Below are 126,207 nucleotides of genomic sequence, written 5' to 3'. Positions count from 1 at the left end.
GTCTACATTTGCTGCAGCATAGCCTCTGCCACAGTAGGATAATATAAGGACTGAATGCACGTCTAATTTACACATCTCCATCTTTCTGGGTTCCCTTTTTAATTGTAACAATACTTTTCTATATATTTGAAGATGCAGAGTTTTTAAGCAGCCTATCACTCTAATATAATTGCTTTAAATCAGTGTATACTTGAGCACTCTGTTTCCCCACTCTCCATCAATTTCATTCAAATTGCATCCCAAATAGATCATCCTGTTCAAGATTTATATATGCTTAACAAAAATATAAACGCAACATGCAACAATTTCAAAGATTTTAATGAGTTCCAAGACATTCAAGTAAATCAGCCTATTGAAATAAATGAATTACCCCCTAATCTATGGATTTCACATGACTGGGAATACAGATATGCATCTGTAGGTCGAAGATACATGTACCTCACAATTGGCCCAGCGTCATCTGGGTTAGGGAGGGTTTAGCCGGCAGGGATATCCTTGTCTCATCGCGCACTAGCGACTCTTGTGGCGGGCCGGGCGCAGTGCACGCTGATGAGGTTGCCAGGTGTACGGTGTTTCCTCCGACACATTGGTGCGGCTGGCTTCCGGGTTGGATGTGCGTTGTGTCAAGAAGCAGTGCGGCTAGGTTGGGTTGTGTTTCGGAGGACGCATGGCTCTCGACCTTCGCCTCTCCCGAGTCTGTACGGGAGTTGCAGCGATGAGACAAGACTGTAACTACTACCAATTGGATACCACGAATTTGGGGATAAAAAAGGGGGGGGAAGAAAGATACATGTAGCTTTAAAAAAAAGAAAAAAAGAAAGGATGGGCGTGGATCAGAAAATTTCCTTCGTATAGAGTTGATCAGGCTGTTGATTGTGGCCGGTGGAATGTTGTCCCACTCCTCTTCAATGGCTATTGCGAAGTTGCTGGATATTGTCTGGAACTGGAACATGCTGTCATACCCGTCGCTCCACAGCATCCCAAACATGCTCAACGGGTGACATGTCTGGAGAGTATGCAGGCCATGGAAGAACTGGGACATTTTCAGCTTCCAGGAATTGTGTACAGATCCCTGAGACATGGGGCTGTGCATTATCATTCTGAAACATGAGGTGATTGCGGCGGATGAATGGCACGACAATGGGCCTCAGGATCTCGTTACGGTATCTCTGTGCATTCAAATTGCCATTGATAAATTGCAATTGTGTTCGTTGTCCGTAGCTTATGCCTGCCCATACAATAACCCCACCACCACCATGGGGCACTCTGTTCACGACGTTGACATCAGCAAACCCCTCGGCAACACGACACCATACACATGGTTTGTGGTTGTGATGCCGGTTGGACGTACTGACAAATTCACTAAAACAACGTTGGAGGTGGCTTATGGTGGAGAAATGAACATTCAATTATCTGGCAACAGCTCTGGTGGACATTCCTACAGTCAGCATGCCATTTTCATGCTCCCTCAACTTGAGGCATCTGTGGCATTGTGTTGTGTGACAAAACTGCACATTTTAGAGTGGCCTTTTATTGTCCCCAGCATAAGGTGTACCTGTGTAATAATCATGCTGTTTAATCAGCTTCTTGATATGCCATACCTGTCAGTTGGATGGATTATCTTGGCAAAGGAGAAATGCTCACTAACAGGGATGTTAACAAATGTGGAAAAAGTCAAGCGGTCTGAATACTTTCCGAAGGCACTGTATATAGTTAGATTAATAGTTGTCCTAGCCTAAATTTTTCAGGTAATAAATTCAGTTTTAGCTAATGAATGAGTGATGGATTATGCATAAGTTTCTCATTTATAGCCTCTTGCTCAATACACACCTGTGCTCTGCTGGCCTCTATCCTTAAACACTCCTTAGTTCTTGGAGTCCCAGGAAAAGCTAGACTAGAATAGCTTGATGGATTTATTTCTATACTTTTTTTGCATTTCTTATACTACTAGACTATTCGAAGAAGAATGCAAGCTCTCGTTTGCTGAATGTTAAATACAGCAGCCTATAGAAAGAAACTAAGAGATTGCGATGGTGGTAGGCTATAGCAGTTATTTATTCACCATTAATTCTTGAAGTGAAAGAAAGCCATCTGCATTTTATTCTAGTCCTATATTATTCAAGCATGTCATAGCAATGATAAAGACAGATAAAAGTATGTAACTGTTAACTTCTTTGGGACAGGGGGCAGCATTTTCACTTTTGGATGAATAGCGTGCCAAGAGTGAACTGCCTCCTACTCAGTCCCAGATGCTAATATAGGCATAGTATTATTATTATTGGATAGAGAACACTCTGAAGTTTCTAAAACTGTTTGAATGATGTCTGTGAGTATAACAGAACTCATATGGCAGGCAAAAACCGGAGAAAAAATCCAAACAGGAAGAGGGAAATCTGAGGTTTGTAGTTTTTGAACTCAGCCCCTATCGAATTCACAGTGGAATATGGGTTATGTTGCACTTCCTAAGGCTTCCACTAGATGTCAACCGTCTTAAGAACGTTGTTTCAGGCTTCTCCTGTGAAGGGGGGCCGGATGGGAGCTGTTTGACTAAGGGGTCTGCCAGCAGCCTCGCATTTCACATGAGAGGTAGCTCTCGTTCCATTGCTTTTCTACAGACAATGGAATTCTCCAGTTGGAACATTATTGAACGTTTATGATAAAAACATCCTAAAGATTGATTCTATACTTAGTTTGACAAGTTTCTTCGACCTGTAATATAACTTTTTGAACTTTTCGTCCGATTGGACCTGAACGCGCTTTTGGATTTGTTTACCAAACGCCCTAACAAAAGAAGCTATTTTGACATAAATGGACATAAATTATGGACATTATCGAACAGTCTGTTCAGCAGTCTGCATCTGGGTCTTACCTTGATTCCTGACAGCATGTCAATCTCTCCTGGCTGAAAGTGGAGGAGAGATTGACTTCATCACTACTTTTATTTATGAGAGGTATTGACATGTTGAATGCACCGAGCTGTCTGTCTAAACTACTGGCACACAGCTTGGACACCCATGCATACCCCACAAGACATGCCACAAGAGGTCTCTTCACAGTCCCCAAGTCCAGAACAGACTATGAGAGGCACACAGTACTACATAGAGCCATGACTACATGGAACTCTATTCCACATCAAGTAACTGACGCAAGCAGTAAAATTAGATTTAAAAAACAGATAAAGGAACACCTTATGGAACAGCGGGGACTGTGAAGCAATAAAAACATTGGCACAGACACATGCATACTCACACACATATGATAACATACATACACATACACACATACACATGGATTTAGTCATGTAGATATGCGGTAGTTGTGGAGTAGGGGCCTGAGGGCACACAGTGTTGTGAAATATGTTTATGTATTGTAATGTTTTAAAATTGTATAAATTGCCTTAATTTTGCTGGACCCCAGGAAGAGTAGCTGCTGCTTTAGCAGCAGATAATGGGGATCCATAAAAAATACAAATACAAATACAAATTAAACATAATCCCAACCTAAAACGTTACTAGCCTGCATGTGTCTGCAGGTAGCTAACCAACCAGGTTCAATGTTAGCTGGCTCTGAGATACGAATAATATAACTACACAGATCATACGTTAGCTAGTGAGCCAGCCAGCTAACATTAGCTAGCTAACTAACAGTACACTTTGACTTGAAAAGAAAACGACTTAAAAGCTAGGAAGCAATAGAGAAAACGAGGACGTAGGCTAATACACTCATTGCGTCAGCCTACTAATTATAAAAAAGTAAAATAGACCCTATTATATTTCAAAATCAAACTCGCCAGCCTATAATTGTAACTGCACCAGCATCGCATGTTCTCTCCCATCTTCATGCTTTGAACAAGTGTGTAATTCCAGTTCGTATAATACAATTCAGTACAGTAATACAGTCCACACTCAAAAAGAGTAGCCTACTGGGGCTTGTTTCATTTATTTACCCAAGACAGAATAGCTACATCTATGGGCTTTTATGTTTTCTGTCGTGCGTAATGTGAGGTAACCTATATATTTTATTTTACCTTTATATAAGCAGGAAGTCACCATAGGTCATGTATTGGATGACTGCACAGTCATTTGGGCTTATTTGAGTTTGGGCTCATAAAATGTATTTAATGTAGGGCTAATAAAATGTCCGTAGTGTATGGCACTTCCGGCTTGAATTTTCATGCCAATCAAAGCTCGAATCATATCCAGACATACAGAATGTGTATGCTTTAGAATGACACTTCTGGTTTTGGCGGGAAATACCGGGTTACCCAGAAGAAAGTGATTTATTTTAGGGATAGAAAATACCGGGAAAATATTCAACCCTAGTCAAGAGGACTGTTTACATGTGTTGATGTGACCTGGGATTGATGTCTTGGCTGTTACCTTCTCCATGTTGTTGATGAGGTACAATAATGCTGTGCTGAAAATGTTTGACTTTGGCTCCTCCTAACAAGCCTGTATTGATTAACGTACATAATTATCCTCAGTGCCTCTTGGGTAATCATGACTGCATTAGCATGGGGGTAGTGGTGGGAGGGAGTAGGGAGTCAAAAGGAACCACTCACACAGAGGTGAGGCATTCATTTATTTAATAGGAGTCTACTGCTGTGGTCAAATAAGTACAGTCGTGGCCAAAAGTTTTGAGAATGACACAAATATACATTTTCACAAAGTCTGCTGCCTCAGTTTGTATGGCAATTTGCATATACTCCAGAATGTTATGAAGAGTGATCAGATGAATTGCAATTAATTGCAAAGTCCCTCTTTGCCACGCAAATGGACTGAATCCCCAAAAAAACATTTCCACTGCATTTCAGCCCTGCCACAAAAGGACCAGCGGACATCATGTCAGTGATTCTCTCGTTAACACAGGTGCGAGTGTTGACGAGGACAAGGCTGGAGATCACTCTGTCATGCTGATTGAGTTCGAATAACAGACTGGAAGCTTCAAAAGGAGGGTGGTGCTTGGAATCATTGTTCTTCCTCTGTCAAACATGGTTACTTGCAAGGAAACACGTGCCGTCATCATTGCTTTGCACAAAAAGGGCTTCACAGGCAAGGATATTGCTGCCAGTAAGATTGCACCTAAATCAACCATTTATCGCATCATCAAGAACTTCAAGGAGAGCGGTTCAATTGTTGTGAAGAAGGCTTCAGGGCGCCCAAGAAAGTCCAGCAAGCACCAGGACCGTCTCCTAAAGTTGATTTAGCTGCGGGATCGGGCCACCACCAGTACAGAGCTTGCTCAGGAATGGCAGCAGGCAGGTGTGAGTGCATCTGCACGCACAGTGAGGTGAAGACTTTTGGAGGATGGCCTGGTGTCAAGAAGGGCAGCAAAGAAGCCACTTCTCTCCAGGAACAACATCAGGGACATACTGATATTCTGCAAAAGGAACAGGGATTGGACTGCTGAGGACTGGGGTGAAGTCATTTTCTCTGATGAATCCCCTTTCCGATTGTTTGGGGCATCCGGAAAAAAGCTTGTCCGGAGAAGACAAGGTGAGCGCTACCATCAGTCCTGTGTCATGCCAACAGTAAAGCATCCTGAGACCATTCATGTGTGGGGTTGCTTCTCAGCCAAGGGACTGGGCTCACTCACAATTTTGCCTAAGAACACAGCCATGAATAAAGAATGGTCCAACACATTCTCCGAGAGCAACTTCTCCCAACCATCCAGGAACAGTTTGGTGATGAACAATGCCTTTTCCAGCATGATGGAGCACCTTGTCATAAGGCAAAAGTGATAACTAAGTGGCTCGGGGAACAAAACATCAATATTTTGGGTCCATGGCCAGGAAACTCCCCAAACCTTAATCCCATTGAGAACTTGTGGTAAATCCTCAAGAGGTGGGTGGACAAACAAAAACCCACAAATTCTGACAAACTCCAAGCATTGATTATGCAAGAATGGGCTGCCATCAGTCAGAATGTGGCCCAGAAGTTAATTGACAGCATGCCAAGGCGGATTGCAGAGGTCTTGAAAAAGAAGGGTCAACACTGCAAATATTGACTCTATCAACTTCATGTAATTGTCAAAAAAGCCTTTGATACTTATGAAATGCTTGTAATTATACTTCAGTATTCCATAGTAACCTCTGACAAAAATATCTAACGACACTGAAGCAGCAAACTTTGTGAAAATTAATATTTGTGTCATTCTCAAAACTTTTGGCCACGACTGTAGACGGCCCTTGAAATAACTTATGATGGCTTATCAGAGACGTATCACTTAAACCACTTTCTTTAATGAAAGAGCTGTCCTTTTAAATGTATAAACCTTATTTTGGTGCTTTTAACTGCAAAGCTACTTTATCTGATGCAAAGCAGGCCTACACCTGTGTGACTTGAATTCATATGGGAAGACAGTTTTTTTGTGTGTGTCTAGTCTTTGAATTGAGGTGTATGAGAAAGCCTTCTGGCCTCAAATAAAGGAATTTCACCCCTGGAAGTTCATGTGAAACAAATTTGATCAGAACACCACCTACACTTGTTCTCCTGATGAGAAAAATCAAACGCCCTGAAATAAGTCACTGTCTGGCAAATTCCAGAACTAGATTGGTCCTTCAACTTTCTACATCGAAGAAAAACTAATAGAATACCGATGTAAGAAAACACCACGTATGATTGACAGAAAAATACATTTTCCAATTACCTTGCATGGTCCCACACCTCCCTTAATCCGCCTGACTGTTGACTTCACAAACCATGTATTTTTCTCCTTCTAAATAGGTTTATATGCTGTCAGCTATTCCATTGTGACCTACCTGCACCCCCACCCCCCCAACCATCCCACTCCCCTCAACCCACCCCCTCCCCCTCCCCTAAGAAATACAGCTCCAGTGGAATCATGGAATCGCCTTAAAATTACTTCCTATTCCCGACGTGTCCACCCTAGCGACAGCACACTGACAGCTGGCATCAGAATTCATTACATATCTCCCAACGGAACGTCTGAAAGGCTGGGCAGACGCAGTCACCATTTTTTTTACCAGCGAGACCTGTCAGTGGAATAATCACTGTCGCTGCAAAGTTGACAGGGTTTTGCCTGCAAAAAAAAGACGATGCTGTGAACATTGATCCAGGTTTCAGGACACGTGTAATGCTGCTTGTCCCTTCCTTGTATTCATACTTTTCCCTCCATCAACCTTTCTTGTGTTTTTCTGTGGCGCTTTCATATAGTCCCATTCATCACTGTCACTGGGCTTAAACAAAGAAGGTGGCCTCACTGCACCTGGCTGTCACTATACAGACCACAGCATTGCTGTTTGACAATCCAGGCAACAAATATGACCACAGAATAAAGAAATACAGCTGAGTCTTTTCCCACTGCGAACACTTGATTGAGTTGTCAACTAATGTGAATCCAGGCTTTACAGTATTTTAACACACTTTATTTGATTGCACATTATTTGATGAATGATGAATACTGTGAAAGCTCTAACATCAAAGTTCCTCATTTTATTTTCACAGTCGGCGCATGTGTGCTTCAACTAAGAGATGTAGGGACGCCAGCCTTCTGAGGGCAAATTCAACACTATGCTTTTTCTAGAGAGTAGAATGCAAGGACTCCATTTATGAATGCCCCCAAGACTTGATGGAAACGATCTGAGGAAGCTCCTCATTAAACTGGATATTAATTTGAGCTTGTTTTATACTCCACCACCAAGGCTTTCATCTCATTTGGTGACAGAAACATCTTGCTGAAGTTGACCGTAAAGAAGTTTTCACTTAAAAGTCAGTGGCATACTATCTTCAGTCAGTATGTATCACAAGGGGATGAGGAAACCAAGGTTAGGTTTTTTCCAAGTCAGTTTTGAATTAACTTTGGTATGCTTTGAAGGGCATTAGTACACATCAAATAAGATAGGGGGTTATTGAAATGACTACTTTGGTCCAGTACCCTATGATGCTTATTATACGTTAGTCTTGGATGCAAACGTTCCTTAAAGACTCTCTTAGTGCATTTAGTCAAGATACCTTAATCATGTTCCTCTTTGATAAGAACAGGGACACATCCTCAAATATCTTGTTTTGGTCTTGTGCTTGAGTATGTGCAATAGATCCCCCTCAGAATGATTTCCTTCTGAAAAATGGAAACATTTATTGACCAGATCATTGCTAAGCTCTGTAGAAGCTACACTCAGTGAAATAAAAATGGATGCCAGAACGATGGAAGCGCTTACAGACATATAAGCCAAAAACTCTTTATCCACAAGACTAGTGTCCATAACTCAGACTCCTCACTATTTCTGCAGTATTTGTTTTTACAGGAGGCCCAGTTTGGCCTCGCTCCCAGAGAGGAGTTGGGAAGGACTAGTAGGCCACAAACCGCAGTGCATTTGGAGCCTTTTAAATGGCCCATAAACACTGGTGGAGAAACACAAGGCTTCACCAGCACACAGAGACAAGCAGCCTCTAGTCTCCTTTCTACTAGGGTGAAAACCATTTCATTTTCCTGAAAATTGCAGTATGAAAAATATTAAATTTCTCTTTCATGCTCTCCTTCCTTTATTGCCTTTCATGAAAGACCCTTTCATTCTGAAAAGAATGTGGGAGAAAATTGCTGTAATAGTATTTCGTCTACACCACATGGATATTATAGGATCCATTCTGTGTTCAAAATTCATTATCGTCAACACAAATGTGTCATGCGAAGGTAATTGACAGGCATACCTATTATGGATTAAGGGTGAAATCCTATCAGGCTATAGGTCTCATGAGGTGAGGCTTTTTACACTAATACTAACCATATAGTGGCCTCTTATGGCCCCTGTTCAGCATCTGACTCTGGACCCATGCAGATCTTACAGTAGCTTGGCCAACACGATCAAACTGAACTTGTCCTCCCTTACCCTCTGTCCTCCTACCACTGCAAAGCAGTCAACCACGTACGGTCAAGTCTCCCTCTGAAATGTATTGGTTTATCAGACAGTTTCTCTGTTTCTCTTCTGTATGTTTTGTGATTGATTGTATAATTCTCTTCAGGGCTTTCTAAATTGCTTTCCTTTTTTTCTGTCCACAATTCTGACCTCAAGGACTATTTCAACTATTGCCTAAAACAAGATCCTATTTCCTCGACCTAGAACATATAGTATATACAGTACATTTAAAATGGGCTTAGCTAAACATAGTAACTTTCCTGTAAGCTCATTTTATTCAACTTCACTGGCTTATTCATTAATCCTCTGTGAGCTAGCCATTGAGAAAGCCACAGACTGTGTGTATGTTGTTCCATGGGGAATGTGAAGCATATGCCCATATCCACAGTGCTACACTCTCTGTTCCAGCTACGTGGCCTTTACACTGTGGGGTGAGGAGGCTTGTCGCGCTGGGCTCAGCCACAATCAGGGCTTATGTCAGTAGAGAGCTATGCTGTATGGTTGGCATGCCTGGCACGTCTGGCGCCTGTGGACCGTAGCACACCCCCAATGCTACAGTTGGTGGAGGGGGCGGGTGCCGGTTCAATCCGGCCCATTCTGGCACAGTAGAGGTCTCGACTCAGCACTTCTGACACTTTCACCCGGAGACAAGAAGCCACCTGTGCTTGTCCGTTTCTGACAAGTCTCCTCTGCCCCTCCCCTCCTTCACCACCCACTCCCCGCCCTTCGTGCCCCCTCCCATTTCTTCCCATGTTCCCTGCCTGTCTCAACCTGTTCACCCTGCACCTGTCCAGACCAGGACATCCCGCCCCAGTTACAACCCCCAACACACGCCACTTGCTGGCCTCAGACCTGCCAGAGTATTGTCAGCCAACTGGAAGTCCCACAGCACAACCAGTCTAAACAGCCTTCATCCAGTCCAGTCCACACTGATACCTATCAAACAAAAACACACTCATAACACACAACCCCAACCACAGCTGCCCCGGAACCTACTCCTATATTTAGACTGTGTCCTTAGACAAACCCAAGGCTTTCTGTTGCAGGCGAGAGCGGACCAAAATCGATGATCCCGACACCAATACCACGACATCAACTATCGATGTCTTCAGGGAGGGTATGTTGAACATCTTGCCTCGCCATGTGGTGAACACCTCCTGGTTTGACACCTTACAGGGTGATTATTGTTTGTTTGGTTGGTTCTGTGGTGCCCCATTAAAGCCTCTGTGCTGTGAATGGCCGGGAAGCATAAACAGAGAGCCAGAGGAAACAGGAAGAGACAGGTTGAGTGTTCTCATCGTGGGCCGTTAGTGGTGATCACAGCGAGCCCCGTTATCCTAGTGCTAAACAGAGGCCGTTCTCAACTTGTCTCTGAAGATGATAGGTGCAATAAAACAGGCTCTCCCTCTGCAATGAAATCCTGAATGCAGAGATATACAGTTGAAGTCGAAAGTTTACATAAACCTTAGCCAAACACATTTCCACTCAGTTTTTCACAATTCCTGACATTTAATCCAAGTAAAATTCCCAGTTAGGATGACCACTTTATTTTAAGAATGTGAAATGTCAGAATAATAGTAGAGAGAATGATTTATTTCAGCTTTTATTTCTTTCATCACATTCCCAGTGGGTCAGAAGTTTACATACACTCAATTAGTATTTGGTAGCATTGCCTTTAAATTGTTTGACTTGGGTCAAACGTTTCGGGTGGCCTTCCACAAGCTTCCCACAATAAGTTGGCTGACTTTTGGCCCATTCCTCCTGATAGAGCTGGTGTAACTGAGTCAGGTTTGTAGGCCTCCTTGCTCGCACATGCTTTTTCAGTTCTGCCCACAAATGATTGAGGTCAGGGCTTTGTGATGGCCACTCCAATACCTTGACTTTGTTGTTCTTAAGCCATTTTGCCAGAACGTTGGAAGTATGCTTGGGGTCATTGTCCATTTGGAAGACCCATTTGCGACCAAGCTTTAACTTCCTGGCTGATGTCTTGAGATGTTGCTTCAATATATCCACATAATTTTCATCCCTCATGATGCCATCTATTTTGTGAAGTGCACCAGTCCTTCCTGCAGCAAAGCACCCCCACAACATGATGCTGCCACCCCTGTGCTTCACGGTTGCAATGGTGTTCTTCGGCTTGCAAGCATCCCCCTTTATCCTCCAAACATAACGATGGTCATTATGGCCAAACAGTTCTATTTTTGTTTCATCAGACCAGAGGACATTTCTCCAAAAAGTACAATCTTTGTCCTCATGTGCAGTTGCAAACCGTAATCTGGCTTTTTTTAATGGCGGTTTTGGAGCAGTGGCTTCTTTCTTGCTGAACGGCCTTTCAGGTTATGTCGATATCGGACTCGTTTTACTGTGGATATAGATAATTTTGTACCTGTTTCCTCCAGCATCTTCACAAGGTCCTTTGCTGTTGTTCTGGGATTGATTTGCACTTTTCGCATCAAAGTATGTTCATCTCTAGGAGACAGAACGCATCTCCTTCCTAAACGGTATGACGTCTGCGTGGTCCCATGGTGTTTATACTTGCGTACTATTGTTTGTACAGATGAACGTGGTACCTTCAGGTGTTTGGAAATTGCTCCCAAGGATGAACCAAACATTTTTCTGAGGTCTTAGCTGATTTCTTTTGATTTTCCCATGATGTCAAGCAAAGAGGCACTGAGTTTGAAGGTAGGCCTTGAAATACATACACAGGTACACCTCCAATTGACTCAAATTATGCCAATTAGCCTATCAGAAGCTTCTAAAGCCACGACAACATTTTCTGGAATTTTCCAAGCTGTTTAAAGGCACAGTCAACTTAGTGTATGTAAATTTCTGACCCACTGGAATTGTGATACAGTGAATTATAAGTGAAATAATCTGTCTGTAAACAATTGTTGGAAAAATTACTTGTGTCATGCTCAAAGTAGATGTCCTAACCGACTTGCCAAAACTATAGTTTGTTCACAAGAAATTTGTGGAGTGGTTGAAAAATGAGTTTTCATGACTCCAACCTAAGTGTATGTAAACTTCCGACTTCAACTGTACGTCCTGTCCAGCTGTGGATGATGAAGTGAAATGGATGATGAAATTGGTTTCCACTTCCAGCTCAGTGGGTAGCTTGTCTAGCAGCTGTGTGGTTATAGCTCTTGAGGAATACCACCATTTCTAAATTCTTGACATAGAAAAAGGGTGGGTAAGATCAACTTTACGTGAAGTTCACTGAGTTATGTAAATGACTTATGTGACTTGCAGGATGTAAAGCAAGGGAATGATATCATTATTATCCTAAAAGTTCAGATCTACAACTAACAAAGCTGAAAGCTCCTCCACTCGTGTGTGTGGTGATTCTGCGAGACTCAAGGCTGCAAGGAGGGAAGACCCTGATAAAGCATTCAACCACTGTTCACTTTGTTCCAGTGTCTGAGAAAGGCGGTGTGACCTGGATTCTAAAGTCACTGTTGAAATGAACAAGATCAAACAGAACGGGGAGTGTAGTGTGACAACAGACCATTTTTCCACTTCCTTACACATCTTCAGGTGTTTGTACATTGTAATTAAATTGCTTAACTCAGCAGTACGTGTATCTAACCTCACTTAACACCCCATACACTCCCTCGCTCTGCCTTTCATGACCTTTTATGCCGCCCACCGCTCATCAGCTGAATCGGCTCAAAGTCGCCCCTATTAAACTGCACTGATTACTCCTGCCTGGAAGTGGGGCTTCATTTTCCTAGCTTTACAGCCGCCCACCTGGTTATGCTGACGCCGGCGCTTTGAGGCCGACCCAACGATGGCTCACCCAGACACTCAATTAGTCCCATAACAGCGGCACTTCCACAGAGCTAATGATTCGGAACCTCTTCCTATCCTTCCCCGAGACATCATTCCTTCTTTCTTTTTTTCCCCACACAAATTTGTTCCTTAAATTGCACAGCCTAATGATCATTACTGTCTTTGGGAGATTGAGGAGATGACAGTTTGGAGAAATGCTGATTTTCTTTTCAGGCAGTAACATTTTAGTCTTTGTCATTTTAAATAAGTTGGGCTATTTCCGGATTCTCTACAGTTCCATCAGGTAAAAAGCCAGAGAATGAGAGAGGGGAAAGTTAAGACCAGAAGCACTGCCTAAGAATTGATCATGAAACCTTATCTCATTGATTTTTAAACTTGTTTTTGTGAAGAAGGAATGTACATTGCCCATCGTGCATAGTGCGAGGCTGCTGATAACGCAGAGGTGTGTATCATGTAATTACTCATTTCTCACTTTCACAAAGAAAATCAAACAAAGAAATCTGTCATTCATCTGGCAATGGATATTACATACAGTAGATTGCCCCCAAAGTACAAGAACACAAAATAAAGATGGGCCACAGAACAGAGGAATCTTTGTGTGATGAAGAATCCTCACCAATAGGGATTCTGTCTGAGAGGCCAATAGTTCCTGTTGTATTTCATTTCTGTTTTCACACCAAATGTATCTGCTCTCTGCCTCGTTAATTCAAATGATGTGATACATCATAGAATTCTGTTGTGGCAATCGAAAGGTTGATTACTCATGGTAATTAACAGCAAAATATATGTTTTAAAAGCGCTTGTGATCCCCTTATTTTACCTTGTAAACAGAGCAGGATCAAGTCAAAAGCATCCAGACATTATGAGCTCCACATCACCACTAAAGATGAGTGTGTAGTGATTTCTACATTGATTTCTATGGAAGAGCAGCAAATATGCTGTAATAACTCAGAGAGAGAGAGCGTGCGAGCAAGCGATTGGGACTTTGATATTTTTAGTGGTCTACTCTACAGTTGTATACAGTGGGCCTGCTCTGCTGCAGAGCTGCCATGAGCATAGAGGCCACAACTCTCCCAGACAGTCACTTCAGGAAATTAAACACTTGTCAAACTTCCTGTACAGTACATGCAGGATATTTTCCAGGCTCAAAAGCCACTTTCAGGGCTGCTGTTGTGAATGAATCAAATTTACAGAGCAGCAAAATCCATGTTCGACAGGATCTAGGCAAAGATCAATAAACATTTGAGATGTTTATTTACTGCTTTATACATGAATGGCGTCTGACTAAAGATCCTTTTTTGGATTATGTACATGAGATGTATAATATTATACTGCCCTCTTGTGGATAGAAACGTAGCAACCATTAATCCATTTGTGACGTCCTTCCATGCCCTTATATGAGCTCTTTGATGGACAAATGCAATCTTAACTGTTGCATGAACTGTCAATAATGAATTATCTTTATTTTGACATTCGTGTTCAAGACTCAAGGGTTTACTTAACTTTTCTTCACTACACATTCAATAGACCACATGTTTATTGACAGATCAACACCATCCAACAACATAGCATATTACTACAATACACACATGAAGTCAGTCAGACTACTGAGACATGGAGTTAGGTATGTTTCCGAATAGAATATATGTTCGTCACACCTAGTCCATTCAGGCCCCAAAGCCACTAAACATCATTCTCATAAATAGACCTTTCATTAATACATTTAAATGTTACGCAAAACATTTCTCCTTGTCACTCTTGAAAATGTCTTGGGAGTGTAACGTTAGCTAAGTGGGACACGTGCATTGTAGGTATTATTCTTGGTTCAAAGTCAAACTAATACTTAATCATGTCTGAGCAGGCCCCTGACGATTACACTCCTCTCCAAATGACATTATTGAGGTTATTCCTGCCGGGATTTTTGTTTAAGAAATACAGGGATTAGATTTGTTGAAGTGAGCACAAAGCTACTAATTCATGGAAGCTGGGGAGAGCACACAGATGAGTCTACATGGAATGGAGAGGAACTATTGATGTCAGACAAAGTATGTCTTAGCTGGGAATGTCTAAAGTAAAGCAAGGATTTGATTGATTGATTTCCTTATTATAGTGTCACATCTTCAGGATGCCCAGCCCACATGGGCTTATAAAACACTGCATCTGCAGTAGCAAAGAAAATAATAATATACTGTATATGCACACATACATACACATTAACTATACATACAGAAGTATCAGAAATTCTAGCAACACCCGTTGATGACAGGCATATAAAATCGAGCACACAGCCGAACGGGACAGAAAGGGACCGCAAAGTGCTGAAGCGCATAGAGCGTTCAAATCGACTGTCCTCGGTTGCAACGCTCACTACCAAGTTCCAAACTGCCTCTGGAAGCGAGGTCAGCACAAGAACTGAACTGTTCATCGGGAAATTCAATGCCAAGCGTAGACATGAGTGGTATAAAGCTCGCTGCCATTGGACTCTGGAGCAGTGGAAACGTGTTATCTGGAGTGATGAATCAAGCTTCTCCATCTGGCAGTCTGACGGATGAATCTGCAGATGCAAGGAGAATGCTACCACCCGAATACATAGTGCCAACTGTAAAGTTTGGTGGAGGCGGAATAATGGTCTGGGGCTGTTGTTTATGGTTCCAGTGAAGGGAAATCTTAACGCTACAGCATGCAATGATATTCTAGACGATTCTGTGCTGACCTACTTTGTGGCAACAGTTTGGGGAAGGCCCTTTGCTGTTTCAGCATGACAATGCCCCTTTGCACAAAGCGAGGTCCATACAGAAATGGTTTGTCGAGATCGGTGTGGAAAAACTTGAGCCCTGACCTCAACCCCATCGAACACCTTTGGGATGAATTGGAACGCTAACTGCAAGCCAGGCCTAATTGCCTAATTGCCCAACATCAGTGCCCGACCTCACTAATGCTCTTGTGGCTGAATGGAAGCAAGTCCCCACAGCAATGTTCCAACATCTAGTGGAAAGCATTCCCAGAAGAGTGGAGACCGTTATAGCTGTGAAGAGGGGATCAACTCCATATTAATGCCCATGATTTTGGAATGAGATGTTCGACGAGCAGGTGACCATATACTTTTGGTCAGGTAGTATACATACATTCATACAAAAATAATGAAAGGAAATCAATTTTAGCCCACCAGTTTAAAAAAAACTATTTTAATGGTTATTCTTCTGAGGCTGTGCCTGATGAATAGTTTAGGAAAATCGGGCTTTCACATGAGAGGATATGTCTGTTTTTGTCAAGAGTGGGCATTTGTGTGTGTGGATGTGTTTAACTATACAAGAATAGTAAACAAACAAACATTTTGTTAGTCCCCACAAGGTCAAATGCTACTTCTAGGGGGTTTAGGGTTAGGAACTAGGTTTAGGGTTAAGGTTAAGGTTTTTGGGTTAAGGTTACACTTAGGATGCAGGTTAGGGTATGGTTTAGGGTTAGGAAAATAGGATTTTGAATGGGACTGAATTGTGTGTCCCCACAAGGTTAGTTGTACAAGACTGTGTGTGTGTGTGTGTGTGTGTGTGTGTGTGTGTGTGTGTGTGTGTGTGTGTGTGTGTGTGTGTGTGTGTGTGTGTGTGTGTGTGTGTGTGTGTGTGTGTGTGTGTGTGTGTGTGTGTGTGTCTCACAGGAAGTTGTTGGCACCTTTTTTTGCGCTTTGGTACTATTTTCACAAGTATGTGGTGAATTTTCTAAACTCCACACTGGTAACACTTGTTACATTCAAAACCTTTCATTGTGCATCCATTTAGTTTGTATACATCTTTGACCACACAACCATTGATTCAAAATAAAAGTATACTGTGAAATATAATGAGTATATTGGTTTAATCACCAAAACAAAACATATTGATATCTTCTCAATTTAGTTTTGTTAATTACAGTACATGACACTTTTTCACATTAGGCAAAACACTTGCACAGCCCATTAAAATTGACTGAACATCTCATTTACATAATTTCCATCCCATGTGTGATCAAAGGTGTCATCATTCAAGACATCTTTCACAATGTAATCAAATTAAAGAAATTAAAGAAGCAATGTTTAGCAGGCACCATTGCATCAAGCATGTCTTGAGCATTTGGCCGTAGGTTCATAGGTTCTCATCAACATCACAGTAAATGTGCTTGGAGAAAAACCTTTTGGCATGGCTAATCCAAGCCTGACTGGTCTGGATTGAAATCATTGCATCCTCAACATCCATGGCCTGAAGGAGAGTGGTACACTCATGAGGATGGAAGTCATACGTCTTCCACCTGAATTGTAATCGTGTGTTTTATTTTACAGTATTGTACATATGTATTGTAGTGGTCCTGTACGTGTCTCAGTTCATAAGAGCATGTCATTAGCAACACCAGAGCAGTGGGTTCGATTCCCACTGGGGTCAAATACCAAAATGTGTGGACTGTTGTCACTTTGGATAAAAGTGTCTGCTACGTAAATGGCTTATATTCCGGTATACAGTACTGTATTGCGTATTGGTATTGTATTAATGCACTGTAGGAGCAAGAAACACAAACATTTTGCTGCACCTGCTGTAACATCTGCTAATCTGTGTACGTGACCAATAAACTTTAATTTGATTGGATTTGTTACATGCAGTACATCTATGATCTTGTCAATATACTTTTTTGAAAACTTACTCTGAAGTAAAATCATGTCACCTTTTAGCCTATAATAGTTCATTGGAGTACATATCCTACTTTTTATGTTTCTACTTTATAGACATACATTTTCATGATGTAGTTCTCGAAGTCTGCGGTAGACAAACCAGTTTATATGTCAAATCTATAGGTTACCCAAAGGTTTAAGTGATCATCAATAAAGAGCCGTCTGATTAAGTAAAATCATATCAAAAGTAATGTGAGCATTGCATTGTAAAAGGCAATTACTTTATATGAACATGTGTTGTTCATATAAATGTGGAACATGTATTTCTGAAACACTGATTAAGTTGGTGAAAAAGTGACTATGATTTTGTGTGTTGTTGTTCAATCAGATGTCAGCCGGGAGGGGTAGGCCTACGGCTTTGTGACTGATCAAGAGCCGTTGCTCACAGATTTTGACATCTCCAATGCAGTTACACCTCCGACACAGCCAAAACAGCTATGACACAATCGAAATATCAGCTATGTGGGTGTTGGCTTTTGCCAGTTAACGCTTGATCTAATCAAATCTAGGCCTTAGTCAATTGAAAATGTGCTTAGAGTTTTGAAACAACTGCATTTTTGATGATCTGTTTTGAGTTTTGTACTAAGAGTTGTAAAAATGTACCAAATACTTGTGAAAATTGCACCAAAGGGATTTACAAAAACTGTAATTGGGGAGGACGGGCGCATAGTAATGGCTGGAACGGAATAAATGGAATGGTATTGAACTCATCAAAAACATGTATAATACCATTCCATTCACTCGATTCCAGCCGTTATGAGCCATCCTCCCCTCAGCAGCCTCCTGTGGTTTGTGTGTGTGTGTTTCACATGAAAGGGTATATGTGTGTGCACATGTGCCCACTCATTTATCAGTAGAAATTTGACTTAAAAGCTCTGTAAACTATGTAGCCAACATGAAAGCATCTATCAAGGGATGGTGTGAGTGCATGTTTGAATATTGTTTCATCTGTTCTGATACCACAAACCCCCTGGGTAAAATATATTTCTTATGCTCCTCTTTCAAATGTAAATTCATATGGGTTTGATTTTCATGTGTGAACTAAAGTGGTATGGTCAAATGTGCCCAGCTTCTTGGGTATATAGCTTCTTGAATGAACTATGCAAATGGTGTTTGATATGAATTGTGTTCAGTTCAATTCATTTCCATAAAAGAACATGAAGTGAAAATGTCTACTAATTAGGAGGGTAGCTGATCAAAGACTGTGTTTTCAGTTCTCTATTGGAAAGAAAGCAAGAAACAGTCAGCGGCTACAGAAGTGTTAACAGTGGAACTTCCATAGGAATCAACAAATTAGTAAATCTTTGATTCTTACTTACACATAAACTATTGTTTGCCTATACATGTATTGTTTTTGCATAATAATAGCCTGCATGCAGTGAGGGTGTAGATTTATGGAGATTCAGCTTCCCTTTGAGCCAATGACAGCACTGGTATAGGCCCATCGCTGTCCGGTAACTAAACGCCTGAGGCTCAATACCAGGTTATACAGTATATTCTTATACACTGAGTGTACAAAACATAAGGAATACCTTCCTAATTTTGAGCTGCACCCCTTTTTCAGTCAGAACAGCCTCAATTCATCTGGCATGGACTCTACAAAGTGTTGAAAGCGTTCCACAGGGATGTTGGCCCATGTTGACTCCAATGCTTCACACAGTTTTGTCAAGTTGGCTGGATGTCCTTTGTGTGGTGGACCATTCTTGATACACAAGGGAAACTGTTGAGCGTGAAAAACCCAGCAGTGTTGCAGTTCTTGACACACTCAAACCGGTGCACCTGGCACCTACTACCATACTCCGTTCAAAGGTGCTTAAATATTTTGTCTTGCCCATCCACCCTCTGAATGGCACACATACACAATCCATGTCTCAATTGTCTCAAGGTTCTTTGACCTGTCTCCTTCCCTTCCTCCTACACTGATTGAAGTGGATTTAATAGTTGAGATCAATAGGGGGTCATAGCTTTCACTTGGATTCACCTGGTCAGTATATGTCATGTAAAGTGCAAGGGTTCCTGTTTTATACATTCAGTATACGTCACCATTGAGTGCTTTAAACTGCAATGCATAAAATATCCACCAGAGAGCTCTGTGGGGCTTTGTATGCCAGGCCCATCACTGAGTTTTAGATTAGTGAACAACTTCAATGGGGATTTGGTTTTTGCAAGCAGTCTGACCCATCATTCTTAAATGTGGAAGACTAACTGCTTGACATCTGGCTCAGAGCAAATCATGCTAATTGAACACTGAGGTCAAATAACCCACTCTCTGTGACCCAAAACAGTATTGGGCTTCTTATATTATGAATCAAGTAATTCAATCACATCTTACCACTGAGGTATGTCTAATATAGCCTATTACTCACAGACCATTAATAAACTGACTTGCATGGTCATCATTGTTTATTTAGAAAAATAATTCGGATATTAGGCAATAGTTTGGTAGCCTGGACTATCGGGGGACTCGGGGAATGGGATATGAGTCAAAACCAAGATACTAGTCTGTGCAAGGTTTCTCTACATGTTTCTTCCAGCGAAGTAAAAAAAAAATATATATCAAAGGCCAGAATTAAGTGTTTTCTATGTGTTATATCTCTATTTATTGAGATATTCTGCACATTTTGCAATAATTATCTAACATTAAGGTTGTGGAAGAAACAGTTATTCGTATATGTCTCAAACAGAAGCTTATCAATTTGCTATGTCATGAAACACACAGACAGAACCACACCTTGCTTTCTCTCGTGCACTTACACCTGTAAGGATGGATTACTATGGCAACAGGTTGCCACTGGCGACGAGATATTCTACTATATCGCTTTGGTGGGAGTGAGTGAGGTGGACGACAAAAGCTCTGGGTGGATGAGCAGGCAGAAATATTAACAGCTTGAAAGAAAGAGATTGAAAATGGAGAGCAGGGTATGTTTAAATAAAATGCTTGTTATTGTTTTTCTCGCAAAATACTGAAAAATATGAGGCTATTCATAAATGTATTGCCTTTGGTGCGCGCGCTGACGGAATTTCCCGCGCTCTTCTGATACAACAGGTAAGCGTCACGCCATCTTCTCGCTAGTCTAAAGTAGGCCTAATACATTAATTATTTTGAATAATGTTTTGGTCATTTATTTTAGCGTTTAAATGTCATACTGCTCATTGAGTGACATAGAGAAAAACTTGCCTATTTTTGTGTATTGTCATTTTGGCACCTGCGCACAGGCGAGAGAATGCATTCAGTTTTCATTTTAATTTCCCAATGTTGCCCTGATACAATAACACTCGATATCAGAAAATAATTCTAATAGTCTATAAATTCTTATAAAACATATGAAAATATTTATTTATTTAAGGGTGTGTCCTGTTTTCTAAAAATAGCTTGTTTTCTATTATCAAAATGGTGTGGCTTGTCAATGCGCAACACGTGCCATTCTGTTATATTATTTCAGAAGTCAGTACATCCCAGGCAAGTATGTGTTTGTTATGAGATATAGCCTACAATATCCATTCTCGACACTGTAGAATCAATAACAAACGTATGGAACCCATCATACAATAGTACTATTCTCTCCAGATTGACTAATAAAAACATATATTTAATTGATGCTGTTCACAGCCCACCCTACAAAATGACACTAGAAGTCAGCTGTAGAATCGTAAGTCATAAATCAAACCAAAACTCATTCTCTTGCCACTTTGATAGTCAACTCTGTCCATGTCTACACAGGCATGAACAATCATATTCTTTAATGTGTCAACTGCCTCCCTGATTTTTTTGTGTGTAACTGAGGCTTCCATAATGCAACGACAATGCAAAATGGTCAAGTAAATGTGAGGACACTTGATTTTATATTGCCTAACAACAATCAGCAGAGTAAAATGCAGTTGCTAGACTTAATTGCTCAACAATTGTACCTTGAAGGGACAGAATTAAAGAACCGAAGAAGGTAGCCTATATCAAAAGCAATGCTTAAACATGTTCTCTTTTTTTGTAGTCTAAATTATTCATTTCATCATAGTAAGACATGGATATTAGCTTAAATTCATCAACAAGTATATTGTATTAACTAATATAGATTTACATCAGACTGAATTTTTTAAAACCGTAAACTAGACATTCATTTTGGTTCCTTTTCCTTCAGCTGTGCTTACTGCCACATCACCTGTCACTTTCCTATGGCAACACAATAAGCCAGCAGGGTGAAATATCATTCTTGAGTCCTAAGTGTGATGGATTACAGGATGTTCATCCTCTGCCCGTCACAGAGAAGCAGGGTTGAAGGCTTCTCTCCCGAGAGTCACTGGCAGAGATATGTCTAGAACAACGGGCTCTTTCGTCTTCATCCTCACCATAAGCCATCACATAACACCACCGGCTTTGCCTGTCATTCCCTCCCAGGTGACGTTCTCAATCTCTGTGACAACGCTTAATGCTTACAGAACCATGAGGCCTAAATCCAGCCCAAAAGAGCCTCTTAAAGCTCACAATCGAGAGAGCAAAACATTCTAAGACAATGCTGCTGCATGGAGCCTGAACTATTCAAAGCATGTAAATCTTGGTCGGGTGAATTAAGAGGTGAAAAATAGACCAAATTATTGGCACATGGGCTACTAACAGCTTACTACACACCATACACTTAGTATTACTTTCTTAGCTACAGTATACATATCTCCCTGGCATATTAAATAATTTATCCAGCAGCATACAATACATTTTTGGACTCACCTTGTGATGTACTCACTTGAACAATTTTGTCATCAAAGTTTGGCATTCTCTGGATTTATGGTGCTTTCAAGACAACTGGAAACTGGGGAAAAAATGGTTGAATGTTGTTGATGTCTGTGATCTTAAGGTTGTAGCTCTAGATAGAGGCTCAAATTCCGGATTTACAATTCCGAGTTCAAAATGTATTTTCCCAGTCGTAGCTCGTTTTACCCGAGTTCCCAGTTGTCTTGAACTCACTAAAGTCAGATTTTGCAATTCTGAGTTAACAGTTGTTTTGAGTGCGGCACAAATCTTGCTTCATTAACAGCATGGCCAATGTTAAATGTTTATAATTTTAAACTAGGAAAAGAGAACCTTAATCTTAGACTTGGGACCACACAGCCACAGCCACTCCGATGAATTGCAGGCTAATGATTGCTTTGCAGTACTTCCAGTTAGCCACTGATTCCTTCCAAACCACTCATTGTTGAATTTGCGATTTCCAACTTGTTCTGTAATGTTTATGTCCAATGGCCGATGAGCACCGATGTGTTTTATCTATGATTTCTCTTCATTATTTCTCTTCATATGACAAGGATTTAAAAGGATTTGCCTGTAGATTGTCGACTTGATTCATGATGATGACTGCTAGCTAATAATTTGACAGTATGATGTTGACATGATCAGTTCATTCAAAGCTACTGTATAACAGGACTTTACGTCATTTTATCTGTGGCCAATGACCTTGAGCCTTTTTGGATGGGCACTTCTAATGTAACTCTATGGCAGCACCCAAGGGGATAGAATTTTCGATGTCTACTCTTAGACTTGGCGGTGACGTAGTGTCCCCATGAGTGACAGAACACTGAGCCAATCACGGTGCAATGCTCCGTATTTTCTGCTGGCTTGCCCCACCACCACCACCACAGAAAGCACTAAGCTAGGCTGAAACACCTGCATTTTGGAGCTGCCTTACTCAAGAAAACAAAACAGAGACCATGTTTGTATGCAGCTTTATTAACTCAATGATATATATATTTTTTGCATTGTTTGCAAACTGATATGTGACACGTATTAATGCCAAAATAACAAGCAAAACAGGCAAGCCCCACCTGCCCTGAATGACAGGTCGCCACTGATTATATACATTGCATTTACTCATATTTGATTGGTTTGGCTTCCACTACAGGAGCCACCAGTGCTCCAGTATCTTCCCACTTCTGAAAGTGATTATCTAAGGAAGGCAGGAGGAGCAGTGACGAAATGGATGAGGGGTCCAGGATGGCTGAGGGGAAGGCTGCCTTTGTCTTCGTCCTCCTCCTCTTCATCGCCCTGGCCTTGCTCATCGTGCGCTGCTTCCGCATCCTGCTGGACCCATACCGCAGCATGCCCTCCTCCAACTGGACAGACCACACGGAGAAGGACACGTTTGACTACCGCATTGTCTAAGGAGGACCTAAGGAGCTCCCTCGACACTGTATTGCAGTGTCCTTCTCCGTGTGGAGAAGGAGCTCCCTTGACACTGAAGCACTGTCAAATATTGCAATGCTCGAGGAGCAACTTTGTTTATCCAATTTGCCCAAGGACAACATGCTGTATGACTGCAGGTGCCAAACCACCAGGGACACCTTTGTATTAGAGGCAGCCTTCGAGCATGCATCACCTAAGACCTTTCTTTGTTTGCTCTATTGTAACATGTTATATCAATTGCTTCACCAATTACTGCAGTCATAAGCAGTAATTGCCAGCCATTATTACCCTAATGACAACACATGCGAGTGATTCCATACGAAACCAGGACAAAAAAAGGCCATAATTTTGCAGATAAAAAAATGATTTTATCCATAGAATGGTCCTTTGTAAGAAAGATTGTTGACATATATTTGACATTTGTATCTAAAAGCATAATTGAGAAATAATTTATCAAAGTTGTCATATTTATGACATTTTGGCCTTTCCCAGGAGTCCTTAAATTTGCATGATGTGCAATGATGCAAGTCAAAGGAGGGCTGTGATTGGTTACATTGCCTCCAATTTCTCAATATAAAATGGTCCATAAAATTAAAACTAGCAGAGATCCCATTATGGAACTTTGATATGCCCCTAGAGTATATTATGTTCGACAATATATTGAAACATTTGGTAATTTTTTTCAATATTCGTGTTTGTATTTTTAAATATTCATAAATGAATGTACAAATTTTTTATTGAAATCATAATACTACTCATATTACAGAGCAAGCATTAAAGTTTCATATGACACCATTTTGAACTTTTTAGCATCTACAGATGAAACATTATGGAGTCTTACAGGAGGCCTGGGTAAGGCAAAAGTGACATAATATGGCAACTTTGATTCAGTATTTCTCAATTGTGCTTTCCTCCAAAGGACCATTCTATGGATTAAATGTTGCAAAAATCCCTAAATCATGATATTTTATTTGTTCTGGTTTCGTATGGAATCACTTATAAGGAACATCTTCTACCAAATGGCATCATCTAAGGTACCTGCTGTAACACCTATCAAATCTAACTCCCAAAGACACACGCCAGGCTAACTCGTTGCCACTACTATTGCATAATTTCACCACCCCATCCCCTTAACCTTTTACTGCGATGGGCTAAATTAGGGTCACACAGAGTGTTTCTTGGCAGTCTTAAACAAATCTACTTAGAAAAAATGTATACACCTCACGCACATGGTTATGGGTTTTAAAAAATAAGACAATTTTACCAAGTCAGATATAGAGTTGAAATGTATTCAATTTTGAGTTTGCATCCCAATATAAAATGTTATATACATCACAGAATACTGAAATATAACACAACCGTTTGACATAGCAACACTGGATGTTTATTAATTATGAAAGTATGAGAAATATTAATAACATTCCACCCATGAGACCACTTTTGGTCATTCGACTGCAGGAAAGGGCTACAGGTGCTCTATGCAACAGTTCCTCCTGCAAATAGGCCTACATTTCAATTGTGTACTTGTAGTAGTAAAGGAATAAAACTCCATGTAAGAACAGGAAAAACATTTGAATGCCGTTTGAAGCTATAAAGTTGCTTGTTTGCGGCAAGGTCCTCAGTGTATACACAGTGGTCCTCACTGTGGAATTTTTTACTTCAATTGTCTACTTTGGCCAAGGTACAAAATGCACAAACAATCAATCAAGCATTGCTCAAACAAAAATACACTTACACAGAAAAAACCAATGTAGTTACATTTATGCCAACCAGCGCCGTGTGCACTCACAAAGGCTCTCACCCTCATTGAGCTGGTTAATACTTTTTGAAATTGGAAGACAGATATTTCCTTTAACATCAGCCAGCCTATAACATACCATTGATATCCATATCTTTGTCACCCAAGTTATTTGTTTTCTTGCCATCATGGAAAGAGAGGTAGACAATGTTTCAAAGTATCCTTTAAAGAGACCTCATTGTTTTTTGGGTGGCTTCAATGGGCCTTCGATGTTTGATGTCAGCAGTGGGATAAGTGTTAACTATTCAATGTCTGCAATCCAAAAAATGACAAATCACTATTAATGAAAAGGATCCAGAGTCATAAATCTGAATGACCAAATGAGGTTTATTGAAATGTTTACTGTGCCATAACTTGTGCCTAATTATGAACATCTACGAAAGATTCATTCCAGTAGTTCTGTCGTAGATAGCATCTTGCTATAGTTCTATGTAATATCCTTAAAATAAAGCATATCACTGCCCACAGATGGCATGTTAGCAGTGTGCTACATCTGAACAGATTATCACACCTTGGTCTATCCCTTTATGGACAATGTCTGTGGCTCTTTATTTGGGCAACTCCTTAACTGTATGCCTTATAGAGTAGCATGTTTACAGATAGTCAATAGATGACAGAAAAATATGTTATGCACTTCAAGCAGATGTCATACACCTACCAAATGAGTGCTTTCAAACTTTGACATGTCATGTTCTTGTGATAAACTGTGGCCTTTTCCTATCACAATGTATCAGTTTAGTGGTACCTTTCTGTGCACAAGTGTCTTTGCATGTTTTTGCAAAATATCCCCTCCAAGCATGTTGAGTGCTTTGCGCATGTTGATGCTGCTGTTATTTAGTTGGTACAGTACAGTATTCACTGTCACGTTTGAGCCTTCTTTTGAACATGTATTATGCTTGCCTTGAGCCTCTTTCCTTTCATAATAAAAGTAATTACGATGCATTACCTTTTTAGTTTTTTGTTTTAAGAATCAAACATCAGACAAAAAGTTAAGGGGAAAAAACATAATTATTTTTTATTATGCCCTTTCCAAGCTAATGATACGGGTAAAAACGTTAACACTTTCTCTTTAACACATTCTCAGCTTGTGGCAGGGGTGGCTCGCAGCCGTCTGTATCATTTGTGTGAACCCAAGCGCTTTGTCTGGCTCTCATCAGGCCAATAGACACACCTGCTATTGCTCCAGCCGCAGGCAAGGGCTGCTCTTTCGAGCGAGACGGATCCAATACCATGCAGAATAACAATTCACTGTGACACACAAATGGGGTGCCTTGATATACAGTGGGGAGAACAAGTATTTGATACACTGCCGATTTTGCAGGTTTTCCTACTTACAAAGCATGTAGAGGTCTGTAATTTTTATCATAGGTACACTTCAACTGTGAGAGACGGAATCTAAAACAAAAATCCAGAAAATCACATTGTATGATTTTTAAGTAATTCATTTGCATTTTATTGCATGACATAAGTATTTGATACATCAGAAAAGCAGAACTTAATATTTGGTACAGAAACCTTTGTTTGCAATTACAGAGATCATACGTTTCCTGTAGTTCTTGACCAGGTTTGCACACACTGCAGCAGGGATTTTGGCCCACTCCTCCATACAGACCTTCTCCAGATCCTTCAGGTTTCGGGGCTGTCGCTGGACAATACGGACTTTCAGCTCCCTCCAAAGATTTTCTTTTGGGTTCAGGTCTGGAGACTGGCTAGGCCACTCCAGGACCTTGAGATGCTTCTTACGGAGCCACTCCTTAGTTGCCCTGGCTGTGTGTTTCGGGTCGTTGTCATGCTGGAAGACCCAGCCACGACCCATCTTCAATGCTCTTACTGAGGGAAGGAGGTTGTTGGTCAAGATCTCGCGATACATGGCCCCATCCATCCTCCCCTCAATACGGTGCAGTCGTCCTGTCCCCTTTGCAGAAAAGCATCCCCAAAGAATGATGTTTCCACCTCCATGCTTCACGGTTGGGATGGTGTTCTTGGGGTTGTACTCATCCTTCTTCTTCCTCCAAACACGGCGAGTGGAGTTTAGACCAAAAAGCTCTATTTTTGTCTCATCAGACCACATGACCTTCTCCCATTCCTCCTCTGGATCATCCAGATGGTCATTGGCAAACTTCAGACGGGCCTGGACATGCGCTGGCTTGAGCAGGGGGACCTTGCGTGCGCTGCAGGATTTTAATCCATGACGGCGTAGTGTGTTACTAATGGTTTTCTTTGAAACGGTGGTCCCAGCTCTCTTCAGGTCATTGACCAGGTCTTGCCGTGTAGTTCTGGGCTGATCCCTCACCTTCCTCATGATCATTGATGCCCCACGAGGTGAGATCTTGCATGGAGCCCCAGACCGAGGGTGATTGACCGTCATCCTGAACTTCTTCCATTTTCTAATAATTGCGCCAACAGTTGCTGCCTTCTCACCAAGCTGCTTGCCTATTGTCCTGTAGCCCATCCCAGCCTTGTGCAGGTCTACAATTTTATCCCTGATGTCCTTACACAGCTCTCTTGTCTTGGCCATTGTGGAGAGGTTGGAGTCTGTTTGATTGAGTGTGTGGACAGGTGTCTTTTATACAGGTAACGAGTTCAAACAGGTGCAGTTAATACAGGTAATGAGTGGAGAACAGGAGGGCTTCTTAAAGAAAAACTAACAGGTCTGTGAGAGCCGGAATTCTTACTGGTTGGTAGGTGATCAAATACTTATGTCATGCAATAAAATGCAAATGAATTACTTAAAAATCATACAATGTGATTTTCTGGATTTTTGTTTTAGATTCCGTCTCTCACAGTTGAAGTGTACCTATGATAAAAATTACAGACCTCTACATGCTTTGTAAGTAGGAAAACCTGCAAAATTGGCAGTGTATCAAATACTTGTTCTCCCCACTGTATATAGTTATCGTATAGACAGACAGTGATGGGGAACCTATTTAATATTACATCTAAAAACATTTATGTACAATCATTTTGTGAAAATATTAAAACGCTTGTGTGAAGCAATAAGCAATTGTTATTGTGCCATTTAGTACAATGCTGTTACATATCTTTCAAAAAAGCTGTAGAGGTTTTCGGTAGTTCATATTATCTACCTTACATTTTTTCAAAATATATTTTTGATATTGTCAACACTTCTCTTTGTCTGTTTTTTAAAGATACACATACACTAACATTGGAACATGGATACAAAGCCTTTGTGTGTCTTCCTGCTAGAAGCAGGCATTCCATTCTGATATCCACACAATCTACTACAGTAATTTGAAGTTCTCTGCTCATGGTAAGGACATAAACCTGTGGGGATCAATAACTATCAATTATCAATAACTGATAAATGCACCCATTAATTACATGAGCATTTTAAAGGCACAGTGCAGTCAAAAATGATTGACGCACTTGATAAAGATTAACAAAAAATGGTGTATAAAACAAATAATTCAAATATTGAGTTATATTGTATGCTACGTTTTTGGGGGGAATGATATTATGGATACTAATACAATTGCTCAGAGAAAATATTTTGTTTAACAAGTAGTGCTTAATTTGGGCAGGAGCTCACTGGAGCTGAGTACCGGCACCTCAAATGTTCTACTGCTTGAGCTCCTGTTCTTCTTATAGAATATTAGCTCAAAAGTATTGTGGCGCTCCTGCACCTAAATATAAACTGTACCGGCACCCAAAATGACTACCGGAACCAATTTCAGTCCAAGTCAAGCACTGTTAAGATGTCATATATTTTCTTCTCAAAAAGGTAGGGGTCAAAATTATTCACACCCCTATTTTCAATACCTTTCGATACCTCACCATGCGAGGATAACAGCGCTGAGCCTTTTTCTAAAATGTTTTATGAGTTGGAGAACACATTGGGAGGGATCTTTGACCATTCCTTCATACAGAATCCTTTGACGGGGCTGCAGTGGAGCAGGTCGAGCGACTCAAGATCCTCGGTGTCCAAATCAGTAAAGACTTAAAATGGTCCAAACACAGTCATGTGATTTGAGGGCATGGGCCCTCAAATCCTCCAAAAGTTCTACAGCTGTACCATTGAGAGCATTTTGACTGGCTGCTTCACAGCCTGGTATGGCAATAGCACCGCCCTCGATCGCATGGCGCTACAGAGGGTGGTGCGGACAGCCCAGTACATCACTGGGGCCGAGCTGCCTGCCATCCAGGACATCTATAGTATATCAGGCGGTGTGTTAGGAAGGCCCAGAAAAGTGTTAAAGACTCCAACCCAAGCCATAGACTATTCTCTCTGCTTCTACACTGCAAGCGGTACCGGTGCATCAAGTCTGGCACCAACAGACTTGATGGAAGATCAGGTTTTTGGTTAACATGTCCTGGTACTGGGTAAAGATCATGATGGTGTTCACCTTAACAAGGGCCCCAGAACCAGCGGAAGCAAAATAGCCCCATAACATCAAAGATCCACCACCATATTTTACATTAGTATGGGGTTATTTTCTGCTCGTGCATTCTCATTTCAACACCAAACCCACCATTGGTGTGCGTGGCTAAATGTTGCAATGGCCATCTGTCTCCAGACTTGAAACCCATTGAAAACCTGTGGATTGAATTGAAGAGGGCAGTCCATAAGCGTAGACGAAGGATATCAATGATCTGGAAGGATTCTGTTTGGAGGAATGGTCTAAGATCCCTCCCAATGTGTTCTCCAATTTTTTTTAAAGGCTCAGTGCCGTTATCCTCGCAAGGTGAGGTATTGAAAGGTATTGAAAACGGGTGTCAATAATTTTGACTCCTACCTTTTTGAGAGAAAAAAATATTACGTGTTAAACACAATCTCTTTCTGTGAGCAATTGTATTAGTATAAAATAATATAATTTCACCCCCTTTTGTTTGCATTCAATATACCTGAGTTTTTAAATTATTTATTATATATTTTCATTTTTTGCTTATCTTTATCAAGGGTGTCAATAATTTCAGACCCCACTGTATATTTACACACTATTTGATTGGAATAATATTATGAAATTGTGAAAATTATGTTAAGGGCACTTTCAGTGTAAGAGCTGTTTGAAAGATGCATGAAATGTCAGCCTGTCAGTGGGATGGAGTTTTGGCCTTCCATGGTGACATCACCATGCGGTAAATTAGTTAATAGATCAATAAGAAAGAGCGTTCCAAACCTCTCTGCCAATGGCAACTAATTTTCAGTTTCCCCCTCCCCATACACCATTGGCTCTTTAACGTCTACTACACACACTTAGCCACCTTACAAACAGTTGAAGTCGGAAGTTTACATACACTTAGGTTGGAGTCATTAAAACTCATTTTTCAACCACTCTACAAGTTTCTTGTTAACAAACTATAGTTTTGGCAAGTCGGTTAGGACATCTACTTTGTGCATGACACAAGTCATTTTTCCAACAATTGTTTACAGACAGATTATTTCACTTATAATTCACTATATCACAATTCCAGTGGGTCAGAAGTTTACATACACTAAGTTGACTGTGCCTTTAAACAGCTTGGAAAATTCCAGAAAATGGTGTCATGGCTTTAGAAGCTTCTGATAGGCTAATTGACATCATTTGAGTCAGTTGGAGGTGTACCTGTGGATGTATTTCAAGGCCTACCTTCAAACTCAGTGCCTCTTTGCTTGACATCATGGGAAAATCAAAAGAAATCAGCCAAAAATTGTAGACCTCCACAAGTCTGGTTCATCCTTGGGAGCAATTTCCAAACACCTGAAGGTACCACGTTCATCTGTACAAACAATAGTACGCAAGTATAAACACCACAGGACCACGCAGACGTCATACCGCTCAGGAAGGAGACATGTTCTGTCTCCTAGAGATGAACGTACTTTGGTGCGAAAAGTGCAAATCAATCTCAGAACAACAGCAAAGGACCTTGTGAAGATGCTGGAGGAAACAGGTACAAAAGTATCTATATCCACAGTAAAACGAGTCCTATATCGACATAACCTGAAAGGCCATTCAGCAAGGAAGAAGCCACTGCTCCAATACCGCCACAAAAAAGCCAGACTACGGTTTGCAACTGCACCATAGGGACAAAGATTGTACTTTTTGGAGAAATGTCCTCTGGTCTGATGAAACAAAAATAGAACTGTTTGGCCATAATGACCATCGTTATGTTTGGAGGATAAAGGGGGAGGCTTGCAAGCCGAAGAACACCATTGCAACCGTGAAGCACAGGGGTGGCAGCATCATGTTGTGGGGGTGCTTTGCTGCAGGAGGGATTGGTGCACTTCACAAAATAGATGGCATCATGAGGGATGAAAATTATGTGGATATTTTGAAGCAACATCTCAAGACATCAGTCAGGAAGTTAAAGCTTGGTCGCAAATGGGTCTTCCAAATGGACAATGACCCCAAGCATACTTCCAAAGTTGTGTCAAAATGGCTTAAGGACTACAAAGTCAAGGTATTGGAGTGGCAATCACAAAGCCCTGACCTCAATCCCATAGAAAATTTGTGGGCAGAACTGAAAAAGCGTGTGCGAGCAAGGAGGCCTACAAACCTGACTAAGTTACACCAGCTCTGTCAGGAGGAATGGGTCAAAATTCACCCAACTTATTGTGGGAAGCTTGTGGAAGGCTACCTGAAACGTTTGACCCAAGTTAAACAATTTAAAGGCAATGCTAGCAAATACTAATTGAGTGTATGTAAACTTCTGACCCACTGGGAATGTGACGAAAGAAATAAAAATGGAAATAAATCATTCTCTCTACTCTTATTCTGACATTTCACATTCTAAAAATAAAGTGGTGATCCTAACTGACCTAAAACAGGGAATTTTTACTTGGATTAAATGTCAGGAATTGTGAAAAACTGAGTTTAAATGTATTTGGCTAAGGTGTATGTAAACTTCCGACTTCAACTGTATATGCACTGACTTAATTTCATTCCCAAAGGGGCCGTTTTAGTTTTTCTGCTGTAATCTATTCAAGTTTATTTAATGGTCTGTAAACAGTTTTCTTGGTAATGTTCCCCTGTGAGTGGGAATGGCCATGAGTAGGACTTAAAGAGGATATTGGAATTGCACAATCGATTTTGCAGTGCAGGGGAATGATTCCACTGTTGGGGTGCAACATTTATCATACCTCCATTTACTGACAAGAGGAAGAAATGGGCGTGGAGAGAACTAGCTACAGGATACATGTCCAGTAGGTAAAAAGGGAAAATGAATCTAACCAATATCCTTTGAAAAGACTCCTGGGCCTTTAAGGTACATGCACTTTATATTACTTCTTTCTTCTAAGCTTCTTGGGTTGAAACATGGTGCACAGCTCATACCTTGACCACACAGAGACACCGATGTACTATGGTACATTGCTGAAACCATCACAGCTGTATAGAGAACAGAATAGACACTGTACATGTATAGCTAAGCACTTTTTAAAAATTGCTTGAAATTTTCCTGATTGGTCACCAGGGACATCATTGTGAAATGAATGCTATAAATAGAAGTAAAGTTGGATGAACTTATTCAGCAGTCCTCAAGAGAAAATATGAAATAAAAAAACCTCTCAGGCTCAACGAGGCAAAAAAGAAATGCTCCATTCTAATAATTATTTACAGAAGCTATATGGTGAACCTTATACAACCAAAAGATTCATTAAAACTCGTCAGTCAGGGCTAATTCAAAACACATAAGATTTAGATTGTTTTATATTCCTGCAGGTATACACGGAGTGTACAAAACATTAGGAACACCTTAATATTGAGTTGCACCCCCCTTTTGGGGCATGGACTGTACAAGGTGTCGAAAGCGTTCCACAGGGATTCTGGCCCATGTTGACCCCAATATTTCCTACAGTTGTGTCAAGTTGGCTGGATGTCCTTTGGGTGGTGGGCCATTCTTGATACACATGGGAAACGTACTACCATGCCCCGTTCAAAGGCACTTAAATATTTTGTCTTGACCATTCACCCTCTGAATGGGACACATAGACAATCCATGTCTCAAGGCATAAAAATCATTATTTAACCTGTTTCCTCCCGTTTATCTACACTGATTGAAGTGGATTTAAGAAGTGGCATCAAAAAGGGATCATAGCTTTCACCTGGGTTCACCTGGTCAGTTTGTCATAGAAAGAGCAAGTGTTCCTAATGTTTTGCACACTCAGTGTATGTAGATGCATTGTTTGTCGATGAGCAATAGTCATATAATAAATAATCAAAAAGGACAAGTAACATGCATGGATAGAATAACAATAAGTGCTTATTTATTGAATTCTAAAAATACATGTGTTAAGAAAGGGGTATTCCACATAAAAAACAATTCAACATTTTCCCATATTGACTCACTAACATTATTTTGTAGCAAAATGTTTGTTTTTTAAAATCCTAACCAAATGGAAGATAACCCCTGATAGTGTTCCTTTACGAACATTATAAAAACACATAGGAGGACATAGTGCCAAACTAACTAGTCATCAAAGAGAGCATATGTAAACAATATTTTTCTGAGAGTATTAGTTTAAACTGGACTGCGATGACAGATCAACGTCTATTGACAGACGCTGGTCTATACAGAGTGTAATGCTTTAAAATTTCAAAAGGAACAAAAATAAGAGGTTAAGAATAACATTAACTTACACATTAACTCTAAAATCTAACATTACTTGGAACAAAAAATGAAAACCTACAGTATCTTAGTGTCTGAGTGGTCTGCAACTAAAATAGTACTAGAAGAGGATATTTAAGACTGAGATTTAAGAAAGCTGGCCAACTAGCAAAGAAACACCGATATCCCACACCTCGACCTCACCCACACATGCCCAAACACTCACACATTGAGGTACGCAAATAACTACAACTTAGCCAGCCTTGATTCTACCATTTTAAACATGACGCTGATGACAGGAACCGGAAATGCTGTGGATTGAATATCCTATTTAGAATGTGTTGCAAACCTTATTCTTAGGAGAATGAATGCACAGTGCAATCAAACCCACATTTTAGTATTTACACTCCTATGCAAACATACCTTTTCTTACTTTCTCTAAATTCACAGAATAGTTTGTACACTGTGGAGCTATCTGCATCCTTAACTCCTCCCACATATGGCTCAGCGTTAGCTTACAAGTGCTCGCCAATGGCTTCTTCATCAAAAGTATTGCAAGTAAATAAAATAATCTCAAAACCTAGTTACAAATACAAGTACAATGTTATTGTTCTAAAATAACAAACAAGTAATAACCGTTAATATTAATATAAAAGCATAAAACAAGACATATCATGAGAGAACACCAAGAGAACAGAGGGACACTTGACTACCGCCTCCTTCCACGTCCTCGTCCCCTCCCTCTCCCCCGTTTGGGGATTGTTGTGACCTTAGTTGAAGCCTTCTCCGTTTCCTCGGTCTCATCCACTGTTATCTGTTCTCCCTCCCCTGAATCCAGTTCCTCCTCCACTTTAACCAGAATGGTGTCTTCCGGAAATGGGACGTCCTCCTCCCCTTCCACTTTGTCTTCCTCTACAACTCTCTCCTCTGTTTCACATTGTTTTTCTATTTGGACCACCTCCTCCTCTACCTCCTGGACACCTGTGCTGGTAGAACCAGTAGCATTGCTGGTATTGTTGCTCTGTTGTTGCTCTATGGCCTCCTCTAGTCGGAGGCGGTACTGCTCAGCTTCCTGCTCCTTCTGTAGGAGCTGTGTGCGGTACTCCTGGGCCTTCCGGTTGGCCTCCTGCAACTGCTTCTGGAGCTGCTCCCGACTGCTGTCCCCTGACTTCGCTTTCTGAGAACAATGGGCACATACAGTAAGAAGAGAGAAACGATTTCAGAATATTATGCCAAGCAACAAACATGGGGACCATTGCTGACCTTTTCTTTGGGTCTGGTTAGGATGGCTGCAGGCTCTATTCTCCTCTTGCGTGCCGGAGAGGGATAAGGCTCCTGTTCCACCACCTCCTCTGTGATCTGACCAGCCGGGACTGCCACCACTACAGAAACAAAACACAAACTAATGAATGCATTCATTGTAATGTCTTGAAACAGGCTGACATGAGCACAATGTAAACTAAATAAATATACACTCAGTGTATTGGGTACATCCATCCAGTACCGGGTCGGACACCCCTTTGCCTCCAGAACAGTCTGAATTATTCAGGGAACGGATTCTATAAGTTGTGGCATTCAAATGTTGCTCAATTGGTATCAAGGGACCTATCAAGAGGCCTTTTCTTGTTTTTATCTGATAGGAGTGGAACCCGGTGTGGTCGTCTGCTGCAATAGCCCATCCGTAACAAGGATCGTCGAGTTGTGCGTTCCGAGATGCCGTTCTGCACACCATTGTTGTACTGTGCCGTTATTTGCCTGTTTGAGGCCTGCCTGTTAGCTTGCATGATTCTTGCCATTCTCCTTCGACCTCTCTCATCAACAAGTTTTTTTGCCCACAGGACTGCCACTGACTGGATGTTTTTATGTTTGTCGCACTATTCTCTGTAAACCCTAGATACTGTCGTGCGTGAAAAGCCCAGGAAAAGCCATTTCTGAAATACTGGAACCGGTGAGCCTGGCACCGACAATCATACCATGCTCAAAGTAGCATAGGTCACTCATTTTGCCCATTCTAACAGTAAATCATACAGTAACTGAATGCCCCGATGCCTGTCTATCTGCTTTTATAGCAAGCCACGGCCACGTTGCTCACTGTCTGTAGGAGCGAACCATTTGTGAATGGGTGATGTGCCTAATAAACTGGCCACTGAGTGTATAAATGGCTATATATGGCTGTGGTTTCCTACTTACTTTGCTGCCCCTGCATAGTGACAAAGAACTGCTGTCCAATTCCTGCTGGCTGCAGGTTGCCGTGTTGGTCCGTCACTAGGGTGATGACCCTCTGACCTCCATCGCCCACTACATGCTGAATGGCCGAGTCCACAGAATCTGCAGCGATCGCATCCTCAGATTTGCCTTTGGGAAAGATAGTTACTTACCATTGCAGTCTAAGAAATATAATACAGATCGTGTTAGCCCTAACGCACAGAGAGTTATCATAATTTTATAGAACGATATAGATCAAAGTACTATTAATTGTAACATGAGTAGCTCAGAGTAATCTGTAGTGTTATCCTCATGGTTATGCATAGACATCACTTACCTGCATTGTTACCCATGGGACCGGAGGCTTCTGCCAGGGCTGCCAGTGTTGCCAGGACTGAGGTGGTAGAGACAGATTCTCCTGGAATAATAAGACAATGCAAAACCTCAATCAAGTCATCCCATTTAGAAGTGTCTTGGGTGAGGTCAGGTGGTAACTAAGGTTCCCCATTTATATCAATTATAAATGTCAGTGAGTTATATTTGATTTGATATACCTCTACTTAAATTTGTACCCAACTTACTGTAACCTGTGCTCCAGTTGCCCATACCTGACTTGGCGGTGGTGTTGACGAGGTCAGAGAGGTTCACGACCCCAGCAGAGGAGATGATGAACTGGGGCTCTGGGTTCATGTTCACTTGGTTCTGCATGCCATCCTGTGTACATACACAAAACACACCTTGAAGATGTTATCTAACAAGAACAGACACAGTTCCTCCCACATACTGGGCAACAGTTCAACCTTCAGGGTCTCCACACGTGTTACATAAACCAGCGATAAGAACACATACTTGCATGTGTTTAGATGTTTTTCCCCCGTGTTCACTTCCCTTCTTATAGAAACATAAGGGCATTTTCGTGAAAACAAATGAACATCAGAGCCATATAAATACAAAACACACACACACAGTCCCTTCACCTGTAACAGTATCATGAGCTCAGTATTGCTGGTGTCCATGGCGATGTCAAAGGGCGTCTTGTCAAACTTGCTGAGGGAGTGGACGTCTGCTCCATATTTGAGCAGCAGCTCTGCCACCTCTCTGTGACCGTGCTGGGCCGCCCAGTGCAGGGCTGTCATCTTCAGCATGTCCTTAGCGTTGATGTCCGCTCCGCTCTGCTAGGGAGTACAGCACGCCCCCCAGTGGTGGAAAAGAGATAGGAAAGTGAGACGGGTAGCCTAGTTTCCAAAATGAGGGTGGTGAACGTTCAACATGAATAAAATAACATTTGTATTTCAGTCACTTTACTAAATATAGAACTGTTAAGTTTTTCATATAAACAGCTGAATACTGTCAGCTTTGGTTGCCCTTACACTGACTAGCAGCTCCACTATATTGGAGTGGCCCTCCGTGGCCGCCATGTGGAGTGGGGTCCTGTCCACTTTGGTCCGGGCATCCCTGCTAACGCCTGCTCGAAGAAGCACCTCAGCAGTGGAGTGGTGTCCGTACTGAGCCGCTAGATGGAGCGGGGATGTCCCCAGCTAGAACACAGTTTGGTTTATGAGGACCCAGTCCCTACAACACCGTGTCTGGATTGTGTGAAAGAAGCCAGCACTGCAACATAGGTAGATTTGTGATGTACCACAAGAGATCTGAGGAACAATATCTCTGTGTTAGGCTACATGAGGTGAGTGGATGTGAGTATCCCTACAGTGAGACCCTTACCCAATCAGTGGTGAAGGGAGCTCCATTGACCATGAGGGTCCTGACATCATCATCCAGCCCTGCCCGCGCAGCCTCCAGCAGCCGCTTCCCCAGGTCAACCAGTGACATCTACTGGGAGACAGAAAGAGTGCTTTTGCGTAAGTGTCAAAACAATAAGACAAACCTCGAGTGAATATAAGCCAGGCATTGCTAAAAAGTCTAGAGAATGTTTTTTTCTGCCAAAATAGTATTGTTTATGCTCTGTGAAACATGTTGCATCAATATGTTTTATTGGTGTAATGTTGATGGCTGTATTGAAGGAAAAATTGCAGTATTAGGAAATATTCCGTTTTTGTAAATGTGAAGCAATCGTAGTCAGAACCCATGTGCAATTGTGGCAGCAATAAGAACCAACTTGGCAAAAGTGAAATGATTTATTTTGCTAAAATACAGTGTCAAGTCACAGGCTAGCTGAAGAAACACTGACTGAATGATCGCACAGTTCATTTAGCTGGGCTTGAACTTTTCTCGTTAGCTAGTAATACATCGAATAAAGTAACAATCAACCCTATATGCTTTGATACTTGGTTAATGTTATGTTCCGGTGGAAGTCGAATATGAAACTACGGATGTCAAAGAAGTGGGCACCAAATCTGGCTACTTCCACATCCGCACTATTATTGCTAGCTAGCTAGTTACTAGCATTCAGAACTGAAGATGGCTTTGATTTTCACAAGACTTCAAAAGGAGCATATCCCCGACACATAATCAATACCATCTTAATAGTATTTCACGTTGGCGTTTGGGGTATTTCGCTACATTGCAAGATAGCTAGCCAGATAGACAGCTAACAATGTCAATGACTTAGTTTTACAAGTAGCTAGCTCGTTAGCTTAACGTTAGATAACTAGCTAAGTTGCAGAGCTTTTTTATACGGTTTGTTATTTAGCTACAGCTAACTATGGATTCGATTTTCAAGTGTTGCTTACCTTAGATAGTTGTTCGCTAAAAGTGCAACTCTTCTAATTTCTGCCGCCGAATGTGTGTTTATTACACTTTCGTAACTTTGCTAGACAGCTAAACAAATATCATAATATTTATATTTTTTACAGAATCAAATATGGCGGCCAGGCACACCGGAAGTGGTAATAGTATGTAGTGTGCAGCAAAAATGTTCCACAAATGTTCCCACGCTCAAACATGATGATAAAATACATTAGTATCACTTTACATAAGATATACTATTATATCATGTAGTTATTGCCTAACCAAAGATACTGAATATAGCTAGATGTTTCAAATTCAAACCATCTAGTGAAACAACTAGTCTGATCTAATATAGTGAACTACATTTCCCATAAACATTTGCGCACTGGAATGTTCCTTCTGACGTCACGTCCCTTAGCGTCCATCGTTTCCTGTTGAAGTGTAAATGGAGACATGACACAGTTGTTTGGGGATTATAAGAAACAATATATAGTTTGAAATCCACTGAATTAAAAACTGCTGAAGTGATATTTAAATTGAAGTCACTTGAACTCAGGCTCGGTGCAGTCGCTGGCCGCGATGGAGGCGGTCCCCCGTATGCCAATGATCTGGCTGGATCTGAAAGAGGCAGGGGAGTTCGAGTTCAGCCCGTCGGTGAGGCAGGTGAGATGGGTGGGGGAGTGGAGCAACAGGGCACTGCCGGGCGGTTGAGATTGGAAGTCAAGCAGACAAGGATTACGGAAGATAATCATAAGTATCGAGCACATCTAGACAGTTATTAGCCTGACGCATCAAGTAAAGGTAGTTAACTAGCTCGTATCTGATTAGCTGTGTCAGCCATGACAATCGCCTTTGTTTACAGTTAGCTAGCTAAGTTGATAATTAGTTAGCTATTTATGTCAACATGTAGTTAATGTGTCAGATACCCCAGTCACAACAAATAAATAACCTATAGTAGCTAACGAACTAGCTGTCTTGGTTTCTGTGCAGGCCTGATAGTCTAGCTAATAATGATGTCATTGTCACATGCACCCTGGACTAGTTTGCTTTGATGTAGAGGCAAGTCTGGCAGGTTGGAATCCTGTATGTTCACACCTCTGTCAGTGGTCATTAAGGGGGAAAGAACATGGTAAAAAATGGCCAAGACATTCAGAAATTAGTGCTGGAATGAGTTAAAATTAGAGAACAGCAGAGTAACGTTAGGTGAAGGGTCATAGTAGAGACAGGGTTTTTTTCTGGCCATGTGATCCGGCCAGGGAAAACTCTGCCATAGTCATCATAACATACGTCTGAGGAAATTCTCCCACACACCCACTACAATTACGTCTTATGCCTTACTATCCAATCTCCTTTCTTCCTCCTCCGCCTCATGCTCCAGATATTACTAGAGGACCTTTGCCCTCTCTGGTCCTTCTTTTTTGCTGCCTTAGTCCCAGATCAATTTTCTAGCAACGTTTGTCAATGACATTCAACGAAGGTTACGATTTTTATTATAGCAGTATGACAGATTGTTTATCTGGAAAGGAAATGAAGGATAACAGTCCATGGAAAGTAATGGAAAGGAGGAGAAGGAGAGCTGGGAGAGGAATGGAGAGAGAATAATAGAGTTTCTTTGTTTAGGCTAGCAGTGCAGCTGGAGTTTTGTAACAGGACAATCTCTGTCCTGTTGAAGCACAATACATATAGACAACCGTGTGTGATTTATTTGGCTACGGCTGACATAAATATATTTTGTTTAAGACGGATATTATGTTGGAGTTGTGTGTGGCTTGTAATAAGGACAAATAATGGTCTTGTTTACCTCCAGACTGTGGCTCCAGTGAGTCTGACTATAAGTAGCTGCTTATTAGAGAGGCTCATCACTGACTGGAGAATACTTACCACAGCAGGGCATGATGGGATTGCTCCAGAGCCATTTGGAGGCCGACTCCTCCCAGTCCAGCCAAAAGGGTCATAGACAACCATGACAAGGGAATGGTGATAAGATTCGGGATTCAATGTTAAGACAGATTGATCATGTATTTGTCATCCAGGTACAAATTTAGCAGATTACATGTGATGCAGGTACAGAGCATTCGGAAAGTATTCAGACCCCTTGACTTTTTCCACATTTTCTTAAGTTACAGCCTTATTCTAAAATGGATCAAATATTTTTTTTCACTCAATCTACACACAATACCCCAAAATTACAAAGCAAAAACAGGTTGACATTTTTGCAAATTTATGAAAAAACTGAAATATCACATTTATATAGGTATTCAGACCCTTTACTCAGTACTTTGTTGAAGAACCTTTGGCAGCGATTACAGCCTTGAGTCTTTTTGGGTATGACTCTACAAGCTTGGCACACCTGTATTTGGGGAGTTTCTCCCATTCTTCTCTGCAGATCCTCTCAAGCTCTGTCAGGTTGGATGGGGAGCCTCGCTGCACAAGTATTTTTAGGTCTCTCCAGAGATGTTTGATCGGGTTCAAGTTCGAGTTCTGGCTGGGCCACTCAAGGACATTCAGAAACTTGTCTCAAAGCCACTCCTGCGTTGTCTTGGCTGTGTGCTTAGGGTTGTTATCCTGTTGGACGGTGAACCTTTGCCCCCAGCCTGAGGTCCTGAGCGCTCTGGAGCAGGTTTTCATCAAGGATCTCTCTGTACTTTGCTCAGTTCATCTTTCCCTTGATCCTGACTAGTCTCCCAGTGCCTGTTGATGAAAGACATCCCCACCACCATGCTAAACCGTAGGGACGGTGCCAGGTTTCCTCCAGATGTGACGCTTGGCATTCAGGGCAAAAAGTTCAGTCTAGGTTTCATCAGACTAGAGAATCTTGTTTGTCATGGTCTGAGAGTCCTTTAGGTGCTTTTTGGCAAACTCCAAGTGGGCTGTCATGTGCCTTTTACTGAGGAGTGGCTTCCGTCTGGCCACTCTACCATAAAGGCCAGATTGTTGGCGTGCTGCAGAGATGGTTGTCCTTCTGGAAGGTTCTCCCATCTCCACAGAGGAACTCTGGAGCTGTGTCAGAGTGACCATCGGGTTCTTGGTCACCTCCCTGACCAAGGCCCTTCTCCCCTGATTTCTCAGTTTGGCCGGGCGGACAGCGTTAGGAAGAGTCTCGGTGGTTTCAAACTTCTTCCATTTAAGAATGAAGGAAACAACTGTGTTCTTGGGGACCTTCAAGGCTGCAGAAAGGTTTTGGTACCCTTCCCCAGATCTGTGCCTCGACACAATCTTGTCTCAGAGGTCTCCTTACCATTCCTTCGACCTCATGGCTTGGTTTTTGCTCTAAAGTGCATTGCCAACTGTGGGACCTTATTTAGACAGGTGTGTGCCTTTCCAAATCATGTCCAATCAATTGAATTTACCACAGGTGGACTCCAATCAATTTGTAGAAACATCTCAAGGATGATCAATGGAAACAGGATGCACCTAAGCTCAATTTCAAGTCTCATAGCAAAGGGTTTGAATACTTATGCAAATAAGGTATTTCTGTTTTTATTTTATACATTTGCAAAAAATTCTAAAAACCTGTTTTCGCTTTGTCATTGTGGGGTATTGTGTGTAGATTGGTGAGGAAAGTGTATTTTATTTTATTCTATTTTAGAATAAGGTTGTATTGTAATAAAATGTGGGAAAATTTAAGGGGTCTGACACTTTCCGAATGCACTGTATATATACAAAAGTATGTGGACGCCCCTTCAAATTAGTGGATTTGACTATTTCAGACACAAACAGGTGTATAAAATCGAGCACACCGCCATGCAATCTCCATAGACAAACATTGGCAATAGAATGGCTTTACTGAAGAGCTCAGTGATTTTCAACGTAGCACCGTCATAGGATGCCACCTTTCCAACAAGTCATTTTGTCAAATTTCTCCCCTGCTAGAGCTGCCCTGGTCAACTGTAATTGCTGTTATTGTGAAGGGAAAATGTCAAGGAGCAACAACGGCTCAGTCGCGAGGTGGTAGGCCACACAAGCTCACAGAACTGGACCGCCGAGTGCTGAAGTGCGTAAAATCATTTGTCCTCAGTTGCATCACTCACTACCAAGTTCCAAACTGCCTCTGTAAGCAAAGTCAGCACACTAATGCTCTTGTGGCTGAATGGAAGCAAGTCCCCGCAGCAATGTTCCAACATCTAGTGGAAAGCCTTCCCAGAAGAGTGGAGGCTGTTATAGCAGCTAAGGGGGGACCAACTCCATATGAATGCCCTTGATTTTGGAATGAGATGTTTGACGAGCAGATTTCCACATACATTTGGTCATGTAGCGTACATGAGTAAATACTATTAATATTTTGTCCACCACTAACTAGATTTGAATAAGTGTTTAATAATCTGTCTGACAAAATCTCAAAATTGATGACATCCTTCCAAAACTACACATCATTGTTTATTAAACATGTATTTCTTTTCAAAAATATTTATCTACAGTACTGCTGTGTATGTATCATGGCGTTGGTCACCTTTGACCTCAATGCAAATAGAAACACAGTAGGGTAAATTCACTTTTTGACAGCATCCCTTTTGGTTTAAACAAAACTTTCCATACATGTTTGCCCATGGAAGAGGTGGTCAGATTTTTTTTTTACCCGAATGCCAAAACATAAAAGATAAAGATATAACTGCTCAAAGTTGACCCATTTTGCATACCCCACCATACCATGAGACAGCCATTGTCTTGATCACTGGAAAATATAAACTGTTGAGTTTGATATAATTTAAAAGCTTACAAACAGGGTTGTGAAATTATTTCATAATTTCTAGATATAACATAAAAACAGATTTGAACCTTTTTAATGTCAATTATCTAAATGCTTAAACTCAGTTTTCTTTCTTCATATTCACATATGTTGTAACTTAGACCCTACTTTACATCATCTGAGGTTTTGTGTTGTGCCCGCCATCAGTTGACACAACATGCTCTTAAGTACAGGGTGAGTGTCATTTGAATCATAGAAATACAATTCATAGAATGGACCTATCCCTTCAGACCACTGCAATTTATCTGGAACAGTGGGTACACAATTGAAATTGAATACAAATTTGAACTTCTAATTACTACCACAAAGATGGCCGCCGGTCCACCCACCATTGAATCTCAACTTAAATGGTCATGTTTATTCTATTATCTATACTTCCCTTAAACAGGAAGCACCAGTGACTCGGGCAATAAGAAAGTGGTCAGATGAAGCAGATGCTAAGTTACAGGACTGTTTTGCTAGCACAGACTGGAATATGTTCTGGGATTCTTCCAATGGCATTGAGGAGTACACCACATCAGTCACTGGCTTCATCAATAAGTGCGTTGATGACGTCGTCCCCACAGTGACCGCACGTACATGCCCCCAATCAGAAGCCATGGATTACAGGCAACATCCGCACTGAACTAAAGGGTTGAGCTGACGCGTTCAAGGAGCGGGACTCACACCCGGAAGGTTATAAGAAATCCCGCTATGCCCTCCGACGAACCATCAAACAGGCAAAGCGTCAATACAGGACTAAGATTGAATCGTACTACACCGCCGGCTCCGACGCTCGTCGGATGTGGCAGGGCTTGCAAACTATTACAGACTACAAAGGGAAGCACAGCCGCGAGCTAACCAGTACACGACAAGCTAAATTACTTCTATGCTCACTTCGAGGCAAGTAACACTGAAGCATGCATGAGAGCATCAGCTGTTCCGGAAGAGTGTGTGATCACGCTCTCTGCAGCCGATGTGAATAAGACCTTTAAACAGGGACAAAGTGCCAGACGGATTACCAGGATGTGCACTCCGAGCATGTGCTGACCAACTGGCAAGTGTCTTCACTGACATTTTCAACCTCTCCCTGCCTAAGTCTGTAATACACAGTGGCACAGTGATGTAATACACAAGGCACAGTGATACCGAAACGTTGGTAAATACCCATTAAATTGCTGGGAGTTTATACATGGAGTGTGCGACTTTATTTTGATAGTCTGTAATACCAACATGTTTCAAGCAGACCACCATAATCCCTGTGCCCAAGAACACTAAGGTAACCTGCCTAAATGACTGCCGACCCGTAGCACTTACATCTGTAGCCATGAAGTGCTTTGAAAGGCCGGTCATGGCTCACATCAACACCATTCTCCCAGAAACCCTAGACCCACTCCAATTTGCATACCGCCCCAAATGACCCACAGATGATGCAATCTCTATTGCACTCCACACTGCCCTTTCACACCTGGACAAAAGGAACACCTATGTGAGAATGCTATTAATTGACTACAGCTCAGCGTTCAACACCATAGTGCCCTCAAAGCTCATCACTAAGCTAAGGACCCTGTGACTAAACACCTCCCTCTGCAACTGGATCCTGGACTTCCTGATGGGCCACCCCCAGGTGGTAAGGGTAGGTAACAACACATCCGCCACGCTGATCCTCAACACGGGGGCCCCTCTGGGGTGCGTGCTCAGTCCCCTGCTGTACTCCCTGTTCACTCATGACTGCATGGCTAGGCACGACTCCAACACCATCATGAAGTTTGCCGATGACACAACAGTGGTAGGCCTGATCACCGACAACGATGAGACAGCCTATAGGGAGGAGGTCAGAGACCTGGCCGTGTGGTGCCAGGACAACAACCTCTTCAACGTGATCAAGATAAAGGAAATGATTGAGGACTACAGGAAGAGGAGGACCGAGCACACCCCCATTCTCATCGACGGGGCTGTAGTGGAGCAGGTTGAGAATTTCAAGTTCCTTGGTGTCCACATCACCAACAAACTATCATGGTCCAAGCACACCAAGACAGTCGTGAAGAAGGCACGACAAAACCTATTCTCCCTCAGGAGACTGAAAAGATTTGGCATGGGTCCTCAGATCCTCAAAGTTCTACAGCTGCACCATCGAGAGCATCCTGACTGGTTGCATCACTGCCTGGTATGGCAACTGCTCTGCCTCAATTACTCCGCACATTGACTCTGTACCTGTACCCCCTGTATATAGCCTCGCTATTGTTGTTACTGCTGCTCTTTAATTATTTGTAACTTTTATTTCTTATTTATTGTATTTTTTCTTAACTGCATTGTTGGTTAAGGGCTTGTAAGTAAGCATTTCACTGTAAGGTTGACTACACCTGTTGTATTTAGCGCATGTGAAAAATAAAATTTGATTTCAATAGGTTTCCATTGGAGGATTGCCAGTGTTATTTAAGACAACAGATTCCCATTCAAGTCAACACTATCTGATATTTGAACCTCCAAACATCTTTGTGGTACCATTTGAAAGTAAAAATTTGCTGAAAATGTTAGTACAATTATCAGCCAAACATGACACCCATCCTGTATTCAAGAGCATGTTGTGTCTCAACCGATGGTGGGCAACACACAAAAACCTCAGATCATGTAAAATAGGGTCTAAGTTAGAACAATTTAAGTGTTTTTAGTAATTGACATTTAAGTGGGACTGTGACTGTCTTGTAATTGTCCAGGCCAATGTACACGGTCACCGACATACATAACTGTTCACAACGGTTTGCACACTTTAACATTGCTATGCTTTTTAATAAAACCATTTTGAAACAAGTAATTACACTTTGTTATTATCATGGCATTTCATTATTGTTATTCAGATTATTACTTATATTAATCAACAAATTAGGAAATGCCAGGTTGGAGACGATCTGTCACTTTCTCGTCTTGGCACAACATTAACAGAGATAGCTCCTCCCACCATCCTCCTCTGGCCTATAGGAGGAAGGGCTCATTCTAATGGCTGGAATTGAATTTTTGGAACGAGTCAAACAAGGTTTCATATGTCAGACACTGTTCCATGCATACCATTCCAGACATTACAATGAGCCTGCCCTCCTATATCCTTCTCCCACCAGCCTCCACTGATATGCCTACCTTGTCCTTGTCTGTTGACTTTTCTGCATATAGCTACCTTTTATTTATACAGTTCCTATTTCGACGCACAAAACCATTCAAACGAAGTATTCTCATAATGTCACATTAATTTGAATGGTTAATAAAAATAAAAAAAAGGTATTTGTTGACTTACTGTGTGAGGTGAAGAAAATATTACTGAGAAGCCCAGTTGGGCACTCTTCTACATTTGACATTAGCGAGAAGCAGGCCAGGTACTTCTATCGTAGGGATTCCACCGCTTCCAAATTCGCCAAGCGAAATCCCGCCCCTATTCATTTTCAATGGGAACACGCAGAGAAATGCGCAGGGGATTGTGGGAAGGTGAGCGGCGCGAACTCTGCTAGCGGAGCGATATAAAAAGTTCAGCTCTGCTCTACTTTATGCAAATTGCACGCGGCCACCGCTGCCGCTAACCAATCAAGTGAGGAGCAGATATTTGTTTGATAATTTTTCATTCATGGCAGGTAGTTCCGCCTGTCATTAGTTCCGAGCAAGCGCAACCAAAAAAAGATGGAGGAAAGCCAATCATCGCTGCGTCTGGTTTTCCAATTCTATATGATTTTGCTATGCTAGAATACAGAGACAAAATCATAAGGTACATGGCATGGAGGAGGATTGCAGAGATTGTTGATGGTGGGTGAAGAGAGATTTACACAACAATGTGCGTGTGCTCATAAACCTCGAAACTGTGATCAAAGCCACCATTCGTGAATGTGTTGAGTAAATTAAATTGTGAAATTTGCCATCCGAAGGATATAAAACGTCAGTAACACGCATTATAAGATTGTAAATTATACACTATGCATGCATTTCCCACGTAATATGCTACTAATTGGATTATGGTATTTTAACATTATGATTATCATATTATAGTTTATGGCTCTTTTCATTATACTTGTGTCATGAAATTGATGATTATAGCTCACTCCCTGTAAAATATATAGGCGTTCATGTACATGAATGGGTAAAGGAATTCGGGCTTTGACTTGCAAATGTTGTTGTGTAAATTTCTCTTTACCCACCATCAACACCAACATCTCTGCAATTGACCATCTGATTTAGTCTCTATTCTAAGGTAAAATTACCAACACTCCCCACACCATATTATTTTCATTTTTTACACATTTAATTAGCCTACACGTTGCTAGCTCCTTATTTTCATGTACAATACTGTACTTAGAATATAAGGGTTGGATTTAAACTAAACAATTTCAGGTGAGAAAAATTATGTAAAAATCTGGCTCATGGTTAGCTTCATATACATTATCTACGGGTATCATTTTCAATTGGAGAGCTCACAACTGGAAAAAAAGGTGTTCATGTTCATTTAAGAAAGCAACACAGACAAATTAGAGACGGATCCCGTTCACACCTTTATTGCAGAATTGTGATCTGTGATGAATGAACATTGGCACTACTGTAGTTCATCTTGAATGATGTTTTTAAGTTAACAATTAAAACAAGTTTAAACACTTCACTTCAATGAATCAACATTGAATGAATCAAAATATAATTTCAAAAGTACAAATAATCTAACTTGTTTGTAAATGTTACACATCTTAGTAATTAGGCTATTATTACTAAAGCATAATTTCAGGTGTACAAAAAAGTCCATACCAGAGGTGGCCAACCTTGCTCCAATCTCTGATCTACTGGGTGAGCATGCTTCTATTCCAGCCCAGCAATAATACACATTATTATCAACTGATTAGGTTTGGTAAGTTAAATCAGGTGTTTTAGTGCTGGGCTGAAACAGAAGCCTGCACACCCAGCGTACCTCCAGGAGAAGGATTGGCCTGTCACAGTTGTAATAAGTTTGTAGCCTACATTGTGTGTAATTTTTAAATGTATTGTTGTATACAACATATGCTAACATACCATGCATTCGGAAAGTATTCAGACCCCTTGACTTTTTCCACATTTTGTTACATTACAACCTTATTCTAAAATGGATTCAATTAAAGAATGTCCTCAATCTACACACAATAGCCCATAACGACAAAGCGAAAACAGGGTTTTAGACATTTTTGCAAAATACAGAAACACCTTATTTTCAGTATTCAGACCCTTTGCTATGAGACTCGAAATTGAGCTCAGGTGCATCTTGTTTCCATTGATCATCCTTGAGATGTTTCTACAACTTGGAGTCCACCTGTGGACTAGAGCTCCGAGACAGGATTGTGTTGAGGCACAGATCTGGGGAAGGGTACCAAAATCTTTCTGCAGCATTGAAGGTCCCCAAGAACACAGTGGCCTCCATCATTCTTAAATTGAAGCAGTTTGGAACCACCAAGACTCTTCCTAGAGCTGGCCACCCGGCCAAACTGAGAAATCAGGGGAGAAGGGCCTTGGTCAGGGAGGTGACCAAGAACCCGATGGTCACTCTGACAGAGCTCCAGAGTTCTTCTGTGGAGATGGGAGAACCTTCCAGAAGACAACCATCTCTGCAGCACTCAACCAATCAGGCCTTTATGGTAGAGTGGCCAGACGGAAGCCACTCCTCAGTAAAAAACACATGACAGCCCACTTGGAGTTTGCCAAAAAGCACCAAAAGGACTCTCAGACCATGATAAACAAGGTTTTCCAAGATGGAACACTTTGGCCTGAATGCCAAGCGTCACGTCTGGAGGAAACCTGTCAACATCCCTACGGTGAAACATGGTGGTGGCAGCATCATGCTGTGGGGATGTTTTTCAGCAGCAGGGACTGGGAGACTAGTCAGGATCAAGTGAAAGATGAACGTAGCAAAGTACAGAGTTCCTTGATGAAAACCTGCTCCAGAGCGCTCAGGACTTCAGGCTGGGGCAAAGGTTCACCTTCCAGCAGGACAACAACCCTAAGCATACAGCCAAGACAATGCAGGAGTGGCTTCGGGACAAGTTTCTGAACATCCTTGAGTGGCCCAGCCAGAGCCTGGACTTGAACCCGATCGAACATCTCTGGAGGGACCTGAAAATAGCTGTGCAGGGACGCTCCCCATCCAACCTGACAGAGCTTGAGAGGCTCTGCAGAGAAGAATGGGAGAAACTCCCCAAATACAGGTGTGCCAAGCTTGTAGCGTCATACCCAAGAAGATTTGAGGCTGTAGTCACTGCCAAAAGTGCTTCAACAAAGTACAGAGTAAAGGGTCTGAATACTACTTCCGGCGCCGAAAAAGAGATGGCCGCCTCGCTTCGCGTTCCTTGGAAAATATGCAGTATTTTGTTTTTTTATGTGTTATTTCTTACATCGGTACCCCAGGTAATCTTAGGTTTCATTACATACAGTCGGGAGGAACTACTGAATATACGATTAACGTCAACTCATCATCGTTCCTACCAGGAATATGACTTTCCCGAAACGGATCCAGTGTTTTGCCTTCCACCCAATACAATGGATCTGATCCCAGCCGGCGACCCTGTGCGACGCCGTAAAAGGGGCAAACGAGGCGGTCTCGTGGTCAGGCTTCGGAGACGGGCACATCGCGCTCCACTCCCTAGCATACTACTCGCCAATGTCCAGTCTCTTGACAATAAGGTTGATGAAATCCGAGCACGGGTAGCATTCCAGAGAGACATCAGGGATTGCAACGTGCTCTGCTTCACGGAAACATGGCTAACTCAAGAGACGCTAACGGAGTCGGTGCAGCCAGCTGGTTTCTTCATGCATCGCGCCGACAGAAACAAACATCTTTCTGGTAAGAAGAGGGGCGGGGGGGTATGCCTTATGATTAACGAGACGTGGTGTGATCATCATAACAACACACAGGAACTCAAGTCATTCTGTTCACCTGATCTAGAACTCCTCACAATCAAATGTCGACCGCATTATCTACCAAGGGAATTCTCTTCAATCATAATCACAGCCGTATATATTCCCCCCCCAAGCAGACACATCGATGGCCCTGAACGAACTTTATCTGACTCTTTGTAAACTGGAAACCACACACCCTGAGGCTGCATTCATCGTAGCTGGGGATTTTAACAAGGCTAATCTAAAAACAAAACTCCCTAAATTCTATCAGCATATCGATTGTGCTACCAGGGCTGGAAAAACCCTAGATCATTGTTATACTAATTTCCGCGACGCATATAAGGCCCTCCCTCGCCCCCCTTTCGGAAAAGCTGACCACGACTCCATTTTGTTGATTCCAGCCTACAAACAGAAACTAAAACAACAAGCTCCCGCGCTCAGGTCTGTTCAACGCTGGTCCGACCAATCTGAATCCACGCTTCAAGACTGCTTCGATCACGCGGATTGGAATATGTTCCGCATTGCGTCCAACAACAATATTGACGAATATGCTGATTCGGTGAGCGAGTTCATTAGGAAGTGCATTGACGATGTCGTACCCACAGCAACGATTAAAACATTCCCAAACCAGAAACCGTGGATTGACGGCAGCATTCGCGTGAAACTGAAAGCGCGAACCACTGCTTTTAACCAGGGCAAGGTGACCGGAAGCATGACCGAATACAAACAGTGTAGCTATTCTCTCCGCAAGGCAATCAAACAGGCTAAGTCCCAGTACAGAGACAAAATCGAGTCGCAATTCAACAGCTCAGACACAAGAGGTATGTGGCAGGGTCTACAGTCAATCACGGATTACAAAAAGAAAACCAGCCCCGTCGCGGACCAGGATGTCTTGCTCCCAGACAGGCTAAACAACTTTTTTGCCCGCTTTGAGGACAATACAGTGCCACTGACACGGCCCCCTACCAAAACCTGCGGGCTCTCCTTCACTGCAGCCGAGGTGAGTAAAACATTTAAACGTGTTAACCCTCGCAAGGCTGCAGGCCCAGACGGCATTCCCAGCCGCGTCCTCAGAGCATGCGCAGACCAGCTGGCTGGTGTGTTTACGGACATATTCAATCAATCCTTATCCCAGTCTGCTGTTCCCACATGCTTCAAGAGGGCCACCATTGTTCCTGTTCCCAAGAAAGCTAAGGTAACTGAGCTAAACGACTACCGCCCCGTAGCACTCACTTCCGTCATCATGAAGTGCTTTGAGAGACTAGTCAAAAACCATATCACCTCCACCCTACCGGACACCCTAGACCCACTCCAATTTGCTTACCGACCCAATAGGTCCACAGACGACGCAATCGCAACCACACTGCACACTGCCCTAACCCATCTGGACAAGAGGAATACCCATGTGAGAATGCTGTTCATCGATTACAGCTCAGCATTTAACACCATAGTACCCTCCAAACTCGTCATCAAGCTCGAGACCCTGGGTCTCGACCCCGCCCTGTGCAACTGGGTCCTGGACTTCCTGACGGGCCGCCCCCAGGTGGTGAGGGTAGGTAACAACATCTCCACCCCGCTGATCCTCAACACTGGGGCCCCACAAGGGTGCGTTCTGAGCCCTCTCCTGTACTCCCTGTTCACCCACGACTGCGTGGCCATGCACGCCTCCAACTCAATCATCAAGTTTGCGGATGACACTACAGTGGTAGGATTGATTACCAACAACGACGAGACGGCCTACAGGGAGGAGGTGAGGGCCCTCGGAGTGTGGTGTCAGGAAAATAACCTCACACTCAACGTCAACAAAACAAAGGAGATGATTGTGGACTTCAGGAAACAGCAGAGGGAGCACCCCCCTATCCACATTGACGGGTCAGTAGTGGAGAAGGTGGAAAGTTTTAAGTTCCTCGGTGTACACATCACGGACAAACTGAATTGGTCCACCCACACAGACAGCGTTGTGAAGAAGGCGCAGCAGCGCCTCTTCAACCTCAGGAGGCTGAAGAAATTCGGCTTGTCACCAAAAGCACTCACAAACTTCTACAGATGCACAATCGAGAGCATCCTGTCGGGCTGTATCACCGCCTGGTACGGCAACTGCTCCGCCCACAACCGTAAGGCTCTCCAGAGGGTAGTGAGGTCTGCAGAACGCATCACCGGGGGCAAACTACCTGCCCTCCAGGACACCTACACCACCCGATGTCACAGGAAGGCCATAAAGATCATCAAGGACAACAACCACCCAAGCCACTGCCTGTTCACCCCGCTATCATCCAGAAGGCGAGGTCAGTACAGGTGCATCAAAGCAGGGACCGAGAGACTGAAAAACAGCTTCTATCTCAAGGCCATCAGACTGTTAAACAGCCACCACTAACATTTAGCGGCCGCTGCCAACATACTGACTCAACTCCAGCCACTTTAAAAATGGGAATTGATGGAAATTATGTAAAAATGTACCACTAGCCACTTTAAACAATGGCACTTAATATAATGTTTACATACCCTACATTACCCATCTCATATGTATATACTGTACTCTATATCATCTACTGCATCTTGCCATCTTTATGTAATACATGTACCACTAGCCACTTTAAACTATGCCACTTTATGTTTACATACCCTACAGTACTCATCTCATATGTATATACCGTACTCTATACCATCTACTGCATCTTGCCATGCCGTTCTGTACCACCACTCATTCATATATCTTTATGTACATATTCTTTATCCCTTTACACTTGTGTGTGTGTATAAGGTAGTAGTTGTGGAATTGTTAGGTTAGATTACTTGTTGGTTATTACTGCATTGTCGGAACTAGAAGCACAAGCATTTCGCTACACTCGCATTAACATCTGCTAACCATGTGTATGTGACTAATAAAATTTGATTTGATTTGATTTGAATACTTATGTAAACATGATATTTCAGATTTTGCTACAATTTAGGTAGGTCCTCCATGAGGGGTCGCAGAGAGATGTTTGAGGCCGGGACCAGGAGCTGATCAAAGTCAGCCAGCAGCACGTACCGCGACCTGTACATATTCCTGTAGATGCACTCGTTCATGGTGGTCAGCTGGCCGTTGAGGTGGATGTCCCCTTCCAGCTCCTGGGCCTCCTACCCAGTAGAGGGCTTGAGGAAGTGGTTGATGGGCCAGTCGATCACTTCCAGAGTGCCCTCTTCTGCGTAGTACTGGAGGATGGGGAAGTCCTCCCATCTCTCCCTGTTCTGGATAGTCAGGATAGTTAGAAATGTCTGGTTGAGGGCATCCTGGCTCTCGAGGTGTGTGGTGAGAGTGACGTGTGTGGCTTTGCATCCTGGTCCTTCAAGGCCGGGCATGTCTGCGGCCGCATACAGGTATCCATAGTGGACGCTGTGCATTACGACATCGGCTGGAGCGACCTGGGGTGCCTGTCCAGAGCAGCAAAACACACAGTACAGAGACGTGGTTCGGTCTTTGTTGACCATGGCAATGATGCGCATGGCTCCCCTTCCCCTGTGGTCCTTGTATGCAGACACTATTAGATGCGTTGAAACCTTGACTGGTGTTATAGTGTATTTGGCAGTGTGAACAGGGCAGCTAGAGTGGAAAGGGGGAGGAATGAAGCAAGCTTGAGTAGAGTTGGTTCTGAAAGTCACCAATGGCCCTAGTGTGACACTCAGACACAGGATGATCAAACAGACTTTCCCTAACTGACTCCTGGTTTGGTGCAGGTCAGTCACCGGATCTGTAGGAGTATGTGTCCCAATCAACAATCATGATGATAACACAACATTGATAACAACATCATGATTGTTACAAAGATCCTCATCATCCCTGTCATAATCAAAACATTGACAGGAATTTTATCAGTGATGCAATGAACAATCAGGCAGGGAAAATCAAGACATATGGGCTTTCAATCGTCTTAATCCATTTGGTCCACCGTCCCCAAACAACCATCTCCAGATATCTCCATGATTACCTGTCGTCTGTGGGAACCTCCACATCCTGGTCAGTCTGTGGGGCTGAAGGGGAGTCTCTCATCTCTCCGCTGTCAGAAGATTCAGGCTCGGATCCAGACGGCACTGCTGCTCTTCTTCTCAACATCTACAGGAGAATAAAGAGGGGTCTCTTGGCGATCAATAAAACAAGACTAGATTTAGGCCTGGATTCTATTCATAGAGCAGCGCGCTGGGAAGCTGACGATGCGGCTTTTATAGGCATTTTCCCAGACGTTCGCCAGATCTCATTCACAGTAAATGCTGTGCATGTTGGCTCAATCGGGAATAACCTTTGTATGTCAACCGCGCTATAACCAGAGGAGGCTGGTGGGAGGAGCTATAGGAGGCCAGGCTCATTGTAATGGCTGTAATGGATTAAATGGAACGGTATCAAACACATAAAATATATAGAAACCACATATTAGACTCCGTTCCACTATTCCATTTCAGCCATTACAATGAGCCCATCCTCCTATATCTCCTCCCACCAGCCTTCTGTGGCTATAACGTAGATCTAACATGGACCTAACGTGGATTGGAATGAATCCCGGCTTTAGGCTAACAAAGACCAAAAAAATGAATTAAACACAAACTGTCTGGGAGATTCAGATTCATTTCCTTTGTCCACACAATAGGTGCAGACCTAGTCGTTTTTTATTACATGGATTAATTGGATTGGATGATGGATTAATTATGAATGTCAGTGCTAAATTTATGCTGCATCCTGCTGGAACAATGAGATGGTGGGGATGCAGGGCATTGAATATTGAAGTTACTTAGGATGGCGTATAGCTCCAGAATGCTGTGGTAGCCATGCTGGTTAAGTGTGCCTTGAATTCTAAATAAATCACAGACCATGTCACCAGCAAAGCACCCCCACACCATCACACCACCTTCTTCAAGGTGGGAGCCACAAATGCGGAGATCATCCGTTCACCTACTCTGCGTCTCACAAAGACACAGCGGTTGGAACCAAAAATCTCAAATTTAGACTCATCAGACCAAAGGACAGATTTCCACCGGTCTAATAGGGTTATCTTCTGTAAACCACCCCTACCATGTCACAACAAAACTGATTGGCTCAAACGTATTAAGAAGGAAAGAAATTCCACAAATTAACTTTTAACATGGCACACCTGTTAATTGAAATGCATTCCAGGTGACTACCTCATGAAGCTGGTTGAGAGAATTCCAAGAGTGTGCAGTGCTGTCATCAAGGCAAAGGGTGGCTACTTTGAAGAATCTCAAATATAACATATATTTTGATTTGTTTAACACTTTTTTGGTTACTACATGATTCCATATGTGTTGTTTCATAGTGTTGATGTCTTCACTATTATTCTACAATGTAGAAAATAGTAAAAATAAAGAAAAACCCTTGAATGAGTAGTGGTGTCCAAACTTTTGACTGGTACTGTAAATCTATTTCTGATTGAATGAATAGACCTTATTGGTTAAATAAAGGTTATTTGCTGAGCTCCCAATGGCCCCTCTTATCTGCTTTCCCTCTGTCCTTTCAGTTCATTCTGAAGAACTATGGGGAGAATCCAGACAGCTATAATGAACAGCTGAAGAAGCTGGAGACACTGAGACAGGTATGAACTGGGACTGAGCGAGTTGTGCTATGCAAATGTCATATGTTGTGATTTATTTGTTATGTAGGTCATATACTATACTGTACTGTCTTTCTATCATATAATAAGTAAGTGTTTGTGGCAGGGTGCGGTGAATGTGACGCGGGACTTTGAGGGCTGCAGCATTTTGAGGAAGTACTTTGGGCAGCTGCACTACCTCCAGAGCCGTGTGCCTCTTGGGCCTGGGCAGGAGGCAGCAGTACCCATCTCATGGTATGAGGCAATGAAGTACACATAGGAGCCCTATATTTACACACTTACCCATGAGATGCTTATCATACACACACTTGCTTTCATAAACTCGCAGACAGCTACGGAAAGACCGGAAGAACACAAGGTAACACTTTATTTGGATATTCCATCTGTAGATGCTCGACAGACTATCAGTAACATTTCAACTATCTACTAACCCTATCATTAACCCTCATCCTAACCCTAAACTTAACCCTAGCCCCAACCTTAACTCTTACCCTAACCCTTATTCTAAACTCTCCCTAACTGGAACCTTAGCAAGCAGTTGCTTATCAGCAGATATCTCTAGAGCATCCACAGAGCATCTACAGATGGACAATCTGGACTATCCAAATAAAGTGTGAGCGAACACACACACTTTCATAAGCTCTCCCTACCATATGCGTAGACACACACCACACCCTCAGGTATGTAATACAATGTGTCGCCAATTTCATTCTCTCTTACCAGGACAGAAATATTTTCTGGAAAAACAGTTACTATGAAACAAAGATGAATGATAGTAAAAAGGTTTGGATCACCTTAAATAAAATGTTGTGCAAACTCAGTTCCATCATTCATTGAATCAGATGGCTCATTCAACACAAAACCCACTGATATTGCCAACTACTTTAATAATTTTTTTCATTGGCAAGATTAGAAAACTTTGGCATGCCAACAACAAATTCTGAACCTACACATCATGAATAACTGACCAAATTATGAATGACAAGCATTGTAATTCTGTAAAGTGAGTGTGGAAGTGGTGAAACAAATATTGTTGTCTATCAACAATGACAAACCACCTGGTTCTGACAACTTGGATGGAAAATTACTGAGGATGATAGTGGATGATATTGCCACTCATATTTGCCATCATTTCAATCTAAGCCTACAGGAAAGTGTGTGTACTCAGACCTGGAGGGAAGCAAAAGTCATTCTGCTCCCCAAGAATAGCAAAGCACACTTTACTTGCTCAAACAGCCGACCAATCAGCCTGTTACCAACCCTTAGTAAACCTTTGGAAAAAATAGTGTTTGACCAGATACAATGCTATTTCACAGTAAACAAATGAACAGCAGATTTTCAAAACGCTTATAGGGATGGGCATTCAACATGTACGCCACTTACACAAATGACTGATGATTGGCTAACAAAATAATAATGAATAAATAAAAAGATTGTGGGACCTGTTTTGTTGGGCTTCAGTGCAACTTTTGACATTATCTATAATAATCTGCTGCTGGAAAGGCATATGTGTAATGTAATGTTCCCTCAATTTTTTTCAGGCACTGAGCAAATTTCAGGTCTGCTTAACGTGACCTTTGAACGTTGTGAAAATTCTGTGCAACTTCCAGCGTGCGTTTACTGTGAACCCGGAGGCTGTACCCGCTTTAAGTTACAGTTTTAGAGGTGGCCATGTCGGCTACTGTGGCTATTTGATCATAACGTAAGCCTACCAGAGTGGCCTAACATCAAAACAATTGAGAAAATGCATCCCATAACATTTTAACGTGGAAACGGCTGTTCTATCATTCAGCCTAACGTAGCAACCAATGTGTGGTGTTCAATGTAGGCCTACATTCCATGAGACTTTTGAAAAAACATGCAGGGCTTGACATGAACCTGTTAATCCACTTGTCCTTCAGACAAGGAGGTGACTGAAAATGATGTGTTGTTTGATGCAAGAAACCACTTTACAAAATAAAATGCATTATTATTCCCATACCATGATTACAGAGAATCAGACAAATTATTCTACCCTCTGCCTATTGGCTACTTAGCTTATTCAAGCCTGTCTCAAAATACAACACTGCCCCTTTAAGACATAAAAAAAAGCTCTTTACCTGACTCACTTTTCAAAGACGTCTGGAGATGTATATGTTTTGTGCTCTTGTAAGAAGCAATCACTCCCCTATTGCTGACTACAAATTATCTATAACTGGGCTAATAACTCACTAACTAGCAAAGGATATGAACAAAATGTACACACGTGGCTACAGCAGCTCTTACTTTGACTTCAAATTAAGTGCATCTACTCACGACCACTCATGCTGCAAACACAGTCCAGTTCAAAGTAAATGGCACATATCCATATATGGCAATGAGCTATTTGCATATAGGCCTACTGCAACTCTGATTGTTTATACCGCACCGGGCTAAGTAGTGTGTGTTAATGTAATAGAATCCTACTCTGGTGCGTTCTGCCGACAACAAAATCTCTTACAAAGTTTGTTTTGTTTCGGTAATATTGCATTGATTCGATCACAATTGCCATGGCAAATGGATACGTTGATAGTGTTAACAGGGAAAACTCTAGAACAGTGGTCACCAACCTTGTCTGAGTCAAGATCACTGAGTCAAAATGCAAGCCGAGATCTACCGCTCAGATTTTTTTTAACATGACTTTAAAAAACGTAAGCCATTGCAACAATCAATTAATATTAGTACTGTAGCAGTGAGGTTTGTGCAGTAAGTTATAGGTCCAATACATTATCACTGCATATTGGCTTTGCTTTAATTGCCCTGCCAATGCATTGTTGTTCGGGCATTTAAAAAAAAAGAATGACATTGTAACATTTGAGGTAGGCTATATGATCACGTCAGTAATAGATCCGTTGTTGTATTACTTGTGAAGCACAGCTGGGGGGGATGGTGCCTGCATCTGATGATCAGTCTCAGCGGAGGGAGAGAGCAGCAGACTGAGGATCTCGCCTCTCAACATCCCTCCACTGACACTGACCAGAAAGGGACACCATCTGGCGAAACTCGACACGCACCACATTATTTCTGCCTCATGCACAAAGTCATGTTTAACAGAAAAAGTGAAATATTCCTCGATATTAAAAAAGACCCAAGCCGCTAATAATAACAACAATGCAAGCCTATAGATACACGTTCCTACTTATTCATTACTGCTGCAGTGCTTGTTGTAGCTCTGAGTGGATATAGGAACAACGTGCATTTTCTGGCTTATAAAAGTGTTGAATACAAAGTGTTGACAGTGCTGAGTAAGAACTTAAACATGAACTCAGTCATAAAAACAGCATCTCTTTTCTGTATTCGTTGACAGTCTCTCTAGTCATGGTTTTAAACGTTTAGAAATCTCACAGTAGCAACTTTCTGAAGCTTTCTTTTATGCCACACTACGTTACTGCAGACACGGTCATCTGAGCCATCTGATTGGCCAGCGGGAGGCCTATAGTGCACTTAATTTGCTCTCTGGGCCCACAGGGAAGGCAGAGTTTGTACCATAAGACACATTGACTATCCTACCGATCCTTGACTTTGGCGATGTAATTTACAAAATGGCCTCCAACACTCTACTCAGCAAATTGGATGTAGTCTATCACAGTGCCATCCGTTTGGTCACCAAAGCCCCATATACTACCAACCACTGCGACCTGTATACTCTCGTTGGCTGGCCCTCGCTTCATATTTGTCGCCAAACCCACTGGCTCCAGGTCATCTATAAGTCCTTGCTAGGTAAAGCCCCGCCTTATCTCAGCTCGCTGGTCACCATAGCAGCACCCACCCATAGCACGCGCTCCAGCAGGTATATTTCACTGGTCATCCCCAAAGCCAATTCCTCGTTTGGCCGCCTTTCCTTCCAGTTCTCTGTTGCCAATGACTGGAACCGATTGCAAAAATCACTGAACCTGGAGACTCATATCTCCCTCACTAACTTTAAGCATCAGCTTTCAGAGCAGCTTACAGATCATTGCACCTGTACATAGCCCATCTGTAAATAGCCCATCCAACTACCTCATCCCCATATTGTTGTTTATTTTATTTATATATATATATATATATTGTTGTTCCTTTGCACCCCAGTATCTCTACTTGCACATTCATCTTCTGCACATCTATCACTCCAGTGTTTATTTGCGAAATTGTAATTATTTCGCCACTACGGCCTATTTATTGCCTTACCTTCCTAATCTTACTTCATTTGCACACACTGTATATAGACTTTTCTATTGTGTTATTGACTGTACGTTTGTTTATTCCATGTGTAACTCTGTGTAGTTGTTTGTGTCACAGTACTTTGCTTTATCTTGGCCAGGTCGCAGTTGCAAATGAGAACTTGTTCTCAACTGGCCTACCTGGTTAAATAAAGGTGAAATAAAATAAATAAATGCAATGGTTCAAAATGGCAACAGCTCGCCTACCCGGCGCGCAGGGCAGCTGAATCGGGTGCACCTACCACCAACAGCTCAAGACTAACACAAACAATAGGCTTATCGTTGGGTTTTTTACAGAAATGTTTGGCAATCGACTAGGAATGTCTTGGAGATCGACCGGTTGGTGACCGCTGCTCTAGAAAGTTGAGTGGTTCAATCTGGTGCTTCTCTCTGTTGGCTGATATTTCTGTGTGGCAGTCCCGGGCTACGCGCACATTATAGAGGGAGCATTGGTATTATGGCTTTATATCCCCTGTTATATTGTGGATTGAGAGTTACCTGTATAACAGAACACAGGTCCCTTACTATTCAATCTTTACTAATGACCTGCCGCTGGCTCTGAGTTAAGCCTGTTTGTCTATGTATGCTGATGACTCAACACTATACACGTCAGCAATGACAGCAAGTGAAATCACTGCAGCGCTTTACACAGAGCTGCAGTCAGTTTCAGAATGGGTGGCAAGAAAGCAGTTGGTCCTAAATATTTCAATAACTAAAAGCATTGTATTTGGGACAAATCATTCACTAAACCCTAAACCTCAACTAATGAAAACTTTGGAAATTGATAAAGTTGAGGAGACTAAACTGCTTGGAGTAACCCTGGATTGTAAACGGTCATGGTCAAAACATATTGACCCAACAGTAACTAAGATGGGGAGACGTCTGTGCATAATAAAGCGCTGCTCAGCCTTCTTAACAATGCAATCATCAAGGCAGGTCCTACAGGCCCTAGACTACTGTCCAGTCGTGTGGTTAGGTGCCACAAAGAGGGACCTAGGAAAATTACATTTGGCCCAGAACAGGGCAGCACGGCTGGCTCTATAATGTACACGGAGAGTTAACATTATGTCAGTCTCACCTGGCTCAAAGTAGAGGTCAGATTGACTTCATCACAACTTGTATTTGCGAGAAGCATTGACATGTTGAATGCACCAAGCTGTCCGTTTAAGCTATTAGCACACAGCTCAGACACCCATGCATACCTCACAAGACATGCCACCAGAGGTCACTTCACAGTCCCCAAGTCCAGAACAGACTATGGGAGGCGCACAGTACTACATAGAAACATGGCTACATTGAACTCTATTCCACATCAAGTGACTCATGCAAGCAGTACAATCAGATTTAAAAAAAAAAACTGATAAAAATACACCTTATGGAACAGCCGGGAATGTGAAGACACACACACATGCACAGACAGACACACACACGATAACATACTCACTATACACATACACATGTATTTTGTGTTGTAGATATGTGGTTGTAGAGTAGTGGCCTGAGTGAACACACTTATTAATGTGTCGTAAAAATCTGTTGTGAAATGTATTGTAATGTTTTTAAAATTGCATATAACTGCCTTAATTTTGCTGGACCCTAGGAAGAGAAGCTGCTGCCTTGGCAGGAACTGATGGGGATCCATAATACATACAAATACAGACAGGCCCAAACATGTAGACACACACCACACCCTTATGTATGCAAAACAGTGTGTCAACAATTTCATTCTCTCCTATCAGGACAGAAATATTTTCTGGAAAAACAGTCACTCATGATGACATCAGCTATGAGCAAGCCTGCATCCTCTACAACCTGGGTGAGTTGAACCATTTGAGTGGTGAAGTGTAAAAGTGACCTTAGATCCGCACTGAGGGCCTAACCAGCCGTCAAACAGCTATGTCCTGATTGCCATGATGTTGTCTTCTCTGTAGGTGCTCTCCACTCCATGTTGGGAGCCATGGATAACAGGGTGTCCGAAGAGGTGAGCAGAAGCAACACGTTAACCTCTCTCTCCATGACATCTCACACTGACATCCATTGTATTGCCCTCCTCTTTCTATCGCTTACATCCTCACTCCCTTCTGTCTCCCTTCCTCCCCTCTCTCTCTCCCTCTAGGGGATGAAGGTGTCATGTACACACTTCCAGTGCTCCGCGGGGGCCTTCTCCTACCTGAGGGACCACTTCAGCCACAACTTCAGCGTGGACATGAGTCACCAGATCCTTAACCTCAACATCAACCTCATGCTGGTAACTATCGCACACACACACACGTGCACGCACACATGCATGTGTTCTCACAAGCATGAACACACACACACACACTTCATCGTTATTATTTGTCTCCATTCAGGGTCAGGCTCAGGAGTGTCTCCTGGAGAAGTCCATGCTGGACAACAGGAAGAGTTTCCTTGTAGCCCGCATCAGTGCTCAGGTAAATCTCTCTCTCCTCTCAACACAAGACATAGTAGCAGGGCACGATTACACCCTCTAGACCTCAGTTGCAATAGAGCGGTCGTTCTCAATAGGCATCAAACGGGGAGGGACTAGCTGAACTTATCCAATAAGAAAATGCGAATTGTTTTCTGTTGCAAAACGTTTCGCTACGGTATGCCCTAATGAGTATGACCCAGGTGTGCGACTGTTCTGTTGTTGGCCTGGTCTAGGTGGTGGACTACTATAAGGAGGCGTGCAGGGCTCTGGAGAACTCTGACACGGCCTCCATGCTGGGTAAGATCCAGAAGGACTGGAAGAAACTGGTGCAAATGAAGATCTACTACTTTGCGTCCATCGCCCATGTGAGTTTGAGACAGGACAGTGAGTTGTGAGGGAGTGTATTGCGAATGTGTTCTCAATTTGGTTTACGGATACTCTTTTATTGAATAACATTATTTATTTTCAGCTGCATATGGGGAAGCAGGCTGAGGAGCAACAGAAATATGGAGAGCGGGTATGTCACCTTCTTGACTATCCCTATTCCCCCCGTGTATATTCCTCTGCATACCTCCATTCCTCTACATGCCTACCAATGTCTCTCCTCATACACCTGTTTTTTTAAAGCTGTGTGTTTTTGTGTTTTTAACAGCTGGCTTACCTGCAGAGCTCCTTAGACAAACTCAGTGAAGCCATCAAGTTGGCCAAGGTAGAGTCACCTTCCAATTGACTGTGTGTGTAACCTTTTTCATTTGGCATTCTGAAATGGATTATTTTGTATCTGTTATCAAGCTTACAATAACAAAGGAACTGTCTTTATGCTCCTTCCCCTCATCTTTCATTCTCTCTTGTTTGAGCAGGGTCAGCCGGACAGTGTGCAGGAGGCCTTGAAGTTCACCATGGATGTGATAGGGGGAAAGTAAGCAGCTATATTCACTTATGATTGTGGGTAGGTTGGTAGAATCTTTGAGATAGGTAGACAGTCAACTCTTTCTGATCCGTCTTCTCCTTTTATTTTGCTCTTCCTTATCCCCTGTCCCTTGTAGGTTCAACTCTGCCAAGAAAGACAATGACTTCATCTACCATGAGACTGTGCCCTCGTTGGAGACTCTTGCTTCCGTCAAAGGTCACATTGAACCCTGACCTATGACCTCTCCTCACACACAACCTCTCCTGCATTTCATATACTATATTTGGATTTTCATTGTCATCATGTCCTCTCTAGGTGCCCCCCTGGTGAAGGCCTTGCCCGTGAACCCAACTGATCCCAGTGTCACAGGCCCAGACCTGTTTGCCAAGCTGGTGCCCATGGCTGCCCACGAGGCCTCCTCTCTCTACAGTGAAGAGAAGGCCAAGTTGCTACGGGACATCATGGCCAAGATAGACAGCAGGAATGAGACTCTAGAGTGAGTAGGAGAGTCGGAAGGGCTGTGTGTGTATTTGTGTCGTCTCGGTACGCCTTTTACGATTTAATATAGTGACTTTGTGTGGTTACTGATCTAGCTCTGGGTTTACAGGCAGTTTATGGACTCTCTGGGTCTGGAGCCAGACTCGGTAGATAACCTGGACATGTACAGTCACATCCCCCCTGTACTGATGGAGAAGTGTGCTGCGCTCAGTGTCAGACCAGACACCGTCAAGAGCCTCATTCAGTCCATGCAGGGTGAGTGGTTGGCCTGGGACACACACATATACATGTCACACGCACACACACACATACTCACACAGCCTTTGTTACTATCCCTATGTCTCTCTCCCTCAGTCCTGTCCGGTGTGTTCACGGACGTAGAGGTGTCTCTGAGGGAGATCCGGGACGTGCTGGAGGAGGACGAGGCCGGGGTGCGGGCGCTGCAAGAGTCGGTGGGAGGAGGCCCCGCGGCGGAGCTGCACCCCCAGGCACATGCCCAGACCCTGGCTGAGATCCGCAGGGACCTGGAGAAGTACATGGAGGCCCATGAGAAGGCCAGCTTCACCAACACAGAGCTGCACAGAGCCATGAACCTGCACATCAGTAACCTGAGGCTGCTGGGGGGACCACTGGATGCCCTGAGAGAAGCCCTGCCGAGGCCCCAACTCAACCAGGGTGGGTATAGGAAAGTGGAAAAGAGTTATGGTGTCATTTGGAGTGTTTCTAAATGTGTGTGTGTGTGTGTGTGTGTGTGTGTGTGTGTGTGTGTGTGTGTGTGTGTGTGTGTGTGTGTGTGTGTGTGTGTGTGTGTGTGTGTGTGTGTGTGTGTGTGTGTGTGTGTGTGTGTGTGTTCCTACAGAGGAGGTGGCGGGGCTGCAGTGCATGAAGAGGATCCTGGGTAAGGTGCAGGAGATGAGGGACCAGAGGAGCACCCTGGAAAAACAGCTGCGTGACCTCATCCAGCAGGACGACATCACTTCCTCCCTTGTCACTACCGAGCGCACTGACATGAAGGTACAGGACATTGTGTGTGGGTTTGATCTTCAGGAAATACTAGACTAATGCATGCCTCTTAACACACTATATGTAACATTTGCCCCTCCCTCCCCCCTCTCTCCCTCCCTATAGAGGTTGTTTGAGGAGCAGTTGAAGAAGTATGAGCAGGTGAAGGTGTACATCGACCAGAACCTGTCTGCCCAGGAGAACATCCTCAAGGCTCTGACGGAAGCCAACGTGCAATACGCCTCGGTCCGCAAGGGCCTCGCCGAGACGGAACACAAGTGAGCAAGGGCTTGGGAAGGGCTTTAGTGGGACACCAGTACTATTGGTCAAAGGACTTTGACGCTGTTCCAGTCCAAGGCCATAGGGACGGGGCCAATAAAGAGAATCAGAACACACAAACAAATCGGAGCAGACAAATGGAAACACTAGAAACATAAGCATTCGCCTCATGTCATTGTTACTGAAGAAGATATCTCACCTCTCCCTTTCTCTTCTCCTCCTTCCTTTCTCTCGCTCCAACTCTCAGGTGGAACGGCACGGTGCAGACCCTGGTGGCGTCCTACGAGGCTTACGAGGACCTGATGAAGAAGTCCCAGGAGGGGAAGGAGTTCTACGAGGACCTGGAGACCAAGTCCTCCCGCCTGCTGGAGAGAGCTAAGACTCTGTGTCAGGCCAGGGAGGAGGAGAGGAAGGCCGTGCTGGACAGGGAGACCCAGAAGAATCCCCCTTCTCGGCCCACTGCAGCCAAACCGTCCCTGGGGTCCAAGGGGGGCTCAGACGTGGACTCTGCCTGTTCTAGTCTGGAGGATGCTGAGCTAGCCCAGATCAACGCTGCTATACTGAGCCTGGGAGGAGACCTGCCTGACGAGCTCCGTAGTGTACCCCCCGACCACCCCTCCCTGCACTCTGCCCTTCGCCCTGGACCTGAGGCTTTCCTTCCTGGTGCCAATCTGGGTGGCAATGCTTCGTTACCCTGGCCAGGGGCACCTGGGGCACCGCTCTATACCCCTCAGTTCCCCCCAAACCTTCGCCCGCACCATTTCCCTGGCCCGCTCCCCGCCCAGGGTTTCCCTCGCGGACCCTTCCCTCAGCTACCCCCCCAGCAGACCCCTGTTTCTGGCTATGGCCCTCCCCAGCCGCAAGCCCCCCAAACTGGGGGAGTCGGGCCTGCCCGTGCCCCTTTCCGTCCCTCCACTACTACAGTAGATAGTATCCAGACCCCCATCCCCAGTTATAACTCAGCCCCACGCCACCCTGTACCACCTACTGTCTCTGCAGGCTACGCTGTTCCCCCACAGATGGGTGTGTACCCACAGTACATGACCCAGCCTGGGGTGCCCATGCAAGCGCCCAGCCAGGTACCACACCAACATCCACAGCAGCAGTACCAACACCCTCCTGGGCAGCTGCCCCCTGGCTACCAGTCTGCCCCCAGGGCTATGCCCGGGCCCCGACCCCAGGCCCAGCAGGGTTACCCACAGTACATGCCCCCCCAGCACCAGCCCCGGCCGCCCATGCCCCCCCAGTATCAACAACCATATCCTGGTCAGCCCCAGCCACAACCCCAGCATGGCTACCAGCCCCAGTTACCACAGGGCTATCAGCCTCAACACCCTCAGCAGGGCTACCTTCCCCAACAGCCCCAACACATGATCCCAAGGGGCCCTCACCCACAGATGCCCCCCACTTCCCAGCCCATGCCCCCTGTCTCCCAACCATACATGCAACCTGCCAACCAACAGATGCCCCCGCACCCTCATCAGCAGATGCTGCCTTCCCAACAACAACAAATGCATCCCAACGCCCAGCAAATGCACCCTCATCCACAAATGCACCCTGGCCCTCATCAGCAGATGCCCCCTAACAGCCAGCCGATGCCCCCAGTTTCCCAGGCTTACCTGCCCCCCACCAGCCAGCCCATGCCCCCTGGCCTGCACCAGCAGATGCCCCCTGCTTCCCAGCCCCATCATGTCCACCTCCCTCAGGCTTACCTGCCCAGGGGCCCCCTCCCACCTCAGGGGCCCCAGATGCCCCTCCCTGGTCAACCCCCCCAACATGTCTACCAGCCCCAGTTACCACAGGGCTACCAGCCACCTATAATGCCTCATTCAGCCCCCCAACAGTCCCAGGCTCCCCAGCCTGTAGCCCCCATGACCCCCACCATGTACGCTACTCCTTCAGGTGTGAACGGCTCTCCCGGAGCCCCACCACAGCCCACCTCTATGGGCCAACCTCGGCCTCCTCCCCAACACATGATTCCACCAACTGCTGGAGCTCCTCCAGTGGCCCTCCCACCTAACGTCATCCTTCCCTCGCCCTCACCTTCCCCTTCTCCCTCCCCAGGCCCCTCTTCCCTAGGCCTGGCCCCCCAGAGGCCCTCCCCAGCCCCCACCCCTGGCGGTCCACCCTCTCTCCCTTCCTCCTCATCCCCCTCCACCTCCCTCTTCCCGCGCCAGAACTCCATCACAGACGACCTGCTCTCCTCCAGCCCAGAGAGCCAGCCCGGCGGCCCCAAGGCCCCCGCCAACGTCCTCCAACCCACCAAGGCTGACCCTCAAGACGGGGAGCGCCGCAAGAAGAGCTCCCAGGGCGTCCGGCTGATCCAGGGTGACCCGTACCAAGCCCCCGAACGCGTAGCCCGCCTCTGCAGCGAACTCGAACGCTTCCGGTCGGCCGTGGAGTCTCTGGAGCGCCCGTCGGTGGACGAAGGTGGACTGTCGCCGCTGGATGCCCGCTGGAAGGAGCTCCAGGAGGGGCAGGAGAGGGATGCCAGGCAGCTGTCCATCGCCATCGCCCGCTGCTACACCATGAAGAACCGTCACCAGGACGTGATGCCCTACGACTGTAACCGCGTGCTGCTGCGCTCGGGCAAGGACGACTACATCAACGGCAGCTTTGTGGAGGAGCTGTCGCCCTACTGCCCGCGCCTCATCGCCACGCAGGCGCCGCTGTCGGGCACGGCTGCCGACTTCTGGCTCATGGTGTGGGAGCAGAAGGTTTCGCTGGTGGTCATGCTGGTCTCAGAGCAGGAGTTAGATAAGGTATGAACACACACTCAGGGGAGAAGGAATGGGCCGTTCTAGGGGTCGCTCATAAAGGCTTACTACCGTGGGTGGTAGATGTACCACCTGTTTGTTTGTTTTTTACCCAAGAAGGAATAAAAGGTAGGATAATTGGATAATGCAGAACTTTGATTCGATGGTTTATTTACTTCCAGACTAAATGTTTGTGAAAACACATTTATTATTTCATTGGAAGTTATCAGTCCATATTTTGATTGACACATTGTCATTTATTGAAAGAACCCCAACTCTTAGTCGGTTTCTTTACTGTGTTTCCGTAGGGAAAGGTTTTGCGCTATTTCCCGACAGAACGCGGCCAGCAGCTTGCTCAGGGACCAATCACAGTCACCCTGACTACGCAGAAGACCACGCCCACCCACGTGGAGCGAATGATTGGCCTGCAATATCGTGACCAGAGCCTCAAACGCACCGTCATACACCTACAGTTCACCTCCTGGCCTGAGCTGTGAGTCCACACAGTAACAACTGAATAACCACTGTATGCATGGAAATTAATATCTGGCTAACGAATACCATTTCACTTCTTCTCTCTCCCCCCCTCCCCCTCCCAGGGGTCTTCCTGAGAGCAAGAGCAATCTAATCTGCTTCATCCAGGAGGTTCATGGATACTACCTGCACCAGAGGCCCTTACACACACCTATTGTTGTGCACTGCAGGTAACACACACATGCTATTTTATTAAGATCACCAAACATCATGATGATTAATCAAAACCAAGTGTATGTGAGTATTGCCACTAACCCGGTCTCTCTCCATGACCTCAGCTCTGGCGTGGGGCGTACCGGCGCCCTCTGTCTGCTGTATGCAGCGGTACAGGAGCTGGAGGCAGGGAACAGCATCCCTGACCTACCTCTACTGGTCAAGAAGATGAGGCAGCAGAGGAAGAACATGTTGCAGGAGAAGGTTAGAGACACACACCTAACGAGCTCCCCGCTTTACAAGGGGTTAAATGTGCAGTCTCGTAAGAGTGACGTCACATAGGCAAGTTATCTAGTAAAAGCTCATGTTACTCTCCCAGTGCATTGAGTCAGTGTTTGTTGGTGTGATGGCTCTTCAAGGTGTCTCCTCTCTCTGGTGTCTGTCCACAGCTGCACCTGAAGTTCTGTTACGAGGCTGTGCTGAAACACGCTGAGCAGGTCCTCCAGAGACGTGGCTACCTCCCTACCGCCCCCTGCAGCAAGACACCCAGCACTGCTGCCACCAAGGTGAGCCCAGTCTCTCACTGAGCCAGTTTGATCCTTTTGGCATTCAGGCTTTAGAGTCTCAGACACCTGAATGGATAGTGAGTAGTGGTGATTGAAGTCGTAAATATGCTCCTATTAAAAATGTAGTTGGAAAAACAATTTTATTTGCTTCGATTTTGGTGGTACTCGATGTAAGCTAAAATTGAGAGGCCCTATAGATGGGTTAGCTGACAACGTCACGAAAACTATGCGCACACTTCAATGGGGCAGAAGTATATGAGTTGTGATTCTGGATGGCCAGATAGCTAGCAATAATGTCAAGAAACTGCCATGTGGGGAGTTGTTTCAGCTAGTTTTATGTTGTTCTTGATACCATGTCTTGTTTTGAGGTGTTTTGACTGATTTCATGTCAATTCTAATATGGCAAAAAATTCACTAGCTAGCTAACCAACCACTGTAATGATGTAGTTGAGAGACAACAAGTGTTCATTGTGCACATTTATGTTTTCAATAAACATTGGAGACTAAATATAGTTTACATGTTGTCAACAATCTAAGCCAACCCTGTCTGTTTTGCCCCATAGTTGTGCATGTTTCGCTGTTGTTGCTTGACAACCAACCCGTCTATGCTACACTACTACTCACTCCTGTCTAAATATTGTCTGGTTGTCTTTTCCCTGTAGCCTTACTCTCGCCAGGAGTCCCAACAGGACATAGTTCTGGGAGGTGACATGACCATCAGCTCCATTCAGGCCACCATCGCCAAACTCAGCATCCGGCCTCCCAGTGCCACTGACCCAGCCATGGACCCTGTCCTCGACATTGGCGCCCCCTCTGGTCTGGAGGACCAACCCTTCATCCCCCCCACCGACCTGCCCTTGGATAGAGAGCTAGAGCTAGCCACCGCCCCCACCCGGGACCCCTCTCCCAGAGAGACCCAACCCTCCTCCCTCAGTCCCCCACTCTCCTCCCCAGAGAAGGTTCAGTCCCCACCACCCAATGGTGTGGATGCCACTGCCCCTTCCTCTCCCCCCACAGCCAATAACCATGCGGTCCCAGAGGTGACCCCTGATCCAGCCCCTCCCTCTGGCCCAGCCCCAAACTCCCTGGAGCTGCTGGCCTCTCTGACTCCTGAGGCCTTCTCCATGGAGGGTGGTGGGTGCAAGGGGAAGCACCGTGTCACTAAGCAGAGCTTCCTGCAGCCTGCCGAGGGCCAGGGCCTCCACCAGGGGCCCCGCGAGGAGGGGGGAGATGACCCCCTGAGCTGCCTAGACCCCCTCTGGAGCCTCAACAAGAACTGAAACACAGGAGCCACGATGCCCTCTTTCTTTCTCACTTCATAGCCGTGTCAAACTGACCTGTAGCCTTTAGGACTAGTTCACCTTGATTCTCTGATTCTTAGTTAATGAACCAAAATGACTAGAATGGTGGAAACTCCAAGAATCACAACTAGAAGTGCTTATTGGTAGGGGCTAGGGGTTGGTTTGAACCTGGGCCTTTCTGTCGCTTTAGGGGCCCTTCAGGGGTCATACATTCCGCCTCCCATCACTGGTGGCCTGGCTGTGCTTCTGGGACCAAATCACGGTGCACTCGTCTTTTCTTTCCTTCTCTTTGTCTGTGTTTCTACCTGTACCAGATGGGTCTGTTCTTCACTCCTTGCTTCAGAGCTGGCCACTCGGCACCACTACAATCCCAGCACGCCCTCCTAGCAGCAGTGTCTATGGTCCCCTCGTACAGCTGGTCGCTCCAGGCACGGGGTTGGCTTGGGCTCTTCATGTGGACTAGGATGATGACGGTAGTGACTGATATGGTTGCACTAAGGTGACGCAGACAGAGGCCAAAGGGTGGCGGAGGAGCTTGCAGACGAAGGTGTCGTTATGGTAACCGCATACATGAATCGGCACGTCTTAAGATTTTTTTCTTGTCTTTCATTAACACTGTAAATATATCTTGAATAAATGTAGACTACCCTCATGTTATTACGTTGTCATGGTTTTGACTACTGTATTTAAAATACACACCCACAGCTTATGGAATGTTTGAATTGATGTATGGTTTATTTCTCAAGTGAGTATCCACTTTTCTACAAACATCACAGACTACAGACCACATGACAAGGTATCAAAGCCTCTTTATTTGGAAATTAGTACAAAGTTTTGCTCCCATGTTAAAAATAGTCCAGAACATTTGCTACCGCCACCACAGTCTGTGTACCCTAGCCAACCGAAGAAGGGAGGTGGTTCGGGCGGAGGGGGGCAGAGCAGGCCTATGATTCCACAAAAACAATATTTACACCGGTTTCTCTCTGCACCTCCCTCCGTCAACTATTTTGTAGGACCAAAAGGAACAGATCAAGGGGACATGGTCTGTGTTCCAATTATCTTAAATGCTTCCCTTCTCATCTCCTTTCATCACTACTGATAGTACAGTGGCAGAATGCTGGGAAACATATGTAAGAAAATTCCTGTTCCATAAACGTTCTAATGTTTGGAGCATAGTGCTCACAACACCAGAGTTGTGCGGTTTAATTCCTGCATAGGCCACATTTTGTGACTGAATGTGTGTGAACTGTTGCAATGGATGGGTGTCTGTTAAATAACTATCGCATCATTATTTGCAAGCAAGGAGATAAGGAAAGGCAGCTTAAAAGGACTTGGAACACAACCATATTTTACTGCCCAACTCAGGCAGCAGTTTATATCCTTCAACATTCATTCCTTAGAGACCCAAGTCATCATCATCAACCCCCCCCCCCCACCACACCACACTGCCAGAAAGAGACCATTTGGTCAGGAAGTAAAAAATTATCTTCAAATTATAAATCTACACACTAAAGCATTTACCTATTATTTACATTAAAAAACACAAAATAAATTAGAAATGTTACAATAGAACATGGATGCACAACTCCAGTCCTTCTAGGATGGCGTGTGTCTGGGTTTTCCTTTGTCTTCAATTCATGTTATTGATAAACCAGCAGACACCGCAACACTTGAGGACTAAAGCTGTCCACCCCTGCATTCACAAGTCTGATGTGTGTGTTTCTATACATTATGTTTCAAAGTGCCTAGTGTGTGTGTATGTGCATTTGAGAGGGTTAAGAGTTAGTGCACAGGTTAGTGTTATATTTCTGTATGTAGAAGTTGAGTGGATTTGCTTTTCAATATCAAGCGTCACGGATCTACATTCAGCTATGGGTGTAAGTAACCAAGTAGGCTAATGTCAAGCCCATTACGCTCTCTCTGCATTGCGTGTGTCTGCAGGCTAGCGCTACGGTCACTCAGAGCTAAGGGGCTAGAAGAAAGGTTGAGTTAGTAGAGAGGGTCCAACCTAGAGGGTACCATCAAACTCCTCATATTCCTAGTCTGAGGCCCTCGCTGACTCCTTTGCTCACTTGAAAAGACTGGCTGGGCCAAGGTGGAGTTATCACCACATTACTGGTACACTACCCATCCTCTCCTTTTATGCCTGATAGGGTTCTGAAACTCACAAGCAGAGAATTACAGAGATAAGGGAAAGTAAAGAGACCGTTTCATTGTATTGGGAAAGACATAGGAGACAGAGAAACTCCGTTGTAAGATGTTTTTCAAGAGGAAGCAATTTTAGGCATTTAAAAAGTACCCTCAATGGAACCTTTTTGTCAGAGAACAAGACATACAATGGTAGCATGACAATGTTACTAACGTAAAACAGTGCAATTTAATATATTCACAATCTCAAATGATCTGACATTTCTCCTGGGCCCAGTCAACATGGGAAGAGAGCAGCCAATGTAGAGCTACCACAACTTCAGATGCACATCAGAAAGTCTAGAGGTATAGAGCCTCCTACAGCTAAAAGGGCTCTTAGGGGCCCAGATGGGTCCTCTTGCAGCAACAGTAGCCCTAAAATCAGAGCCTGAGGCTTGGTAAGGCAAGGAACCTCTCCCCTTCAATCTCCAACTACAAGAAAACACTTAAGCCTTTTCAGTTCGAAAATATTCATATTACAAATATCATAACCAATGTTTAAAAAAAAAAAAAAAAATCTAACCCTACATTTATGACATCTGCACATTATAATATACACATCTCAAATTGTTACTTTAAAATGTATCACTAATAAATACATTTCAACATAAAAACAACCCCCTCTCAAGGTGCATTTCATTACAGTAATCGTATCCAGTTATCTCGCACACACACACACACACACAATAATGAAGGATTTTTGTCAGCAGTGTTTTCACCATAAAAAGGGACCGTTTCTTTCCCAGGACACAAAACACACGCATGCTAGTAACTGCTTAGCTTAGCCCAACAGCCCTCATGACATGAGCCTTCCACAGCTGCACTACACTGATTGGCTGGCGTGGTATCAAACACTCCGCCAATGACAGCAGCATAGAGTGCAGTGACGGACTGATTGTTGGATGGTAACCCCTTGGGGTGTGTGTACCCCAAACCATCCAATGCTTGGATACAAACCCCCTGAGCTACTAACAAGGTCAAGGGTCATCTTTCTGGTCAGACAGACCTCACCCTGTGGCAGGTTGACCACTTGTAAGTCTGTCTGTCTGTACATCTGTCTCTCCAACCAGACATTAGCTTTATAATAAACGTTATGTATTGCGATAGAAATGCCCTCCCACCTAATCGGGTGAAGTGCTAACGATCTAAATTAGCCAATCACGTCAACTCTTTCCAAGAAGATTGTCCAACTGCAGTGTAGTGTAGGGCCAAAATGAGTTGCATTTGCATGTATCCCCATTGTCAGTACTGACCATTTCATCTACTCCTCCAGGCCACTGTGTGGAGCCTGTCCCTGTTCTGCTACTGCTCAGTCCAGCTTCTCCAGCACCGAGGGTACGTAGACCAGGCTGAGCTCGGAGCCAAAGTCGCATACGATGGCGGCGTTGTTCAGCACCACGAGCTGGCGGACCCCCTGGCCGTCGCTGCTCTGGCCCAGGTAGACCGTCTGGAGGAGGTCCCCGAAGTTCAGGTCCCAGAAGGACACACAGCCCTGGCCCCCTGTCACCAGGAGAGACTCAGAGATCACCCCCAGACTAGCACCACAGCCCACCTCCTAGGGGAGGGGGGAGAGGAAAAGAACAGGTTAGGTTTAGAGAAGGGAAAATTGGGATTGAAGCAGGCAAAGAGGCATAAAGCATAAACTATCGTTGAAAAACACAAACACAGACAGACAGACAGAGATCCACCTGCTGTATGGAGTAGAGCTTGATGCCCGTGCTGCGGTCCCAGATGCAGATGAGGTCGTCGAGGCCGCTGCTGATCACGCACGATGTGGTGCACACCAGCGATGTCACGTCGCCGCGGTGACCGTACACGTGGCTCACCCGGCTGCCCGTCAGCACATCCCACAGACAGATTGCTCCGTCCTGCCCCCCACTGGCCAGAACCATGGTCTGCAACACGACAATGACTGATACTTCACATGGGTCATATTCATTAAGTACAAACAGATAAAAGTGGACTGCTCTGGGGAGGGACTACCTGGAGTTGTTCATAAGAAATCCACATTTTCCGTTGCAAAACGTTTTGCTACGATGTGCCCTAGTAAGGGGGGCTTACACTCAAATGGATTAGTGTAAAAAAGATCAGAATTGGGCTGCCTGTGCCTTAGTGACTCATGCACACCCAGCAAGACTGGTGCACAAGGTTCGGAAAAGGTGCCATTTTAGGAGCAAGGTGAGCCCATTGCTACATTGCATAACTATCCTTCTGGGGGAAATTATTCAAGGGAGCAGGTTTTGGGTTGGAATGCAGCCAGACAAGAGTTTAGCCATTGGAACACAGCTTTGTGGGACTTCGCTGTACCATCGGACTGCCCCGATTGGGGGGGGGGGGGGGTTACAGACTGTACCATTGACTAACCTGGTCTATGTAGATGGCAGTGATTCCCCCAGAGTGGCCCTGGAGCGTGAAGAGGCAGCATGAGTCCTCCAGACGATACACCTGACACACAGTAGGGTTTTAGTGTGTGTGTGTGTCGATTTTATTCTGTTTTAGGTTGGTGATTGATATACACAAGTGTACACGTGTGTGTGTGTGTGTGTTCTCACTCACCCTGACGGTGTGATCCTGGCTGCCCGTGACCACTCTGCCGGCAGCGGCTCGCAGCACCGTGATGGGTTTCTGGTGGGCACACTGCACCGAGCGCGTCAGCTGGCATGAGATCACATCCTCACTGCTGTAGCAGGGCGAGGGCGGTATGTTACTACGCCCGGGAGGTCCTGGCACCACACAAACACACACACACACACAACATAGATAACACACTCATTACAGATGTCTACAGTTAAAATGCTCCAAAACTCGAGACGTCACAAAACGTCAAAAGTAAACATAAGTGTGTCATGAGTGTGTCACACCTTACTTGATAATTAGTTAACTACACATTTGATAGCTACCGTAGTACTGCCCGGTCAATAACGTCTCCAAGAATGACCAGGTGACTCCAGTTGTTGACATTTTACCGATCGACTTTCCAAGCGTATTAGACATACACTGAGTGTACAAAACATTAGGAACACCTTCCTAATATTGAGTTGCACCTCCTGTTGCCCTCAGAACAGCCTCAACTCGTCGGGGCATGGACTCTACAAGGTGTCGAAAGTGTTCCACAGGGATGCTGACCCATGTTGACTACAATGCTTCCCACAGTTGTGTCATGTTGGCTGGATGTCCTTTGGGTGGTGGACCATTCTTGATACACACAGGAAACTGTTAAGCAGCGTTGCAGTTCTTGACACACTCAAACCGGTGCACCTGGCACCTACTACCATACCCCGTTCAAATGGACTTAAATATTTTGTCTTGCCCATTCACCCTCTGAATGGCACACATACACAATCCATGTCTCAATTGTCTCAAGGCTTAAAAATCCTTCTTTAACCTGTCTCCTCCCCTTCATCTACACTGATTGAAGTGGATTTAACAAGTGACATCAATAAGGGATCATAGCTTTCACCTGGATTCACCTGGTCAGTCTATGTCAAGGAAAAAGCAGGTCTCTAATGTTTTGTGCACTCGGTGTATATTGACATCATTGGGTCGTTTGACAGTGTGTGTGAAGCTCACCTCTGTACTGCAGTAAGCCCAGAGGCTTGTTGATGTCGACAGTGAAGAAGTCTAGAGAGCCGTCGAGTCTGGCCGCCACGATCCTGTTGTTGAGGAAGGCCAGGGCCGTGATCCCTGAGACGCCATCTTCATTACTGCAGCGTAACGAGCCCTCCACTGCGTCCCACAGCTAACCACATAACACATTAGTGCACCTGCCCTGGCTTTTTCTCACTTTCCCTTTGCCAATTTCTCCTACTCTGACTCTCTCTCCTCTTGCAAATATTGTTTCCTGCTTTCTCATTATGACTACCTCCTCTCTTTCCCCTTCTCATCTCATCCACTCCCTCTGCACCCATTCCGTTCTTTCTTTCTGTTCTACAAGGGAGCATCATAAAGTGTATAGTGACGGGGTAGGGGCTAGGGGGGGGTCGATTTGGGATTGGGTCTCACCTCCAGTTTGCCGCTGCTCCTCCCAGCAGCAATGAGGTTCCCCCGAAGCTCCATGGCCCACACGGCGCTTTCCCAGTCCGGGGTTCCCTGGCCCTGTGGAGCAGGGGGCTGGATGTACCCCAGGCTGCGTCTCCTCTGGGGAGGGGGTCCCGACGGGGGGGAGGGGGAGGAGTAGGAGGCAGTGAGGCCCGGCGAGGGAGGCTCGTGCTCTAGGTAGGCTCTCTCCACCAGCCCCCCGAAGTCAAAGCCATCCCTGGGCGGGGTGAGGAGGAGGTGGGAGGGGGGCTGGGAGTCGAAGTTGGTGTCGATGAGGGGGGTGAGGTCGGGTTGGTCCTCAAAGAGGGCCGGGCGTGGGGTGGTCCGCCGCCTGAGGGGGTAGACCTCATCCTCATCGAAATCCCCGCTCCCTGGTTCTGTCCCGCCTCCCAGATTCTCAGGTTCGACCACACCCACGGCGTCCCAGCCATCCCGTTGCTCCCAGCAGCCACTGCTGCTACTCCGCCGCAGCCTGACAGAGAGACAGTTTAGTGTTCAGGGAAGGAGGCTGGATATGCATGTAGGAGAACAGGAGGGAAGACTATGTTGGAAGAAATAAAGGACATGGGAATGGGAAGAAGGGTGAACACAGACAAAAAGTTCATATTGTACATTTATTATTACAATAATACAAGTTGTACTCCGAAGAGGTGGATGGTGCCAGGTCCAAAAATATAAACATTATGCATAAATACAAGCATGAACTGTCCATACAGTATGTGTGTATGTAATCCTGTATTGGCCAAGGTGACCTTGTGTACGTGTGCGTGTCTTACCCATGTTTAGGAATGACAGTGAGGCAGTCTCCAGTCTGAGCGTCCCACACACGGATCTGTCCTGCCAGACAACAACTGGCCAACAGCATGCCATCACTCGCCAGACACTCTATATCCTGGGGGGGAGAAAGAGAAGCAGAGAGAAAGAGAGGAAGGAAGAGAGAGAGAGGAGAGATACTTGTAAAGATTCATGCAAATGAACAATGGTATGTGTGTATGTGTGTGTGCCCAGTCTCTCACCATGCTGTGTCCACGCAGCAGCAGGGGGGAGATCTCGCTGATGGGTGGCGAGTAGCCGTAGTCGTCGCAGGGCAGGTCACCGCGGCGACGGCGTCCGTGGGCCACGCCGTTCTGGCCGTAGTTGCGAGGACAGAGGACCCGGTAGAGACAGAAGAGCAGCAGCACCAGCAGAACCCCTGCCGCCAGGCCCAGAGCTGCTACCCTAGAGAGAGAGAGGGTTAACCCGTTTGCTGCCTTCTCTATATGTGCCAATAAAGCTGGTTTGGATTGCATTGAGAGAGAGCGAGCGAGTTAGAGACAGAGAGTACCAATGACGGGGAGACCAAGTCATCTCATGGCCCGCACAGAGCATCTTACAACAGAAAGACTTGAACCTTGAGAGAAGTGTGAACTTGACGCAATGGCGTACCGACATATATCCTCAGCTCGTCAGAATGACATTCCATAACATGACCGACTGTTCATTGTCCCCCCATGAGGAATGCCTGGAAAGCAGAGCTGTATGGAATGGGTCCAGTGTGTCCCTCTAGTGGAGACGGTTGTAAAGGCAGAAGCCTAAAAAGCACCTGTCGTTTAGAATGAGTCACTGCCATGACGCACGGGTGTGACCAGCTCGACGTGCAATACCAGTCCTGAAACCACGGCAGAGTCTGATTGGTCCAGCACACGTCCTCTCTCACACATGCTCATGCATGGAGTCAGTGTGTACATACTGACTTTATTGTCCCCTAGGGGAAAGGTTATACCCATGTGCTGTGCACAAACTGGCTGCACATAGCACATGTTCAAGCCAATCACACCACCTCAGTGGAAGTATGCAAATGTGGACCGTTAAGAGCCGGGGACAAAATGGTTGTTTTCCCCTCACCTTATGGTTGCACTTCCATTCACACTACAACCGAAAGCAGCCTTTCCATTCACACTACAACAGAAAGCAGCCTTTCCATTCACACTACAACAGAAAGCAGCCTTTCCATTCACACTACAACAGAAAGCAGCCTTTCCATTCACACTACAACAGAAAGCAGCCTTTCCATTCACACTACAACAGAAAGCAGCCTTTCCATTCACACTACAACAGAAAGCAGCCTTTCCATTCACACTACAACCGAAAGCAGCCTTTCCATTCACACTACAACAGAAAGCAGCCTTTCCATTCACACTACAACAGAAAGCAGCCTTTCCATTCACACTACAACAGAAAGCAGCCTTTCCATTCACACTACAACAGAAAGCAGCCTTTCCATTCACACTACAACAGAAAGCAGCCTTTCCATTCACACTACAACAGAAAGCAGCCTTTCCATTCACACTACAACAGAAAGCAGCCTTTCCATTTGAGGCTTGAAATGATGTTAGAAAATGATCATACTAATGTAACTCCATCACCGCCAAAGGCCTAACATAATAAAATAGTGTCTAACATTGATTGGCAACCAGTTTATTTGTTTATGATTATTATAAACAGGCTGAGGGAGATTCTCTAACGGTTGTCTCTGACGGTTGTTTCTACCAAGTCTGTCCCCAAACAATTTGATTTGCTGGTTTTAAGCATTAAACGTTCAAATAGCTCTTTGCTGACTGTTGCTGGGTGCTATCGTCCTCCATCAGCACCGGCCTGTACCCTACCTGCCCTAAGCTCTCTCCTGGCCTCTTACATGCTGACCAGACCGGACACGTCGCGTGCGCAAGCGCTGAAAAATACATTTAGAAATCCATGTTATTTAATTATTGCACTCGCACTGCTCGCGCACGCAAACGAGCGTCTGCGTTGCCAAGGGCTAAAATAGAACTCCTTTCTATTTCTGACGCAGATTGCGCTGCAAGTCCTGCCTCTCCCATCTCCTCATTGGTTTATAGAAGCAGGTACCCACGTGCCATCGCCTCATTGGTTATACGCACGTGGGTGATTGAAAGACGAACTGTTTTGCCGGTCATTGTGGTAATACTATGAAAGTTTAGATGCCAATCACCATATAAGTTCAAAGATGAAAAAGCCTGGAAGGAGAAGAGATGACTAGAAACGATTCGGTTGACCGTTTCATGTGTGGATTAATTGTCGGAGTAGAGGACCTTGTGCATTTCAGGTAAAATAACAACTCAATGTTTATATCCCAGGACAAATTAGCTAGCAACAGCAAGCTAGCTAAATAGGACAAATTAGCTAGCATGTGAAAGCTAGCTAGCTAAATTGCCATACATGTTTAATGCTTTTCGACCTGTCCCCAAATTAATGTAATTGGTTCAGAGTTTGCTTTGATATTTTAACCTGCGTGTCGTGATCGCGTTTGGTGTGGGGGGACACAATAAATGTGTGCACGATGGCGCACGCGCGCAGCCGGTTTGAGTTCCGTGTTACACTAAGTCTGAATTTGTCCTGCTAGGTGACCTAAACTGGGATATGCTTAAACCACCTGACCAAGTCCTAAAGCAATGGGACTCCCTAAATCTTTCTCAGATTATCACCAATCCCACAAGGTATGACTCCAAACACCCAGAAAATGCTACTCTCCTCGATGTTATCCTCACAAATAATCCTGATAGGTATCAGTCTGGTGTTTTCTGTAATGACCTTAGTGATCACTGTTTTACAGCCTGTGTTCGTAATGGCTGCTCAGTGAAACGACCTGTCCTGATTTGTCATAGATGCTAAAAAACTTTAATGAGCAAGCCTTTCTTCATGAACTGGCCTCTGTAAAATGGTATAGAATCAGATTGATCCCCTCTTTCGAAGACGCTCCCCCCCCCAAGTGGAAATAAAGGAAATGAGAATTAAAAACAGGTTCAGCCCCTTGTTCGACCGTGATCTTACAGAGTTACTCCACCTCAAGAATTGCATTTGGCCAAAGGCTTGGCACACGCATACTCAGGCTGACTCACTATCGTTCAGGCAAATGAGAAATAAGTGCACTCAGGCTATCCGGAAGGCCAAAGTTAGTTCCTTTAAGGAGCAGTTCTCTCTCTGTGGGTCTAACCCCAAAAAGTTCTGGAAAATTGTTAAAGACCTGGAGAATAAACATCCCTGGGTCGCTCCTCTTTTCAGTTCGCTGCTGCTAGCGACTGGAACAAGCTGCAACAAACACTCAAGCTGGACAGTTTTATCTCAATCTCTTCATTCAAAGACTCAATCATGACAGTTGTGGCTGCTTTGTATGATGTATTCTTGACCTTTGTGCTGTTGACTTTGCCCAATCATTTTTGTGCTGCTACCATGTTGTGTTGCTACCATGTTGTTGTCATGCTGTGTTGCTACCATGCTGTGTTGTCATGTTTTGCTGTTATGTTGTTGTCTTAGGTATCTCTTTATGTAGTGTTGTGTCTCTCTTGTTGTGATGTGTGTTTTGTCCTATATTTATATTTTTAATCCCAGGCACCCGTCCCGCAGGAGGCCTTTTGCCTTTTGGTAGGCCGTCTTTTGGTAGGCCGTCTTTTGGTAGGCCGAATTTGTTCTTAACTGACTTGCCTAGTTAAATAAAGGTTAAATAAAATAAAATAAAAGCAAGAGTTTCAAAGGATTCTGTCCTTGATTGGACAACCATAGAGATACGATAGAATCTACTTTATTCTGGGAGAACCATCCAGGCCCCTCCTCCTTGACCCAAAGATTCAAATTTTTTCTTTATTTAACCAGGTAGGCTAGTTGAGAACAAGTTCTCATTTCCAACTGCGACCTGGCCAAGATAAAGCATAGCAATTCGACACATACAACAACACAGAGCTACACGTGGAATAAACAAAACATACAGTCAATAATACAGTAGAACAAAGAAAACAAAAAGTCTATGTACAGTGAGTGCAAATGAGGTAAGATAAGGGAGTTAAGGCAATAAATAGGCCATGCTGGCGAAGTAATTACAATATAGCAATTAAACACTGGAATGGTAGATGTGCAGAAGATGAAATAGATAAATAGATAAATCTCCATCTGTGCCTGGCCTGTGTTCCAGAGATGACCTTCACCACTGTGGCCTTTATCTCAGATATGAACCGTGAACACTGATCTGGGTTTCACAGATAACCATGACCTGATGAATATGATTCAAACCTTCCACTTCCAATGAAAAACCTCCCTGGCGTTACACATCACAGTGGACACAGTTCCAAAGTTGGATCCATTTGAATATGCTATTGGTCAAGGACGTAGTATACCACAGGAAAAACACTGGTGGTCTCAAGCAACACCCTCTGCCCAATTCTGTTTGTTCTAATAGAAACATTGACGTTGGCCTGCCTGTTGCTTTGAAGAACCTTTGTCCCCGACTACCAACAAAATAGAACTAGGGAAAACACAGTTGAGAGACCGTTTCACTCAGTCCCAAAACCACACCAAACATCACCCACTCCACCATGACATCATCAACCCACGGACATCTTACGAGTAACCTGACAGCCAATCAGATGAGCCGGTAGACAGGACCAAAGTCTATGAGTCAGTGAAGGGGTTTATTTTGCATGGCCCTGTGCCCCGGGTGGGTGGGGGCACCGATGCAAAACGAACCTCGCCCAATATCCAGTCAACTCAACTATAGAGATAAGACAAAAACAATTTTCTCTTTCTTCCTACCGTTTTTGAGATAACCATCGACATGGTGACGGACTGTTTGGCCGTGTTTCGTTTACAAGGTTAGAAAGAGGAAGAAAAGAGAGGTGTGGGACTAGCGTTGCAAATCCTGGTTGGACGGTTCCGGATTTCCTGCTTATTCCTTCCTGATTCTGGGAATCCTCCAACCAGGATTTGGGGAAAACCATGGAATTTATTGAAAGTTTCCCGGAATTTTGCAACCCTACGTGGGACAAATGCAAACATATACTGTATGAGATGTGGGTTTGGACTTTGTGGATTATCACTGAATCTCTTGGCCTTGACGCCATAATCGTTCACTATAACATTGATCTTTCGCCTGCACAAGAGCATTAGCATGGACTTTGAAGTGGTGTGCACTGTGCATGGGTGTGTGTGTGTGTGTGTGTGTGTGTGTGTGTGTGTGTGTGTGTGTGTGTGTGTTCACACATCACACACACACACGTGTGATGTGTGAGTGTGAGTGTGTGTGTGTGTGTGTGTGTGTGTGTGTGTGTGTGTGTGTGTGTGTGTGTGTGTGTGAAAGTGTATTTGAAAAACATGAAGTGCATGGATTGTAGTAGGGGGAAAGTTAGTCAATCTGTAGTTTGAAGGCATTGGAAATGGAGGTTGGTGCGTGTGAGAGTGTGTCGGTACTGACTTGTAGAGCGTGAGGTCTGCGGGCAGGTCGTTAGTTTTGAGGCTGGGCGGCGGGGGGTGGCGTGTGTCCTGGGGGTGACGCGTCTCGATGGCCTCCCGGGGGCTCAGGTGAAGTGTGACGGGAATGACAGGCAGGATGCTGATGTATCTGTGGGACAGAAAGGTAACAAAATGACATTTTATAAATTAAACAATGAATTCTACCTTTCTTCCCTTCCATAACCCAAAAGCATGGTAAGTAGGGTCAACAGTGGCACACACACTATGCACATACACACCCAATAACTCATTCCAACTCCCCTGACCTACCTCTTGGCCAGAGTAATATTATAGTAGCTGAAGAGCGAGGGCCAGTGTCTGAAAGACAGCCTCCTCCAGCCCTCCTCATCCTCCGCCCCCCAGCTGATCTGGGGCACCAGGGGTGGGGCCTGGGCCTGGTGGGGTACTCCTTCCCTGGGGGCCCCGTGGTGGCCCTGGGACTGGTTCTCTGGAAGCGGGGTGGGTTCAGCGGGGGCAGGGAGGACACTGAGGGTGCTGGCGGGGTCCCCTCCTGGTCCAGGGAAGACCGGGGCTACTCCCAGGTGGGGGGGCAGACCCCCGGCCCCGCCCTCCCCCAGGGGGCTCTGTTCAGACACCTGGGCTGCCAGGTAGGTACGGAGGCCAGCGGGATCCGTGTACGCCAGGATGCCAATCCAGATCACTGTACCCACCTACAATAATACAGGGATAGAGGGACATGTCTATGCATACAGAGAACTACTTCAAGGAAGTACTGTAAACATTCAGAGAGTCATACAGAGAGACACATACTGACAGGCGGGACAGAAGGTAACACACGCAGACACGACAGCCCAACAGGCAGACTCTCTGTGAAAAGGCCTTGAGACAGTCACCCTCAAGGCTTTTTCACACTGCCTGTTCTTAGCCCAGTGCTAACTCACCCTCCTTTCACACAAGTATTTGTTAACACTGGACTAAGTGAAACTGAAGTCAGAAGATTACGGTAAATTTCCCCAATTCCCAGAAAATCCAGTTGGGAAGATTCCCAGAATCAGACGGGAATAAGCAGGAAAAATTAGGAATCTTCCAATCCTAATTTCTGAAAAGCCTGTGCATTTAGCAAAATAATCGTGCAACCCTAACTTAAACGGTCTTTTCAGGAAGTGCCTCCAGCCAGTCTCACCATGATGAAGCGCTGGGCCAGACGTGTGCGGGCCAGGAAGTAGACCACACGGAGCCTCTTGGGCAGACGCAGGTTCCTGAAGGCGGGCGTCTGCAGGGTGATGGTGTAGGGCGAGGGCCGTGGAGGAGGAGGCGCCTCCCGAGGGCGTAGGGGGCCCGGTTTGGGAGGGGGCATCCCCGCCTCGGCCGGAAGACGCCGGTTTAGATCGGCCAACTGTGTGTGTGAGAGGACAGTTTTCGGGTGAGCGGGCATGTGGGAGTGTGTAACATGTATGAGAGTACAAGTACGTGAGTACGAGTATGTGAGTACATGTGTATGGATTAGTGTTAGAGTATGCATGCATCTATGACTGTAACAGGGGAACAAGGTGGATAAAGAGAGACTGTCAATATTTTACTGAGCACTGTAGACTGAGGAAAAGACTCATGTATCAAGAGTGTGTGTTCACCTCCATGCGTCGGATGTCAATGGAAAGAACTGTGGTGAAGAAAAACATCTGAAGGAAGAAGTCAGACACTAGCCCCACCACAGCAAACAGACAGAACTCCTGGAAACACAGAGAAATAAACAGGCCGCTCATAACATACACAGTAGAAGTGTGTGTGTGCATGTTGTGTGGCAGTATAATCTACTCTGTCTATGTGAATGAAAGTGTGTGCGTACCTGTGTTCATACGCCAGTGTGTGATAGATTGGTGTGTGTGTGTGTTACCTGGATAGCGGGCACCAGGGTGAAATATCCTATGAGGATGATGCACAGCTCTGTGGCCATGTTCTTCATGATAGACCAGCTCTCGTTACTAAGGCCTGGAGAGGGACAACACAATACCACATTAACAAATGCTTGGATTTCACGCACACACGTTTTGTTCTTATAAAATTAATTCCCATTCCAAATCCTATTTTCCCTATTCCTAAAACTTACCATAACCCTAACCCGTAACCCCTTACACAAATTATTTTTTCATGGTACTTTTTACCCATTTTTCTCCCCAATTTTGTGATATCCAATTGGTAGTTAAAGTCTTGTCTCATCGCTGCAACTCCCGTACGGACTCGGGCGAGTCGAAGGTTGAGAGCCACGCGTCCTCCGAAACACGACCCTGCCAATCCGCACTGCTTCTTGACACACTGCTCGTTTAACCCGGAAGCTAGCCGCACCAATGTGTCGGAGGACACGGCGTACAGCTGGCGACCGAAGTCAGCGTGCATGCGCCCGGCCCGTCACAAGGAGTCGCTAGAGCGCGATGGGACAAGGACATCCCGGGCGGCAAAACCTTCCCCGAACCCGGACGACACTGGGCCAATTGTGAGCCGCCTCATGGGTCTCCCGGTTGCAGCCGGCTGCGGATCGAACCCAGGTCTGTAGTGACGCCTCAAGCACGATGCAGTGCCTTAAACCGCTGCGCCACTCAGGAGGCCCCCTTACACTAATTCTAACCTTAAAATAGCATTTGTCCTCATGGGGACATGGGAAATGTCCCTACGAGGGAGAATTCTCCTTGCTTTTCCCATCCTCGTGGGGACTTTTGGGGATTGTAGGTCCCCACAAGGATAGAAGAACCAACCCACACACACTCTTACCCTGAGCGATGCGTAGTTTGACCTCCAGGTCAACAGGGGTGGACACCACAGACTTGGTGAGAACCAGGACGTTCTCCAGCCCTATCACCACCACCAGATAGGGGAAGATCTCACTGAGAGAGACACACAAGCAGAGACAACATGATTACAAAGCTGTTGTGAATAATACTTGAGTAATAAGCGCTCTGAGTGCTCTTAGAGAGCTTATTCGTGGATCAGATGATAGATGCAAGTTTGGATGTTAGGGTGGGAGAGAGGTCAGGTTTTTCAATTTGATTGATTTGATTGTCGTCAAATTGTCGCACAAATAAAAAACAGGTTAAAAATAGAAAACGGGACATTTAGTAGACAAGAGTACAGATGATGAAAGAGAGAAGGGACGATTGAAGACAGACAAGGTTTGACAGACAGTAAACCAGTGATATGCTATCATTACACGTGAAGATAAGGGTTGGAGGTCAGTACGTAACAAAACTATGCCACAGAAGATAAAGACCAAACACACGTGTTATTACTTCAACAGGCTTTATTGTATGGCCATTGTGTCAATATGCACGACAGTGGGTATGTAGGTCTTTGTGCGTGTGGACCCTGGAATCTTGATTGATGGTTGGTGAGATTTGGATGGTGTGAGATGGTCACGCCATCCTCTACATTCCAATAAGCTGGGTGTGATTGGCCAGGTACGCCACATCGATATCTATCCCCGCCCTCTTAAGAATCCCTCCTCCCCTTTGAGTCCACATCTGTTGCCATTGGTAACACAGTCCCCTGTCACTCACTGTACATTAACGTCTGCAGTCCCACAGTAATCTATACAGATCAATGAGCAGGAGAGGGTCAGGGGCTTTTAGGGAGAGAATGTGTGTGTGTGTGTGTGTGTGTGTGTGTGTGTGTGTGTGTGTGTGTGTGTGTGTGTGTGTGTGTGTGTGTGTGTGTGTGTGTGTGTGTGTGTGTGTGTGTGTTTCTCACCCTCCATTGAGTGTGGGCGTCAGGCCGAACAGGGTGCAGAGCCCCACAGACATAAGCAGAGAGCTGAGCACTGTTACCACGGCAGCCAGCGCCAAGCCCCATTTTGACTTCACCATGTCAATCTTACCTGGAGAGAGGAAGGAGTAGAGTTAGCATGGACAGAGTCTACACACACTGGGAGGAAAGAGTTAACATAGACAGAGTCTACACACACTGGGAGGAAAGAGTTAACATAGACAGAGTCTACACACACTGGGAGGAAAGAGTTAACATAGACAGAGTCTACACACACTGGGAGGAAAGAGTTAACATAGACAGAGTCTACACACACTGGAAGGAAAGAGTTAACATAGACAGAGTCTACACACACTGGGAGGAAAGAGTTAACATAGACAGAGTTTACACACACTGGAAGGAAAAAGTTAACATCGACAGAATTTACACAAACTGGAAGGAAAGAGTTAACATAGACAGAGTTTACACACACTGGGAGGAAAGAGTTAACAGACAGTCTACACACACTGGGAGGAAAGAGTTAACATAGAGTCCTAACACCCACACTACAAAGAAGAATGTCTCTCAGCATGAGAGTTTATGCAGCTTTTAGTTGAAATTAGGTTTGTGCACAGTATATATTGCATGTGTGTGTATGTGTGTGCATGCCAGCATATTGTTGGTGTTGGCACACATTGGTGAGTCTTATCATGGTAGATTATTATGGTGGACTACAGTGTTCCTGTGTAGGAGATTATCCCTGGACTAGACAGGAACAGCCTTGGCTAGGACTCAGTCAAACACACACACACACTAATCTGGACCTTGGCTCTGTGGCCTTGACTGGGCACCTGGGAACAATATCCCAGTGAAAACGAGAGGCCCCCAAAGCAAGACATCCGACTTCAGCATTTCATTTGAAATCAATTTCCCCCTACCGGCCTTAGTAATGGGACACATTACTTCAAGAAAGAAGGGATGGAAAGAAGGATGTATCTTTAACTCAATGAAACTAAGCCAACTCTTTCAGATCAGTGCAGATGAAGGGAAGCTCTTTAGACTATTGAGATGCCCCCGTGGCGCCCAGACTCCAGTCAGAGACTTACGTGTGGAGAAGTAGATGTAGGCGAACAGTATGATGTAGGTGGTGACCAGGGGGATGAGCTCGGCCATGCCTATCTCCTCCTTGAAGTGCACGTGCACCATGTGGTCCTCGCGCAGGCTGCAGTTCACCGAGGGGTGCAGCTGGCGGAGACGCGCCCGCATGCTAGACAGGAACCTGGCGTCGTAGCTGCCCAGGACCATGGTGATGGTGTAGGTGACCACTCTCTTCCTGCTGTACAGACTCACCCCTGTGTGTTTCACCGGGACGCCAAACAGCAGGTCTAACACACACACACACACACACACACACACACACACACACACACACACACACACACACACACACACACACACACACACACACACACACACACACACACACACACACACACACACACACACACACACACACACACACACACACACACACACACACACACACACACACACACACACAGAGACAGCATGGAACAATATCAACATTACCAGTCTGCCTGACACTATTTGGGCCCAGAGTATGGGAGCAGTGAGGAGCGTGCCCAATTTGACTGGAGCACGGAGCGAGATTCCCAAAAGGCTGGAGCGTCAGCCATCTTGCCCGCTCTAATTTCGCTCCAAAAAAGTAGCGCTCACTTCAGGAGCTCAGGGCATGTCCAGCTCACCATGCATTTGTAGTCTACTTGTGTGCTGCTATAGCCCCATGCTTTAGCTACAGCCATGGAGTTCACAAAATATTTTTTATAAAGAAACTGATAAAACACACAGGTGCAAAAGTTGACTTATCAAGATGAGGACCAAGAGAAGGAGTTTGTTGATGTAGTGTCTACAACTAGAGAATCGTTGTGCAATCTGAAAAGATACGTATCCCAAAAGCATGACCGTATACTACATGCACATGATAAAAGAAAGGAACGAGGTTTGTAGATAACTGTGTCATTGTAGCAAAGTATTTATAAACAACAAAAATTGATCCCTTAATAGAGATAAATTAGGCCATAAATATTTTGTCCCAATAGGCCTGGTACATTCCCACTTTCAAGGAACTTTCCATTTTTATTGGGTTATTCTGCCTAAAAACCTTTAGGCCTATCTATAGAACATTTTTAAAACAACTCTACAACTCAGCTCAAATGAGTCTCTTGTGAGATTGCAAATGTAGACTTCCTTACCATATTGCACTTACACACTACAGTACCTCTCATCTTCAGCAAAGCTAAAGCAAAGTAAAACACAATAATTGGCATTCTGGACAGGAAGACCTTGGAGCCCTCAGTTATTCTGCGAGTGGCCAAAAGGGTGTTCAGCATCCCCAGTTGCTCTGCAAGTGTGGAGAGGATATTCTCCGCTGCTGCCCGGCTCTCCAGGCACCATCGCATGAGCCTGAAGCCACAGACTGGCATGTATTCAAAACATTTATTAAAAGGCACTGTAGACAGACTAATAAGGCATTTTTCATTTTGTTTGTATTTAATTCTAAGTAAGTCACAGCCTAAATGCCAAATTTATAGACTATAATGATTTAATACAACTAAATGCTGTTTAAATGCTGAGTGCTTTATGTCCCTACCAGCCTGGTGTCACATTCACAAATGCTTCACAATGTATTTCTTTGTAGGCTACAGCCTTGAAATAATTGAAATAATAGACTAAATCATTTGTTCCTTCTTAGGCTCCATGTCTGGCTCCTGACCTATTTAGTGTTAATATGCAGTTTAATATGACATGTAGCCTATTTGAAATGATGTTCACTTCTTACATTCACCTTCTCATGTTCATTCGAACACCTTTCATTCAAATCCATATGGTTTGGTTTCAGTACTTTAAAAAAACAATTGGTACACCATAGTGCCCTCAAAGCTCATCACTAAGCTAAGGAGCCTGGGACACAACACCGTCTGCAACTGGATCCTGGACTTCCTTATGGGCCGCCCCCAGGTGGTAAAGGCAGCTAACAACACATCTGATCCTCAACATGAGGGCCCCTCAGGGGTGCGTGCTCAGTCCCCTCCTGTACTCCCTGTTCACCCATGACTGCACGGCCAGGCACGACTCCAACACCATCATTAAGTTTGCAGACGACAGTGGTAGGCCTGATCACCGACAACGATGAGACAGCCTATAGGGAGGTCAGAGACCTGGCCGTGTGGTTCCAGGATAACAACCTCTCCCTCAACGTGATCAAGACAAAAGGAGATGATCGTGGACTACAAGATAAGGAGGGCCGAGCGCGCTTCCATTCTCATCGATGGGGCTCTAGTGGAGCAGGTTGAGAGCTTCAAGTTCCTTGGTGTCCACATCACCAACGACTATCATGATCCAAACACACCAAGACAGTTATGAAGAGGGCACGACAACGCCTATTCAGGAGTCAGGAGACTGAAATAATTTGGCATGTGTCCTCAGATCCTCAAAAAGTTCTACAGCTGCACCATCAAGAGCATCCTGACTGGTTGCATCACGGCCTGGTATGGCAACTGCTCGGCCTCCGACCGCAAGGCAATACAGAGGGTAGTGCATAAGCTTCCTGCCATCCAGGATCTCTATACCAGGCAGTGTTAGAGAAAGGCCCTAAATATTGCCAAAGACTCCAGCCACCCCAGTAGTAGACTGTTCTCTCTGCTACCTCATGGCAAGCGGTACCGGAGCACCAAGTCTAGGTCCAAAAGGCTTCTTAACAGCTGCTACCTCCAAGTCAAATGGCTACCCAGACTATTTGCATTGAACCCCCCACCACCACCTTTACGCTGCTGCTACTCTCTGTTTATTATCTATGCATAGTCACTTTACCTCTACCTACATGTAGATATGACCCTAATTACCTCGACTAACCTGTGCCCCCGCACATTGACTCGGTACCCCCTGTATATAGGCTGTCATTGTAAATAAGAATTTGTTCTTAAGTGACTTGCCTAGTTAAATAAAAGGTTAAATAAAATACAAATAAGTAAATATAGCCTCGCTACTGTTATTTTATTGTTGCTCCTTAATTATTTGCAAATACTTTAACACTTATTTTTCTTAAAACTGCATTGTTGGTTAAGGGCTTGTAAATAAGCATTTCACTGTAAGGTCTACATCTGTTGTATTCGGCGCATGTGACAAATACAATTTGATTTAGTAGGTCCAGGTAGTCACAAAAATAGACGGGTGTTGGTTAAATTGTGATTTTAATGAATGGAGCGAATTTGGCGCGGGTTTTTAAGTGGAAAGGACATGGAGCGCAAGCACCACTCCATTAGCGATGAGCGGCTCTGCTCACACGCTCTAGTTGGGGCTCAATGAGCATTAGCCAAAGGGATACAAAAGGATACTTCCTTTGCTCTGCCCTCCATTTACCTCACCCCTCCCTTCCCTGCCTCCCCTCTCTACCTCTCAGTGTGGCGGAGGTGTGCAGTCCTTTGGGTTCGTGCTGGTGGACGGTCTTCAGCAGGTCGGGGTCAGAGTCAAACAGCTCCCGCTGGTTCTGCCAGTAGTTGCCGGGGGAGACCAGCAGACAACCGTGCTCCGGCAGCACTGTCTGCATACGCCGTAAACCCGGCAACAGGTCCGTCACCTGCAGGCAGAGCGCCTCCAAGCTCCTGACCCCAGAACTGCAAAGAGACGAAAGGTAAGTCCGGTCAAGTCAAGGTGCATTTTAAAACGGTAGAGAAAGCTAGAGGTGGGGGAGAGACATTGGATGTGCGTATGTAGTTTCCCATACCCGTCGTTGTGTACATGGTTGCGGATCTCCTCCAGCAGGCTGAACACGCGGCCCAGTGGGGAGCGGAACACGTCCACAGGGACCAGCGTACTGTCCCAGGGAGACACAGCTGCCTTCACCAGGACCTGCTGGATGTAGGCCACCGGAGGACCCCGATACTGGAGGAACAGCGCCATAGAGGGTTTTGAAAAACATGGCAGAGAAACGGATGAGTTAGTTATTTTACAGTCCCTTTTTCAGCTGATATTTCAAAGAACTCAATGCAATTGGTAACTACCTGGTACCAAATGGTACTTAGTGGTGTTAGGTTTATTTTTAAAGATCATGATATTACAAATGTACCATGTAAACAGTCAAGCCATGTAGGTACTGTAAGTGGGGTGATCTTTTGACCATGAGTCTTACCCAGTCAGGCCGCTCGCCGAGGTCTCCCTGGGGCTCATGGGAAGGGACGGTGTAATCTCGGACCCGTGTGGTGAACTCCACCGGTCCGGTCCCCGGCAGAGGCAGCCGCAGCAGGGGGTAACTGAGAGAGGGGGGAGAGAGCGATGACTTGGGAGAACATGGGAGTGGAGAATAAGTGACAGTGTGGTCTGAATATTAGTTACAGGCCTGAGTATTGTGAATTATTATCCCAGCACTAAAATACACACCCTCTACCAAAATGATAATTTCCTTAGAGTTAAATGTACACTGAACAAAAATAAACACAACATGCAACAATTTCAAAGATTTTATTGAGTTACAGTTCAAATAAGGAAATCAGTAAATTGAAAAAAATTCATTAGGCCCTAATCTATGGATTTCACATGACTGGGAATACAGATATGCATCTGTTGGTCACAGATACCTTCAAAGAAACGGTAGGGGCGTGGATCAGAAAACCAGTCAGTATCTGGTGTGACCATTATTTGCCTCATGTAGCAAGACATCTCTTTAGCATAGAGTTGATCAAGCTGTTGCAAAGTTGCTGGATATTGGCGGGAACTGGTACAAGCTGTCGTACACATCGTTCCAGAGCATCCCACACATGCTCAATGGGCGACATGTCTGGAGAGTATGCAGGCCATGGAAGAACTGGGACATTTTCAGCTTCCAGGAATTGTGTACAGATCTTTGCAACATGGGGCTGTGCATTATCATTCTGAAAAATTAGGTGATTGCGTCGGATGAATGGCACGATAATGGGCCTCAGGATCTCGTCACGGTATCTCTGTGCATTCAAATCGCCATCAATAAAATGCGATTGTGTTCATAGTTTGTAGCTTATGCCTGCATATACCATAACCCCACTGCCACCATGGGGAATTCTGTTCACAATAGCAAACCACTCGCCCACACTACGCCATCTGCTGGTACAGTTGAAACCAGGATTCATCCGTGAAGAGCACACTTCTCCAGCGTGCCAGTGGCTATCTAATGTGAGCATTTTCCCACTGAAGTTGGTTGCGATGCTGAACTGCAGTCAGGTCAAGACCTTGGTGAGGACGACGAGCACACATATGAGCTTCCCTGAGACGGTTTCTGACAGTTTGTGCAGAAATTCTTTAGTTGTGCAAACCCACAGTTTCATCAGCTGTCCGGGTGGCTGGTCTCAGACAATCCCACAGGTGTAGGCCAATTGCACACTCCCTCAAAACTTGAGACATCTGTGGTATTTTGTTGTGTGACAAACCTGCACATTTTAGAGTGGCTTTTTATTGTCCCCAGCACAAGGTGCACCTGTGTAATAATCATGCGGTCAATTAGCTTCTTAATATACCACACCTGTAAGGTGGATGGATTATCTTGGCAAAGGCGAAATGCTCACTAACAGGGATGTAAACAAATGTGTGCACCAAATTTGAGAGAATTTCAGGGATCTTTTATTTTAGCTCATGAAACCAACACTACATGTTGCGTTTATATTGCTGTTCAGTATAATAATACATGTATGTGTATATAAGCATCCCTGAGTATGCAAGTGTGTGAATGTCTGTGTAAGAGAGAAAAAAAGAAGTCGGTGCCACTGCCTCCCCTGTCCTTTGTTGGCAGATTTAGCATTAACTAGAGACCGACCACTCGTTCCCCTAGGAAGAGGTTGGCTCTTACGAAACACACTGAGATTGACAAGATTTAGTAGACCGATACACTCGCACGTGCACGATTGCACGCCCCACACACAGACACAAACACACACACATACTTAATGAGGAAAGGATTGAAGGGGTTTAGCGCTTAATATGTATGCCGATACCATATCCACTCATGAATGTGTGTTTGTAAAACATGAGTCTACTAATGCCCACTAATTCCACCCTAATGCAAGAGTAAGTAACTACAACCTTTCATCCCAGGTTGTCATCGTCTTCACTCAACCATTCTCCTAGAAAGGACCACTTTCTAGGAGAATTTGCCCTGTGAACAAACTCATTTTAAATGAGAAAAAAAGAAAACCAACAAGTGCATTAAGTTCAAGGGCGCCTCCAAAATGTATGGAAAGCTACGAGGCTACTGAGGCTAAGACAAACAGCCAGAGTGACAGTGCTGCATTTGTCTGTCTCTGTCAGGTCATTGGGTACACTTTACCACGACTGGAAATGATGATGACAGCCTGGCAATACTGTAGCAAAGGGATGAATGTAGGTACAAATTTGGAGAACGCCAACCATGACCAGTTAAAATCTCTTACCCCTCGTGAGGAGACTACCCCACTGTGAAGGACATAGTCCTAGCTCTGTTGCTGAGAAGTCGAAGCCCACTTCCATAGACAGTCAAAAGCATTTCAAACCTCTTGAATAATTAACTAAAGATTCCAACAGGTCATTGGGAAATTGATTTTCAGGTGAGGACAGAACACACTGAAACGTTTATGGGTGTTCTATATACTAAACACTGTCAATACTGACTCAGTATCCTGACCTGCACCACATCAAAATGTGCAGTTTGCATAGTTCCAAAGTATAGTACAATAAATCATTTTTTTTTTTTCACATACACATATTTAGCAGATGTTATTGCGGGTGTAGCGAAATGCTTGTTTTTTAAAATAGTGACGTGACTGACAGTGTTACTCAGTATCTAAGTGCTTGAACACTCTTTCATCCTGTTTCTTTGGCAGCCTGTCAGGCCCGGGGCCACGGGATACAGATTTCTCTTTGAGGACACTACACCCTCTCTCCCGCTCGCTCTCCCTCTCTCTCTCTCTCTCTAAGGTCACTGTACTGCCACAAAGGGCTTTTGTTTTGCAGCAGGAGCCCCCACCTCCTGGGAGGCAGATGGAGGGCCAGGAACACACAGATAGGCCTATTCTCCAGGGGTCACTTTCTCACAGCCCTCTGCTGTGTCTCTCTTTTTAACTCTGCTTCCACCCCTTTAATTCCCTGCACTCAGTGCAGCCGTCAGCCAGCCGTGCTTTTGGCACGGCACTGCTGCCTCCACGGTTCCATGCTGTACCCTATTCGTTCCATCCTGTCCTGACTTCTCATCTGTGACCTTTCAACTGTGACGGGGTTGACCTCTAATGTGGAACTCTGAGGTGGAAAAGTGTGTGTTCTGTTCCGAGTGCTGATTTATGTGTGTGGCTATGGCCGTTTCATTTAGCTGACTGGGTTTTGCAGGGCCTGCTCCTTTTTCTCCCACCTCTGTTGTTTACCTCTATTTTTAATTTTCATCCATCCGCTTCTCTTCTCTTTTACTGACCTACCATCTCACCTCTGCCCATGTGGATAAAGAAATACATACAATCCTTTCAAAACCTGCCATAAACGTGTTCAGAGAAACCAGTACAAGAACTCTCACATATAATCTCTTGAAGATGCACACGCCCATCCCCAGAACCCGCTTCCCTCATAGACACTCCCCTTCCTCAGACGTACCAGCAGGCGAGAATACTGGCGGAGGTGAAGAGGATGATGGGCACCGGATAGGAAGCGCAAAGCAGCCCATGGCGGTAAAACGCCGCCGAGATCTTCTCTCGCAGCCGCTCTCTCACCGTCATCCTGGGGGGCGGGGTCAGCTGCCGGCCATCGGGGGGGCGTGCGAGGACGGAGTGCCGTGGGGCATCCAGGGACCTAGGGAACCACAGAGACGAGAGGTGTGGCTTAATACAAACTCAGAAATACCATGGTTGGGGTCAATCCAAATGGAATGCAGTCAATTCAGGAAGTGATTTGAATTGAAAATTAACAAATGGAAAAAGCTTTGAATTAAAGCATTGAACATAGGTGCCCTTATTGAAATTATTGACCTGTAATTTCAGTTTACTTCCTGAATTGACTGCCTTCATTTTGAATTGACCTCAACCCTGGAGGATACTCGGCACTCACCACATAATCAGCTGCTGCTGAATGTAGTCTGTGTTCATGTTGCTTTGGACGAGTCTGCCTTATTACCAATTTTTTACACAAAACACCTTAAACCCATATATGGTCACACACTGCAGAAACCAAAGAGAAGCTCTCACTAACTCCCTGTCCCATCAGAAACACCATAGATATCACGTCTACATTTCCCATCCCTAAACACCACCACAAGATATTTGGTCCTACCCGTCCGTCCCAAGTACAACCTCCATTAAGCGACAACCTTACCAGATTGGCTAGGCTACATCACAGTATCTTCTACCCCCCCCCCCCACCCTCAGACAAACTCAGCCCTGCCACAGCATCTATCTAGCTAGTCTAGTTATTATCCCAAACAAACTCAGCCCTGTCACAGCATCTATCTAGCTAGTGTAGTTACTATCCCAGACAAACTCAGCTCTGTCCCAGTTGCCTTTCTTTAATTGGAAAAAGTGCCTTTCTGTCCCAGTACCTGTTCAGGGGGAAGTATGGCTGCCTCTCACGCTCTCTCGTGCCTGTTTGGCCTAAGTCCTCTAAAGGCACCCGATTTTAAAGGTTTCACGGAGATCTCTGGCTTAAAACAACAGAGCCCTATTTCAGGCACCACAGCCAAAGTGTGACTGACTGGCTCAGCTCTACTCCCTGAGTACTCTGGAAACATTCCTGGGGGAATTTAGCCTACCTCTGGAGCGGCTTGATCTTCCACTATAAATACTCTATATACAGTAAACACAGCAGGCAGCACAACACACACATACCAACACAATGGCTAGAGGGTAAACCGACGGTTGAATTTAATCAGAGGCCTCGAGTGCCGTGACTCAACCCATTTCTACTTTGCTCTACATATTGACCTGATATCTAGCCTGTAGGTCCCATTATGCCCTGTTCGTCCATCTCCTCAGTCCTTCCCTGGTGTTGTGCAGGAAAGCGATCTCCGTCAGTGAGTTCATCTGGGATAGGAAACGCCACAACGAGGCTCACAGGTCTATGCCCCCACCCTCTCTACCTCTTTTTCCCTAGTCTCTCCATCCTGCAGCTACACGGGTGAGGCAGCTACACGGGCAAGTCAGTTAAGAACAAATTCATATTTTCAATGACGGCCTAGGAACAGTGGGGTAACTGCCTTGTTCAGGGGCAGAACGACAGATTTTTACCTTGTCAGCTCGGGGATTCAATCTTGCAACCTTCCGGTTACTAGTCCAATGCTCTAACCACTAGGCGACCTGCCGCCCCAGTCGTCAGTGCATACCTCAGACTATAAAGCATTTTAAGACAAAGAAAACAACTGACCCAGCCAGAAATACCAGAGACTTTATGATGCCAAGTCTTGAGACATGTGCCACTATGGATTCCAGTAGACCAGCTCAGGGAGAGGGCAGCAGTTTACCTTCAGTAGGCCTACCTGCTTAACCACTCATACAGAAAACAATACAGCTTCTGACAAAACAGAGCATGTCATTATGTTCCAAAAGCACTTGTGCAAGAACATCAGGGACAAAAATGCCTCCCAAATCCATGAACCTCTTTTTACATAGTAGCCTGTGTGTACTACATGTTTTTCTAGTTGCAAGTTCCCAGGAAATGAAAATAAGATTTTAATTTAAATGGTGCGTACCGGTAGGCTACATTTTCCAAAAAATGTGCAGACACGCTTCTCTCAGAAACATGTTTGTTAGCTCATGGAGGAATTGGTAACAGAGTTACACAAGACTAGGCTTAAGATTTCATCATATGCTGCTCTGAAGAAAAGTGTGCCTGAAGTAAACCAAATAAATGCTTACCTCCTAACGATGCTTCCTAAAATCCCCAGTTTGAAGGCATCGCTGGATCCTATACAGTCCATTGCCATGATCCACACCTGTGTAAAGGGGTCTTAAAACTCAATGTAAAAAAGCTGAGACTCCTGGCAAGTAGCAACATAAATGCAGGGATTTTAGGCTGCATTGAGAAGCAGCAAGATTGTATTTCAGCTCCCTTCTCCCATAGTAAACTGAGCACTTGCTCCTCAACTTTAATGCACCATAACTGTACAGACCATTCTTGAGTCAATGTCAGCTGGGACTAATGCCTGAAGGCTTTATTGCGACAACTCATTTACAGCCACCCATTTACAAACACACAGGGAGCAAATTGGCCCAGTCAATCAGTAACCACTATTATGTCATCGAAAATGGCAAAAACCCAGTCCAAAAACTACAATGAAAACGTTGAGTGACCCGTCACAAAGGCTTTAGTGATGAGACACAATGAACATTTAAATGGAAAATCAGTGGGCCTATGTGTATTGTGCAACAACAACAAAAAAACTCCTTAACATTCACATACTGAGTTGAATGAAATATCAGCTTTTTTTTTTAAAGAAAATTGTATGTAACGTGAATGTGTGGGCGTGTGTGGTTTGAACATGCATGAAACATACAGTAGGTGAATGAATGTGAGAAGTGTAAAAATGTGAAAGTGCACAGAATGTCAATAAGTCTATATTTGACTTTGAGATTCGAATTTGGACGGCAGATGGTTTTACTTCAACTAACCAAGTTTTAAGCAAAAAAAATAAAAGTGCTTGATTGTCTTTGCGACTGCACTTGAAGAAACTTTCAAAGTTTTTACCATTTTCCATATTGACTGGCCTTCATGTCTTAAAGTAATGATGGACTGTCATTTCTCTTTGCTTATTTGAGCTGTTCTTGCCATAATATGGCCTTGGTCTTTTACCAAATAGGTGCTATCTTCTGTATACCATACCTTGTCAAGACACAACAGATTGGCTCAAACGCATTAAGAAGTTAAGAAATTCCACAAATGAACTTTTAACAAGGCACACCTGCTAATTTGAATGCATTCCATTCCAGGTGACTACCTCATGAAGCTGGTTGAGAGAATGCCAAGCATGTGCATAGCTGTCAAAGGCAAAGGGTGGCTACTTTGGAGAATCTGAAATATAAAATATATTTTGATTTGTTCCAACACTTTTTTGGTTACTTCATGATTCCATGTGTTTTTTAATAGTTTGGATGTCTTCACTATTATTATACAATGTAGAAAATAGTTTAAAAAAATAAAGAAAAACCCTTGAATGAGTAGGTGTCCACCCCAAACTTGTTACTAGTACTGTGTACACACACACATATATATATACATACACACACACATACAGTGGGGAGAACAAGTATTTGATACACTGCCGATCAGGACGACTGCACAGTATTGAGGGGAGGATGGATGGGGCCATGTATCGCGAGATCTTGGCCAACAACCTCCTTCCCTCAGTAAGAGCAATGAAGATGGGTCGTGGCTGGGTCTTCCAGCATGACAACGACCCGAAACACACAGCCAGGGCAACTAAGGAGTGGCTCCGTAAGAAGCATCTCAAGGTCCTGGAGTGGCCTAGCCAGTCTCCAGACCTGAACCCAATAGAAAATCTTTGGAGGGAACTGAAAGTCCGTATTGCCCAGCGACAGCCCCGAAACCTGAAGGATCTGGAGAAGGTCTGTATGGAGGAATGGGCCAAAATCCCTGCTGCAGTGTGTGCGAACTTGGTCAAGAACTACAGGAAACGTATGATCTCTGTAACTGCAAACAAAGGTTTCTTTACCAAATATTAAGTTCTGCTTTTCTGATGTATCAAATATTTATGTCATGCAATAAAATGCAAATTAATTACTTAAAAATCATACAATGTGATTTTCTGGATTTTTGTTTTAGATTCCGTCTCTCACAGTTGAAGTGTACCTATGATAAAAATTACAGACCTCTACATGCTTTGTAAGTAGGAAAACCTGCAAAATCGGCAGTGTATCAAATACTTGTTCTCCCCACTGTACATACATACATACATGCATACAGTTGAAATCAGAAGATTATATACACTTAGCTTGGAGACATTAAAACTCGTTTTTCAACCACTCCACAAATTTCTTGTTAACAAACTATAGTTTTGGCAAGTCGGTTAGGACATCTACTTTGTGAATTTTCAAACAACTGTTTACAGATTATTTCACTTATAACTCACTGTATCACAATTCCAGTGGGTCAGAAGTTTACATACACTAAGTTGACTGTGCCTTTAAATAGCTTGGAAAATTCCAGAAAATTATGTTATGGCATCATTTGAGTCAATTGGAGGTGTACCTGTGGATGTATTTCAAGGCCTACCTTCAAACTCAGTGCCTCTTTGCTTGACATCATGGGAAAATAATAAGAAATCAGCCAAGACCTCAGAAAAAAAATTGTAGACCTCCACAAGTCTGGTTCATCCTTGGGAGCAATTTCCAATCACCTGAAGGTACCACGTTCCTCTGTACAAACAATAGTACGCAAGTGTAAACACCATGGGACCACGCAGCCGTCATACCGCTCTGGAAGGAGACGCATTCTGTCTCCTAGAGATGAATGTACTTCGGTGGGAAAAGTGCAAATCAATTCCAGAACAGCAAGGACCTTATGAAGATGCTGGAGGAAACAGGTACAAAAGTATCAATATCCACAGTAAAACGAGTACTATAGCGACATAACCTGAAAGGCCGCTCAGCAAGGAAGAAGCCACTGCTCCAAAACCGCCATAAAAAAAACAGACTACGGTTTGCAACTGCACATAGGGATAGAGATCATACTTTTTGGAGAAATGTCCTCTGGTCTGATGAAACAAAAATAGAACTGTTTGGCCATAATGACCATTGTTATGTTTGGAGGAAAAAGGAGGAGGCTTGCAAGCCGAAGAACACCATCCCAACCGTGAAGCACGGGGGTGGCAGCATCATGTTGTGGGGGGGCTTTGCTGCAGAAGGGACTGGTGCACTTCACAAAATAGACGTCTTCATGAGGCAGGAAAATTGTGGATATATTGAAGCAACATCTCAAGACATCAGTCAGGAAGTTAAAGCTTGGTCGCAAATGGGTCTTCCAAATGGACAATGACACCAAGCATACTTGGCAAAATGGCTTAAGGACAACAAAGTCAAGGTATTGGAGTGGCCATCACAAAGCCCTGACCTCAATCCCATAGAGAATTTGTGGGCAGAACTGAAAAAGCGTGTGCGAGCAAGGAGGCCTAAAAAACCTGACTCAGTTACACCAGCTCTGTCAGGAGGAATGGGCCAAAATTCACCCAACTTATTGTGGGAAGCTTGTGGAAGGCTACCCGAAACGTTTGACCTAAGTTAAACAATTTAAAGGCAATGCTAGCAAATACTAATTGACTGTATGTAGTCTTCTGACCCACTGGGAATGTGATGAAAGAAATAAAAGCTGAAATAAATCACTCTCTCTACTATTATTCTGACATTTCACACTCTTAAAATAAAGTGGTGATCCTAACTGACCTAAGACAGGGAATTTTTACTAGGATTAAATGTCAGGAATTGTGAAAAACTGAGTTTAAATGTATTTGGCTACGGTGTATGTAAACTTCCGACTTCACCTGTATATACACACACACATGTATATACACATACATACACACTTAGATATACAGACATATACACACATATATATATATTATTTTTTTTACACACAGACATATATACACATACATACACATATATACACACTAAACGCTACATGCAACAATTTCAAAGATTTTACCAAGTTATAGTTCATATAAGGAAAACAGTTCATTTAAATAAAAATGATTGGACCCTAATCTATGAATTTCACAAGACTGGGAATACGGATATGCATCTGTTGGTCACAGATACACTACATGACCAAAGTATGTGGACACCTGCTCGTCAAACATCTCATTCCAATATCATGGGCATTAATACGGAGTTGGTTCCCTCTTTGCTGCTATAACAGCCTCCACTAGATGTTGGAACATTCCTGGGGGGAGCTGGGGACTTGCTTCCATTCAGCCACAAGAGCATTAGTAAGGTCGGGCACTGAGGTTGAGCGATTAGGTCTGGCTCGCAGTCTGCATTCCAATTCATCCCAAATGTGTTCGATGGGGTTGAGGGGGCTCTGTGCAGGCCAGTCAAGTTCTTCCACGCCGATCTCGACAAACCATTTTTTTATGGACCTAGCTTAGTGCACGGAGGCATTGTCATGCTGGAACAGGAATGGGCCTTCCCCAAACTGTTACCACACAGTTGGAAGCACATAATCGTTTAGAATGTCATTGTATGCTGTAGTGTTAAGATTTCCCTTCACTGGAACTAAGGAGTCTAGCCCGAACCATGAAAAACAGCCCCAGACCATTATTCCTCCACCAAACGGGTGTGGCTGAAATAGCCAAATCCAGTGATGTTGAGGGGTGGCCACATACTTTTGTATATATAGCGCACCTTTAAAAAAAAGTTATGGTGTGGATCAGAAAACTGGTCAGTATCCGGTGTAACCACCATTTGCCTTCGCATAAAGTTGATCAGGCTGTTGATTGTGGCCTGTGGAATGTTGTGCCACTCCTCTTCAATGGCTGTGCAAAGTTACGGGATATTGGTGGGAACTGGAACGCGCTGTTGTACACCTTGATACAGAGAATCCCAAACATGCTCAATGGGTGACATGTCTGGTGAGTATGCAGGCCATGGAAGAACTGGGACATTTTCAGCTTCCAGGAATTGATTACAGATCCTTGCGAACTGGGGCCGTGTATTATTAAGCTGAAACATGAGGTGATGGCAGTGGATGAATGGCACGACAATGGGCCTCAGGATCTCGTCACAGTATCTCTGTGCATTCAAATTGCCATCAATAAAATGTAATTGTGCTCGTTGTCTGTAACTTATGCCTGCCCATACCCCCATCGCCACCATGGGGCACTCTGTTCACGTAGACATCAGCAAACCACTCGACACCAAACATGTGGCCTGCGGTTGAGGCCGGTTGGACGTACTGCCAAATTCTCTAAAACAGAATTTCTCTGCTTATGGCAGAGAAATTAACATTAAATTCTCTGGTAACAGCTCTGGTGGACATTCCTGCTTTGATGACGATGCCAATTACACACTTCCTCAAAACTTGAGACATCTTTGGCATTGTGTTGTGTGACAAAACCTGCACATTTTAGAGTGGCCTTTGGTCCCCAGCACAATGTGCACCTGTGTAATGATCATGCTGTTTAATCATCTTATTGATATGCCACACCTGTCAGGTGGATAGATTATCTTGGCAAAGTAGAAATGCTCACTAACAGGTAAGTAAACAAATTTATGCAGAACATTTGAGAAATGTGTGCATATGGAACATTTCTGGGATTTTTTATTTCAGCTCATGAAACCAACACTTTACATGTTGCATTTATATTTTTGTTCAGTGTAGATGTGTAACTGATGTGAAATGGCTAGCTAGTTAGCGGTGGTGCGCACTAATAGCCTTTCAAACGGTGACGTCACTCGCTTTGAGACCTTGAAGTAGTGGTTCCCCTTGCTCTGCAAGGGCCGCGGCTTTTGTGGAGCGATGGGTAACGATGCTTCGTGGGTGACTGTTGATGATGTGTGCAGAGGGTCCCTGGTTCGCGAGGGGACGGACTAAAGTTATACTGTTACAGATGCTCTTTCAGATCTGGAGGAGGAGCTGTTCAAAACATTGAGCCTGTTTATGTGAAGAGAAGTAGATCTTACAGAGTAGGGGTTAAATTAAACCAGGGTTGTCTAACTCTGTTCTAAAGGGTGATGCTTTGTCATTACTGTATCTGTACGAACACAAGGGTGATGCTTTGTCATTACTGTATCTGTACGATCACCGTTTCCCTCCTCTATGGCTGCTCAGATGGCACTAAGTGGGACAAAAAACACCCCTCCCCACCCAAGACATAATCGCCCCTCATCCCTCTCAATAACATCCTCCTGGTCAATCTCCATGGGCAGAGAAATCCCAAATACTCAGTTACTTAATGTGTAGGTGTTGACCAATCAAATTGCATTTGGTCAACTTTAACCAACTGGTGTGGCGCAACTCTGTAACAATATAAATTCCCCAGATAGAAAAAAAGTTTACATTTTAATTTCACAATTTGGTATCAATAACAGATAGTACTAGTGCTAATACATAATTCAGAAACACAGTCACCCTCGTCTGTGCACACAGTAGGTAAGGGTGGTGATGGTGATACAACGCCGTAAATATCCCTACACGTGATCTCATTCAAATCAATTGTGTAAAAGTTTGCGCAATGCTTAGATGAATAGTAATTAACTAGATGGCAGAAAACAATTTATTCACACATGCGAACAAACTTTACAGGCCTCCCGAGGGCGCGCTGTCGGCTGTCAAATGAGTCACCAGTAGCGTTAGCTTTAACAGGTGCTAACGTTACTTAGCGAGCTAACGTTAACGAACACAGGGCAACTTAACTTTAATTTACTTTCGTATTACCATATACACCTGAAACGACCAAAAACAATGTTAATCCATAATTATGCAACATGGAACGTTGTAAAATCAGCTTCAACGCTTGAATCAAGCGTAACGTCGTTAGCTAGCTTCTACTGTTAGCAGATATGGTAAATGCTTGCTAACACATTGCTGAATGATGCCAACCAACACCAGCAACGTATCCATGACAGCAAGGAAGGGTTGTTGACCTTACGCTGATAGTAGTGCAGGCAGCTAGAAATTAGATAATCACATTAGCGTTGCCGAGTAATGCCAGTGACATCGTCTGTCAATAGCTATTAGTTAAGCGAACTTGGCTGGCTAGTTGCTACCACCAAAAACACCTAACCGCGAGTCCCGCGTTCATCCCCCTCGCAAAACCAAGAGAAGTTCTACCCTAGGTCGAAAAAATATATCTTCAACCTAGGTTATACGCGCCTAACTTCGTTAGCTAGCTTAAAGATGATTATGGGTCGCTTTGCTAACTAATCGAGTAAATTAGCTACCTAAATTAATACACACCTAAGCTAACGTTAGCTAGTTGACTAGCTAGCTACTACGTTACACTTGCCTGGCTGAATAACTTTCTCGTGTCTTCGTCGATAGTGCTGGTCCTGCTATCGAGGAGCTAGTCGTGTACCGTCTTAACCTCCTTATTCTAGTAGCTAGGATTTAGCTAATTTAACTGGAAAAACTGACTGCATCAACAGAACCATGTCACTACTGTGTTTCAGCAGCAGGGTGAATTGTCGACCTCTCACCCTTTACTTCATCCAAGACAGAAAAGCATGAGGATATAGCGACACGCGCTGGATATATTACTGTAAACCATAGTATTTTACCTTCATGAACAACAACGCCCAAAAACGCATACACTGGTGTTTGTCTTAAATGTGCTGTTTATTTTTTATTTTTTTTGTATAACACAAGTCCAACCTAGTTAGGTAAGTTCCCATGTCGCTTGAGAAATTACCTATTCAACCAGGCTTCCTATGTCAGCTTTGCAATGCATGTGTCGGGTTGGTTCTAATGCAGAAATCCAATGTTCAATTCAATACCACATCTCCAGTTCAAAACTGATCCCAACCTGTTTCATGACCATAATTCAGCACTTTGGTTGTCCTAAATTGCAAACCTCCCACATGTGTGTTGAATCCATAGAGATAGATAGATGACTCATCTTTCTAGCTGTGCCATTACAACTCTATAACAGCATTGGCAGCTCCAGAGGCAAAATCTCAATTTTCTTCTTCACGATTGGCTGATCCCTCCTGATGACCCGGTTGGACATGATTCCAACAGAGTCACCAGGAGGGATCAGCCAATGAAGTTGGAAGTTCCATGAGGTTGACTATTTTAAAATGTTGGAAGCCCAATGGCCCAATAGCTGCCCATGCTAATACAGCCTTTTGGCCACTAGAGGCCTCTATCATTCTCTGGTTGAGCTCAGAGAGCCATGTGACTGAGAGGTGAGGGACTGGGGGTCGACACTGGGAAGGGAGGCAGAAAGGATCCATCGAGGGCTTAAAGGACTGCACTGGATGTCCCCCTGGCGAAAAAGGAAGCCCCCTTGTCGTGGACCTTGTATTGGAAGAGTTTCTTCTGGGTCGGCCGCCTGTCACATTGTCCTCGCTTCCACCTGAAACACACACAGTAAGGTTCAGCTTAATGCGTTTAACAGTTCTCTTTCTCTCTTTTTTCCCCACTCTCACACAGATAATGTAATCCATCTGACTTGTCCGTGGATGTCCCTGCAGTAGCCGGTGGGGAGACCCTGTACTTGGAGTGTGAGGCTGCACTGGTGTATAAGGCCCCTCAGGAGCCACTGAGCATTCATCATCACTCTCCTCTTCTTCTGCCTCACATCGCACCAACATCACCATGCTGCCCTGCAGATCAAAGAGAAAAGGGATAGTAGATAGAGGAATGTGTGTGATTATTTGAACAGAGACAGACGAACGAGACAGTGAGCTTGTGATACCGTGCGCCTCCCATGTCACACCGCTCATCCGCACACTCCACTAGCTTCCAGCCAAAGCTCGCATCCACTACAAAATCATGGTACTTGCCTACAGAGCAGCAAAAAGAACTGCCCATCTCTACCTTCAGGCTATGCTCAAACCCTACACCCTAACCCTGTAAATAGCCCAGCCAATCGACCTCATCCCCATACTGTATTCATTTATTTATCTTGCTCCTTTGCACCCCAGTATCTCAACTTGCACATTCATCTTCTGCACATCGTACCATTCCAGTGTTTAATTGCTATATTGTAATTACTTTGCCACCATGGCCTATTTATTGCCTTACCTCTCTTATCCTACCTCATTTGCACATGCTGTATATAGATTTTTCTACTGTATTATTGATTGTATGTTTGTTTATTCCATGTGTAACTCTGTTGTTGTTGTTGTATGTGTCGAACTGTTTTGCTTTATCTTGGCCAGGTCGCAGTTGAAAATGAGAACTTGTTCTCAACTAGCCTACCTGGTTAAATAAAGGTGAAACAAAATAATTTAAAACCTGAGCACTGAGCGTCTGCTAAATGACTAAAATGTAACTGTAAAATGTGATAGACTGTATTATCTGACCTGCAGCTCGGAGCAGACAGTGGCTCTGCAGTAATGACTGAAGTCCAGCGCTGCCCCAACACTGACCCCCAGACTCAGGACCACACTGAGGTCATCCACCAGGAGCACAGGGGGACCCCACTCCTCACCACCTCCCCCTACTGCTAACCTTACATTGTCCCGCACAAAGTCATATAGACCCTGCAGGCCAGAACTGGGGTCTCTGTGGAGGTGGAGGGGAACAGAGAGAGATGGAGAAAGATTGAGGGGGCGAGGGATGAGAGACAAAGAAAGAAAGGGGACATAGAGGGGGAGATAAATTAAGGGGGAAGAAATATTTTCAGATTCATATTATCATTAACTGCTTTGATTACATCAGAAAAAAAGATGTATGAGTGTGTCAAACAATACAGGTCGGATTCCCGGAACCAGATAAAGTCTACGATATTCTAGGACCAAAATGCACTTTCAATGGAGCTTCTGCGCTGAATGAACATGCTTTTTAGTCCAGGAGTAGGCTTGATCAGAGTCAACGCTACAGACAGGTACCTGAGGAAGTCCACTGCCCGGGTTCCTTTGCTGGACTCCCCCTGAAGCAGTACCCCCAAGGATTCCTTTAGTCCCTCTATGAACACCAGCTGCCCTTTCTCCCTTGCCTGGGCCAAACTCACACCCTGATTAACATGGAACACAGTGAAAGAACCCATACAACATGTAGTTAATACATCTCCACCAAGCAACAGCAAACCAAACAAAACTGTAAAGACACATTTACTTGCACAGTATGTATAAGAGTGGCTAGGGGAAAGTTTAACCCAACGTTTTGGAGAATAAGTATAGTCACCAACCGTTGACTAATTGCACTGTAGTGACTGAAGGACTGCACAAGACCCAGGAAACACACCTTACAGCCCACTGTAAATCACACAAAAAAAATCTGAGCACGTCTGGCCTCACCAGATTTAATTTTTGACCACTTATGAGTGCATCAAAGTAGTACACAACTTGGCCCCATATGTTCCCTCTATTACTGACTGTCATTGTTTTTCACCTAACACTACAATCAACAGCAATAATAGAGGGCACGGTGTTACGCACAAGTTTCAGTCAACTAGACATCAGTCCACTCACATAAATCCTCACCTCGTAAATAAAAGGAGAGGAAATGGTGAATGAGGAAGGACGCGTCTGTCTGTTTGTCAGACACCAAGATAAACTCTCACTGCAGAGAACAGACATAAATCCACAGATGTTAGGATTAGGCATATGGATTTAAATTGGTAACGGTTAGGGGTGAGGTTAGGGTTACCGCCGTGAAGTTGTCGGGACTAGTATTGAGAATACTGTTGAGCTCTGCAAACATCTTGAGAAGGGATGACGACTTATCTCATACGAATCTTTGGCATGTCTTCTGGTGAGTTGCTATCTTATCGCTACCTAGTTAGCTAGATAAATACTAACATCGATTGATATAAATTACTTTAATAACTAGCTAGATATCTTACTTGACCAATGACTGTATATATGAACGCTTAACACTCCCAGGAAAATACATTTAGCTAACGTTAGCGCAGACTGCCGAGGGAGGCTATGAAGTTGGCTAGATTGTTGACACGAATTTTAGCGTTATCCAGTACAAACCCCAACAGCTCAAAGTATTTTTTTTGTCAATAATAACCACATTGTTTAAAACAATTCCGCATTCATAGCTATGTCATTTTCTGAATGTTTGTTGTGGGAAAAAGTAGCATGGGTGCATGATCGTAGTTTCTACTGCACAAAGAGAGGGACAATCTGAGCATGTGAAAAGCGTTTCGAATTCTTCCTTGATGAGGTTTAACGGCGGTTGGCATCCAATAAATGTTGCATTACCGCCACCTACTAGACTGGAGTACAACTCCCTTATACTTTGAAAAAATAAACAAATACCTTACCATCTAACACTACACTCACAAAAAAATCCCTCTACTCCACTATTTAAATCTATTTAGTCCTACCTCATGCCAACAACCTGAAAGGATGGGACACCACCACTTAACACACCCTGTAACTCTTCTGATGTCAAGTCTCGCACACACAAATACCTCTCTGCAGCTGCCACCACAACCTCAATTTTCTGCGACTTACATTCCATCCCTGCAGTACAGTTTTTAGCCATTGCTTCAAATGCTAAAAATCCAATCTTACTGAAACGTATATAATTTGTTGGCCTATCCTTCTGTACTGGTACAGATCAACTACTCACACCACTCCTCTCAGGATCCCTCCCCCTTGACCCATCTTCCTCTCCTTTCTTCACTGCCTCAGCATATGACAACTTCTGCACTACTTTAATCCTGGAAACCTCAACCTGCCTCTCTCGCACGGGACATTTCTGATCCCCAGCCCCATTGGCACCCATACAACTAACACATACCACTACTTTCCCCAATGCTACACATTCCTTTGTCTCATGCCCTTCTGCACACTTCTCACACCTAGAAACCTCCCTCCTACACACTGCTGCCACATACCCATAAGCTTGACACCTGTAACAACATAATGTATTTGGCACAAAAGCTCCCACAGGATAACTTATACAGTGGGGAGAACAAGTATTTGATACACTGACGATTTTGCAGGTTTTCCTACTTACAAAGCATGTAGAGGTCTGTAATTCTTATCATAGGTACACTTCAACTGTGAGAGAAGGAATCTAAAACAAAAATCCAGAAAATCACATTGTATGATTTTTAAGTAATTAATTGGCATTTTATTGCATGACATAAGTATTTGATACATCAGAAAAGCAGAACTTAATATTTGGTACAGAAACCTTAGTTTGCAATTACAGAGATCATACGTTTCCTGTAGTTCTTGACCAGGTTTGCACACACTGCAGCAGGGATTTTGGCCCACTCCTCCATACAGACCTTCTCCAGATCCTTCAGGTTTCGGGGCTGTCGCTGGGCAATACGGACTTTCGGCTCCCTCCAAACATTTTCTATTGGGTTCAGGTCTGGAGACTGGCTAGGCCACTCCAGGACCTTGAGATGCTTCTTACGGAGCCACTCCTTAGTTGCCCTGGCTGTGTGTTTCGGGTCGTTATCATGCTGGAAGACCCAGCTACGACCCATCTTCAATGCTCTTACTGAGGGAAGGAGGTTGTTGGTCAAGATCTCGCGATACATGGCCCCATCCATCCTCTCCTCAATACGGTGCAGTCGTCCTGTCCCCTTTGCAGAAAAGCATCCCCAAAGAATGATGTTTCCACCTCCATGCTTCACGGTTGGGATGGTGTTCTTGGGGTTGTACTCATCCTTCTTCTTCCTCCAAACACGGCGAGTGGAGTTTAGACCAAAAAGCTCTATTTCTGTCTCATCAGACCACATGACCTTCTCCCATTCCTCCTCTGGATCATCCAGATGGTCATTGGCAAACTTCAGACGGGCCTGGACATGCGCTGGCTTGAGCAGGGGGACCTTGCGTGCGCTGCAGGATTTTAATCCATGACGGCGTAGTGTGTTACTAATGGTTTTCTTTGAGACTGTGGTCCCAGCTCTCTTCAGGTCATTGACCAGGTCCTGCCGTGTAGTTCTGGGCTGATCCCTCACATTCCTGATCCCTCACATTCCTCATGATCATTGATGCCCCACGAGGTGAGATCTTGCATGGAGCCCCAGACCGAGGGTGATTGACCGTCATCTTGAACTTCTTCCATTTTCTAATAATTGTGCCAACAGTTGTTGCCTTCTCACCAAGCTGCTTGCCTATTGTCCTGTAGCCCATCCCAGCCTTGTACAGGTCTACAATTTATCCCTGATGTCCTTACACAGCTCTCTGGTCTTGGCCATTGTGGAGAGGTTGGAGTCTGTTTGATTGAGTGTGTGGACAGGTGTCTTTTATACAGGTAACGAGTTCAAACAGGTGCAGTTAATACAGGTAATGAGTGGAGAACAGGAGGGCTTCTTAAAGAAAAACTAACAGGTCTGTGAGAGCCGGAATTCTTACTGGTTGGTAGGTGATCAAATACTTATGTCATGCAATAAAATGCAAATTAATTACTTAAAAATCATACAATGTGATTTTCTGGATTTTTGTTTTAGATTCCGTCTCTCACAGTTGAAGTGTACCTATGATAAAAATGACAGACCTCTACATGCTTTGTAAGTAGGAAAACCTGCAAAATCGGCAGTGTATCAAATACTTGTTCTCCCCACTGTATATCCTAACATCACTTTGTCGGGCAAAGACTCAACATCAAAACTCAAAAGAACAGACAATGACACTTCTGTTTTGCCACCCTGTCTGTGTCGTACCAAACGACGAGCATCACAAACACCGTCAATCTTCCCCTCCAGTTGGTCAACTTTTACATTTACTGCTACCCCAGTAATCACTCTTTTCAATTACGTCCTTTTCTTGAGAGCAAAACAATTCACATTTCTTGCCCCCATTTTGTTAAACGCGGAGCGCCTTCTTCCTCTGACCAGCAGAAATACAAACAATTATCACAAGACCACTTCTGGTTACCCTCACCGATTCAACAGCACCCAACTCTATTTTCACCCACCCTGAAACCACACTCGGTGCAAGGCTCGGGCTCCGAGACCTTCACCACACCTACCACCTCCGATACTTCGACCTCATTCACTTCCATTTCTCCTCCTGTCTTCAGCTCACACTACTTACACTTTTTACTATTCCTCTTTAAGGGAAGGGTTAGCTAAAATGGTTAGGGTTTGGGGAAGGGTTAGCTAACATGCGAAGTAGTTGCAAAGTCGCTAAAAAGTAGTAAGTTGCTAAAATGCTAAAGTTGTCCGTGATGAGATTCAAACTCGCAACCTTTGGGTTGCTAGACGTTTGCGTTATACCCATCCTCCCCTACCAACCACCCTACTTTAGTTTTTGCCTTAAGTAACCATATGTCTTATGAAACCTACAAACATAACATATCATACTCATTTGAGTGTTGCCTATTTTCAGTTACTATGTTATGTCTAGTCTATGAAACCAGGCTGCAACTACACATTCCTTTGTCTCATGCCCTCCTGTACACTTCTCACATCTAGGAATCTCCCTCCTACACACTGCTACAATATGACCGTAAACTTGGCACCTAAAACACCGTAATAGGTTTGGGACTAAAGCGCTCATGGTGCTTGTTACTCTAACAACTGCTAACAAGCCATACCTCTGGTTCGGGCAGCCATTCCTATGGGGGAAATGAATGCGTAAAGAATGGGGTTTTGGGGTAAACGCTGAAAATAAGGTATGCGGATAACACAGGTTTAGGAGATCTTATAAATATATATATATCAGTCCGTTAACATGACCTTTATGAATTATGAAGCCTTTATGTGCTTGTTTAGATTACATGAATGCAAAAAAAAATCTCTAAAAACTGATGAAGATTATCTCCAGTGGCGTGCAGTTTTATAAATAATCTCATGCGATTCTAACATTTGTCCATGAGGCTGAGAGAAAATGTTGCTGTTTTAAAGCTAATCTCCTGCAATTCTACACATATTGCTACATATGTCACTGCATGTAGAAAATTCTAGGAATTTTTCAGTAATTGACACAAGCTGTCACCAATCAATCAATGTCTGGTTGTGTGTTGCTTTGTTGAGCCAGGGGAGGCTGAGTTCTGTAAATCTTGATCGTACAAAACCTATTATTTGAACTCACAGACGTAAGAAGCTTGTGGGAACGTCAGCATGGAAGATCCGCCCATGAAATTATGTTTTTTTTTGTCTAAAAGACAACTGAGGAAGGTTTCGATCTATCGACCTCTGGGTTATGGGCCCAGTGCGCTTCCTCTGCGCCAATCTGCTACAAACCACTCAGATTGACCCAAACCCACAATCCATGGCTTAGAAAGAAAGTGCCTTATCCATTAGGCCACTGGGGCTTGATGACACAAGTACAGACTGTATGAACTGAAAGAAGCAGGGAAACTGTGATCCCCTGCTCCATATGCTTCCGATGCCGTATGTGTTCGTTCTGTGGTCCTGTGGTTATGAATAGAAAAGTAATCTTTAGATAGCCACACAGAAACCCACAAGAAACAGTTCATGTTAACAGAGAAATTGTTTTACTTTATTGTATAGAAACAATTATTTAGTTTATATCATAAAAATATAAGCATTGAGTATAATTTCACAGTTATTATGGTGCATTCGAAAATAATTCAGACCCCTTTACTTTTTTTTTTTAAACGTTCCTCATCAATCTACACAAAATGACAAAGCAAAAACAGGTTTTTATAAATTTTTTGACATTTATAAAATGTTTAAAACTGAAATATACATTTACATAAGTATTCAGACCCTTTACTCAGTACTTTGTTGAAGCACCTTTAGCAGCGATTACAGCCTTGAATCTTCTTGGGTATGACGCTACAAGCATGGCGCACCTGTATTTGGGGAGTTTCTCCCATTTCTTTTCTGCAAATCCTCTCAAGTTCAGTCAGGTTGGATGAGGAGCGTCGTTGCAACAGCTATTTTTAGGTCTCTCCAGAGATGTTCAATCGGGTTCAAGTCAGGGCTCTGTCTGGGCCACTCAAGGACATTCAGAGACTTGTCTCGAAACCACCCCTATATTGTCTTGGCTGTGTGCTTAGGGTCGTTGTCCTGTTGGAAGGTAAACCTTTGCCCCAGTCTGAGGTCCTGAGCGCTCTGGAGCAAGTTTTCATCAAGAATTTCTCTGTACTTTGCTCTGTTCATCTTTCCCTCGATCCTGACTATTCTCCCAGTCCCTGTCACTGAAAAACATCCCCAGCATGTTGCTGCCACCACCATGCTTCACCGTAGGGATGGTGCCAGGTTTCCTCCAGATGTGACACTTGGCATTCAGGCCAAATAGTTCAATCTTGGTTTCATCAGACCAGAGAATCTTGTTTCTCATGGTCTGAGAGTCCTTTAGGTGACTTTTGGCAAACTCCAAGCGTGCTGTTATGTGCCTTTTACTGAGGAGTGGCTTCCGTCTGGCCACTCTCCAATAAAGGCCTGATTGGTGGAGTGCAGGTGAGATGGTTGTCCTTCTGGAAGGTTCTCCCTTCTCTACAGATTAACTCTGGAGCTCTGTCAGAGTGACCATCGGGTTCTTGTTCAACTCCCTAACCAAGGTCCTTCTCCCTCGATTGCTCAGTTAGGACGGGCGGCCAGATCTAGGAAGAATCTTGGTGGTTCCAAACTTCTTCCATTTAATTATGATGGAGGCCACTGTGTTCTTGGGGAACTTTAATGCTGCAGACATTTTTTGGTACCCTTCCCCCAATCTGTGCCTCGACACAATCCTGTCTCGGAGCTCTACGGACAATTCCTTCGACCTCATGGCTCGGTTTTTGGATGATCAATGGAAACAGGATGCACCTGAGCTCAATTTATTTAGAGTCTCATAGCAAAGGGTCTGAATACTTATGTAAATAAGGTATTTCAGTTTATTTATAATTAAGAAATTGGCAAACATTTCTAAAAACCTGTTTTCTCTTTGTCATTATGGGGTATTGTGTGTAGATTGAGGGGGAAAACATGTTTTTTATAAATTTTTGAATATGGCTGTAACATAACAAAGTGGAAAAAGTCAAGGAGTCTGAATACTTTCCAAATGCACTGTAATGTGTTCAATATATCCATGGTGAAATAAGATTTTTGTCCTTTTAGAATGTTCAATGGTAGCTGCTCGAGCGACTGTTTGTTTTAAAATCAAGTATCCTCATTGTGTCTGAGACTACACACTTGAGTTGTGTCACATTCGTTTGCCAGTGTTCAAGTTTGTAGCGCATTTACAGCCACTGTTACGTAACTAACTATAGTATCCACCAGATGATGTGAGGTAGTATGAAATCACGGCGACCAGTAACCTAAATAGTATGAAATGGCTTACTCTCCCAGATCAGCGCAATGGATGAAGGAGAAGAGAAAAGAAAGGCATTTTGGACTATTGAAATACAGACCAGGATTTTTGATGAATATTTCAGCTGCACAGTTATGGAAGAATCCACCTTTTATGTTTTGCAACTCGCCAAAAACCCACTGACGATGGATAAAAAGTTCAGTATGACTCTGTCCATATGAGTATTATTTCATTGTTTGTCAGTACATTCTTTCAGTCTCCAGTTCCAGTACATTGCAACACTTTGTTTTAGCATGTATACTGTATGTCAGTATAGTCCTGTACAGTGATAGATAGAGGTGTGGCGATGTTTGACCCTAGGCTTAGGGAGTGCACACCTTGGCTGTCCGTGGTCGTGTCCTATAACCACTGGGGTCGATGGTCGGTAAGGACCGTGTACTAAGGGAGCTGTACATAGGACAGGGTTGCGAAGGGGGGTACATGTCATCCTCCCACCTCAGTACCTTACCCCTGGGCCTGGCCCCTATCCGGTTGACAACAGGTGCTTTGGGCAGGGCTTTGGGCACCTTGTAGAGGTACACATCATAGTGGATCAGGGGACTGCAGGGGGGCCTTGGCTTGGCGTTTTTGGGACGGTAGAGCTCCATCTCGATGGTCACCTCGCCCTGTAAGAACACACGCACAGACACACACATACAGTACAGGGTTGGGGAGGAACTGATTACATGTAATCAGTACATGTAATCTCATTAAATAAAAACTGTAATGGTAATCAGTTACATTATAAGAAATATATTCCACTCAGATAACAGATATATTTTTTAAACTAGATGATTACTTCTTGGATTGCTTTTAAATCAGAAAGGATGCAAAACAAATACATTATGACACCTTTCTGTTTACTCAATGACATTCAATTAAGCCTTGAAAAAAGGTGAAAGTTTAAGTTTGTTCCACCTGGGCGAGTCTGACCACAAATCAGAGACCACTATGATAACACACTAAAATGTGTTTGATGGATCCTTTTTGTCTCTTCTAATGTCTCTTAAGGGGAAAGTAATCCAAAAGTAACTGAAAGTAATCAGATTTATGTTATTGAGTTTGGGTAATCCAAAAGTTATGTTACTGATTACAATTTTGGACAGGAGGTAACTAGTAACTGTAACGGATTACATTTAGAAAGTAATGTATCCCACCCTACACATATACACACACACACACCAGCTCATAGACACACATCTGTGTGGTTACTTATACCTAAAACGGTTTTCTACAGAATTGAAACGCCAACATAAAGTTCCTTAATAGGGCATTGGGCCACCACGAGCCAGAACAGCTTCAATGCACCTTGGCTTAGATTCCACAAACGTCTGGAACTCTATTAGAAGGATGTGACACCATTCTTCCACAAGAAATTCCATAATTTTGTGTTTTATTGATGGTGGTGGAAAACATTGTCTCAGGCGCCGCTACAGAATCTCCCATATTGGGTTTTATATATAACGCTAAGCATGATTGGATGTGAATTGCTTAATTAACTCAGGAAGCACCTGCTTTCAATATATACTTTGTATCCCTCATTTACTCAAGTGTTTCCTTTATTTTCCCAGTTACCTGTACCGTCCAGCTCTTTACAGCTACCCTTTCCTTCTACCCCTAACCTCCATTTCAGCCATACACTGATCGACACAGGATAACACATCAGAGAAAGGCCAAACTCTGTGGTGTGAATCATTTGATCTTTTTCCCCTCCCTCCTTTCTTCAGGGAAAAGGGGGAGTAGGATTGGCCTCAGTGTGGTAACGTATGGGCACATTTCCATCAGAAAGGCTTCTCTGATGATCGTCTGCATTCCAGACGTCCTCATTAATGAACCAGAGTAATGGCAAAATGGTTCAATCAGACATAACTCACCCACCCACACCCTGCCTTTAAGTTTCAACACTTGCTTCCCAAGCTGCTCTGTGAGCTTTTCTGCAAGTGTGTGTGTGTGTGTGTGCGTGCGTCCGTGACTGCACGTGCGGGGGTGCATGCTTGTCTGTGTATATATGTGTTTGCGTTGGCAAATCCTGAGGCTCTCTGTGGAATTCACACACCATCGTTCCACCACATCCTCAGCCAATGACAGTGTGCGGATGAATCCAACATCCCAGCAGGCTTTGGGAGGCAGAGAAAAATCTTGACACGCCCTATTTGTGCCCTCTCTTCACCCCCTGCCCCTCTCTCCCTACCTGAAGTGTGCCTTTCCTCTCTCCTCTCCAGATAAATTATTTGGTAAAGGTGAGCAGGAGTGCATTCATTGTCAGAACGTTGTAAAAGCGCTATAAGAACACAATGTGGTATTTAGGTCAGCTAAAGAGAGAGAGGGAGTAATGTAAGGGGGTTATGTGGAATCAGAGTGTATTTAACGTCAACATTTCATGTTTTCCTTAGATTACATTAAATCTGCATAATGCATTCTTGATTCTATGTATCTATTATACATCATTTTCTGAGTCTCAGTACAACGCGATACAGTCTGGCTGTTGTGTGTGTGTGTAAGAAAGAAAGGAATAGAGAGAATGGTGAGGTCATTGAGTTGGTCCTCTCAAGCTTGGACCGTAGCGACATAATTGGTTTCCATGGCAACGGCGCCCCCTCTGTCTGAGGCTGCATTTGTAAAGACCCTCCAGCAACAGGGAGGGGAGGAGCGATAGGAGAGAGATAGAGGAGAGAGAGGATTGGTGGAACGATGTGAGAAAAAATCTAGAGAGAGAGTGGGAATAAACCAGAAAGAGAGGGGGAGAGGTTGATGCCAGAAAGAGATAGAGAAAGAACAAAAGGGAGCAAAACGGAAAGAGGGAGGGGTGGGCGGGTGTATGAAAATATATTTAGAAAGGGCGACCGGGCTTTAGAGGAATAGAGATAGACATCTATCTCAGTTCCCAGCTCTCTCAACCACACCATCACCTCTTGTCCTGTGGTGTGATGGACACTGTACTCTCTCTTCCCAGAGACAAGCCTGAACACACACACACACACACATGCACACAGAAACACACACACAGTCAAACCCAGAGTGGCCCCCAGGCAAAGGAGGCTTTCTGGTTGAGTCCTCAAGTGTCAATATAGTCATTGGTGTTGATTGGAGATAACGTGGAAAATGAAAGAGATGAGGGTAGAAACATAACAGATTCATTGGAGAGTTCTTCGGTCTGCTAAAATGCCAAAGAACAATCCCTAATGTAACGGACGTCAAGCTGTTACTTAGCAAGTACCACTTTATCCTGATTGGTCTCACACCAAGGCTCGAACCCAGGCACAATTGAGAAGCAAGTTGTTGAGCTATAGCTCATGCAGGCTGATTGATTTTATATTCTCCGTCCATCCCAAGGACACACAAATAGTTTCAGCTTTACATATTCTTCAGTGTGTGTGTGTGTGTGTTTGTGCAAAGCCGTTAAGTTTTCTCCTTTGAACCATGAGTGCTATGTGTTGTCTTGCATACCGGCAACATAACAGAGACTAGGGGAGAGATGGAAAGAAAATGTGTTAATTGCGGTTGTAGCTGCTTGCCTGCTGTTCATTCCCATAGCCAAACTTTTCCTCTGTAGTACTTTGAATATTTCTCTGTCCCTAATGATGGGAAAGGGGTCCTCCATCCCCCATCCAACCAACCAAAGGCCCCACAGCTTAAGAAGTGCCCTACAATACTAGACTCTGGCCAATCAGTCTAGAACTCTCTCAATGATCACTCCGACAAAGGCATGGCATTGGAGAGGCCTTCTTCGAGACTCATTGAGAATGCAGGGCAAGGTATGAAAAATGATGTGTGAACGGGGAATGTAACAGAGGGTGGGTGGGTGTGTGTGTGCGCGTGTGTCAGAAAGAAAGAGTTATGTGTGTGTTTGTCCTTCTGAATAAGGCTCTTTCTGACATGAGTGGTGAGAGAAGAGTTTTATTTTGTGTGTTTCAGCTGCAGTTCTGTGAGAAAGCAAACTACAGGATCCATGCAAGCTGTGTGTGTGTGTGTGCGTGTGCGTGTGCATGCGTGTGTGTGTGAGAGTACAACCTAAGGAGCTACCAAGCTGTAATAAGCCATGCAAGAGTTTGAGAGGGAAAGGGACAGTATTGTTCAGGAAAACACAGGGACAAAGGTGTCATGTTAAAAAGGTTTATTTCAACATTTTGTTAGATTTTGTTCTCTGTTTTGAAGTCTGTATTCCCAAAAAAGTACAAAATAAAACAAGTACATCAAAGGATTAGAAATCACATCAATGAAAACGAAGACACAGTGTGTTGTTTCTTTTATATCAATCCAAGCATTTTTTTCATATATTTATACATACTCACTTAATTAGTCAGACAAACATCGAAACCTCTCAGTAACTTTTATATTTTTTTTTACAATGTTTAACTTCTTTTTTTAAACTCCATATGATTTTTTTCTTTTTACAAAATACACCAATGCAGGCAGGGGAATTATGAGTGTATATGTGAGTGTGTGTATGTACATATATATGTGTGTGTGTGTTTTCGTGTGTCTGTTTGTGTTTTCTGGTGTGTGTATGTGCGTGCGGGCAGGGGGTAAGGGGGAGCAGAGTGACAGCAACGAAGGGGCAGGGCAGCGAGGCAGGGGGGCGTGATTGGGCGTAAGGGGTCGCTATAGGCGGTGGCAGGTCGGGGAGGAGTTTCAGCTGGGGTGGCGTGTTTTTTTTTTTTCTTTCCCAGCGGCGTTGCCCGCTTGGTGGCAGTGTTGCCGTGTTGTAGACGGTGGTTGGCTGGTGGTAGCAGTTGTAGGCGTGGTGGCTGGGATAGAGAGCAGGACTGGAGCTCTCATCCCAACCCAGGCTTCTACATCATGTTGTTCTGCAGTGAGTTTACCTCAGAGGAGTTCTCCTCGCCCAGTACCTTGTGGTTCTCGTGTTTGGGGGTCAGGGAGTTGTGGATGTTGAGGGAGTCGTCCTCCTTGGGCACCGGGGCCTTCACGGGGTCCTCCAGCTTGTTCTGGGCATTAGGATCATCCTGCCAGGGACGGACGGACAGATGGACGGAGGGAGGAGAAAACACGGTTAGGCCCACCCAGTCAGACCCCCCAAAACTGTTATAAACCAAACCCTCCCTCTAGTCGCCCATGTGGTCTTTTGTTGCATCCTGTTATTGGGACTGTCACAGCATTAGCCAATAGATGGCCTTCAACCTCTGAAAATATCAATTTATAGCCCCTTATAGACAGACCACTGCTATTGCATATGTCATTCCCCTTAAAGAGATGAGAATATTTGAAATATCACCCTAACATCTCAAGATATTAGAGCCTCTAACTCCACCTCTTCCCACCCCTCTCCCCTCCATCCCTCTCTTTAATCCGATTTAATATATTGTTTGGATATAAATATCCCGAAATCCCATATTATCCTCACACTACCTGACTATCCGTCAACGGAAGAGAGCTGTGAGGAAGCTAACCGTTTAAAAAAGACCCATTCTACAGTGGCCGTGGCTACCCAAACGTTTCAACATCATGCTCTCTTTGCACATTTGTTTTGGTTGAAGGGACATAGAGGTGATTGGAGAGCTGTATGAGCGACTCCCTCCCACCCGTCATAACCCACCAACAAGCACCCCATCCAGGCCAACCAGGAAGCGCATGCATATCCACATGCAAGACCCCCAGAGAATCCAGAATCCCCCCCCCCCCCACACTCATCCAGCCCCCTTCACCTCACCTCTCCTAATGCCCTTATTGGCATTAAACACATTGTCTGTGGAACCACCTTCATACATACCTACAGCTGGAGCTGGAAAAACAATGCATTAGGAGACAAATCTGTTTCACTTCAATTCATCCTTTTGGCTGCATTTAATTAAGGTGAAGAAAAATTATGGATTGGCATTCATTTGAATCTGTTTTTCCCAGCCTGTTATCCTCATTAATATTGCATAGCTTCATCGACCCTGCTGTGCGGAGGTAGAAGTGTCTGTCTGTGCTCAAGCTGACTGACAGACACACGCATGCATACACACATACATACAAACACTCGCATATACACACATGTGCACGCACACACACACACACACACACACACGCAAACGCACACACACACACACACAGGCACGCGCACACGCACACTGCAGACCCTGAGGGCTGTGCCATTACGAAACAGAGCTGAATGTTTGTTATTCAATGGCACACAAAAGAGATGGCGAGAGCATTTACCCATTGGCTGATGGCCTAGATAGTAACTTCGGGCAGGACGTGGGGATACGTCACTTCCATGGTTACAGGATAAGGGCCATCTTTCCTTCCGTCAGCGTGAAACTGGAAAATGTGTTGTTGTTTGCTGTTTGCTGTCATTGTATTGGGGAACGAGGGTGAGAGGGACTTTGTGGGGAGTTTTTGGAACAGAGATATACGGGGTGTTGAGATGAAGATGAAACATGGACAGATCTTTGTATCCTTCCTGCTTTATGTGTGTGTGTGTGTGTGTGTGTTCAGAGTTGATGTGAGTGTGTCTGGATCTGCATCTTTGTGTGCATGATATAAAACGTGTGTGTGTGTGTGTGTGTGTATCTGTGTATGCGTAGTGGAGGAAGGACACGAAGAGGGTGGGACAGGACTGAGTCAAACGATTTGTTACAGATAGATAGAGAGCCTCGATGCTCTTCACTGGCATGGCACAGTACAGTATGGCTCAGCACAGCACAGCAAAGCACAGCCTACAGGGCAGGACTGGACAATAGGGACACCGGTACTGTACATCCCAGCCTTTATTCCACAGCACAGGACTGGCAGTATTATGAAAACATGTCACTATGTGTCAGTCTAACCCTATCATAATCACTTCATCAATTTAATATTAATTCAATCAATACAGAGCACATGAACATATACATGTATTAATGAGTCTAAATATAGACTTTTACTTATCATCATTATACTTTTGTCAATTGACAGAGTTTGAATGGAATTGACACAAGCCATAGTTAAATATATACTGTAAACCAGCATGGTCCATAAAAGGACAGGTATTAATGTTGATAGGAGATTAAGGGTAAACGGATACAATCCACTGTACTCAGTCCATGTAATGCTGAAAATAAAGAAACTATTCTCCCTACAACAATATTTCACTTTCCAGTTGTATTATCTGTGTTTCTGCATATATGATAGTGTTTTTATGCATGTTGGAGTGTGTACAGTTTCTGACCGTGTGTTTATCTGAAGAGAGAGAATCTGTCTAGCGAGATTTCTCTGGTTTGAGTCTCCTGCAGTGTTTTCTCTGCTGCTAAGAACTCATGTGGGAAGGGTCGATATCCCCTTTCTGAAGGACACTACAAGGACAAAAGCGTACTGTTACTGGACTGCTACAACGTTTATCTCTGTGCCATTTAACCTAGATAAAAGTGTACATTTCATATTTTAAATTCTGTTTATTTCGCAGTTGTTATTTTTAAGAGCCCACAATATGTAAAGATATGGATCATGTCTAAAATCAGCATTTACTCGAATCCGGAAACGATCCATTAAGGTGTAACTTAATTTATTTTTGACTTTAGATCAGCACTTAGGAGTAACAGCACTAGGTTCTGACAAGCCAAGTTTGGGGCTGTGGATTGGTCCGTTGAGTTGAGAGAGGGTGACTGACAGGGTCACAGTACAATGAGAGCCGTTTAAGGGAGAGGGGGGCGGGCCATCTGAGGGGGTTTATCTTACCTCACTGTCGGGCTCCTCTTTGGTCTTACACTCCCAGGTGTATCTGCTCATGGTTTTCTAGGGGGGGGGGGGGGGGGGCAGGAGGAGAGGGTTATACTCCTCAAAGATACATAACATCCTCAAACAGAGAGAGCGAGAGCGTGATAAAGAGAGAGAGGGAGGGAGACAGATAGGGAGAGTGACAGAGATAGTTGGATAGAAACCAAGAGAGTTGGCGGTAGAGAGAGAGAATGAAAAAGCAGAGCGAGGAGACCTACTAAGGGGAACTTCCTAAGGATGATATCTGATATTCCCAGCTCACAGTGAGAGGTAGAGACTGTCTTGCCCATATAAGGACGCTTAAGGATTTGTCTCAGTAACTATGGTGCTTTGTGGCCTTGACATTACCATAGTAAATGTTGGATGAAATATTTCTGAGGGTACCGTGTTGACATAGAAACACAAGGGTTTTAGTTCATGAACTAGACGGAGGGATTTGAGGTATTGGTATTATTAGTTGATGTTTTCTGAGCTTTTTTAGTAAGACGTATGTTTCTATGGTGTTGGCTGTTCTCTGCCGATGAATCTACATAGTATTTGAATGGACCTTTTCTCCAGATACTCTGTACTGGTGCTCTACAATCGACTCGTATGGATAGAGAGATGTACTAACACACTGACTGTGGACCTGTGGATCTAAACTGCAAACCCAGGTTGAGACTCAAAGAGCAGAGCTATCCTGTTTCCGAGATCAGAAGATGTCTGGAAGATGGGGGTGTCGTATGGTGTTTTATTTGGTTGTGGATGGTATCGGGTTGTGGTTATGGTTACGGTTAGTAGTGTTCTGATAGGTGATTGTGCTAACTGTCTCATATTATGAAGCACTGCAATAAGATGCCCCCCCAAGTTGTCACTATATTATATTTACAGAAACATTATCGCAATTACCCAGAAGGAAGAATAACACAAAATAAACTAACTACAAACAAACACAAAAACGAGCAAAAGAAATCTAAGGGAAGCAATTTGCTTGTGGTTATACCATGTATGACGACCAGAACTATTTGATGAGTTGTGAGACTGTGGCGCCACATCTTATGTCGTAGCACTACTTCTACTCATGCTGCTACGACCGTGTTAGCGCTATGCTACCCCATGCTTCCGTTAGTTGTGCATCTAGGCCTATGCTCTCCCCCGCCACCTACAGGCAGCAGGGGGATGTTGCATCTCAGGTGTTTATCCTGACTTAATAGCCCCGCCACCTTGCACACATCTCGCACACCATCCTCTACCAACCTGATAATAACCCCATAAACAAAATACATTTCATGCCCCCAGATTCCCCGCCCCCCCCAAAGCCCTATTATCGACCAACCTATCCAGCCCAAGTCAGGATAAACGAGTGCAACGGACGGACAGAGATGCGGAGGCAGAGCGACGGACAGGCTGCTGCAGTGGCTGACATGGCCACCAGGGGGGGCCACCATGTGAGCGATAGAGCAGGCATGCAGTGACATACCGATGCACAGGTGATTAAAGGGAGAGCAGATCAGGGATAGATGGGGTGGAGGGGGTTACAGTGAGGGCTATAGGAGTTCTCTCTTGGTCAAGTCTTAGCCCGGACAGAACTGACCACACCACCGGGTCAGGCAGATAGGTATAGGTAAGATCAACTTATTTCCTTGCTCCATCTTTCACATTGATAAGCATTTCGCTACACTCACAATAGCATCTGCTAACCGTGTGTATGTGACCAATACAATTTGATTTGATCTGCAGTGTGTGTACATGCGTGTGTGTGTCACCTTCAAGTACGATCAATAGCTAACAAAAAAACTCAACCAATAACTGACAATGAGGCAATACACAGTAAAGACTTTACGGACACGTTGTTGCCATGGTAACAGTGTTGCCTCAGTAACCGGGTGCAGTACTATGCCTGCCTATCTGGCTGTAGACTTGTCCCATAGCGAGAGAGAACGCCCCCACTGTAACACCCCGCCTTGTAACCCCGGAGAGGTGACACTCAAGCCCATGCGGAGGAGGGAAGGAAGAAAAGGGTGAGAGAGAGACGAGAACCACGTTACCTGACAGATAATGTTATCATAGTAAGCCAAAGCACGGGCATGAGGGACGTTAGGAGGGGTGTCGCACAGTTTCCTTACATTTGGGTGGGAGCCCTCAGCGATGGTGGACAGGGAGAAATTATCATTGTGCTGCTCCGATGGAGGCCGGTACTTACTGCTGGGAAGAGGAGGAGGACAGGGAGGGGACCAGAGACGAGAGGAAGGGAGGACAGGGAGGGGACCAGAGACGAGAGGAAGGGAGGACAGGGAGGGGACCAGAGACGAGAGGAAGGGAGGACAGGGAGGGGACCAGAGACGAGAGGAATTGAGGACAGGGAGGGGACCAGAGACGAGAGGAAGGGAGGACAGGGAGGGGACCAGAGACGAGAGGAAGGGAGGAGGGAGAACAGGTAAAAGAGGATTAAATGAAGAGGAAAGTAGGAGGGTCACATTGTGGAGGAAAATGAGAGTGTCGAGGGGGAAATGGAAAAAGAGGGATTCAGTGAGAGGTGGAGAGAAGATAAAAAGAGAGATGAAGGGAGAATAGGGAGGATTCAAGCACGAGGGGAAAGTATGTGAAAACGTGGGGTAAAGGAGGTAGAGGAGGAAGGAGGGAGAGAAAAAGCAAGAGAGAGCAGCGTTAGTTACAATATAGTGCAAGTGTAAGACTTCAGTTTGCAGATGACAGACAGACAGATAACCTCCTGTGATGCAACAAATCAGCTGTGAATCAAAACTAGACTACAGCTATGGCCACTTTGACACCCAATCCTGGGTTGCATTCAATAGGGTACACTGTATAGCCAAATGTTTTGCAACTGAAAACGAAAATGAAGGTTACTTTCCAAACAGACAACAATGACTCACCATTGACCTACCATTGAAGCACTGTGATTCACTTTGTGTAACCAATTAAAAACTTGGAGAAACTTGATATCCAAAACAGACTCCCCAAACAGTCATTTGTCATTTTGTGTTATTCCAGAAACATCTGCTGGCTGGAAAGAGTTTCTCTGTCTCTTCTCGATCTCCTTCTCTCCCTCTCCTCGTCATATCCACAGTTAAACAGCCTCTGAACTAGACCCATCAGTACAGCCCCAGCACTTCCTACTACTGTCTGATTGAGATGCCGCTCCAACATTTATATTGAATTATTTAATTTTGTTTTTATGACAGGCCAATCAAAGCTCAAGTAATGAGGAGGGAAAGTGTGCTAGAGAGATGGAGTAGAGAAATAAATAAATAAATAGGGAGACAGAAAGAAGTTGACAATATTGATTATAATTATTTTAATTATGTTAGTATTGTAAATCTCCAAAGTAAGCTTTGGCAATATGTACATTGTTACGTCATGCCAATAAAGCAAATTGAATTGAATTGAAAGGAGGATACTGCAGGGCTTGGATACTGATCGTGTGTGTGCTATTTATATCCATAATTGAGAGAGAGAGAGTAAAGTGTGTGGCATGAGAAGTGTGGTTTCTAAGCCGGGGTACAGGGGAAAACGGACTAAATCCAGGATGTGTCAGTTTTAATCTGCCACTTCAGCCAGAACACACACACTCTCCTCTCTGCAAGATAACGTAACCTGCATCTCTCTCTCTGTTCTCTGCCATTCACTTTCTGCCACTCTTGTCACCCCTCTCGCTTTCTCTCTCTCCCTCCCTCAATCCCTAATATTTTTCCTTCCCTTTCTCCCCCGTCCTCCCATTCATGACCTCTCTCTTTCTCCCCCTTCCCCCAGCACTTCTCTCCCTCCATCTCTCTCTCACTCCATCTTTTTCTCTGCCTCTTTCT

The 126,207-nt window shown here is 44.3% G+C and overlaps 5 protein-coding genes and 1 long non-coding RNA gene across 23 annotated transcripts in view; 2 read left to right on the top strand and 4 right to left on the bottom strand.

Moving 5' to 3' along the window:
• Nucleotides 1-20,146: 20,146 nt before the first annotated feature.
• Nucleotides 20,147-26,272, top strand: LOC139573690 (uncharacterized). The gene is made up of 2 exons (XR_011674641.1): nt 20,147-20,406; nt 23,249-26,272. It is a non-coding gene; the product is annotated as an uncharacterized lncRNA (long non-coding RNA).
• A 7,236-nt stretch (nt 26,273-33,508) lies between these two features.
• LOC139573689 (GA-binding protein subunit beta-1-like) lies at nt 33,509-38,907 on the bottom strand. Of its 6 annotated transcripts, none has more exons than XM_071397439.1 (9): nt 38,767-38,907; nt 37,799-37,909; nt 37,447-37,614; nt 37,054-37,251; nt 36,658-36,790; nt 36,414-36,494; nt 36,062-36,226; nt 35,135-35,253; nt 33,509-35,048 (listed from the first exon to the last, which is right to left on the bottom strand). In XM_071397439.1, the coding sequence occupies exons 2-9, from the start codon at nt 37,904-37,906 to the stop codon at nt 34,581-34,583; spliced, it is 1,440 nt and encodes a 479-aa protein (XP_071253540.1). In that variant the 5' UTR covers nt 37,907-37,909; nt 38,767-38,907; the 3' UTR covers nt 33,509-34,580. The 6 variants fall into 6 exon arrangements, with proteins under 6 accessions (XP_071253540.1, XP_071253543.1, XP_071253542.1 ...); XM_071397442.1 differs by having other exon boundaries at nt 36,685-36,790; XM_071397441.1 differs by having other exon boundaries at nt 37,054-37,248; nt 38,767-38,906.
• Nucleotides 38,908-39,124: 217 nt separating this feature from the next.
• Nucleotides 39,125-71,282, top strand: LOC139573687 (tyrosine-protein phosphatase non-receptor type 23-like). 2 transcript variants are annotated; one of them, XM_071397432.1, is made up of 23 exons: nt 39,125-39,427; nt 55,886-55,960; nt 56,085-56,212; nt 61,935-62,011; nt 62,127-62,176; nt 62,312-62,443; nt 62,547-62,627; nt 62,860-62,991; nt 63,096-63,143; nt 63,279-63,335; nt 63,487-63,545; nt 63,673-63,752; nt 63,852-64,032; nt 64,144-64,289; nt 64,389-64,709; nt 64,894-65,048; nt 65,163-65,314; nt 65,563-68,077; nt 68,380-68,564; nt 68,671-68,775; nt 68,884-69,022; nt 69,208-69,324; nt 69,987-71,282. In XM_071397432.1, the coding sequence occupies exons 1-23, from the start codon at nt 39,344-39,346 to the stop codon at nt 70,602-70,604; spliced, it is 5,637 nt and encodes a 1,878-aa protein (XP_071253533.1). In that variant the 5' UTR covers nt 39,125-39,343; the 3' UTR covers nt 70,605-71,282. The 2 variants fall into 2 exon arrangements, with proteins under 2 accessions (XP_071253533.1, XP_071253534.1); XM_071397433.1 differs by lacking the exons at nt 39,125-39,427; nt 56,085-56,212 and having other exon boundaries at nt 55,924-55,960.
• A 135-nt stretch (nt 71,283-71,417) lies between these two features.
• LOC139573688 (sterol regulatory element-binding protein cleavage-activating protein-like) lies at nt 71,418-105,044 on the bottom strand. Of its 4 annotated transcripts, none has more exons than XM_071397437.1 (21): nt 104,833-105,044; nt 95,481-95,675; nt 92,029-92,149; nt 91,624-91,781; nt 91,293-91,513; nt 87,926-88,204; nt 86,826-86,952; nt 85,854-85,966; nt 84,982-85,076; nt 84,719-84,817; nt 84,271-84,483; nt 83,397-83,797; nt 83,089-83,235; nt 77,867-78,068; nt 77,627-77,742; nt 76,815-77,322; nt 76,383-76,551; nt 75,369-75,535; nt 75,177-75,257; nt 74,501-74,707; nt 71,418-74,367 (listed from the first exon to the last, which is right to left on the bottom strand). In XM_071397437.1, the coding sequence occupies exons 2-21, from the start codon at nt 95,600-95,602 to the stop codon at nt 74,122-74,124; spliced, it is 3,792 nt and encodes a 1,263-aa protein (XP_071253538.1). In that variant the 5' UTR covers nt 95,603-95,675; nt 104,833-105,044; the 3' UTR covers nt 71,418-74,121. The 4 variants fall into 4 exon arrangements, with proteins under 4 accessions (XP_071253538.1, XP_071253535.1, XP_071253539.1 ...); XM_071397434.1 differs by lacking the exon at nt 104,833-105,044 and adding an exon at nt 97,730-99,993; XM_071397438.1 differs by lacking the exon at nt 104,833-105,044 and adding an exon at nt 96,800-96,890.
• Nucleotides 105,045-105,142: 98 nt separating this feature from the next.
• Nucleotides 105,143-111,470, bottom strand: LOC139572594 (uncharacterized). Its single transcript, XM_071395293.1, has 4 exons — nt 111,384-111,470; nt 107,381-107,505; nt 106,853-107,054; nt 105,143-106,150 (listed from the first exon to the last, which is right to left on the bottom strand). Exons 1-4 carry the CDS (start codon nt 111,468-111,470, stop codon nt 105,566-105,568), a joined length of 999 nt encoding a protein of 332 aa, XP_071251394.1. The 3' UTR covers nt 105,143-105,565.
• Nucleotides 111,471-118,808: 7,338 nt separating this feature from the next.
• Nucleotides 118,809-126,207, bottom strand: part of LOC139573686 (chondroitin sulfate proteoglycan 5-like) — a 29,752-nt gene continuing 22,353 nt past the window's right edge. Inside the window, exons 4-7 of one of the 9 annotated variants that reach the window (XM_071397429.1) lie at nt 124,510-124,588; nt 122,366-122,422; nt 120,869-120,970; nt 119,511-119,673 (exon numbers count right to left, since the gene is read on the bottom strand). In XM_071397429.1, the coding sequence (XP_071253530.1) occupies nt 120,884-120,970; nt 122,366-122,422; nt 124,510-124,588 (223 nt within the window). In that variant the 3' untranslated portion in view covers nt 119,511-119,673; nt 120,869-120,883. Of the gene's footprint in view, nt 119,674-120,868; nt 120,971-122,365; nt 122,423-124,431; nt 124,589-126,207 lie in introns of all 9 variants that reach the window. The other 8 variants (XM_071397425.1, XM_071397424.1, XM_071397431.1 and 5 more) reach the window with 8 other exon arrangements.

This window comes from Salvelinus alpinus, chromosome 4 (genome assembly GCF_045679555.1).
Source record: "Salvelinus alpinus chromosome 4, SLU_Salpinus.1, whole genome shotgun sequence".
Lineage (NCBI taxonomy): Eukaryota > Metazoa > Chordata > Actinopteri > Salmoniformes > Salmonidae > Salvelinus > Salvelinus alpinus.
The sequence above is the reverse complement of the archived record's forward strand: the minus strand, read 5'-3'. Positions and strand labels throughout refer to the sequence as shown.

Excerpts from the sequence above, each read along its gene's own strand:
- LOC139572594 (XM_071395293.1), bottom strand. The coding sequence starts at position 111,470 with ATGGAAGTGAATGAGGTCGAAGTATCGGAGGTGGTAGGTGTGGTGAAG. Across the intron at positions 107,506-111,383 it reads GCACCGAGTGTGGTTTCAGG|GGTGTGAGTTTGGCCCAGGC; the intron begins GTGGGTGAAAAT and ends CATGTTAATCAG. Across the intron at positions 106,151-106,852 it reads CTGTCTGCTCCGAGCTGCAG|GGCAGCATGGTGATGTTGGT; the intron begins GTCAGATAATAC and ends TTTGATCTGCAG.
- LOC139573688 (XM_071397434.1), bottom strand. The coding sequence starts at position 97,797 with ATGGCAATGGACTGTATAGGATCCAGCGATGCCTTCAAACTGGGGATT. Across the intron at positions 83,236-83,396 it reads AATATTACTCTGGCCAAGAG|ATACATCAGCATCCTGCCTG; the intron begins GTAGGTCAGGGG and ends TCTGTCCCACAG. Across the intron at positions 77,323-77,626 it reads ACTGTCATTCCTAAACATGG|GCTGCGGCGGAGTAGCAGCA; the intron begins GTAAGACACGCA and ends TCTCTCTGTCAG.
- LOC139573687 (XM_071397432.1), top strand. The coding sequence starts at position 39,344 with ATGGAGGCGGTCCCCCGTATGCCAATGATCTGGCTGGATCTGAAAGAG. Across the intron at positions 62,444-62,546 it reads TCAACATCAACCTCATGCTG|GGTCAGGCTCAGGAGTGTCT; the intron begins GTAACTATCGCA and ends GTCTCCATTCAG. Across the intron at positions 69,023-69,207 it reads AGAACATGTTGCAGGAGAAG|CTGCACCTGAAGTTCTGTTA; the intron begins GTTAGAGACACA and ends GTCTGTCCACAG.
- LOC139573689 (XM_071397439.1), bottom strand. The coding sequence starts at position 37,906 with ATGTCACTGGTTGACCTGGGGAAGCGGCTGCTGGAGGCTGCGCGGGCA. Across the intron at positions 37,252-37,446 it reads TAGTGGAGCTGCTAGTCAGT|CAGAGCGGAGCGGACATCAA; the intron begins GTAAGGGCAACC and ends TGTACTCCCTAG. Across the intron at positions 35,049-35,134 it reads TAACCAGACCCAAAGAAAAG|AAAGCGAAGTCAGGGGACAG; the intron begins GTCAGCAATGGT and ends CATTGTTCTCAG.